The sequence below is a fragment of the Tachypleus tridentatus genome, chromosome 9 (assembly GCF_004210375.1).
Source record: "Tachypleus tridentatus isolate NWPU-2018 chromosome 9, ASM421037v1, whole genome shotgun sequence".
NCBI classification, from domain to species: domain Eukaryota; kingdom Metazoa; phylum Arthropoda; class Merostomata; order Xiphosura; family Limulidae; genus Tachypleus; species Tachypleus tridentatus.
The window spans coordinates 4,971,876-5,093,433 of NC_134833.1; the positions used below are offsets into that span (position 1 = coordinate 4,971,876).

Genomic DNA, 121,558 nt, shown 5'->3' on the forward strand with positions numbered 1-121,558 from the left:
TAGGGTTAGTAAATATATAATAACCAAACAAAACGTGCCTTACAGAACTAGGGTTAGTAAATACACATACCAACAAACAAAACATTTGCGAACTAGGGTTAGTAAATATATAATAACCAACAGAACGTGCATTACAGACAAGGGTTAGTAACTATATAATAACCGACAAAACGTGCCTTACGAACTAGGGTTAGTAAATATATAATAACCGACAAAACGCGGCCTTACGAACTAGGGTTAGCAAATATATAATAACCGACAAAACGTGCCTTTACGAACTAGGGTTAGTAAATATATAACAACCGACAAAACGTGCCTTACGAACTAGGGATAGTAAATATATAATAATCAACAGAACGTGCATTACAGACTAGGGTTAGTAACTATATAATAACGTACAGAACATGCATTGCAGACAAGTGTTGGTAAATATAGAATAACCAGCTGGTTGTACATTACAGACTAGGGTTAGTAAATATAGGACAACCAGCTGGGTTCTCCGCTGGTACAATAGTAAGTCTTCGAATTTACAACGCTAAAATCAGGGGTTCTATTCTCGTCGGTGGACTCAGCAGATAGCCAAATGTGGCTTTGCTATAAGAATACAAACACAAACAACCAGCTGGACGTACATTTACATACTAGGGCTAGTAAATATAGAACAACCAACTGGACATAAAAAAGCAAAACAGTGCTACTGAGATTGTTGAAACGATCGAAGTAAAAGAGTGTTACTACTGTTGCTGGAAGCATCCATTAAAAACTGTGCTTCTGAGATTGTTGGTAGGATCCATGTAAAACAGTGTTATTAAGATTGTTGGTAAAATCCAAATAAAACAGCGTTACAACAATTGTTGATAAGATCCAATTAAAATACTGTTACAAAGATTGTTGGAAGGATCCAAGTAAAACAGTATTACTGAGATTGTTGGTAAAATTCAAGTAAAATACTGTTACTTATATTATTGGTAGGATCCAAGTAAAACTGTATCACTACGATTGTGGGTACGATCCAAGTAAAACAATGTTATTGAAATTCTTGGTAGAATCCAAGTAAAATACTGTTACTTATATTATTGATAGGATCCAAGAAAAACAGTGTTACAAAGATTGTTGGTAAGATGCAAGTAAAACGGTATTATTAGGATGGCTAGTAGGATCCAAATAAAACAGTGCTAATAAAATTCTTGGTAGGATCCAAGTAAATCGGTGTTATTAAGATTGTTGTTAAATGCAAGTAAAACAGTATCAGTTAGATCTGGTAGAATCAAGTAAAATAATGTTACTAAGATTGTTGGTAGGATCCAAGTAAAACAATGTTACTACGATTATTGGTAGAGTACAAATAAAACAGTGTTACTAAGATTGTTGGTAGGATCCAAGTAAAACAATGTTACTACGATTATTGGTAGAGTCCAAATAAAACAGTGTTACTAAGATTGTTGGTAGGATCCAAGTAAAACAGTGTTACCAAGATTGTTTGAAGGATTCATGTTAAACATTGTTAGTGAGATTGTTGGTTATATTCAAGTAAAACAGTGTTTTTGATATTGTTGGTAAAATTCACATCAAATCAACTGTTGGTAAGATCCAAATAAAATAGTGTTACTGAGGTTGTTGATAGGATCCAAGTAAAACAGTATTACTAAGATTGTAGGTAGGATTCAAATAATACAGTTTTATTAGGATTTATAGCGTGATCCAATTAAAATTGTGTTACTAAGATTGTTTGTGGGATCCAAGTTAAACATAATTCCTGAGATTGTGGGTATGATCCAAGTAAGATAGTGTTACTGAGACTGCTGGTAGGACACAAGCAAGAGAGTTACTGAGATTAGTAGGGTCCAAATGAAACAGTTTTACTGGGATTTTTGGAAAGATCCAACTAAAACATAATTCCAAAGATTGTGGGTATGATCCAAGTAAGATAGTGTTACTGAGATTGTTGGTAGGATCGAATTAAAACAGGGTTACTAATATAGCTGGTTAGATTCAAGTAGAACATTGTTATTGAGATTGTTGTTACGATCCAAGTGAAACAGTGTTAGTGAGATTGCTGGTAGGATGCTAATAAAACAGTGTTAATACTCTTGTTAGAAGGAATGTTTCTACGATTGGTTTTAGAATCCAAATAAAACAATGTTACTAATATTGTCAGTAGGATCCAAATTAAACAATATTATTAAAAGTGTTTGTAAACTAGTGATACTAAGATAGTGGGTGCGATCCAAGTAAAATAGTGATATTGAGATTGTTGGCAGAATCCACGTAAAGGATTGTTACTAACATTATTGGTAGATCGAAGTACAACATTGTTATTAAGATTGGTTTGTAGGATCCAAGTAAAACAGTGTTGCTAATATTGCTTTTCGGGTTCAAGTAAAACAGTGATACTGAGATTGTTGGTAGGATCCAAGTAAAACAATGTTGCTAATATTGCTTTTCGAGTTCAAGTAAAACAGTGATACTGAGATTGTTGGTAGGAGCAAATAAAACAGTATTGCTAAGATTTTGGGTAGGTACCATGTAAAACAGTGTTACTAAGACTGTTGATAGGATGCAAGTAAATAATGTTATTAAGATTGTTTGTAGAATCCAAGAAAAACAGTGTTACTAAGGTTGTTGGTAGGATGCAAGTACAATAGTGTCACTGCGATAGTTGGCAGGATCTAAGAAAAAGAGTTTTAATGAGATTGCTGGTAGGATGCAAGTAAGACAATGTTGCTACGATTGTGGTGAATATCCAAATAAAACATTGTTATTAATATTTTTTTAAATCCCAGTGAAACAGTGTCACTAAAATTGTAGGTTAGATCCAAGTAAAACAGTGTTACTGACATTGTTGTTAGGATCCAAATGAAACAGTGGTACAACGATTGTTTATTGAATCCAAAGAAATAGCTCTACTAAGATTGTTGGTAAGATCTAATTAAAACAGGGTTACTGAGATCGATGTTAGAATCAAGTAAAACAGTGTTACTGTGATTGTTGGTGGGATCCAAGTAAAACTGTTATTAAAATTGTTTGTAAGATCCAAATAAAAGTTTGTTACTTCGATTGTTGGTTGGATACAAATAATATAATGTTAATAAGATTGTTGTTAGGATCGAAGTAAAACAATGTTACTACGATTGTTGGTAGGATCCAAATGAAACAACGTTTCTATGATTTTTGGTAGCATCCAAGTAAAACTGTTACTAAGATTATTGGTAGAATCCAAGTAAAATAGTGTCTAAGATAGTTGGTAAGATGCAAATAAAACTGTATTTTGAAGATTTCTCGGAGGATCGAACTAAAATAGAGTCACTAAGATTATTGAATGGATCCATTTAAAACAGTGTTGGTGAGTTTGTTGATTAGATTCAAGTAAAATATTATTTTTCAGATTGTTGGTAAAATCCAAATGAAACTACAATTGTTGGTAGGATCCTAATAAGAGAGTGTTACTATGGTTGTTGGTAAATCCTAATAAAACAGTGTTACATAGATTGTTTATAGGATCTAAATAAAGTAGTGTTACTGAGATTGTTTTGGGATGCAAGTAAAATGGTGTTACTAATATTGTAAGACAGTGTTACTAAGATTCTGGGTAGCATCCAAGTAAAACAGTATTTCTAAAATTGTTGGTAGGATCTAATTAAATTACTGTTACAATGATTGTTGGTAGAATCCAACTAAAATAGTATTACTCAGATTGTTGGTAAGATTCAACTAAAACAGTGTTACTGTGATTGTTGGAAGGATCCAAGTCAAATACTATTACTAATATTATTGGTAGGATGCAAGTTAAACAGTGTAACTATGATTGTTGGGTGGATCCAAGTAAAACAGTATTACTACAATTGTTAATATGATCCAAAAAAACAGTGTTATTAAAATTGTAACTAAGATTAAATTAAAACAGTGTCACTACGATTGTTTCTAGGATCGAAATAAGACAGTGTTTCTAAGATTGTTGCCAAGATCCAAGTAAAAAAAAAAGAGTTACTTATCTTGTTGTTAGGATCCAAATAAAACAGTTATTACTGAGAGATTTTTTCGTGGGATGCAAGTAATCAACTGTTACTAATATTGTTGGTAGGATCTAAGTAAAATAGTATTACTAAGATTGTTCGTAAGATCCAAGAATAACAGTGCTAATAGGATTGTGGGTAGGATCCAAATAAAACAATGTTGCTAAGTTTGTTTCCAAGTAAAATAGTGTTACTAAGATAGTTTACAAGATCCAAGTATAACATTGTAATTAAGATAGATAGTATGGTCGAAGTAAAACAGAGTCACTAAGGTTGTTTATATGATCCAAGTAATATAGTTATAGTGACCTTGTTGGTTTTATGCAAGTAAAATGGTATTAGTAAGTTTGTGGGTCGGATCTAAGATTAAGATTTTTTGTAAAGGATTAAAGTTAAAAAATGTTTTCAGATTGTTGGAAGGATCGAAGTAAAACGGTGTTATTAATATTGTTGGAAGGATCGAAGTAAAACGGTGTTATTAATATTGTTGGAAGGATCCATGTAAAAATAGTGTTATGAAGACTGTTGCTAGGATGCAAGTGAAAGAGTGTTACTAATATTGTTGGTAGTATGCAAGTGAAATAGTGTTACTAAGATTCTTGGCATAGAAAACAGTATCACTAAGATTGTTAGTAAGATCCAAGTAAAACAATGTTACTAATATTGTTGGTAGTATGCAAGTGAAACAGTGTTACTAAGATTCTTGGCATAGAAAACAGTATTACTAAGATTGTTGGTAAGATCCAAGTAAAACAATGTTACTAATATTGTTGGTAGTATGCAAGTGAAACAGTGTTACTACGATTATTGTTAGGATCGAAATAAAACAGTTACTAACATTGTTGGTAGGATCCAAGTAAAATAGTATTACAATGATTGTAGGTAGGATTTAATTAAAACAGTGTTACTAGGATTGTGGGTAGGAACCGAAGAAAAACATTGTTATTAAGATTGTTGGTAGGATCGAAGTAAAACATTGTTATTAATTTTGTTGGTAGGATCACCTAAAATCGTGTTACTGAGATTATTGGTGGGATCCAAACAAAACAGTGTTACAAAGATTGTTTGAAGGATCTATGTAAAACTGTTACTGAGATTGTTGGTAAGATCCAAATAAAACAGGTTACTGAGACTGTTGGTAAGATGCAAGTGAAATAGTATTAGTAAGATTGCTGGTATGATCCATGTAAAACTTGGATTGTCTGTAAGATCTTATTAAAACAGTGAAATTGTTAGTAGGATACAAGTAAAACAATATGACTATGATTATTGGTAGGATCCAAATAAACCAGTGTTGCCTAGATTGTTGGTAGGATCGAAGTAAAACAGCATTACTAAGATTGTGGGTAGGAATCCAAGTAAAATAATGTTGCTACGATTTATATTCGGATCTAAATAAAACAGTGTTTTTAAGATTGTTTGTAAGATGCAAGTAGAAAACTATTACTACGATTGTTGGTATGATCAAAATGAAACAGTATTAGTGAGATTGTAGATAAGATGCAAGTATAACTGTATTACTAAGGTATCTGGTTGGATCCTAGTGAAAAAAATTACGAATATTGTTGGTGGGAGTCATGTAAAGCAGTGTTACTAATGTTGTTGGTAGTATCCAAGTAAAATATTGTTATTAAGGTTGTTGGTAGGATCCAAGTAAAACAGTGCTACTAAGTTTTTAGTAGGATGCAACTAAAACAATATTACTTAGATTGTATGTAGGATCAAAGTAAAATATTGTTTGTGTTATTGTGGGTAGGATCTGAGTAAACAGTGTAACAAAGATTGTTGAAAGGATCCAAGTAAAACAGTGTTAGTTAGATTGCTTGCAGGATTCAAGTAGAACAATGTTGCTATATGATTGTTGGTAGGATCCAAGTAAAATTGTGTGACTATGATTGTTGGTACGATCCAAGTACAACAGTTTTACCAAGGTTTTAGGTAGAATCCACGTAAAATAGTGTTAGTGACATTGTGTGTAGGTTCCAAGTGAAACAGTGTTCCTAACACTGTTAGTGGGATCGAAGTAACACATTGTTATTAAAATTGTTAGTGGGATCCCACTAAAATAGTTTTAGCAGGATTGTTGGTAGGATTCTAGTAAAATTGTGTTACTAAGATTGTGGGTAGGAATCGAATTAAAACAATGTTGCTATGATTCTTGGTAGAATTTAGATAAAACAGTGTTACTAAGATTGTTGGGAGGATCCAAGCAAAACAGTGCTACTAAAATTTTTGGTAAGATGCAAGTAGTAAAGTATTACTAAGATTGTTGGTAGGATCCAAATAGAACAGTATTACTAAGATTGCTTGTAGGATCCAAATAGAACACTATTACTAAGATTGTTGGTAGGATCCAAATAGAACAGTATTACTAAGATTGCTTGTAGGATCCTTGTAAATAGTGTTACTACGATTGTTGGTAGGATCCAAGTAAAACAGTGTTAGTAATATTGTTGGTATTGTTGGTATGATCCAAATAAAATATTTATATTAATGTTGTTGGTAGGATCCAACTAAAACAGCTTTACTAAGATTGTGGGTAGGATCCGAGTGAAACAATGTTACTAAACTTGTTGGTAGGATCTAAGTAGTCCAGCTGTAGTCCATGTAGTCGAACAGGAATGGTAGTCTAGTAGTATCCTGTACAGGTCCACTCTGTTAATGTCCATGTGATGTAAGACGTAACCTGATAATTTTGAAAACTGAGATTATGTACATAATATTGTGAGCAATCAGTGGAGTTAAGAGACAAAAATAGTTTATTAACAAATACTTATCACTTGTTCATCCTGTCTTTCATAAAAGCCTGAAATGAAATATGTGTTCAGACCAGAAAGTGTAGCCTGACAATTAATTTTAAAGATAGGTTAATGCTCTTGAGGATAGTATCAGATAGTTGGTTGGATCCAAGTAGTCTAGCTGAAGACCATGTAGTGAACTAGGAATATTAGCTACTACCATGTGCAAGTCCACTCTGTGATGAACGATGAACAATTGGTTATTTTTATATTTTATTATTTCGTTACGTTAGGCAGTTGTATATTTTATTATATTAGAATGTCTTCAGTGGTAGAAAGCTGGGGGTATTTGGATAACCAACGGTAGTAGAATTATCGAGTATCCCTGGACATTAACAAAAATAACTAATAGAGTATCCCTGGACATTAACAAAAATAACTAGAATTTTTCCTCTGGATTGTACTGCAAATAACATTAAAATCTAGTTTATCGTACGACTAGGCAAGATGATGATCTCTTCCATGTGACAGTTATGCTTGTTAGGGCAGTTAGTTATAGGACAAGAGTTGTAGATGAAACATGTTTCACATCGAAGTGACTCTTTAGGTAGTGACCCAAAATTCTCAACTCGATGTAGTTGGAAAACATTACCCACAACTTCAGTATTATTGGTGGGAATCTTCATCTTGTTTATTGTGAGTTCCGCCATTACAAAACACCACACCCACATTTCATCATTATACTAGGCCTTCTCTTATTTTATTGCCCACGGTGAAATTCACAAAGACTGGTGTAACTGTGCGACAAGTCTTAAATAGAACCTATTTATCTTTAATATTTTAATTGACTTATCTGGTTGAATAACTAACTAGTTTGGTGTATCGGTTAATAGGATTGTTTCTGATGATTGTGTGATTTATCTATAAAAGTCTAATTTAATATTTTAATTGACGTATCTGGTTGAATAACAAACTCACTTGGTGTGTCGGTTATTAGACTTGTTTCTGATGATTTATCTGTAAAAGTCTAGTTTATTTTATCGCCCTTACGTCTTTCACTTTATTTATTCAATGATACAGTTTGAAAACTAATAGACATTTCAAACATTGTAGTATATACTCCACCACTAAATGGTTTCTCCATTTGGGGTTAGTGAAGAGAGGTAGAAACTATCGAAAACCATCTTACTGAGTCGTAGACTAAATAACAGATTTGGTTTCACTTAGTTTTCATGCTATTACTTCATCTACTGACTTTAATAATAATTTAATCAATTATGTTGGTGCTAACGCAATCACTGGCCATGGTGTAGGACATTTTGAAAATTTCTACATAAGGCAGAAACACTTTCTACTTTCTGGGCCAACACAACCCCAGAAGTTTCCTAGTTACTACAGCTGTTTGGTATTGGTTATATCACCCGTCCAAGACGTTAATCTGATATAATAGTTAACAGTTTTACTTCTTGATATTAATTCTATTGATCTCTATGTTTTGTTTTGTTTTCAGATAGTCTCTCTCTAACCTTACAATGGCCCGATCTTTATCAGAAGACTCGGAATGTCTGTCCTTGTTACTCGAGAAGCCCCGCTCTAGCTCCTACACCGAGGAGCTAGACCGATCTGAAGTGGACCCTCATGCAGTTCTTAAGGAGACGGACTATGTGAACGTCGATGTGTCAGTTTTATCTCAGTTCCACGAAGATGCCATTTCGCAGGTAAATATGAAACAACCAATCAAATAATAATAACTATGTTGTTTATCATCACTTCATGTGAACATCTGTACTTCTTACGGTACATTAGCTAGTTGTACATTTCATTATGTCGTTACACTAGCTAGTTGTATATTTCATTATGTCGTTATACTAGCTAGTTGTACATTTCATTATGTCGTTACACTAGCTAGTTGTATATTTCATTATGTCGTTACACTAGCTAGTTGTACATTTCATTATGTCGTTACACTAGCTAGTTGTATATTTCATTATTTTGTTACACTAGCTAGTTCTATATTTCATTATGTCGTTACACTAGCTAGTTGTATATTTCATTATTTCGTTACACTAGTTAGTTGTATATTTCATTATTTCGTTACACTAGTTAGTTGTATATTTCATAATTTCGTTACACTAGCTAGTTGTATATGTCATTATTTCGTTATAATGATTGGTATTGTATTTCATTACTTTGTTAAACTGACTGGTTGTTTATTTCATTATTTCGTTACATTTACTGGTTGTATATTTTATTATTTTGTTACATTTACTGGTTGTATATTTTATTATTTTGTTACATTTACTGATTGTATATTTCATTATTTCGTTACATTTACTGGTTGTATATTTTATTATTTTGTTACATTTACTGGTTGTATATTTCATTATTTCGTTACACTGAGGGGCTGAATATTTCATTATTTCGTTACATTAGCTAGTTGTATATTTCATTATTTCGTTACGCTGTCTCGTTGTATATTTTAACACTAGCATAATTTGAGGTGAGCTGTAGAAACTATAATTTGAGGTGAGCTGGAGAAACAACTGTAATTTGAGGTGAGCTGTAGAAATAACTATAATTTGAGGTGAGCTGTAGAAATAACTGTAATTTGAGGTGAGCTGTAGAAATAACTATAATTTGAGGTGAGCTGTAGAAATAACTGTAATTTGAGGTGAGGTGTAAAAAAACTAATTTGAAGTTAGCTGTTGAAACAACTGTACTTTTAAGTGAGCTGTTATAACAGCTGTAATTATATGAGCCGTAGAAACAACTGTAATTTCAAGTGAGCTCTGGAAACAACTGTAATTTTAGGTAAAGTGTAGAAACCACTGTAATTGAGTTGAGCTGTAGAAACCACTGTAATTGAGGTGAGATGTAGAAACCACTGTAATTGAAGTGAGATGTAGAAACCACTGTAATTGAGGTGAGATGTAGAAACCACTGTAATTGAGGTGAGATGTAGAAACCACTGTAATTGAGGTGAGCTGTAGAAACCACTGTAATTGAGGTGAGATGTAGAAACCACTGTAATTGAAGTGAGATGTAGAAACCACTGTAATTGAGGTGAGATGTAGAAACCACTGTAATTGATTGAGGTGACATGTAGAAACCACTGTAATTGAGGTGAGCTGTAGAAACCACTGTAATTGAAGTGAGATGTAGAAACCACTGTAATTGAGGTGAGCTGTAGAAACCACTGTATTTGAGGTGAGATGTAGAAATGTAATTTTCTGATGTTTAAAACTTTGTTTCCAAGTGAGTAGTTGAACAGTTAATCCTCTGGTGTGCATCATGATATACAAGGAAAGCACATCCATATGTTCTCAAGCTTCCAGGTAACAGTCGAAATAAACCGTGTTATTTTTATCCTATATTCAATATTGTTACTTCTAAGTAACGTTTACAACTTACCTAAATATATTTCACAAAAGAAGTTTTTTCTTTTCAGCTTGCTTACTTCTCTTTGTTGGGTTTTTGGTCTTTTAGACCAGGGAGGGTCAGGTTCGCTTGGGCCTTATCCTTCCGTCTGTTGTATTAATTTGTGTTGATGGTATTACATGAGGGTTGAAGTAAACTACACTTGCTCCGATGGGCAAATGTCCATGTACGTATCGCTTCTTTAATCAGTAACATTCGTCATGAAAATAAAACCCTTTCTTTAGTGTTGAAATATTGACGTGACACTGATGTAGACTTTGTGGTTTAGTTATTGGTGGCCTAATTAAATGTTTATTCCTACGATAAATATTAACAGAGGAGAGGTACTTAGGTCTATTTTCATTGTGTATGTAGTATCTACTTCACATGCAATCGTATTTTGCCAATTTTTGTGAAAGTAATGTGGAGAGTTATGCCGGGGTCTATCGGCAGTAGTTTGTATATTTGTATATTACTTTTGATGAGGTACTGCCAGAGACTTTGTATGCTGTAGTAATTATTGAGTTTTGATTGTATTTTGTATTATGATTGACCATGCATATTCTATTTTTGGTCTTATGAATGTTTAGTTGATTTTAATTATATTGTGTGGTAAGTTTCCTTGGTTTTACCGTTTAAACTTGCATAATTTGTACGTTTCAAGTTCTGGTAAGTATATTATTTGTGTGTTTAAATCACATTAGCTTCGTTAAACCTATGAATTTTACTGAAGATGATATTGCACTATAGATCTAATTTAAGTAATTCAGACAAAACGTTTCCCGCCGTATTTTCATAATGTGTTCAGTAAAAACAAATAAGTTATAATGATAAAATGCGGGGTTTAGTCCCTGTGGTGGGCACAGCACGGATAGCCTACTGTACAATTTGTACTCAAACAAACATGTTTTTAACAACGTTTGTTTGTTTGTTTTAAATTTCGCGCAAAGCTACACAAGGGCTATCTGCGCTAGCCGTCCCTAATTTAACAGTTTAAGACTAGAGGGAAGGCAGCTGGTCATCACCATCCACCGCCAACTCATAGACTACTGTTTGACCAACGATTAGTGGGATTGACTGTTACATTATAACGCTCCCACAGCTGAAAGGGCGAGCATGATTGGCGTGACGGGGATTCGAATCTGCGACCCTCAGATTACGAATTGTGTGCCTTAACCATCTGGCCATATCGAGAATATTTGGATAATATCAAAACCACTCAATAAATGATTTTGTTAAATCATCAATTAGTTGTCTGTGTTATTTTTTAACTTTACTATTAACAGGAACTATTTTCAGAATTCAGTTAAATTCTATGTGTATCTCTTGACATACTCTAATGGGTTTAACTTAGCGTCTATTGTAAGAAAAATATTGGTTTTAAAGATAATTTGTTGAAACGGAGAATCGATAATATATTAATTTTACAAACACTGTGTAAACGGAAAAAGATCGCTTTGTTGCTGGATGACATAGCCAGTCATTTTCTCCTTTGGTTCACTGTTCATACCAGCAGTCACGTACAAGTGATGCCATAAAGGTCACAATATTTATCTGAGATAGTCATTATAGTAAGGCATCCTACGTAAATTTGTTTTATTGTTGTTGGCTTTCATTTTCATTTATGTACATAAGTCGGAGTTATAATTCTTTCCAATAATCAAATTACAGTTCATTCATAAAAAGATATCTTAATTTTTACAAATAACCCCCTCGGACAATATTCATACTAAAACACTACTGCATTAGAATATTTCCCGCTACCAAAAATGGACAAAAAAATTAGAATAAACAAGAAGACATTGTGGGTAAAGATAGTGCAAAATAAACACGTAATAATTTATATGATACAAGAACTTATAATAACAATTAACTGATATGTTAGGGCTTGTCAAATGTTTCAAATCTATTTCACTTTTTTGGTTAGCATCACGTATGGACTGTAAAATATTTGTGTTGGATAGCCATCTTTTTAATTTATCATATACTTTTGAGACACGAATTAACAACAGATTAAACACGTGTTTGAGAGTAGTTTTGAATTTCAACATCTATTTAAATATCTTCAATTCCAGAATTGTATAGATTATGGAATATTTTGGTATTTGTTACAAATAGGCTTAAGTGGTTCATAATTTACGTTCGATCTCACATAAATAAGCATTATGTTTTAATAGCTTTTCTGAAACCTTCAAATTCTCACGGTAATCATCTTTTGTTTTCTCCGGTCATCTATTTAGGCAGGTTTCGGGAGGTTCCAGTGGTTGATGTTTTTGTCACTGGATTAGGCCTAGCGGCAGATTCCATAGAAATTTTAGCTATCGCATACATACTTCCCAGCGCTGAGCAGGACCTCTGTATGGATTCTAGCCAAAAGGGTGGTTGGGTAAGTGAGCAATTTTATATCACAATAATTGAAATATATCTAGTATTAATTTTGTAATAGGTATTTAAAGTTTTCTAGACATTATTAAATAAAGTGTTCATATAGATGTGTACGTGTTTAGTTAGCGCGTGACTGTTTGTTGATCTTTCCTTCATCAAGATTGAAACATATGAAATGATAACACCAAATATTCTAGGGTGTAATTGTTCAGTAATAATAAAGGTGCTTACTAAAATTAGAATATCTGATAGATGTAGTCACTTGATAATATTAGAATATATGGTAGGTATTGTGACTGGACAATATCAGGATATATAGCAGATATAATCACTTGATAATATTAGAATATGAGGTAGATATAGTCATTGGCCAATATTAAGATATATTGTAGATATAGTCACTGAACAAACCAGTTCCCCATGTATATATTCCTGTATAGTGCTCTAGTATATATATTCATGTATGGTTCCTCTGATATATATTCCTGTACAGTCCCCTTGTTTATATTCCTGTACAGTCCCCTAATATACATTCCTGTACTGGTCCTCTGGTATATATACCTGTACAGTCCCATGGTATATATTCCTGTTCTGATTTCCTGGTATACAGTGGAACCCCTCTAAGCAGCCACCCCTCAGATTCGGCCACCCCTTGAAAGCGGTCATTCAATCACAGTTCCTTTTTTGTTTACATAATCCCTAATTATATACAGTGGAGCCCCTCTAATCAGGCCAGTTTGTCTCAGTCCCGAAGGTGTCTGCTTTAAGGGGTTCCACTGTATTTTTCTGTACAGTCCCCTAGTTTGTATTCCTCATAAACCACACTCAAAGGACTGGCAGTTAATAAACATCTTTGAACTTGAACCTAAAATAAAACTGAGTTATCTATATTATGTTGTACAGTTTTTAACGTCGTTGTGTGAGATATTTATTATTATTTTGTTCATGTTTGGATTGTGTTTTGAAGTTTCAGAAGTTTGTAATATGTGAAGAAATAATATGAAAGTACATTTCAAACAAACATTATTTCTTTATAAGTTACAAGTTCACGATGTTCTCTGACTTATTTTCAACTTTAATACCAAGTTCTAACACTGAAAAACAACCTAATTTCAAAGGTTAGATTTCTAAGATAATATCTAATCACTGAATGAAATTGCTATCCATGTAAAAACAATACGGATTCAAACAGAAATTAGACTTTTGTCTAATAAAACTGTATGTTATCAAACCTATATATACTTGATGACGAGAAACCCACTTGAAATAAAAATATATCTCAGAACGGCTGGTATGGGTATTAACGTTGTTCTCTCCTTATCAATAAAAGTGTCAATACCCATACCAGCCGTTCTGAGATATATAAAACCGAAATATGGAATTGCAGAGAAGAAAGACAATATTTTCCTTTAAAATAACGTTCAAGGAAATCCTTAAAGTATCCCTAATACGAAATTAGAAATATTACCGCTACTTCACAACAATGAAAACGATTGTAAATCCAACAGTAGCTTCTCGCGCTCAGTCTAAATTGTTTGTTTTGTTTTGAATTTCGCACAAAGCTACTCGAGGGCTATCTGTGCTAGCCGTCCCTAATTTAGCAGTGTAAGACTAGAGGGCAGGCAGCTAGTCATCACCACCCACCTCCAACTCTTGGGCTACTCTTTTACCAACGAATAGTGGGATTGACCGTCACTTATAACGACCCCACGGCTGAAAGGGCGAGCATGTTTGGTGCGACGGGGATGCGAACCCGCGACCCTCAGATTGCGAGTGGCACGCCTTAACACGCTTGGCCATGCCGGGCCCAGTCTAAATTATTCGAAATCAAAGTTTGCGTGAGATAATATTTCACATCTAATCATCTTTATCCATAACTTCTGATTGTTCTTCACAATTTAACTTTCAAACAACTTGTGTTGGCTGCTAAGCGATAGTGCTAATATCAATATAAAAAAAAAAAACTTCCTAAAATGCATTCCGCTTAAATATAATTGTTTAATGAGCCATTTCGCCTTTTCTTTTTAACCCAGAGAAAACCGATACGATAGCTTATCTAATTTAGTCAACCACGTAAACCAACAGCCGTAAAAAATAGGCCTGCTAATTTAAAGTGTTTATATATTATATTACATACACACACATAATAATCACTAGAACTACATTTATCTCTAAAAATAACCATTGTAATTGTATTGTTGTTATAGAACTACAGTAGTTTTCATAATCTGTAATATCAGTTTTAAACATCAGTTACAAGTTTCTCAATGCACCATAATAAAACAATTAGTTTCCAAAAATACAATACTCATTATTACCACCAGAGGGATATATTACAATAATATTACGAAACTTTACATAAAATAATTATTGTTGCTGTTGTTTGTTGAGTTAAGCACAAAGCTTCACAGTGGGCTATCTGTGGTATCGAAATTCGGATTTTAGCGAATTAAGTTCCCAGACGTACCGATGAGCCACTGGGGGTGGGCTAAAATAATTAACCCTAAATCTAATTCATAATTATTCTTATGTGATTCAGATAGATTAGTAGTATAATGTCAAACATCAGATTCAACTCGTAATGATCTCAGTAGGGCTCAGAAGATCAAAGGATGAAATTGTGAGTTCCAGGAGAATTTTACTCCTGGTTCAGATAGATTAGCAGGTTAATATCTAACTCGTAAATGATTTTGTAGGTGGTATTTCGTTTGTTGGAATGATGATTGGAGGCTTGGTTTGGGGCAGTTTGGCAGATAAGATCGGACGTCGACGAACTTTGTTATCATCGCTCACCACAAATGCAGTGTTTTCTATAATCACGGCGTTTATGCCCACCTATGGTCTTTTCATGGTGACACGGCTTTGCAGTGGCATTGGGTAAGTTTTTCTAAATAGCAAGTGTACGTGAATGTCCTACTGAAAAGAAAATGTTTGTATTCTGAGACAAGGTTTAAAAAAACATAACATACTTTTACCTGGCAGTATTTGAGCAATACATGAATCTTTGGAATTATCTGAAAACAATAAAATATAAAATCAAGTTTAAATATTTTGCCAGAAATTTAAAAAAGCTTTATAGACGTTTTTTACTTTAGCATCCAATGTGCAAAATATCCAACACAGCATTAATTTTACGTTGTCTTCTATAGGAAATTAGGCTGAGATTAGAAGAGATCTGTAAATTACACTTAGTTTAGAAGTACAGACGGAGAGATGGTGAATTAGACCTAATTAAAAAATATGGTGATAAACTAGGTTTAATTAAAGAGAGTGTTGGGTTAACTGGGTTTAATTAAAGAGAGTGTTGGGTTAACTGGGTTTAATTAAAGAGAGTGGTGGGTTACCTAGATTTAATTAAAGAGAGTGATGGGTAAGCTGGGTTTAATTAAAGAGAGTGGTGGGTAAGCTGGGTTTAATTAAAGAGAATGGTGGGTAAACTGGGTTTAATTAAAGAGAGTGGTGGGTTAACTGGGTTTAATTAAAGAGAGTGGTGGAATGAGTGGGTTACCTGGATTTAATTAAAGAGAGTGGTGGGTAAGCTAGGTTTAATTAAAGAGAAGTGGGTGGGTAAACTGAGTTTAATTAAAGAGAATGGTGGGTAAGCTGGGTTTAATTAAAGAGAATGGTGGGTAGGCTAGGTTTAATTAAAGAAAATGGTGGGTAAGCTAGGTTTAATTAAAGAGAATGGTGGGTAAGCTAGGTTTAATTAAAGAGAGTGGTGGGTAAACTGGGTTTAATTAAAGAGAGTGGTGGGTAAGCTAGGTTTAATTAAAGAGAGTGGTGGGTAAGGTGGGTTTAATTAACAGAGAATGGTGGGTAAGCTAGGTTTAATTAAAGAGAATGGTGGGTAAGCTAGGTTTAATTAAAGAGAATGGTGGGTAGGAGAGGGTTTAATTAAAAGAGAGTGGTGGGTAAACTGGGTTTAATTAAAGAGAGTGGTTGGTAAAATGGGCTTCCTTTAGGAGAGTGGCTATAAATGATCATATCAATGATCTATACGTCGTAAGAGCTGTAGTCTGTAACAAGATAACACTTATAATCAGTAAATAAGTTCAAAAATTAAAATATATATAACTTGTTTTGTTACTACAATCAAGAACAAATATATTCCAGACTAAATCAGAAAGTATCAATTTTTAAACTTTAAATTATCAACAGATCGAAATGACTCAACGTAGCCTGTTTTGTTTCCTTCGAAGTTGGCTACAAGGTAGACTGCAGCTGACGACGTAACCATTAAAATAAAGAGAACTCGTTTGTGCAAATGACAGGTGCTGTTCGTAGACGATGTTCGATTTTCAAGCAGAACATCGTGTGTCTATAATAAATAACACTGCACAACAAAGTTTTGCTTCTTGAACACTGTTGGGTGTTCCTTATCGATTTTGGCTGCTGATCACGAAAATAACATCCAAATTTGCCCATCTCTTACCGTTTCATCGAAATCTTCAATTTTATCATTTTTTTTCTTATGTTTGTGTCCAAAATTTTCGTTTCTGTAAGAGACCTATAAACAATGTTTTGTGCAGTCTGGGCATGTCCAGGCATGAAATCAGGCCAGGTTGGAAGCTGTTCTGTGGAAGTACGCAGCCCGGGCATGCCTGGGCAGGCTTGAGCCAGCTTGACACTGTCTTAGCAGGCTATAAAGTGACTTGCATTCACAGATGTTGCTCATTGGATTAATATAGACTTTATAGTGTGTACGTATTGTTTTAGAATATAGCATTGCTTCAGTAGCACTGTAATAAGTAAGTTAGATGTTATAGACGTTTTACATAACTATTGGTGTCGGTCAGTATGTCTTGCCAATGTCGTAACAGCCGCGATACAGTCTTCTATATTTGTGGCGAGTACACGCTTGTTCATCAGAGACGCTCAAAGACTTCTCTTGTGAAGAAAGCATATCATCTGTACTTTGGCTGTAAAATTGGTGATCAAGACCAGGAATGGGCACCTCACTTTTGTTGTACAACATGTGCTGTCTGTCTGAGAGCTTGGCTCAGAGGCACTTGAAAAACAATGCCGTTTACTGTCTCCATGATATGACGAGAACAGAAAGAACATGTGACGGGCTGTTACTTCTGTTTGACTAATGTGTCTGGTTTCTCTGCCAAAAACAAGAAGTCAACTGAATACCCTAATCTGCCTTCAGCAATGAGACCCGTGTCACATGACGACAGTTTCAAATTCCGAAACCACCAGAGGAATGGACCTTAGACGAACCAGATGAAGAAACTACAATGCAGGGAACTGATTGATCCAGATTTTGAACCGTGCTCCTCAGGTGATCCACATCTCATAACACAGTCAGTATTAAACGATCTGGTCAGAGATTTGGGTCTGTCAAAAGCAAAAGCCGAATTACTGGGTTCGAGACTGCAGGAATGGTGTTTGCTGTCACCAGGTACGAAAATTTCTGTTTTTCAAAGCCACCGAGATAATATAACCAAATTATTTACACAAGTTGACAGTCTCAGTTTCTGTGTTGACATCGAAGGATTGTTCTATGCTTTGGGTTGTGACCATGACCTGCTAGAGTGGCATCTCTTTATTGATTCATCAATGTTAAGTCTCAAAGTTGTTCTGTTACACAATGACAACGTTCACCCTTCAATACCACTTGGCTATGCAGCACACATGAAAGAAACCTACGAGAACATGGAAATGTTGCTGAAACACATCCAGTACAGCAAGTACAACTGGAATATCTGTGGAGATCTGAAAGTCGTTGCTCTGTTACTGGGACTGCAGCTTGACTATACAAAGTACTGTTGTTTCATCTGTGAATGAGACAGTCGTGCCAAAGAGTCACATTATTCTAGACAGAGCTGGCCACTCCGTAAAAGTTAGTTCCAGGACAGAAAAATGTGTCTCATGAATCGCTTGTCGACACGGCAAAGATTTTTTTGCCTCCTCTTTACATAAAATTGTGACTTATGAAGAATTTCGTGAAAGCAATAAACAAAGAAGACGAAGGTTTTCGTTATTTAAAACAGATGTTCCCAAGAATAACTGAGGCCAAGATCAAAGAAGGCATTTTGTTGGCCCTCAGATCAGACACGTTATGAGTGACAAGCGGTTCGAAGATCTGTTAGTTGGGCCGGAAAAGATTGTCTGGAAAGCCTTCAAAGACGTTGTTGACAATTTTCTTGGCAATTACAGAGCCCCGCATTACATTCAGCTGGTAGACAAACTTATCAAAGCATACAAAACAATGAAGTGCAACATGTCACTCAAGATTCATTTCTTCCACTCACACTTGAATTGCTACAATGGAAAAAACGATATCAGGGCAACTGGAATCCGTCAATGCTTGCTAATTACTGTTGGACACTGCAACGTGGTGCACCAGACATTGAAAACAAATCAGGAACAAAACACTTTTAATTATGTTAAACTTAATAGCGTATTAGAAACATAAACACAATTAAATACGTTATTGCCGGTAAACAGTTAACTGTCTATTTCTCAAAGTTCCTACGTGATGAAGCAAAACCAGAACTATATTTGTGCATACCCACCAGATACCTGTCACAATCAGCAAAAACTTCAAAAAAATTGTTGTGCAGTGTAACAGAGGGGTTTCCCAGTTTTAAAGTTGTGTGTGTCCCGGTCTTAGAAATCTGGTCACCCTATGAAAGAAGTACTGTAACTCTTAAAGGAAGTTTTAATTCAGCTCATAACTGTTTAAAGTCTTATCCATCAAGCTATAACTGTATTATCATTTCCAAACTGTCTCAGTAAAAATGTATTTAATAATACATACGGTGTGCTCACATGATTATCTCCTATGGACAGTTACTGACTTATTCAATACTACTTTCTAACACAGAGTTTGTAATATTTCTAATGAAATACAGTTTCTGTCAGTGTGGTAACATTGTATTATTTTAGCAATAGAATGTAATATATTATTTTAACAATAAAAAATACTCGTTTGTCTCTTGCATTAACGTTACCCCGATATCTATCTTAAATTCCTGTCTGGTAGCGACTGTTATGGAACTTCTAATTGTAGGTTTGAGAATCAGTTATGTCCACCCTGTCAAATGTTCTACTCAAACAACGCTTTTTAATTTATTTATTGTAGAAACTGGTGTGTAATAATAGAAAATTCACACTTTCATTTGTTTAACTTACTATAAAAATTTGGAGCTCTTTTCATTTCTTATTGCTGTTTTATTTAAAAAAGTGCAGTTTGCGAAACCTTCTAAAATATTTCGATGATAATTGAAACCATAACTAACACTAAACTGACCGTTTACTACTCTTTATAATTCAAAGGCATGTGCGCATGCGGCCGCCATTGCTTTGTGTTGAATTTTGACATTGCAGACAATAAAAATGGCTCAGAGCGACAGTCGTCCGTCTACGTCACAACCCGAGCGAACGAAGGGAACACAGTGCTGTGCCACTGACTGTTACACATGCTGTAACTAAGGGTCGAAAGCGGAAGGTATGACATTCCACAAGTTAAGTGAGGAAAAACTGCCTATAATATATTAAGTTACAATAAGCGACATCTCCGTGGACACGGTGGCGACAAGAACTGGCGTGAATGTTAAAACCCAGTTTCAGAGAGAACAAAAAGCGACATCTCCCGGTGGCGACAAGAACTGGCATGAATGTAAAAACCCAGTTTCAGAGAGAACAATAAGCGACATCTCCTGATGGCGACAAGAACTGGCGTGAATGTTTATACCCAGTTTCAGAGAGAACAATAAGCGACATCTCCCGGTGGCGACAAGAATTGGCGTGAATGTTTATACCCAGTTTCAGAGAACGTGCGAGTATTTTTCGGAAAGAATTTCACCTACACATGTCAGCATAACAACTTTTGGTTTAAAATCCGGACAATAATAAGTACTAGACTAATAATTATTCACGACATTTTAATAAAAATATACAAAGACAAAACATACATTGTCCACAGATACAGTTTCTGTGTACATTCATTTTTTATGCTATCACAGAGTGTCATTATCAGTTTCACAAATACACGGATGAGATAGGAAATTGGAAAAGGTGAATTTTACAGAAAAAAGAAAACATTGCATTTAAAAGAACTACTCATACTGATTATACTGATTAAAGATCTCCTCATACTGATTAATTAATAAAAGAACGACTCATACCAATTAATTGATTAAAGGACTACTCATACTGATTATACTGATTAAAGAACTACTCATACCGATTAATTGATTAAAGAACTACTCATACCGATTAATTGATTAAAGAACTACTCATACTGATTATACTGATTAAAGAACTACTCATACCGATTAATTGATTAAAGAACTACTCATACTGATTATACTGATTAAAGAACTACTCATACCGATTAATTGATTAAAGAATTACTCATACTGACTATACTGATTCAAGAACTACTCATAGTGATTAATTGATTAAAAAACTACTCATACTGATTATACTGATTAAAGAACTACTCATACTGATTAATTAATTAAAGAACGACTCATACCAATTAATTGATTAAAGAACTACTCATACTGATTAATTGATTAAAGAATGACTCATACTGATTATACTGATTAAAGAACTACTCATACTGATTAATTGATTAAAGAACTACTCATACTGATTATACTAATTAAAGAACTACTAATACTGATTAATTAATTAAAGAACGACTCATACTGATTAATTAATTAAACAACTACTCATACTGATTAATTAATTAAAGAACTACTCATACTGATTATACTGATTAAAGAACTACTCATACCGATTAATTGATTAATAAACTACTCATACCGATTAATTGATTAAAGAACTACTCATACTGATTATACTGATTAACGAACTACTCATACTGATTAATTGATTAAAGAACTACTCATACTGATTATACTGATTAAAGAACTACTCATACTGATTAATTGATTAAAGAATTACTCATACTGACTATACTGATTCAAGAACTACTCATAGTGATTAATTGATTAAAAAACTACTCATACTGATTATACTGATTAAAGAACTACTCATACTGATAAATTGATTAAAGAACTACTCATACTGATTATACTGATTAAAGAACTACTCATACTGATTATACTGATTAAAGAACTACTCATACTGATAAATTGATTAAAGAACTACTCATACTGATTATACTGATTCAAGAACTACTCATACTGATTATACTGATTAAAGAACTACTCATACTGATTAATTGATTAAAGAACTACTCATACTGATTAATTAATTAAAGAACTACTCATACTGATTATATTGATTAAAGAACTGCTCATACTGATTAATTGATTAAAGAACTACTCATACTGATTAAGTAATTAAATAACTACTCATACTGATTAATTAATTAAAGAACTACTCATACTGATTATACTGATTAAAGAACTACTCATACCGATTAATTGATTAATAAACTACTCACACCGATTAATTGATTAAAGAACTACTCATACTGATTATACTGATTAACGAACTACTCATACTGATTAATTAATTAAAGAACTACTCATACTGATTATACTGATTAAAGAACTACTCATACCGATTAATAGATTAAAGAACTACTCATACCGATTAATAGATTAAAGAACTACTCATACTGATTATAGTAATTAAAGAACTACTCATACTGATTAATTAATTAAAGAACGACTCATACCAATTAATTGATTAAAGAACTACTTATACTGATTAATTGATTAAAGAACTACTCATACTGATTATACTGATTAAAGAACTACTCATACTGATTATACTGATTAATGAACTACTCATACTGATTAATTGATTAAAGAACTACTCATACTGATTATACTGATTAAAGAACTACTCATACTGATAAATTGATTAAAGAACTACTCATACTGATTATACTGATTAAAGAACTACTCATACTGATTATACTGATTAAAGAACTACTCATACTGATAAATTGATTAAAGAACTACTCATACTGATTATACTGATTCAAGAACTACTCATACTGATTATACTGATTAAAGAACTACTCATACTGATTAATTGATTAAAGAACTACTCATACTGATTAATTAATTAAAGAACTACTCATACTGATTATATTGATTAAAGAACTGCTCATACTGATTAATTGATTAAAGAACTACTCATACTGATTAAGTAATTAAATAACTACTCATACTGATTAATTAATTAAAGAACTACTCATACTGATTATACTGATTAAAGAACTACTCATACCGATTAATTGATTAATAAACTACTCACACCGATTAATTGATTAAAGAACTACTCATACTGATTATACTGATTAACGAACTACTCATACTGATTAATTAATTAAAGAACTACTCATACTGATTATACTGTTTAAAGAACTACTCATACCGATTAATAGATTAAAGAACTACTCATACCGATTAATAGATTAAAGAACTACTCATACTGATTATAGTAATTAAAGAACTACTCATACTGATTAATTAATTAAAGAACGACTCATACCAATTAATTGATTAAAGAACTACTTATACTGATTAATTGATTAAAGAACTACTCATACTGATTATACTGATTAAAGAACTACTCATACTGATTATACTGATTAATGAACTACTCATACTGATTAATTGATTAAAGAACTACTCATACTGATTATACTGATTAAAGAACTACTCATACTGATTATACTGATTAAAGAACTACTCATACTGATAAATTGATTAAAGAACTACTCATACTGATTATACTGATTCAAGAACTACTCATACTGATTAATTGATTAAAGAACTACTCATACTGATTAATTAATTAAAGAACTACTCATACTGATTATGCTGATTAAAGAACTACTCATACTGATTATGCTGATTAAAGAACTACTCATACTGATTATACTGTTTAAAGAACTACTCATTCTGATTATACTGATTAAAGAACTACTCATACTAATTAATTGATTAAAGAACTACCCATACTGATTATATTGATTAAAGAACTACTCATACTGATTGTACTGATTAAAGAACTACTCATACTAATTAATTGATTAAAGAACTACTCATACTGATTATATTGATTAAAGAACTACTCATAATGATTATACTGATTAAAGAACTACTCTACCGATTAATTGATTAAAGAACTACTTATACTGTGATGTCGAGAAACCCACTTGTTGAGAAACTTATATGCAAAAACGGCTCATTTGGGTTGATAAAATATTTTACATAGAAGAGCGAACAACGTTTCGACTTTCTTCGGTCATCGTCAGGTTCATAAAGAAAGAGGTAACTGACCGGAAGCTGACCACATGTTTGAAAAGGGTTGTGTAACTGTGTGTCGAAATGTAGAGGGCGGTATTAGATGTTTGAATATATAATTTTATTTATTTATTATATTAATATAGGTATAAAGGCGTTCCTTTATATTGGTTTATTTTGGGTTTAAGTTGTTGTATAAGTAAGGGTTCTTTGATTTTGCGTTTGTTTATGTTTGTTTCTTTATTTACTATTTGAGTGTTTTCTATGGTTATGTTGTGTTTATTTGACTTGCAGTGTTCGAAAACGTGTGAAGGTGACTTTTTATGTTCTTTGAATCTGGTTTCCATTTTTCACTTGTTTCTCCAATATAGAAGTCGTGGCAGTTATCACATTGTATTTTATAAATAATGTTGGTGTGGTGTTTGTCATTGTAGTTTTTACATAGTATAGACCTCAGTTTTGTGCCGGGTTTTTGAATAAATTTGGTATTAACTGGAAGGTCATATTTTGTTACTAATTTTGCCAAATGTTGGTTATTTGTTTGCTGATGTCAGGAATATATGGTATACAGCAGTATATGGTTTCGTGGTTTTTTGATTCGTGACCTGTATTTACTTTAGTTGGTTGATTTTGCTTTCTGTCTAGGTGTGTGCGTATAATGTTTTCTACGGTTTGTGGAGGAAACTTATTGATGTTGATGAAGTGTTGTTTTATTTTGTCTAATTCATCGTTAATTTTATCTGGTGAGCATAGTTTTATGGCTGTGTTTATTTGCTTTATTACTATGTTGAGTTTTTTTTTTTTGTTTCATGTGCTGAGCCCCAAGGAATGTATAGTCCAGTATGGGTGATTTTTCAGTGGATTTCTGTTTTTTTGAATTGTGTGTCAGTTCTTGTAATTTTGAGATTAAGAAATGATATTTGATTGCTTTCTTCCTGTTCACATGTGAAGTTAATGTTGGGATGTATAGAGTTAATGTGATTGAAAAAATTAAGTATGTGTTCTGTAGATTTGAATCCCGCAACCGTGTCATCTGCATATCTGTACCAGTATAGTGGTGGATGTAATGCTGTGTTAATTGCTTGTGTTTCAACTTGTGTCATAAAAATATTGGCTAGAACTGGTGATACTGGGTTGCCCATGCTTGAGCCATTTGTTTGTATATAGTTTTTGGTTGTTGAACATGAAGTTTGTCTTTATCGTGGTGAATTCTATGGGGGTTGCTAACTGGTTACTGGTAATTTCTATAGTTGGGTTAGGGTCTCGGATATAGAGTTCTAAGGCTATCTTGCAGGCTTCAGTTGTTGGAACTTCTCTAAAGAGGGATATAACATCGAAACTGGTCATTAAGGCTTTATGAGTAAGTTGATTTAGATTAGACTTGAAATTAAAAGAATCTTTGATGAATGAGCTGGCTCATGTTACATATTTGGAGAATGCCCATGCTATGTATTTACCAAGATTGTAATTAAACGATTCATATGTGGACATTATTGGTCGTAATGGACAATCTGGTTTATGAGGTTTGGGGATACCGTATATTTGCGGTGTGCGTGAGCCGGTTTTACGTAGGTAGGAATAAAGTGTTTGTGAAATTGTGTTGGCTTTTTTCATTTGTAGTAGTAATTTGTTCAGTTGTGTCTCGTGTGTCTTTTTTGGATTTGTGTTTATTTGTTTAAATTTATTCGTGTCTGATAGGATGTTATTCATTTTTTGGATGCATTCATTCGTGTTCATTATGACTATAGCGTTACCTTTATCTGCTTTTTAGAATTTTATTATTTTTTGTCTTGTTTTAGGTTTTTACTGGAATTAATGTCTCTTTTTGTAAGGTTGTTTTTTAGTTTTCTGTTTTGTGAAATTAGGTTGATGGTTTTGTGAGAAAATTCTTTGAAAAAATCGTTTAAGATGTTGTTTTTAGGTGTTTCTGGAAAATATAAATTTGTAATTTTACCTGGGAAGTTTAGCTGTTGGATGTCACTAAAATTATCTAAGTTGTCTTCTTTCTGTTGGTTGTGTTTGGTTATTTCCTTGTTTTTCTTCTCTGTAGAAAGTATCACAAGTCTCCTGGCTAGGTATTCTAAACATGTTTTGATTTCTATGGTTGGAATGTACCTAGGTACTATTTCGAAGTTGAGTCCTTTGTTAAGTAAATAAACCAATATAAAGGAACGCCTTTATACCTATATTAATATAATAAATAAATAAAATTATATATTCAAACATCTAATACCGCCCTCTACATTTCGACACACAGTTACACAACCCCTTTCAAACATGTGGTCAGCTTCCGGTCAGTTACCTCTTTCTTTGTGAACCTGACGATGACCGAAGAAGGTCGATAGGTTGTTCGCTCTTCTATGTAAAATATTTTCTCAACCCAAACGAGCCGTTTTTGCATATAAACTACTTATACTGATTATACTGATTAAAGAACTACTCATACCGATTAATTGATTAAAGAACTACTCATGCTGATTATACTGAATAAAGAACGACTCATACTGATTATACTGATTAAAGAACTACTCATACTGATGAATTGATTACAGAACTACTCATACTGATTATACTGATTAAAGAACTGCTCATTCTGATTAAAGAACTACTCATACTAATTAAAGAAGAACTACTCATACTGATTAATTAATTAAAGAACTACTCATACTGATTAAAGAACTGCTCCCACTGGTTAATTGATTAAAGAACTGCTCATACTGATTAATTGATTAAAGAACTACTCATACTGATTAATTAATTAAAGAACTACTTATACTGATTAAAGAACTACTCATACTGATTATGCTGATTAAAGAAATACTCTTACTGATTATGCTCATTAAATAACTACTCATACTGATTAATTGATTAAAGAATTACTTACACTGATTATGATGATTAAAGAACTACTCATACTGATTAATTAATTAAAGAACGACTCATACCAATTAATTGATTAAAGAACTAATCATACTGATTATACTGATTAAAGAACTACTCATACTGATTAATTGATTAAAGAACTACTCATACCGATTAATTGATTAAAGAACTACTCATACTGATTATACTAATTAAAGAACTACTCATACTGATTATACTGATTAAAGAACGACTCATACTGATTATACTGATTAACGAACTACTCATACCAATTAATTGATGAAAGAACTACTCATACCGATTAATTGATTAAAGAACTACTCATACTGATTAATTAATTAAAGAACGATTCATACCTATTAATTGATTAAAGAACTAATCATACTGATTAAAGAACTACTCATACTGATTAATTGATTAAAGAACGACTCATATTGATTATACTGATTATAGAACTACTCATACTCATTAACTGATTAAAGAACTACTCATACTGATTATACTGATTAAAGATCTACTCATACTGATTAATTAATTAAAGACCTACTCATACTGATTATATTGATTAAAGAACTACTCATACCGATTAATTGATTAAAGAACGACTCATATTGATTATACTGATTAAAGAACTACTCATACTCATTAACTGATTAAAGAACTACTTATACTGATTATACTGATTAAAGATCTACTCATACTGATTAATTAATTAAAGAACTACTCATACTGATTATATTGATTAAGAACTGCTCATACTGATTAATTGATTAAAGAACTACTCATACTGATTATACTGATTAAAGAACTCATACCAATTAATTAATTAAAGAACTACTCATACCGATTAATTGATTAAAGAACTACTCATACTGATTATACTAATTAAAGACTACTCATACTGATTATACTGATTAAAGAACTTTATACTGATTAACTGATTAAAGAACTACTCATACTGATTATACTGATTCAAGAACTACTCATACTGATTATACTGATTAAAGAACTACTCATACTGATTAATTGATTAAAGAACTTCTCATACTGATTATTTAATTAAAGAACTACTCATACTGATTATATTGATTAAAGAACTACTCATACTAATTAATTGATTAAAGAACTTCTCATACTGATTATTTAATTAAAGAACTACTCATACTGATTATATTGATTAAAGAACTACTCATACTAATTAATTGATTAAAGAACTACTCATACTCATTAACTGATTAAAGAACTACTCATACTGATTATTTAATTAAAGAACTACTCATACTGATTATATTGATTAAAGAACTACTCATGCCGATTAATTGATTAAAGAACGACTCATATTGATTATACTGATTAAAGAACTACTCATACTCATTAACTGATTAAAGAACTACTTATACTGATTATACTGATTAAAGATCTACTCATACTGATTAATTAATTAAAGAACTACTCATACTGATTAATTGATGAAAGAACTACTCATACTGATTATTTAATTCAAGAACTACTCATACTGATTATATTGATTAAAGAACTACTCATACCGATTAATTGATTAAAGAACGACTCATATTGATTATACTGATTAAAGAACTACTCATACTCATTAACTGATTAAAGAACTACTTATACTATTATACTGATTAAAGATCTACTCATACTGATTAATTAATTAAAGAACTACTCATACTGATTATATTGATTAAAGAACTGCTCATACTGATTAATTGATTAAAGAACTGCTCATAATGATTAATCGATTAAAGAACTACTCATACTGATTATACTGATTAAAAAACTCATACCAATTAATTAATTAAAGAACTACTCATACCGATTAATTGATTAAAGAACTACTCATACTGATTATACTAATTAAAGACTACTCATACTGATTATACTGATTAAAGAACTACTCATACCGATTAATTGATTAAAGAACGACTCATACTGATTATACTGATTAAAGAACTACTCATTCCAATTAATTAATTAAAGAACTACTCATACCGATTAATTGATTAAAGAACGACTCATACTGATTATACTGATTAAAGAACTACTCATACTTATTAATTAATTAAATAACTATTCATACTGATTAATTAATTAAAGAACTACTCATACTGATTATACTGATTAAAGAACTTCTTATACTGATTAACTGATTAAAGAACTACTCATACTGATTATACTGATTCAAGAACTACTCATACTGATTATACTGATTAAAGAACTACTCATACTGATTAATTGATTAAAGAACTACTCATACTGATTAATTAATTAAAGAACGATTCATACCTATTAATTGATTAAAGAACTAATCATACTGATTAAAGAACTACTCATACTGATTAATTGATTAAAGAACGACTCATATTGATTATACTGATTATAGAACTACTCATACTCATTAACTGATTAAAGAACTACTCATACTGATTATACTGATTAAAGATCTACTCATACTGATTAATTAATTAAAGACCTACTCATACTGATTATATTGATTAAAGAACTACTCATACCGATTAATTGATTAAAGAACGACTCATATTGATTATACTGATTAAAGAACTACTCATACTCATTAACTGATTAAAGAACTACTTATACTGATTATACTGATTAAAGATCTACTCATACTGATTAATTAATTAAAGAACTACTCATACTGATTATATTGAATAAAGAACTGCTCATACTGATTAATTGATTAAAGAACTACTCATACTGATTATACTGATTAAAGAACTCATACCAATTAATTAATTAAAGAACTACTCATACCGATTAATTGATTAAAGAACTACTCATACTGATTATACTAATTAAAGACTACTCATACTGATTATACTGATTAAAGAACTTCTTATACTGATTAACTGATTAAAGAACTACTCATACTGATTATACTGATTCAAGAACTACTCATTCTGATTATACTGATTAAAGAACTACTCATACTGATTAATTGATTAAAGAACTTCTCATACTGATTATTTAATTAAAGAACTACTCATACTGATTATATTGATTAAAGAACTACTCATACTAATTAATTGATTAAAGAACTTCTCATACTGATTATTTAATTAAAGAACTACTCATACTGATTATATTGATTAAAGAACTACTCATACTAATTAATTGATTAAAGAACTACTCATACTCATTAACTGATTAAAGAACTACTCATACTGATTATTTAATTAAAGAACTACTCATACTGATTATATTGATTAAAGAACTACTCATGCCGATTAATTGATTAAAGAACGACTCATATTGATTATACTGATTAAAGAACTACTCATACTCATTAACTGATTAAAGAACTACTTATACTGATTATACTGATTAAAGATCTACTCATACTGATTAATTAATTAAAGAACTACTCATACTGATTAATTGATGAAAGAACTACTCATACTGATTATTTAATTCAAGAACTACTCATACTGATTATATTGATTAATGAACTACTCATACCGATTAATTGATTAAAGAACGACTCATATTGATTATACTGATTAAAGAACTACTCATACTCATTAACTGATTAAAGAACTACTTATACTATTATACTGATTAAAGATCTACTCATACTGATTAATTAATTAAAGAACTACTCATACTGATTATATTGATTAAAGAACTGCTCATACTGATTAATTGATTAAAGAACTGCTCATAATGATTAATCGATTAAAGAACTACTCATACTGATTATACTGATTAAAAAACTCATACCAATTAATTAATTAAAGAACTACTCATACCGATTAATTGATTAAAGAACTACTCATACTGATTATACTAATTAAAGACTACTCATACTGATTATACTGATTAAAGAACTACTCATACCGATTAATTGATTAAAGAACGACTCATACTGATTATACTGATTAAAGAACTACTCATTCCAATTAATTAATTAAAGAACTACTCATACCGATTAATTGATTAAAGAACGACTCATACTGATTATACTGATTAAAGAACTACTCATACTTATTAATTAATTAAATAACTATTCATACTGATTAATTAATTAAAGAACTACTCATACTGATTATACTGATTAAAGAACTTCTTATACTGATTAACTGATTAAAGAACTACTCATACTGATTATACTGATTCAAGAACTACTCATACTGATTATACTGATTAAAGAACTACTCATACTGATTAATTGATTAAAGAACTTCTTATACTGATTAACTGATTAAAGAACTACTCATACTGATTATACTGATTCAAGAACTACTCATACTGATTATACTGATTAAAGAACTACTCATACTGATTAATTGATTAAAGAACTACTCATACTGATTATTTAATTAAATAACTACTCATACTGATTATATTGATTAAAGAACTGCTCATACTGATAAATTGATTACAGAACTACTCATACTGATTAAAGAACTACTCATACTGATTAATTAATTAAAGAACTACTCATTCCAATTAATTAATTAAAGAACTACTCATACCGATTAATTGATTAAAGAACGACTCATACTGATTATACTGATTAAAGAACTACTCATACTGATAAATTGATTAAAGAACTGCTCATACTGATTAATTGATAAAAGAACTACTCATACTGATTAATTAATTAAAGAACTACTCATACTGATTATATTGATTAAAGAACTACTCATACTGATTATACTGATTAAAGAACGACTCATACTGATTAATTAATTAAAGAACTACTTATACTGATTAAAGAACTACTCATACTGATTATGCTGATTAAAGAAATACTCTTACTGATTATGCTGATTAAATAACTACTCATACTGATTAATTGATTAAAGAATTACTTACACTGATTATGATGATTAAAGAACTACTCATACTGATTAATTAATTAAAGAACGACTCATACCAATTAATTGATTAAAGAACTAATCATACTGATTATACTGATTAAAGAACTACTCATACTGATTAATTGATTAAAGAACTACTCATACCGATTAATTGATTAAAGAACTACTCATACTGATTATACTAATTAAAGAACTACTCATACTGATTATACTGATTAAAGAACGACTCATACTGATTATACTGATTAACGAACTACTCATACCAATTAATTGATGAAAGAACTACTCATACCGATTAATTGATTAAAGAACTACTCATACTGATTAATTGATTAAAGAACGACTCATACCTATTAATTGATTAAAGAACTAATCATACTGATTATACTGATTAAAGAACTACTCATACTGATTAATTGATTAAAGAACGACTCATATTGATTATACTGATTAAAGAACTACTCATACTCATTAACTGATTAAAGAACTACTTATACTGATTATACTGATTAAAGATCTACTCATACTGATTAATTAATTAAAGAACTACTCATACTGATTATATTGATTAAAGAACTACTCATACCGATTAATTGATTAAAGAACGACTCATATTGATTATACTGATTAAAGAACTACTCATACTCATTAACTGATTAAAGAACTACTTATACTGATTATACTGATTAAAGATCTACTCATACTGATTAATTAATTAAAGAACTACTCATACTGATTATATTGATTAAAGAACTGCTCATACTGATTAATTGATTAAAGAACTACTCATACTGATTATACTGATTAAAGAACTCATACCAATTAATTAATTAAAGAACTACTCATACCGATTAATTGATTAAAGAACTACTCATACTGATTATACTAATTAAAGACTACTCATACTGATTATACTGATTAAAGAACTTCTTATACTGATTAACTGATTAAAGAACTACTCATACTGATTATACTGATTCAAGAACTACTCATACTGATTATACTGATTAAAGAACTACTCATACTGATTAATTGATTAAAGAACTTCTCATACTGATTATTTAATTAAAGAACTACTCATACTGATTATATTGATTAAAGAACTACTCATACTAATTAATTGATTAAAGAACTACTCATACTCATTAACTGATTAAAGAACTACTCATACTGATTATTTAATTAAAGAACTACTCATACTGATTATATTGATTAAAGAACTACTCATACCGATTAATTGATTAAAGAACGACTCATATTGATTATACTGATTAAAGAACTACTCATACTCATTAACTGATTAAAGAACTACTTATACTGATTATACTGATTAAAGATCTACTCATACTGATTAATTAATTAAAGAACTACTCATACTGATTATATTGATTAAAGAACTGCTCATACTGATTAATTGATTAAAGAACTACTCATACTGATTATACTGATTAAAGAACTCATACCAATTAATTAATTAAAGAACTACTCATACCGATTAATTGATTAAAGAACTACTCATACTGATTATACTAATTAAAGACTACTCATACTGATTATACTGATTAAAGAACTTCTTATACTGATTAACTGATTAAAGAACTACTCATACTGATTATACTGATTCAAGAACTACTCATACTGATTATACTGATTAAAGAACTACTCATACTGATTAATTGATTAAAGAACTTCTCATACTGATTATTTAATTAAAGAACTACTCATACTGATTATATTGATTAAAGAACTACTCATACTAATTAACTGATTAAAGAACTACTCATACTGATTATACTGATTAAAGATCTACTCATACTGATTAATTAATTAAAGAACTACTCATACTGATTATATTGATTAAAGAACTACTCATACCGATTAATTGATTAAAGAACGACTCATATTGATTATACTGATTAAAGAACTACTCATACTCATTAACTGATTAAAGAACTACTTATACTGATTATACTGATTAAAGATCTACTCATACTGATTAATTGATAAAAGAACTACTCATACTGATTAATTAATTAAAGAACTACTCATACTGATTATATTGATTAAAGAACTACTCATACTGATTATACTGATTAAAGAACGACTCATACTGATTAATTAATTAAAGAACTACTTATACTGATTAAAGAACTACTCATACTGATTATGCTGATTAAAGAAATACTCTTACTGATTATGCTGATTAAATAACTACTCATACTGATTAATTGATTAAAGAATTACTTACACTGATTATGATGATTAAAGAACTACTCATACTGATTAATTAATTAAAGAACGACTCATACCAATTAATTGATTAAAGAACTAATCATACTGATTATACTGATTAAAGAACTACTCATACTGATTAATTGATTAAAGAACTACTCATACCGATTAATTGATTAAAGAACTACTCATACTGATTATACTAATTAAAGAACTACTCATACTGATTATACTGATTAAAGAACGACTCATACTGATTATACTGATTAACGAACTACTCATACCAATTAATTGATGAAAGAACTACTCATACCGATTAATTGATTAAAGAACTACTCATACTGATTAATTAATTAAAGAACGACTCATACCTATTAATTGATTAAAGAACTAATCATACTGATTATACTGATTAAAGAACTACTCATACTGATTAATTGATTAAAGAACGACTCATATTGATTATACTGATTATAGAACTACTCATACTCATTAACTGATTAAAGAACTACTCATACTGATTATACTGATTAAAGATCTACTCATACTGATTAATTAATTAAAGAACTACTCATACTGATTATATTGATTAAAGAACTACTCATACCGATTAATTGATTAAAGAACGACTCATATTGATTATACTGATTAAAGAACTACTCATACTCATTAACTGATTAAAGAACTACTTATACTGATTATACTGATTAAAGATCTACTCATACTGATTAATTAATTAAAGAACTACTCATACTGATTATATTGATTAAAGAACTGCTCATACTGATTAATTGATTAAAGAACTACTCATACTGATTATACTGATTAAAGAACTCATACCAATTAATTAATTAAAGAACTACTCATACCGATTAATTGATTAAAGAACTACTCATACTGATTATACTAATTAAAGACTACTCATACTGATTATACTGATTAAAGAACTTCTTATACTGATTAACTGATTAAAGAACTACTCATACTGATTATACTGATTCAAGAACTACTCATACTGATTATACTGATTAAAGAACTACTCATACTGATTAATTGATTAAAGAACTTCTCATACTGATTATTTAATTAAAGAACTACTCATACTGATTATATTGATTAAAGAACTACTCATACTAATTAATTGATTAAAGAACTACTCATACTCATTAACTGATTAAAGAACTACTCATACTGATTATTTAATTAAAGAACTACTCATACTGATTATATTGATTAAAGAACTACTCATGCCGATTAATTGATTAAAGAACGACTCATATTGATTATACTGATTAAAGAACTACTCATACTCATTAACTGATTAAAGAACTACTTATACTGATTATACTGATTAAAGATCTACTCATACTGATTAATTAATTAAAGAACTACTCATACTGATTAATTGATGAAAGAACTACTCATACTGATTATTTAATTCAAGAACTACTCATACTGATTATATTGATTAAAGAACTACTCATACCGATTAATTGATTAAAGAACGACTCATATTGATTATACTGATTAAAGAACTACTCATACTCATTAACTGATTAAAGAACTACTTATACTATTATACTGATTAAAGATCTACTCATACTGATTAATTAATTAAAGAACTCATACTGATTATATTGATTAAAGAACTGCTCATACTGATTAATTGATTAAAGAACTGCTCATAATGATTAATCGATTAAAGAACTACTCATACTGATTATACTGATTAAAAAACTCATACCAATTAATTAATTAAAGAACTACTCATACCGATTAATTGATTAAAGAACTACTCATACTGATTATACTAATTAAAGACTACTCATACTGATTATACTGATTAAAGAACTACTCATACCGATTAATTGATTAAAGAACGACTCATACTGATTATACTGATTAAACAACTACTCATTCCAATTAATTAATTAAAGAACTACTCATACCGATTAATTGATTAAAGAACGATTGATACTGATTATACTGATTAAAGAACTACTCATACTTATTAATTAATTAAATAACTATTCATACTGATTAATTAATTAAAGAACTACTCATACTGATTATACTGATTAAAGAACTTCTTATACTGATTAACTGATTAAAGAACTACTCATACTGATTATACTGATTCAAGAACTACTCATACTGATTATACTGATTAAAGAACTACTCATACTGATTAATTGATTAAAGAACTACTCATACTGATTATTTAATTAAATAACTACTCATACTGATTATATTGATTAAAGAACTGCTCATACTGATAAATTGATTACAGAACTACTCATACTGATTAAAGAACTACTCATACTGATTAATTAATTAAAGAACTACTCATTCCAATTAATTAATTAAAGAACTACTCATACCGATTAATTGATTAAAGAACGACTCATACTGATTATACTGATTAAAGAACTACTCATACTGATAAATTGATTAAAGAACTGCTCATACTGATTAATTGATAAAAGAACTACTCATACTGATTAATTAATTAAAGAACTACTCATACTGATTATATTGATTAAAGAACTGCTCATACTAATTAATTGATTAAAGAACTGCTCATACTGATTAATTGATTAAAGAACTACTCATACTGATTAAATAATTAAATAACTACTCATACTGATTAATTAATTAAAGAACGACTCATACTGATTATACTGATTAAAGAACTACTCAAACTGATAAATTGATTACGGAACTACTCATACTGATTAAAGAACTACTCATACTGATAAATTGATTACAGAACTATCATACTGATTAAAGAACTACTCATACTGATCATACTGATTAAAGAACTGCTCACACTGGTTAATTGATTAAAGAACTGCTCATACTGATTAATTGATTAAAGATCTACTCATACTGATTAATTAATTAAAGAACTACTTATACTGATTAAAGAACTACTCATACTGATTATGCTGATTAATGAACTACTCATACTGATAAATTGATTACGGAACTACTCATACTGATTAATTGATTAAAGAACTACTCATAATGATTGTACTGATTAAAGAACTACTCATACTAATTAATTGATTAAAGAACTACTCATACTGATTATATTGATTAAAGAACTACTCATAATGATTATACTAATTAAAGAACTACTCTACCGATTAATTGATTAAAGAACTACTTATACTGATTATACTGATTAAAGAACTTCTCATACTGATTAATTGATTAAAGAACTACTCATGCTGATTATACTGAATAAAGAACGACTCATACTGATTATACTGATTAAAGAACTACTCATACTGATTATATTGAATAAAGAACTACTCATAATGATTATACTGATTAAAGAACTTCTCATACCGATTAATTGATTAAAGAACGACTCATACTGATTATACTGATTAACGAACTACTCATACTGATAAATTGATTAGAGAACTACTCATACTGATTAAAGAACTTCTCATACTGATTATACTGATTAAAGAACTACTCTTACCGATTAATTGATTAAAGAACTACTCATGCTTATTATAGTGAATAAAGCACGACTCATACTGATTATATTGATTAAAGAAATACTCATACTGATAAATTGATCAAAGAATTAGTCATACTGATTATACTAATTAAAGAACTACTCATACTGATTAATTAATTAAAGAACGACTCATACCAATTAATTGATTAAAGAACTACTCATACTGATTATACTGATTAAAGAACTACTCCTGCTGATTATACTGATTGAAGAACTACTCATACCGATTAATTCATTAAAGAACTTCTCATACCGATTAATTGATTAAAGAACGAATCATACTGATTATACTGATTAAAGAACTACTCATACTGATAAATTGATTAGAGAACTACTCATACTGATTAAAGAACTTCTCATACTGATTATACTGATTAAAGAACTGCTTATTCTGATTAAAGAACTACTCATACTGATTATACTGATTAAAGAACTGCTCACACTGGTTAATTGATTAAAGAATTGCTCATACTGATTATACTGATTGAAGAACTACTCATACTGATAAATTGATTACAGAACTACTCATACTGATTAAATAACTACTCATACTGATAAATTGATTACAGAACTACTCATACTGATAAATTGATTACAGAACTACTCATACTGATTAAAGAACTACTCATGCTGATTAAAGAACTACTCATACTGATTATACTGATTAAAGAACTACTCATACTGTTTATACTGATTAAAGAAGTACTCATACTGATTAATTGATTAAAGAACTACTCATACTGATTAATTAATTAAAGAACTACTCATACTGATTAATTAATTAAATAACTACTGATACTGATTATTTAATTAAAGAACTACTCATGCTGATTATACTGATTGAAGAACTACTCATACCGATTAATTGATTAAAGAACTTCTCATACCTATTAAGTGATTAAAGAACGACTCATGCTGATTATACTGATTAAAGAACTACTCATACCGATTAATTGATTAAAGAACTACTCATACTGGTTAATTAATTAAAGAATTACTCATACTGATTACAGAACTACTCATACTGATTATGCTGATTAAATAACTACTCTTACTGATTATGCTGATTAAAGAACTACTCATACCGATTAATTGATTAAAGAACTACTCACACCGATTAATTGATTAAAGAACGACTCATACTGATTATACTGATTAAAGAACTACTCATACCGATTAATTGATTAAAGAACGACTCATACTTATTATACTGATAAAAGAACTACTCATAGTGATTAATTGATTAAAAACTACTCATCCTGATTATACTGATTAAAGAACTACTCATACTGATTATACTGATGAAAGAACTAAACCGATTAATTGATTAAAGAACTACTCATACTAACAAATTGATTACAGAACTACTTATACTGATTATACTGATTAAAGAACTACTCATACTGATTATACTGATTAAAGAACTGCTCATAATGGTTAATTGATTAAAGAACTGCTCATACTGATTAATTGATTAAAGAACTACTCATACTGATTAATTAATTAAAGAGCTACTTATACTGATTAACGAACTACTCATACTGATTATGCTGATTAAAGAACTACTCTTACTGATTATGCTGATTAAAGAACTACTCATATTGATTAATTGATTAAAGAACTACTCATACTGATTATGATGATTAAAGAATTACTCATACTGATTACAGAACTACTCATACTGATTATGCTGATTAAAGAACTATTCATTCTGATTATGCTGATTAAAGAACTACTCATTCTGATTATACTGATTAAAGAACTGCTCATACTGATTAATTGATTAAAGAACTACTCATACTGATTGTACTGATTAAAGAACTACTCATACTAATTAATTGATTAAAGAATTACTCATACTGATTATATTGATTAAAGAACTACTCATAATGATTATAATGATTAAAGAACTACTCTACCGATTAATTGATTAAAGAACTACTCATGCTGATTATACTGAATAAAGAACTACTCATACCGATTAATTGATTAAAGAACTACTCATACCGATTAATTGATAAAAGAACGACTCATACTGATTATACTGATTAAAGAACTACTAATACCGATTAATTTATTAAAGAACGACTCATACTAATTATACTGATTAAAGAACTACTCATAGTGATTAATTGATTAAAAACTACTCATACTGATTATACTGATTAAAGAACTAGTCATACTGATTAAAGAACTATTCATACTGATAAATTGATTAAAGAACTACTCATACTAATAAATTGATTACAGAACTACTCATACTGTTTGAAGAACTACTCATACTGATTATACTGATTAAAGAACTACTCATACTGATTAATTAATTTAAGAATTACTCATACTGATTAAAGAACTACTCATTCTGATTATGCTGATTAAAGAACTACTCTTACTGATTATGCTCACTAAAGAACTACTCATACTGATTAATTGATTAAAGAACTACTCATACTTATTGATTAAAGAACTACTCATACTGATAAAAGAACTACTCATACTGATTACACTGATTAAAGAACTACTCATGCTGATTATACTGATTAAGGAATTACTCATACTGAATAATTGATTAAATAACTACTCATACTGATTAATTGATTATAGAACAACTCATACTGATTAATTGATTATTGATCTACTCATACTGATTAATTGATTAAAGTTCTACTTATACTGATTAAAGAACTACTCATACTGATTAAAGAACAACTCATTCTGATTAATTGATTAAAGAACTACTCATAGTGATTAATTGATTAAAGAACTACTCTTACTGATTATACTGATGAAAGAACTACTCATACTAATTAATTGATTAAAGGAGTACTCATACTGATTATATTGATTAAAGAACTACTCATAATGATTATACTGATTAAAGAACTTCTCATACTGATTATACTGATTAAAGAACTACTCATACCGATTAATTGATTAAAGAACTACTCATGCTGATTATAGTGAATAAAGCACGACTCATACTGATTATACTGATTAAAGAACTACTCATTCTGATTAAAGAACTACTCATACTGATTAAAGAACTGCTCACACTGGTTAATTGATTAAAGAACTGCTCATTCTGATTAAAGAACTACTCATACTGATTAATTAATTAAAGAACTATTTATACTGATTAAAGAACTACTCTTACTGATTATGCTGATTAAAGAACTACTCATACTGATTAATTGATTAAAGAATTACTCATACGGATTATACTTATTAAAGAACTACTCATACTGATTATACTGATTAAAGAACTACTCATACTGATTAAAGAACTACTCATACTGATTAAAGAACTACTCATACTGATTATATTGATTAAAGAACTGCTCAACCTGATTAATTGATCAAAGAACTGCTGATAGTGATTAATTGATTAAAGAACTACTCATACTGATTAATTAATTAAATAATTACTGATACTGATTAATTAATTAAAGAACTACTCATACTGATTATACTGATTAAATAACTACTCATACTGATTATGCTGATTAAAGAACTACTCATAGTGATTAATTTATTAAAGAACTACTCATACTGATTAATTGATTAAAGAATTACTTACACTGATTATGATGATTAAAGAACTACTCATACTAATTAATTGATTAAAGAACTACTCATACTGATTATATTGATTAAAGAACTACTCATAATGATTATACTAATTAAAGAACTACTCTACCGATTAATTGATTAAAGAACTACTTATACTGATTATACTGATTAAAGAACTTCTCATACTGATTAATTGATTAAAGAACTACTCATGCTGATTATACTGAATAAAGAACGACTCATACTGATTATACTGATTAAAGAACTACTCATACTGATTATATTGAATAAAGAACTACTCATAATGATTATACTGATTAAAGAACTTCTCATACCGATTAATTGATTAAAGAACGACTCATACTGATTATACTGATTAACGAACTACTCATACTGATAAATTGATTAGAGAACTACTCATACTGATTAAAGAACTTCTCATACTGATTATACTGATTAAAGAACTACTCTTACCGATTAATTGATTAAAGAACTACTCATGCTTATTATAGTGAATAAAGCACGACTCATACTGATTATATTGATTAAAGAAATACTCATACTGATAAATTGATCAAAGAATTAGTCATACTGATTATACTAATTAAAGAACTACTCATACTGATTAATTAATTAAAGAACGACTCATACCAATTAATTGATTAAAGAACTACTCATACTGATTATACTGATTAAAGAACTACTCCTGCTGATTATACTGATTGAAGAACTACTCATACCGATTAATTCATTAAAGAACTTCTCATACCGATTAATTGATTAAAGAACGAATCATACTGATTATACTGATTAAAGAACTACTCATACTGATAAATTGATTAAGAGAACTACTCATACTGATTAAAGAACTTCTCATACTGATTATACTGATTAAAGAACTGCTTATTCTGATTAAAGAACTACTCATACTGATTATACTGATTAAAGAACTGCTCACACTGGTTAATTGATTAAAGAACTGCTCATACTGATTATACTGATTGAAGAACTACTCATACTGATAAATTGATTACAGAACTACTCATACTGATTAAATAACTACTCATACTGATAAATTGATTACAGAACTACTCATACTGATAAATTGATTACAGAACTACTCATACTGATTAAAGAACTACTCATGCTGATTAAAGAACTACTCATACTGATTATACTGATTAAAGAACTACTCATACTGTTTATACTGATTAAAGAAGTACTCATACTGATTAATTGATTAAAGAACTACTCATACTGATTAATTAATTAAAGAACTACTCATACTGATTAATTAATTAAATAACTACTGATACTGATTATTTAATTAAAGAACTACTCATGCTGATTATACTGATTGAAGAACTACTCATACCGATTAATTGATTAAAGAACTCTCATACCTATTAAGTGATTAAAGAACGACTCATACTGATTATACTGATTAAAGAACTACTCATACCGATTAATTGATTAAAGAACTACTCATACTGGTTAATTAATTAAAGAATTACTCATACTGATTACAGAACTACTCATACTGATTATGCTGATTAAATAACTACTCTTACTGATTATGCTGATTAAAGAACTACTCATACCGATTAATTGATTAAAGAACTACTCACACCGATTAATTGATTAAAGAACGACTCATACTGATTATACTGATTAAAGAACTACTCATACCGATTAATTGATTAAAGAACGACTCATACTTATTATACTGATAAAGAACTACTCATAGTGATTAATTGATTAAAAACTACTCATCCTGATTATACTGATTAAAGAACTACTCATACTGATTATACTGATGAAAGAACTAAACCGATTAATTGATTAAAGAACTACTCATACTAACAAATTGATTACAGAACTACTTATACTGATTATACTGATTAAAGAACTACTCATACTGATTATACTGATTAAAGAACTGCTCATAATGGTTAATTGATTAAAGAACTGCTCATACTGATTAATTGATTAAAGAACTACTCATACTGATTAATTAATTAAAGAGCTACTTATACTGATTAACGAACTACTCATACTGATTATGCTGATTAAAGAACTACTCTTACTGATTATGCTGATTAAAGAACTACTCATATTGATTAATTGATTAAAGAACTACTCATACTGATTATGATGATTAAAGAATTACTCATACTGATTACAGAACTACTCATACTGATTATGCTGATTAAAGAACTATTCATTCTGATTATGCTGATTAAAGAACTACTCATTCTGATTATACTGATTAAAGAACTGCTCATACTGATTAATTGATTAAAGAACTACTCATACTGATTGTACTGATTAAAGAACTACTCATACTAATTAATTGATTAAAGAATTACTCATACTGATTATATTGATTAAAGAACTACTCATAATGATTATAATGATTAAAGAACTACTCTACCGATTAATTGATTAAAGAACTACTCATGCTGATTATACTGAATAAAGAACTACTCATACCGATTAATTGATTAAAGAACTACTCATACCGATTAATTGATAAAAGAACGACTCATACTGATTATACTGATTAAAGAACTTCTAATACCGATTAATTTATTAAAGAACGACTCATACTAATTATACTGATTAAAGAACTACTCATAGTGATTAATTGATTAAAAACTACTCATACTGATTATACTGATTAAAGAACTAGTCATACTGATTAAAGAACTATTCATACTGATAAATTGATTAGAGAACTACTCATACTAATAAATTGATTACAGAACTACTCATACTGTTTGAAGAACTACTCATACTGATTATACTGATTAAAGAACTACTCATACTGATTAATTAATTTAAGAATTACTCATACTGATTAAAGAACTACTCATTCTGATTATGCTGATTAAAGAACTACTCTTACTGATTATGCTCACTAAAGAACTACTCATACTGATTAATTGATTAAAGAACTACTCATACTTATTGATTAAAGAACTACTCATACTGATAAAAGAACTACTCATACTGATTACACTGATTAAAGAACTACTCATGCTGATTATACTGATTAAGGAATTACTCATACTGAATAATTGATTAAATAACTACTCATACTGATTAATTGATTATAGAACAACTCATACTGATTAATTGATTATTGATCTACTCATACTGATTAATTGATTAAAGTTCTACTTATACTGATTAAAGAACTACTCATACTGATTAAAGAACAACTCATTCTGATTAATTGATTAAAGAACTACTCATAGTGATTAATTGATTAAAGAACTACTCTTACTGATTATACTGATGAAAGAACTACTCATACTAATTAATTGATTAAAGGAGTACTCATACTGATTATATTGATTAAAGAACTACTCATAATGATTATACTGATTAAAGAACTTCTCATACTGATTATACTGATTAAAGAACTACTCATACCGATTAATTGATTAAAGAACTACTCATGCTGATTATAGTGAATAAAGCACGACTCATACTGATTATACTGATTAAAGAACTACTCATGCTGATAACTTGATTACAGAACTACTCATACTGATTATACTGATTAAAGAACTGCTCATTCTGATTAAAGAACTACTCATACTGATTAAAGAACTGCTCACACTGGTTAATTGATTAAAGAACTGCTCATTCTGATTAAAGAACTACTCATACTGATTAATTAATTAAAGAACTATTTATACTGATTAAAGAACTACTCTTACTGATTATGCTGATTAAAGAACTACTCATACTGATTAATTGATTAAAGAATTACTCATACGGATTATACTTATTAAAGAACTACTCATACTGATTATACTGATTAAAGAACTACTCATACTGATTAAAGAACTACTCATACTGATAAATTGATTACAGAACTACTCATACTGATTAAAGAACTACTCATACTGATTATATTGATTAAAGAACTGCTCAACCTGATTAATTGATCAAAGAACTGCTGATAGTGATTAATTGATTAAAGAACTACTCATACTGATTAATTAATTAAATAATTACTGATACTGATTAATTAATTAAAGAACTACTCATACTGATTATACTGATTAAAGTACTACTCATACCGATTAATTGATTAAAGAACTATTCATACCGATTAATTGATTAAAGAACTACTCATACTGATTATACTGATTAAATAACTACTCATACTGATTATGCTGATTAAAGAACTACTCATAGTGATTAATTTATTAAAGAACTACTCATACTGATTAATTGATTAAAGAATTACTTACACTGATTATGATGATTAAAGAACTACTCATACTGATTAATTGATTAAAGAATTACTCATACTGATTATACTGATTAAAGAACTACTCATACTGATTAATTGATTAAAGAACTACTCATACGGATTATACTTATTAAAGAACTACTCATATTGATTATACTGATTAAAGAACTACTCATACTGATTATGCTGATTAAAGAAATACTCTTACTGATTATGCTGATTAAATAACTACTCATACTGATTAATTGATTAAAGAATTACTTACACTGATTATGATGATTAAAGAACTACTCATACTGATTAATTGATTAAAGAATTACTCATACTGATTATACTGATTAAAGAACTACTCATACTGATTAATTGATTAAAGAACTACTCATACGGATTATACTTATTAAAGAACTACTCATACTGATAAATTGATTACAGAACTACTCATACTGATTAAAGAACTACTCATACTGATAAATTGATTACAGAACTACTCATACTGATTAAAGAACTACTCATGCTGATTAAAGAACTACTCATACTGTTTATACTGATTAAAGAAGTACTCATACTGTTTATACTGATTAAAGAAGTACTCATACTGATTAATTGATTAAAGAACTACTCATACTGATTAATTAATTAAAGAACTACTCATACTGATTATTTAATTAAATAACTACTGATACTGATTATTTAATTAAAGAACTACTCATGCTGATTATACTGATTGAAGAACTACTCATACCGATTAATTGATTAAAGAACTTCTCATACCTATTAAGTGATTAAAGAACGACTCATGCTGATTATACTGATTAAAGAACTACTCATACCGATTAATTGATTAAAGAACTACTCATACTGGTTAATTAATTAAAGAATTACTCATACTGATTACAGAACTACTCATACTGATTATGCTGATTAAATAACTACTCTTACTGATTATGCTGATTAAAGAACTACTCATACCGATTAATTGATTAAAGAACTACTCACACCGATTAATTGATTAAAGAACGACTCATACTGATTATACTGATTAAAGAACTACTCATACCGATTAATTGATTAAAGAACGACTCATACTTATTATACTGATAAAAGAACTACTCATAGTGATTAATTGATTAAAAACTACTCATCCTGATTATACTGATTAAAGAACTACTCATACTGATTATACTGATGAAAGAACTAAACCGATTAATTGATTAAAGAACTACTCATACTAACAAATTGATTACAGAACTACTTATACTGATTATACTGATTAAAGAACTACTCATACTGATTATACTGATTAAAGAACTGCTCATAATGGTTAATTGATTAAAGAACTGCTCATACTGATTAATTGATTAAGGAACTACTCATACTGATTAATTAATTAAAGAGCTACTTATACTGATTAACGAACTACTCATACTGATTATGCTGATTAAAGAACTACTCATATTGATTAATTGATTAAAGAACTACTCATACTGATTATGATGATTAAAGAATTACTCATACTGATTACAGAACTACTCATACTGATTATGCTGATTAAAGAACTATTCATTCTGATTATGCTGATTAAAGAACTACTCATTCTGATTATACTGATTAAAGAACTGCTCATACTGATTAATTGATTAAAGAACTACTCATACTGATTGTACTGATTAAAGAACTACTCATACTAATTAATTGATTAAAGAACTACTCATACTGATTATATTGATTAAAGAACTACTCATAATGATTATAATGATTAAAGAACTACTCTACCGATTAATTGATTAAAGAACGACTCATACTGATTATACTGATTAAAGAACTACTAATACCGATTAATTTATTAAAGAACGACTCATACTAATTATACTGATTAAAGAACTACTCATAGTGATTAATTGATTAAAAACTACTCATACTGATTATACTGATTAAAGAACTAGTCATACTGATTAAAGAACTACTCATACTGATAAATTGATTACAGAACTACTCATACTGGTAAATTGATTACAGAACTACTCATACTGTTTGAAGAACTACTCATACTGATTATACTGATTAAAGAACTACTCATACTGATTAATTAATTTAAGAATTACTCATACTGATTAAAGAACTACTCATTCTGATTATGCTGATTATAGAACTACTCTTACTGATTATGCTGACTAAAGAACTACTTATACTGATTAATTGATTAAAGAACTACTCATACTGATAAAAGAACTACTCATACTGATTACACTGATTAAAGAACTACTCATACTGATTATACTGATTAAAGAATTACTCATACTGATTAATTGATTAAATAACTACTCATACTGATTAATTGATTATAGAACAACTCATACTGATTAATTGATTATTGATCTACTCATACTGATTAATTGATTAAAGTTCTACTTATACTGATTATACTGATTAAAGAACTACTCATACTGATTAAAGAACAACTCATTCTGATTAATTGATTAAAGAACTACTCATAGTGATTAATTGATTAAAGAACTACTCTTACTGATTATACTGATGAAAGAACTACTCATACTGATTATTTGATTAAAGAACTACTCATACTGATGATACTGATTAAAGAACTATTCATACTTATCATTCTGATTAAAGAACTAGTCATACTGATTGATTGATAAAAGAACTACTCATAATGATTATACTGATTAAAGAACTACTCATACTGATTAATTGATTAAAGAACTACTCATACTGATTAATTAATTAAAGAACTACTTATACTGATTAATTAATGAACTACCCATACTGATTTTGCTGATCAAAGAACTACTTATACTGATTATACTGATTAAAGAACTACTCATACTGATTATACTGATTAAAGAACTCTTCATATTTAATAATTGATTAAAGAACTATTCATACTGATTAATGGATTAAAGAACTAATACTGATTAATTGATTAAAGAACTACTCATACTGATTAATTTTGCAGGTTCACATTTTTTATAAAAAAGATGTGCTAATAAATGAAACATATAACTTGGTGCAGTAAGAGTCCTTTCCGAGCGGGGATCCGAACATTTTAGTTTTTATGTTTGCCGCTAGGAAAAGTACTGTGACGTAATAGTTGTCAAACAAATCACTAACGCCAACGCGTTGAAAGTAAATAAACATGGCCAGTGCATACGGAGAAACAGAGGCGGTGTCTATTTTGACTTTATGTTCTGAACAGTGTTGAGTAGCGCCATATCAATTCGAATCTACTCTGAACGAACCTAGAACAGTTACTTTTGACACAGATCTGACAAGTTCTAGTGATGAGGACAGTTCCACGAGCGAGAGTAGCGGAACTGTGAGTGATACTGAAAGCGCCCAGGCCTGTTGCGAGTCGGTCATACCTTTAGTGGAAGAATGGTAAGCCTAAGTCATGACAACAAATATGGTCTGTATTATTTCACGTGCAATTTTAAGCATCTGGAAACCTGTCTGGTGTTTATAAATTATTGGTATCACAGACTGGGTTTTATTTGTTTATACTTTGGCGACTATGGTAATTAATACTCAGCCCTTCCACAATCATTGTACCGGGTATTTATGACTCGTAACAAAATGAATTTCAATTATACCTCATAATTCTGTCTATAAAATCAAACTAGATGTAGCAGTCTGAATAGTGAATTTAATATTTACCATAAATGTATAATACATATGGCATATTCCGTATGTTTGTGCAAGGTGTAGGTGTGGTTTATGCGAACAGATGCCAACCAGGAGAGAGTGCGTTTGTTGTCGCTCCTACGACAAGGTGTCAAACCGATTAAAAGATGAAGAGTGCATTACCCAGACTTGAGGCTTTGATGGAAATAGACTGAATATCGATGTCTTGGAAGCATCATACTGTGAATTTATTGACTTTAGTGATGATGAGCCAAGTCACGAGTGTTGATTTTTCAAGATGCAGTTAAACCTAAACAATGTTGAATGTTCAAGGTACAGTTACATAAGTAACATTTTTCTTTAACCCACAATAAAAGGTCATGATGCGCCACCTGTTATCCTTTAGGAATAGTATAAAATACGTGTATTTTTCTATTGCACATAATAAACATCGAGGAAAAGTAACAGAATTTAATCTTAAGAGTTCTCTCAGGGCTAATAACCGGCTCATTCTTCATATCAGATATCTGTGTTTTGTGAATGACTTTTGGATTAATTTCTAAGTTGAAAACAGAATTGGATCATCTTAGTTTGATAAATTTATTAAAACCAAATAACAAAGTTATTCAAAGGCTTAGTTTAGATGGAAAACGGCCAAGAGTTGTGAGGTGAGATCGTGTTTCCTTATTCCAGGTTTGACTGGAGGCCTTTAAAAGTTCAACACTTGGCAATGGCGGCCGCTTGCGCGTGCCAAAAATCACATGACTTCTAATCTAATGTTATTTGTATCTGTGCTTGTAATTTCACAATTTTCAATTTCTTTAGCATAGGTGGCTCGTTGCCGATAGTCTTCACTTACTACAGTGAGTTTCTTTCAAAGAAGAATAGAGGGCGACACTTAAGCTGGTTACTCGTATTTTGGGCTGTAGGTGGAGTTTTTGTTGCCATTATGGCTTGGACATTAATACCAAGAACAGGTAACAAGGAAAATAAATATTGTGTTTGTCATGATACAACCAAATTAATTGACAATTTGATTAACCGATAACCTAATTAAGTGACAGTTTTATTAACCGCCACCATAATTAACTGACAGACTGATTAACCAACAGCTTGAACAACTGACAAACTAATGAACCAATAAATGGATTTGCCAACAACATATTTAACTGGTTTTCGATATTAATGAAATTATTGTGTAATTAACAAATATAAAGAGTAAATTATCTAATGCCTTGCACTGACTGTGTGTTGCTAATAAGTAATACAGTATTAGTGATCTACAGGTGTGTGTAGTGCTAATAACTATTGCATCGATAGTTACATACATGCGTGTACAATGTTAATAAATATTACAGTAATAGTTATCTACAGGTGTTTGTGGTGCTAATAAGTAGTACAGTAGTAGTGATCTACAGATGTGTGTAGTGCTAATAATACTGATCTACAGATGTGTGTAGTGCTAATAACTAGTCCAGTAATACTGATCTACCGGTGTGTGTAGTGCTAATAACTAGTCCAGTAATACTGATCTACAGATGTGTGTAGTGCTAATAACTAGTACAGTAATGGTGATCCACAGGTGTGTGTGTAGTGCTAATAACTAGTACAGTAATACTGATCTACAGATGTGTGTAGTACTAATAACTAGCCCAGTAATACTGATCTACAGATGTGTGTGGTGCTAATAACTAGTCCAGTAATACTGATCTACCGGTGTGTGTGGTGTTAATAACTAGTCCAGTAATACTGATCTACCGGTGTGTGTAGTGCTAACTAGTCCAGTAATACTGATCTACAGATGTGTGTAGTGCTAACTAGTCCAGTAATAGTGATCTACAGATGTGTGTGACGTTAATGTCTAGTACAGTAATACTGATCTACAGATGTGTGTAGTGCCAACTAGTCCAGTAATACTGATCTACCGGTGTGTGTAGTGCTTATAACTAGTCCAGTAATACTGATCTACAGATGTGTGTAGTGCTAACTAGTCCAGTAATACTAATCTACCTGTGTGTGTAGTGCTAATAACTAGTCCACTAATACTGATCTACAGATGTGTGTAGTTCTAAAAACTAGTCCAGTAACAGTGATCTACAGATGTGTGTAGTGCTAACTAGTCCAGTAATAGTGATCTACAGATGTGTGTGACGTTAATGTCTAGTACAGTAATACTGATCTACAGATGTGTGTAGTGCCAACTAGTCCAGTAATACTGATCTACCGGTGTGTGTAGTGCTTATAACTAGTCCAGTAATACTGATCTACAGATGTGTGTAGTGCTAACTAGTCCAGTAATACTAATCTACCTGTGTGTGTAGTGCTAATAACTAGTCCACTAATACTGATCTACAGATGTGTGTAGTTCTAATAACTAGTCCAGTAACAGTGATCTACAGATGTGTGTAGTGCTAACTAGTCCAGTAATACTAATCTACCGGTGTGTGTGACGTTAATGTCTAGTTCAGTAATACTGATCTACAGATGTGTGTAGTGCTAACTAGTCCAGTAATACTGATCTACAGATGTGTGTAGTGCTAATAACTAGTCCAGTAATACTGATCTACAGATGTGTGTAGTGCTAATAATTAGTCCAGTAATACTGACCTACCGGTGTGTGTGGTGCTAACTAGTCCAGTAATACTGATCTACAGGTGTGTGTGTTGCTAATAACTAGTACAGTAATGGTGATCCACAGATGTGTGTGTGGTGCTAATAACGACTACAGTAACATTGATCTACAGGTGTGTACACTGCTAATATCTAGTCCAGTAATACTGATCTACAGATGTGTGTAGTGCTAACTAGTCCAGTAATACTGATCTACAGATGTGTGTAATGCTAATAACTAGTCCAGTAATACTGATCTAGAGATGTGTGTAGTGCTAACTAGTCCAGTAATACTGATCTACAGATGTGTGTGGTGCTAATAACTAGTCCAGTAATACTGATCTACCGGTGTGTGTAGTGCTAACTAGTCCAGTAATACTGATCTACAGATGTGTGTAGTGCTAACTAGTCCAGTAATACTGATCTACAGATGTGTGTAGTGCTAACTAGTCCAGTAATACTGATCTACAGATGTGTGTAGTGCTAACTAGTCCAGTAATACTGATCTACAGATGTGTGTAGTGCTAATAACTAGTCCAGTAATACTGATCTACCGGTGTGTGTAGTGCTAACTAGTCCAGTAATACTGATCTACAGATGTGTGTAGTGCTAACTAGTCCAGTGATACTGATCTACCGGTGTGTGTAGTGCTAATAACTAGTCCAGTAATACTGATCTACAGATGTGTGTAGTGCTAATAACTAGTCCAGTAATACTGATCTACCGGTGTGTGTAGTGCTAACTAGTCCAGTAATACTGATCTACCGGTGTGTGTAGTGCTAACTAGTCCAGTAATACTGATCTACAGATGTGTGTAGTGCTAACTAGTCCAGTAATACTGATCTACAGATGTGTGTAGTGCTAATAACTAGTCCAGTAATACTGATCTACCGGTGTGTGTAGTGCTAATTAGTCCAGTAATACTGATCTACAGATGTGTGTAGTGCTAATAACTAGTCCAGTAATACTGATCTGCAGATGTGTGTAGTGCTAACTAGTCCAGTAATACTGATCTACCGGTGTGTGTCGCGTTAATGTCTAGTACAGTAATAGTTATGTACATATGTATCTGGTACTAATAATTAATAACACAGTAGTGATCTACAGGTGTGTGTCGCGCTAATAACTACAGGGTGTTCGGAAAGTCACTGTGCACTTATACATTTATTAACAGACATGTTTCAATATAGAATACAGGAGTTAAATACGAATGACAATTATAAACAATGTTGAAAGTGAATACGTGTTCGACGATCCATACACGTTTCTCAGTTGTTAAAACCATACTGTTATCATAATCTGAAATATAATAAAATATGATTACAAAACTGCACAGTGACGAACACCCTGTATAATAGTAATAGTGATCTACAGGTCTGTGTGTAGTGCTAATAACTAGTACATTAATAGTTATCTACAGGTGTGTGTAGTGCTAATAACTAGTATAGTAATAGTGATCTACAGGTGTGTGTGTTGCTAATAGCTAGTACATTAATAGTTATCTACAGGTGTGTGTAGTGCTAATAACTAGTATAGTAATAGTGATCTACAGGTGTGTGTGTTGCTAATAGCTAGTACATTAATAGTTATCTACAGGTGTGTTTAGTGCTAATAACTAGTATAGTAATAGTGATCTAAAGGCGTGTGTGGTTCTAGTAACTAGTCCAGTAAGAGTGATCTACAGGTGTTTGTAGTGCTAATAAGTACTACAGTAATAGTGATATACAGGTTTTTATAGTGCTAATAACTGCTCGAGTAGTAGTGATAATATCTAGTGCAGTAATAGTGATCCATAATTATATGTAGTGCTAATAAATAGTACAGTAATAATGATCTACAGGTGCTTGTAGTGCTAATAAATGGTCCAGTAATAGTGATCTACAGGTGTGTGTTGTGCTAATAACTAGTGCAGTAATAGTGATCTACAGGTGGTGTCGTGCTACTAAGTGGTCCAGGAATAGTGATCTATAGGTCTGTGTAGTTCTAATAACCAGTACAGTAATATTTATCTACAGGTGTGTATAGTGGTAATAACTAGTACAGTAATAGTTATATACAGGTGTGTGCAGTGCTATTAACTAGTAGAGTAATACTGATCAATAGGTGTGTGTAGTGCTAATAAGTAATCCAGTAGTAGTAATTTACGGGTGTATTACTAATAGCTAGTACAGTAATAATGATCTACAGGTGTGTGTTTTGTGCTAATAAGGAATCCAGAGTAGTGATCTTCAGAGATATACTCAATATATCAGTGTAAGAAATGAACTGATATTACGAACCATCTGTTTAAAAGTTCTTCACAATATTTTCTATATTCAGTTCCTTGTTGTTTCCTTGTCAGTAACATCTATAAATATAAACATCTATAAATATGAACATCTATAAATATAAACATCTATAAATATAAATAGCTATAAATATAAACATCTATAAAGACAATTTACATTTCTTTTATAACTTTTCTCGTTATTGTTCATTTGAAGTCGATTTCTTATAAACATTTTTACTGATATCAGGTTCAGAATCGGATCAAACTGTATCAGTGATCATATAGGTACAGATACATCAGGTGTTATATCGGATGAAACTGTATCAGTGATCATATAGGTACAGATACGTCAGGTGTTATAACGGATGAAACTGTATCGGTGATCATATAGGTACAGATACATCAGGTGTTATAACGGAAGAAACTGTATCAGTGATCATATAGGTACAGATACATCAGGTGTTATTACGGATGAAACTGTATCAGTGATCATATAGGTACAGATACATCAGGTGTTATAACGGATGAAACTGTATCAGTGATCATATAGGTACAGATACATCAGGTGTTATAACATAGACCGTGATGTATCTGGATCCCCAAGTTTTATTTTTTAATACGGATAATACTCATTTTTTCCATTTCTGTAAAGTTTTGCCTTCGTTTCTTTGCAAGTTACCACAGATATAATAGAATATATTATGATCATTTAAAGAACCTATTGTTCTCATGGCGATGGATGAATAAAATTGAAAAAAGCATCAAAATGCACGTGCAAAGAAATAATATCAACATGGGACACGTCATGCTGCCTGTAAACGGTGTGTTTCTAGTGGGTTGAAGATGGATCGAGACAAGTCATGCTACCTGTTAACGGTGTGTTTCCAGTGGGTTGAAGATGGATCGAGACAAGTCATGCTGCCTGTTAACGGTGTGTTTCTAGTGGGTTGAAGATGGATCGAGACAAGTCATGCTGCCTGTAAACGGTGTGTTTCTAGTGGGTTGAAGATGGATCGAGACAAGTCATGCTGCCTGTAAACGGTGTGTTTCTAGTGGGTTGAAGATGGATCGAGACAAGTCATGCTGCCTGTTAACGGTGTGTTTCTAGTGGGTTGAAGATGGATCGAGACAAGTCATGCTACCTGTTAACGGTGTGTTTCCAGTGGGTTGAAGATGGATCGAGACACGTCATGCTGCCTGTTAACGATGTGTTTCTAGTCGCGATTGTTCTGCAGATAACTTACGTCGCGATTGTTCTAGAGATATCTTACGTCGCGATTGTTCTAGAGATATCTTACGTCGCGATTGTTATAGAGATATCTTACGTCGTGATTGTTCTAGATATCTTACGTCGTGATTGTTTTAGAGATGTCTTACGTCTTGATTGTTCTAGAGATATTTATAGCCAGCGATTTTCAAAATTTTGAACATAACAAAATGTGACCCGATTTCAGGGATAATTATTCACTTATGTAAAATTACACATGAAATTGTGTCGAGAAATCCGAAAGGGATGGAGATATATAATACAAGAATTACTGTATAAAATATGTATACACAACTAGTAATAGAGTGACGTCACCGTTATAAAATACGGACAGTGAGGAAAGTTGACTTAATAGTTTGTGACATCAAAGATGGACGTAGCACCTAAAAATCAATCAGAAACAAGTTCTTATTTTTTGTGAAAACATGTTTACTGTCACACTTTCTAGGCTTCAATATCCTTCTGTCAGAAAATCTTCACTTCAGCAGTTGGCGTGTATTTCTAGTTGTCTGTGTTGCACCTGCTGTACTTTCCTGTATAGGTCTTATACTCCTACCAGAAAGCCCTCGCTTTTTACTCGAGGTAGGTAATAACTTGTACTTTACTGTATAGGTCTTATACTCTTACCAGAAAGCCCTCGCTTCTTACTCGAGGTAGGTAATAACTTGTACTTTACTGTATAGGTCTTATACTCTTACCAGAAAGCCCTCGCTTCTTACTCGAGGTAGGTAATAACTTGTACTTTACTGTATAGGTCTTATATTCTTACCACAAAGCCCTCGCTTCTTACTCGAGGTAGGTAATAACTTGTACTTTACTGTATAGGTCTTATATTCTTACCACAAAGCCCTCGCTTCTTACTCGAGGTAGGTAATAACTTGTACTTTACTGTATAGGTCTTATACTTTTACCAGAAAGCCCTCGCTTCTTACTCGAGGTCGGTAATAACTTGTACTTTACTGTATTGGTCTTATACTCTTACCAGAAAGCCCTCGCTTCTTACTCGAGGTAGGTAATAACTTGTACTTTACTGTATAGGTCTTATACTCTTACCAGAAAGCCCTCGCTTCTTACTCGAGGTAGGTAATAACTTGTACTTTACTGTATAGGTCTTATATTCTTACCACAAAGCCCTCGCTTCTTACTCGAGGTAGGTAATAACTTGTACTTTACTGTATAGGTCTTATACTTTTACCAGAAAGCCCTCGCTTCTTACTCGAGGTCGGTAATAACTTGTACTTTACTGTATTGGTCTTATACTCTTACCAGAAAGCCCTCGCTTCTTACTCGAGGTAGGTAATAACTTGTACTTTACTGTATAGGTCTTATACTCTTACCAGAAAGCCCTCGCTTCTTACTCGAGGTAGGTAATAACTGTTGTACTTTCCTGTATAGGTCTTATATTCTTACCACAAAGCCCTCGCTTCTTACTCGAGATAGGTAATAACTGTTGTACTTTACTGTATAGGTCTTATACTCTTACCAGAAAGCCCTCGCTTCTTACTCGAGGTAGGTAATAACTGTTGTACTTTACTGTATAGGTCTTATACTCTTACCAGAAAGCCCTCGCTTCTTACTCGAGGTAGGTAATAACTGTTGTACTTTCCTGTATAGGTCTTATACTCTTACCAGAAAGCTCTCGCTTCTTACTCGAGGTAGGTAATAACTGTTGTACTTTCCTGTATAGGTCTTATATTCTTACCACAAAGCCCTCGCTTCTTACTCGAGGTAGGTAATAACTGTTGTACTTTCCTGTATAGGTCTTATACTCTTACCAGAAAGCCCTCGCTTCTTACTCGAGGTAGGTAATAACTGTTGTACTTTATTGTATAGATCTAGAAGTTAGAGGTAGAGAATAACTGTTCTACTCTTATTTTATAGATCTTGTACTTAGATGTAGGTATTAACTGTTTTACTTTACTGTATAGATCTTGTACTTAGATAGCTAATTTTTCATCTCCACAAGGTTGGACGAGATGTTGAAGCCATGTTTGTGTATCAAGAAATATTCAAAGTCAACCATGCCAACAAGCCAGGATCGGAGTACCAGGTGAGACGACTGTGAACTTTTCAGTTCCTAATTTCTATCGTGTATAAAGAGTTGATACAAAGAATAGCTAAATTTATCAAATCAAAGTGATTTTTTTTATTATTTTATTCCATACAACACCTCTATCAATATTCAGAGACAAAAGTATCAGAATACATCACTGTTCTTTCTGAAAGATATGTAAGGGAACTCACTAAGTGAAAGGAAACTCTAGGACATGGTTTTGAACAGATTTTTTGACTAACATGGCCAGTACTCTCTACATTCATCTCTAATGATTTTTATCTACAGTCTTGGCCAAAATGTTCCATTCTATTCTATTCGGATGTTATTTTCTAGATGCATGGAGTAGCTATATTCAAATATTGTCAGTGAATGTAGTGTATAATGGAACAAACATGTACAAGTAGTTCTGAGTATTTGTTCGTCAAAACACTCAGAAGTGAGCCAAAAAATTGCTATCCACAATCCTGAACCAACTACTACAGCTCATTTTTAGTGACTAGTTGGAATGAAATCATAGTGGATTACATCAATAACCTCATGGACAGCATGCCACGTTACGAGAGTAAGAGGAAGACGAACCAAGTATGTACTCACATAACGTTAAAGACAGTATTTACCATAACTTGATGTTATATTTTGTAATTAATTATGTTTTAGTAAGGTATTTGTGCGATGAGTGAAATGTTAAATGTTAAATCTTTCTAGAGATGTCTGGTGAAATTGTTTACTGTTCTGATATAATCGTTCAGTTGAACCTGGGTCAGTATATGAATTATACATAAACATGTTAAATGTAAATGATCTTCTCAGCGATACGTTTATTTTTATTTTATATTTAAATAATGGTCTTATTTGTTACAGAATATATAAATATTTTGGCCAAGACTGTATGTGTATTAAACTTACTACTATGTGTTCTTTTGGTCCGACAGTTAGTGAGTTGATTTGTCACCACCAGATCACATCATAAGAGTGTAACTGAACCTAAATATTTATCTAGTTGATAACCATAGTTGCTTCATAGCTTGAATCAGGAAAAGTAGACTTTCTAAGAAACAATAACAAAGTTTATAGACTTTCATGCTCGTAGTTAAAAATGTATTGTAAGTAGGAGAGACAAATATGACTTGTACTCTTGGACAGCATAGACAGAGCTCTAACCCTGTCTGTCACTCAAAGGTCCTAAGTTCAAGTCCAGAGTTTCTTTTCACTTACTGGCATTTTTGCTCACGATGTTTTTCAGATAGTTTACTTTCATTTATTCATTAATTATTCTTCTTGGAAATATTCTGTTTTTATCTTTTGACAAAAATGAACTTGTAAACAACTTTTTTTCTCAATTGTTATGTATTTTAGAATTTCAAGTAAGGGTTGTCTTAGTCGCTAAGATGGGAAAACATTCTATAATGTGCTTGTGTAAAGTATTCTGTGAACGAAAGATACTTAGTTGTAGTACCTCTCAGATTAATCGACATAGTTTGGCCCGATAAGAAAAGGAGAAACTCTGTTTTAACAAGTATCTTTCCTTCGGTTCACGAACAGAACAACGGACGTTTTGTAATTCACTAACACTACAATAAAAAATAAAAAATAATGGACTCTGAGCAGAGTGTTTACTTAAATTAGGATTAACAAGATACATTAAAGTAGTCAATAAACTAGTTGGTTCTTATTAGTGAGTGACCTTTCCTTAAACACAGCTGCAAATTAAAATGAGTTATAACATGTCACACACACTCTCTCGTACTCATGTAATCCTAGTACCCAAATACACTCTCCTACTCAAGTAATCCAAGTAGTACCCAAATACACTCTCGTACTCATGTAATCCAAGTAGTACCCAAATACACTCTCGTACTCATGTAATCCAAGTAGTACCCAAACACACTCTCCTACTCAAGTAATCCAAGTAGTACTTAGACACACTCTCCTACACAAGTAATCCAAGTAGTACCCAAACACACTCCTACTCATGGAATCCAAATAGTACCCAAATACACTCTCCTACTCATGTAATCCAAGTAGTACTCAAATACACTCTCCTACACAAGTAATCCAAGTAGTACCCAAATACACTCTCCTACTCAAGTAATCCAAGTAGTACCCACATACACTCTCCTACTCATGGAATCGAAGTAGTACCCAATTTACACTCTCCTACTCAAGTAATCCAAGTAGTACCCAAATACACTCTCCTACTCATGGAATCGAAGTAGTACCCAAATACACTTATTCTACAGTAATCCAAGTGGTAACCAAATACACTGTTGCTTGTGTAATCTGAGTAGTGATGAAACACATACTTTTACTCATGTAATCCAAGTAATGCCCAAATTTAGCAAACGCATTAAGTAAACACTTCAAAGCTCTTGGCAAAAGCAAAAATTAAAACGAAACTCAATAAACACGGAGATAAAACAAGGTTCATAATGAGGGAGATACATACAAATCTGATGTGAAAACTTCACGCTCACGTAGGAAGGTAAAGAAAGCGTTCTAGACACATGTGAACTTATATAACCCAATCAGTATATGTAAGCCTATATTTTCCAGTAGTTACCTCACATGTTTAGCAGGAAGTACAAGCTGTGATAATGATGACAGCTGTTATCTGATTTGCTAACAAGAGTAATTTAACCAATCAAATGCTACTGTCAGAACATATGATAATAGATCACCATTTTGTCTAAAAGAAACTCGAGTGTTTCGCTGCGACCTAAAGGGAATGATGAAAAATACATTTATGTAAAAAAATTCACTTTTTAATGAAAGAGGAACAAATTATAGGTGTACAACAAAGCTATAATTGTTTTACCAGTGTCTTCCCTCCATGTTGGGTAGTGAAGAATGTTGTTGTTAACCACGATGGGCTGTTTGTGATGTGCCCACCAAAGATATCAAAACCTGTTGTTTTTTTTTAGCATTACAAGCCTACAAACTTGCTGCTGACCCATTATGGAGCGGGCTGTAAAGAATGAAAATAGTTGGCTAGAGTTCTTCTGACAGTAAAATAATCTGGACTCGTGTGTAATACTTAAAGGTATATGTCATATCTGGACGAACTGTTCTCCAACAGAGGACGTTGTAACAACTGTACTAGTTACAACTTGAGGTAGTGAGTATCTCATACACCTTAGGGCCAAGCGTGTTAAGGCGTGCGACTCGTAATCTGAGGGTCGAGGGTTCGCATCCCCGTCGCGCCAAACATGCCCGCCCTTTCAGCCGTGGGGACGTTATAATGTGACGGTCAATCTCACTATTCGTTGGTAAAAGAGTAGCCCAAGAGTTGGCGGTGGGTGGTGATGACGAGCTACCTTCCCTCTAGTCTTACACTACAAAATTAGGGACGGCTAGTGCAGATAGCCCTCGAGTAGCTTTGTGCGAAATTAAAAAACAAACAAACAAACAAACACCTTATTTTGTTTTCCTTAATTTGTGTCACCATATTTCATTTTTTTTTAGAGCGAACTTCAGAACAAAATGTATGGAACATCTCTATTGTGTGGAATATCCCTTTATTACATGGAACATCGCTTTATTGTATGGAACATCTCTATTGTGTGGAATATCTCTTTATTGTATGGAACATCGCTATTGTGTGGAATATCCCTTTATTACATGGAACATCGCTTTATTGTATGGAACATCTCTATTGTGTGGAATATCCCTTTATTGTATGGAACATCCCTTTGTTGTATGAAACATCCCTTTATTGTATGGAACATCCCTTTGTTGTATGAAACATCTCCATTGAATGGAATATCCCTTTAATGTATAGAGCATCTATTTATTGTAAGGAACATCCTTTTATTCTATGGAACATCTCTCTATTGTATGGAACATCTCTCTATTGTATGGAACATCTCTCCATTCTGGTTTATTGGACTGTGTTTAAACGTACTTATCCTTATTGTAAGTTGTCATTAGAAGAAACAAGTAATCATCCGTCAGTACAAGTATACATATATGCAAAAGAGGTAAACGTAAGTCAGTAGTTACCCAATATAACAGATAAACAGTTAATCTAAAAAGGTAAGCCCTACTTGTATGATTCAACGTAATGTCATTATTCACTAGAAGAAGAAAGTCAAAACGTTGTTCGCTCCTCTACGTAAAATATTTTCTCAACCCAAACGAGCCGTTTTTACATGTATATGACAACAGTAAATTAAAATAATTTGTTAGTTATTTAAACAGTATAGAACCATCAGTTCAATTTACATATGAAACTGGACAAACTGATAGTGTATGTATGGTAGATGAGATATAGTTAGTAGAACCAGTTTAGAGGAAACATGTTGTTATATAAAGTCTCTATTTACTGTTAACATACTGTTAAAACATGTTTCAAACAAGTTTAGTTAAGTAATGTTGTTGTTAATTAAACAAATGAAATAAACAACATATATAAAAAAGTTAGTTAGGAATGCTATTCTAAAACCTGTTTATAATAAACTAGACAAATGTTTGCATATTTTGTAAAAAATAAGATTGTTAACATAGAATACAAACATACTCCTCGCTGTGAAAGTGGTAAATACACTTTATGTTTAACTTCTACATTTCTTTGTCTGCTTTTGGAGACTGTTGTCTTGTGTCCCTCTGTGGCCGAGAGGATATCCTGACTGTGTCCCTGTGTGGCTGAGAGGATATCCTGACTGTGTCCCTCTGTGGCCGAGAGGATATCCTGACTGTTAAAGTCTTGCTGCCTGACTGAGCTGCACGTTTAGGTCCTTTTGAATCTAGTTTTTCCTTTTCACAGTGAAAATACTTCTTCAATGGCTTCCACATGTCCAATATTCTGTTGAGGCAAACCTCAAGTGATAGCCATCTTGTGTTAACAAGTTGTAGAATTTTTCTTGTTTCTTCGTCATACAATCCTTGAAACTATTTGAAATGTTTTATCTGCTAGCACTTTTGTCTGGAAAATAGTAGATATATATCAATATATTAGAAACTGGGCAGGGCAGTTCTCTGGAAGCTTTCTGGGCAGCAATATTCATGAGGTGACAGCCCATGAAGTAAATGCTAGGCTGTCATCTTGAGATGTGTCCCATCACACTTTTACCTATACCAGACATAACTGAGCCATTGTCTGAAGAAAAACTAAGACAGATTTCCCATGGAAATTTCCTCTTTGTCAGTTCGTGGTCCAAAAGCTTAAATATTCTCTCCCATTGAAGCTTCTTTCCATTCCACCATTGTCAAAAGAGAACAAACAATTTTTCCAAGCAAAGGGTCAAGATATCATACAACCACTGGATACAGTTTTGAGTCATCCATGTCTGTGGATCCATCTGTGGCTAAACTCTAAACACTGTTAGTAAGTATGCTTGAAATCATTTTGTCATCTTCACAGCCCAACATTTGTAGAATGGCTGTAATTTTGGTTCTAGTACAGCCATATTTTTTCGCTATGTCAGAGTCTGGGAACATTTTTCTGAAGAGATGCCCTGCATGATCGGCTACAGCTAAGGGTAAATTATGAGGAATGACAAATTGCATGAACATCACTTCTGCATTTATGGTTTCATATTCTGAATTCTTACTCATAAATGTCGTTATCTGCATCGTTTTTGTCTTCGCCTCAGCCTTTTGTTGGTGAGATGTATGTCTGGAACAATCGTTTATCCTGCCATGCGCCACAAAAAAAATCGATGTGACAAACTGTACAAAACGCATGACTGTCACTGACTTTTGATGCAATGACCGGATATTTCTCCCTATACTCTTTTCTAAATTTTTGAATCACAGTTTTAGTCCATTTAGATTTGCTAGAAACAAGACAATCTGGTGAACGAGGCCCCTTTTGTTCCATCTTGTGAACGATCGCATTGGTGTTTCTGTGCCGCTTAGAAAACGAGAAATACCCAACTACGCGAGCGTTGATTGGCTGACAAGCATTAATGACGTAACTATGGATTCCCCTACGTACCCAGTATGAAGAAGCACCGCACTCAAACTATTGGTAGACGTCGAAGATACAAATATTTTTTTATTATTTCAAGCACAAACATGATTATTGCATGTTAGCATTTGAACTGTCTTTTATTTATTATCAAAATTTATTTGTATCTCACTAGAAATTTTCTTTTCACCCCTTTCAAGCCCTGGGGGAACAATTTATCACTTTATTGTATAGGCCTATACAATATATAATAACTTGGGAGTTGCAACAAGTTGTAATATTTGTCTGTATGAGCGTATAGTCGTAATGATTACGCTGCAGTCGTAATAGGTGGCATCTCTGTTGATATAATCTACCGTAATTTCATCCCAATTCTCACTAGAAGGCGTTACAACTGAGTTACAGTAACTGTTTTATGGTTATATTAACAATTTTCCAGCTCATTCTGCCCAAAACTTCTCAATGGAATTACAATCTGGAGACCTTGCTGGCCATAATGATCTTGTCCTCCAGGTAGAGATAATCGTGTACAACACGTACACTGAGGGCAGTGACATTTTCATCCTTAAACATTGGGTTATTATCAAAACTTTCCCTAACACATGACAAAAATATATGATGCTCATAGGAAGGACTATTGATGTTTCCTGAAGAACATGAAAAAAAGTTTTCCCATCTTGATAAGTAACTGCCTAAACATATACTGCACCACCACTTGTGGGAAAGGCAGTTTTCCTTTATCTATAATGGTTTATAATTAACCATTCTTAAAAAATAACTTTGTTTGGTCAGTCTTCTCTTAACTGTTCTTCTAAATACTCTAGAATGAATGTTGTTATGCTATTACTGTTGCAAGATTTCTTTCGGCCTTGGCGTGTTAACCTGATCAAAACACCGTCATGTCAAACAGCTACTTACCGGTATCTACCAGTAGATTTTTATGCAACAACCTTTCAGAATTCTTGGTACAGTATACTAGTGTTCTGGCAACGTCCATTTGTTTCAAACCATTCCTCAACAGTCAAACAGTTTGATATCCCATTCTGGCATCACTAAGCACAGAGAAACTATCTGGACAGAGCTTTCATTTGTTTAAAAAAATATGCCAAAAACATACACCACTTATACAAAACAGATGTGTGTGCGTATGTATTTTCACAAACAAATACCCAAAACAATTTATACAGCCTAGAATAACAACTAGTACATGTTTGTCTGATCACACGCTACCTTCCATGTTACATCTCAGGTATTTACTCATAATATTTACTCCATATATGAAGACAATAACATCGATATAGAACAATGTGGTCGTCAACAGTGTAAGTTAATAGTGTCAGTATATGTATATACCAAAGAGATAAGTAACTAAATTATTTACACCAACATTTATTAACTATAAAAAGATATTAACATGTGCGTATATAGCTGATAGAAGGTGTTAATTGGCTCGAGTCTCATGTTTAGTAGTCACTTGTTACAGCTATCAGACTTGGAACTTCCAACCAGAAGACAAACAAATAATTCTTCAACAACTAGCACAAATCTGTTGGCTGAGTTTATCGGAGGCGTGGAGTCGGTAAGTGTTTCTAGCCATTCTAAAGTAGCATTCTCTACCTACACTGGTGTATAAAACTATTTAAAACCTAATGTCTCGTGATTTATAACATATCAACAACTTCAAATAAGTAAAAAAATAAAACCATGTATTCTATTCTAAGTAGAATATATTTAAAAATAGAAACCCGTATATTTTAAATACCTTCACGGCAAAAATTTCTTATTCCCTCTCCGTTTGTCACTTCACTCCAGTTAGTTTTATATTTACAAGTGTTCACCCGGTTAACTACTGTTCTAATGTTCTTCTTCTTAATTATTGATCTTTATTTATTTATTTTTATAGTTTTGGGGTTCTTTTGTACAAATTCTCTCGCCCCCATATACGAAAGTAACTTTGGTGTTGCTGATAGTTTGGGTCACAACTTCATTTGGGTAAGTTATAAAAATTGCAAACTTACCAACAATATACTCGTAAAAGATCTTACTTCATGTACATTTTCTTAGTGTAAACTTAATTGCTGTCAACAATTGCTATTAACAATGTAAACTTACCAACAGTATACTTCTAAAACATTTTAATTCATTATGAACTTGATAGGAATGATTTATTAATAATATAAACTTACAAACAATATACTTGTAAAACATTTTAATTCATCTACTGTCTCTTAGTGCCTACTTGATAGGAATGACTTATTAAATATGTAAACTTACAAACAACATACTTCTAAAACATCTTAAGTCATATAGTGTTTGTTGGTGTGGACTTGAGACGAATGACTTATTAACAATGTAAACATATCAACAACATACTTGTAAAAAACCTTAAGTCATATAGTGTTTGTTAGTGTAAACTTGAGACGAATGACTTATTAACAATGTAAACTTAACAACAGTATACTTGTTAAACCCTTTAATTCCAGTAGTGTTTGTTAATGTGAACTTGACAGGAATGACTTATTAACAATGTAAACTTACCAGCAATATACGTATAAAACATCTTATGTTACGTAGTGTTTCTTAGTGTGAATTTAACAGGAATGACTTATTAACAATGTACACTTAACAGCAATATACTTATAAAACATCTTATGTTACGTAGTGTTTCTTAGTGTGAATTTGATGGAAACGAGGTATTAACAATATAAATTTACCAACAATATACGTGTAGAAACATTTTAATTTATATAGTGTTTCTTAGTGTGAACATAATAGAAATGACTTATTAACAATGTAAACTTATCAACAATATTATGGAAAAAACATCTTAATTCATATTGTCTGTGTTAGTGTGAACTAGATAGGAATGACTTGTTAACAATATAAACTTACCAACAATATATTTGTAAAATAATTTAATTCATGTAGTTCTTCATAGTGTGCTCTAAATAGGAATGACTTATTAACAATGTAAACTTACCAACAATATGCTTATAAGACATCTTAATTTATTTATTGTTTCTTATTGTGAACTTGACAGGAATGACTTATTAACATTGTAAACATACCAACAATATACTTGTAAAACACTTTAATTTATATAGTCTTTGTTAGTGTGAACTTGATTTTAATGGCTTATTAACAATGTAAACTTTCCAACAATAATCTAGTAAAACATCTTCGTTATGTTGTGCTTATTACTGCGAACTGGATAGGAATGATTTATCAACAATGTAAACTTACCAACAATATACTTGTAAAAAACTTAATTCATATAGTGTTTCTTAGTGTTAACTTCATAGGAATGACCTATTCACAATGTTAACGTACCAAAAATACACTTCTGAAACATCTTAACTCATGTAGTCTTTGTTAGTGTGAACTTGATACAAATGACGTATTAACAATGTAAACTTCCCAACTATATGCTTGTAAAACACCTTTAGTCATCTAGTTTTTGGTGTGAACTTGATAGGATTGACTTATTAACAATGTAAACTTACCAACAATATACCTGCAAAACATCTTAAGTCAGGTTGTGCTTGTTACTGTGAACTAGATAGAAATAAGTTATTAACAACATAAACTTACCAACAATATAGTTGTAAGACATCTTATGGTATGTAGTGTTTTTATGTGTTACCTTTATAGGAATGACTTATTAAAAATTTACACTTACCAAAAATACACTTTTAAAACATTTTAATTCATATAGTGTTTCTTAGTGTGAACTTGATAGGAATGACCAATTAACATTGTTAACGTATTAACAATACACTTCTAAATCATCTTACTTTATGTAATATTTTTAGTGTGAACTACATGGGAACAATTTATTAACAATGTAAATTTAACAATAATATATTTTAAAAATCATTTTATTTCCTGTAATGTTTCTCAGTGTGAACTTGACAGGAATGACTTATTAACAATGTACACTTACCAGCAATATACTGGTAAAGCATCTTAATTCCTGTAGTGTTTCTTAGTTGAACGTGATAAGAATGACGTATTAACAATGGAAACTTACCAAATATATACTTCTAAAACATCTTAACTCATAGTGTTTGTTCGTTTCAACTTCATAGGAATGACTTATTACAAATGTAAACTTTCCAACAATATACTTGTGAAACATCTTCATTCATGCAGTGTTTGTTAGTGTGAACGTGATAGGAACACGTTTTTAACAATGTAAGCATACCAACAATACACTTCTAAATCATCTTTATTCATGTAGTGTTTCTTATTGTGCACTTAATGCGAATGACGTATTAACAATGTAAACTTACCAACAATATACTTGTAAAACATCTTAACTCATGTGGTGTTTGTTAATTTCAACTTCATAGGAATAACCTATTAACAATGTAAACTTACCAACAGCATACTTGTAAAACACCTTAATTTATGAAGTGCTTATTGGTGTGAACTAGATAGGAATGACTTATTAACAATGTAATCTTACCAACAATATTTTTGTAAAACATTTCAATTCACGTAGTGTTTGCTTGCTAGAACTTGTTAGGAATGACTTATTAACAATGTAAACTTACCAACAATATACTTGTAAAACGTCTTAATTGGTGTAGTCTCAGAAATGCTAACCATTACGATTTGGGAGTTGCAAGAAGTAGTAATATTTGTCTGTATGAGCGTATAGTCGTAATGTATACACCAAAATCGTAATGATTACGCTCAAACCGTAATGGTTAGCATTTAATGGGCTTGAAAGGGGTGAAAAGAAAATTTCTAGTGAGATACAAATAAATTTTGATAATAAATAAAAGACATAGTCCAAATGGCTACTTGTGATAATCATGTTTGTGCTTGAAATAATAAAAAGTATTTGTATCTCCGACGTCTACCAATAATTTGAGTGCGGTGCTTCTTCATACTGGGTACGTGGGAGAATCCATAGTTACGTCATCAATGTTTGTAAGCCAATCAGCGCTTGCGTAGTTGGGTATTTCTTGTTTTCTAAGAAGCATAGAAACACCAATGCGATCGTACACAAGATGGAACAAAAGGGGTCTCGTTCACCAGATTGTCTTGTTTCTAGCAAATCTAAAAGGACTAAAACTGTGATTCAAAAATTTAGGAAAGAGTATAGGGCGAAATATTCGGTCATTGCATCAAAAGTCAGTGACAGTCATGCGTTTTGTACAGTTTGTCACATCGATTTTTTTTGTGGCGCATGGCAGGATAAATGATTGTTCCAGACATACATCTCACCAACAAAAGGTTGAGGCGAAGACAAAAACGATGCAGATAACGACATTTGTGAGTAAGAATTCAGAATATGAAACCATAAATGCAGAAGTGATGTTCACACAATTTGTCATTTCTCATAATTTACCCTTAGCTGTAGCCGATCATGCAGGGCATCTCTTCAGAAAAATGTTCCCAGACTCTGACATAGCGAAAAAATATGGCTGTACTAGAACCGAAACTACAGCCATTGTACAAATGTTGGGCTGTGAAGATGACAAAATGATTTCAAGCATACTTACTAACAGTGTTTACACTGATGACTCAAAACTGTATCCAGTGGTTGTATGATATCTTGACCGTTTGCTTGGAAAGATTGTTTGTTTTCTTTTGACAATGGTGGAATGGAAAGAAGCTTCAACGGGAGAGAATATTTTCAAGATTTTTGACCACGAGCTGACGAAGAGGAAAATTCCATGGGAAAAATGTCTTAGTTTTCTTCAGACAATGACTCAGTTATGTGTGGTATAGGTAAAGGTGTGATGGGACACATCTCAAGATGACAGCCTAGTATTTACTTCATGGGCTGTGCCTGTCACCTCATGAATATTGCTGCCCATAAAACTTCCAGAGAACTGCCCTGCCCAGTTTCTGATATATTGATAGATATCTATTATTTTCTGGACAAAAGTGTTAGCAGAAAACAACGTTTCAAAGAGTTTCAAGGATTGTATGACAAAGAAACAAGAAAAATTCTACAACTTGTTAACACAAGATGGCTATCATTTGAGGTGTGCTTCAACAAAATATTGGACATGTGGAAGCCATTGAAGAAGTATTTTCATTGCGAAAAGGAAAAACTAGATTCAAAAGGATCTAAACGTGCAGCTCAGTCAGGCAGCAAGACTAACTGTCAGATATCCTCTCAGCCACACATTGACACAAAACAACAGTCTCCAAAAGCAGGCAAAGAAACATTTGATATAACTCAATATATGTTTAGGCAGTCTGACCTTGAACTAAAGAAGAGACAATCAATGAAAAAAGAGAAGAAAACGAAAGCTAGCAAGAAAGTAACCAAGAAAAGTTATGCACAGAGCAAGTTAGATAAGTTAACAGTTTTCTTGGACAACAAAATAAACTTGTTATTTTGTCTTTTTCTTCAGTCTGCAATTCATCTATTTGAGCAAGCCAATTTGATATTGCAAAGAGAAGAACCTTGCATACACATTATGCATTGAACTCTGGTTACACCAGTTAAAAATATACTTGTCAGATACATCAAGCCAGTGAAGGTAACATCACTGAACTTGACTACAACAATTAATCCTCACACAAATCTGATGAGGTAGTTTCTATTGGAAATGCTGCCAAGGAATACATTGTTAAATATGAAAAGGACCTGGACCTGATCAGCTTCTACACCAGTGTCAAGAAATACTATATTGCAGCTACAAATTATATGATGAAACATTTCTCTCTATATGATGAACTTCTGATTCATGCAGAGGTTGCTGGTCCAAAACTGAAAGTCACCAAAGATTTCTCTTCTCTACGTTTCTACACAGACAGGTATCCTGTCCTTGTCAATACACATGAGCACGACACTATTGACAAGTTGGAAGGTCAATATTCGAACTATCAAATTGATACTTTCTCAGAAACTATCCTTCAGTTGAATGTTGACAAGTTTTGGGTTCAGCTGTCTACAGTTAAGGATGGAAATGGTAACCAGAAGTATGACATTCTGTGTAGGGTTACGCTTGGAATTATTACAATCTTCCATTCTAATGCTGACAGTAAAAGGATATTTAGTTTAGTGACTAAAAACAAAAGCAAGTTCAGACCAAACTTTAGCACCACAGTTTTGAGCAGTATTATAACACAATGTGTATGCAGTCAAACGGACAATGTTGTTATAACTCCCAACCATCCAGAGACATTCTCATGAAAGTAAAGGCTGCAACAGCTGCAAAACTATTACAATAAGTGTCATAAACATGATATAAACTAGTCTTTACACAAAGGCTTTTTCTGCTTACTGTTTGTGCATGTTCAATGTTGTTTTACCAGTATGTTTGTTACTCTGAACTAAATAAAAGACATAATTTCAAAAGAATTTTTTAAAATTAATTTATTAAATATTCAAAACACAGTCATAAATGAGCAATCTATAGCAGTAATAAATAATAATAGTTATAACAATAATCTAATAATAAACAGCTTAGAGACATTGGTCAGGCCTAGTCGCCGCAAATGATAAAGGGCTCTGTCTACAATCATTACGCTCAGTCATTTGAAATAGTTGGCATCTCTGAATAGTATGTTAGTGTCATCCTCCTCAAAATGACTTATTAACAATGTAAACTTACCAACAATATACTGGTGTAATATCATGATTTATGTAGTTTTTGTTATTGTGAACTTGATTGCAATGTCTTATTAACAATGTAAACTTACCAACAATATACTGGTATAACATCATGATTGATGTAGTTTTTGTTATTGTGAACTTGATTGCAATGACTTATTAACAATGTAAACTTACCAACAATATACTGGTATAACATCATGATTGATGTAGTTTTTGTTATTGTGAACTTGATTGCAATGACTTATTAACAATGTAAACTTACCAACAATATACTGGTATAACATCATGATTTATGTAGTTTTTGTTATTGTGAACTTGATTGTAATGACTTATTAACAATGTAAACTTACCAACAATATACTGGTATAACATCATGATTTATGTAGTTTTTGTTATTGTGAACTTGATTGCAATGACTTATTAACAATGTAAACTTACCAACAATATACTGGTATAACATCATGATTGATGTAGTTTTTGTTATTGTGAACTTGATTGCAATGACTTATTAACAATGTTAACTTACCAACAATATACTGGTATAATATCATAATTTATGTAGTTTTTGTTATTGTGAACTTGATTGCAATGACTTATTAACAATGTTAACTTACCAACAATATACTGGTATAACATCATGATTGATGTAGTTTTTGTTATTGTGAACTTGATTGCAATGACATATTAACAATGTAAACTTACCAACAATATACTGGTATAACATCATGATTTATGTAGTTTTGTTATTGTGAACTTGATTGCAATGACTTATTAACAATGTTAACTTACCAACAATATACTGGTATAACATCATGATTGATGTAGTTTTTGTTATTGTGAACTTGATTGCAATGACTTATTAACAATGTAAACTTACCAACAATATACTGGTATAACATCATGATTTATGTAGTTTTTGTTATTGTGAACTTGATTGCAATGACTTATTAACAATGTTAACTTACCAACAATATACTGGTATAACATCATGATTGATGTAGTTTTTGTTATTGTGAACTTGATTGCAATGACTTATTAACAATTTAAGCTAATTAACAATATATTTGTAAAACATCTTAATTCACGTAATGTATATTATTGTCAACCAGATAGGAATGACTTATTAACAATGTAAACTTCCCAACAATATACTTATAAAACATCTTAATTTATGTAGTGTTTGTTAGTGTGAACTGATTTTAATTACATATTAGCGATGTAAACCTTCCAACAATATAATGCTAAAACATCTTAATTCATGTAGTGTTTCTTAGTGTGCTCTTCATACGAATGGCCTGTTAACAATGTAAACTGACCAACAGTATACTTGTAAAACGTCTTAATTTATGTAGTGTTTGTTAGTGTGAACTTGATAGGGATGACTTATTAACAATGTAAACTTGCTAACAATATACTTGTAAAACATCTTTAGTCATGTAGTTTTTAGTGTGAACTTGATAGGAGTGACTTATGAACTATATACACTTATCAGCAATATACTTCTAAAGCATCTTAGTTCATGTCGTGTTTCTCAGTGTGAACAATGTAGGAATGACGTATTAACAATGTAAACTTACTAACAATATACTTGTAAAACATCTTAACTTATGTGAACTTGATTGAATTAGTTATTAACAATGTAAACTTACCCAGAATGTGCTTGTAAAACATTTTACTTCATGTATTGTTTGTTAATGTGAACTTCATAGACATAACGTATTAACAATGTAAACTTACTAACAATATACTCGTAAAACATCTTAATTGATGTGGTGTTTGTTATTGTGAACTTGATAGGAATAACTTATTCACATTGTAACCTTACCAACAATATACTTGTATAATATCTTATTTTGTGTAGTGTTCTTTTGTGTGAACTTGACAGAAATGACTTATAAACAGTATAAACTTACCAACAATAATTTTGTAAAACATCTTCATTCATATGGATGAACTGAGTGTTTCATTGAACGTTCCAGGTTTTACGGGATGTCTATTTGGTTCCCTGAGTACATTAAGAAGCTCCATATTGAACAGTTCCAGTCCAAAGCAGATGAAGAGTACAACCGTACTATCCAAGATGTACACTTTAATGTTACCATGGAAAATATACATTTCCAGAACAGCTATTTTCAAAACGTACAGTTTCAAAGTATGGTTCTCAGCCACTGTTTATTTGAGGGTTGTATATTTGTTAACTGCACCTTCAGTGATGTCAGGTCTAGTAAGACCTTCTTTCGTCACTCACAATTCCTCGACGTTCTTTTTGTGGATACAGATTTTCATGATTATCGGTTCCAAAACTGTAGTCTTCACGATTCCAGTTTCTTTAGTACAAAAGCAGGCTGTACGTTGGACTATGACGTCAGTTTTGATCTTCAACCGATCTTCTTAGAGAACTTACTGGCACAATTAGCGATCATTCCAGGAAATATTATGTCCTCGTACGTTCTTGATCAGCTGGGCCGTGTGAAGACCATGGGTTAGTATGACGAATATTCATATATTTTATACACCCAACAGTTTGAAGGTCCGAAACTTACCACGCTTTTATATTACAGAAACTGGCCAATCATTTCTGTAATCGTTCTTCTTTAGGTTTGAAACCTGTTTCAAAATAGTAATTTAAAAATTATCGACAGAACCTAACAGAACCATTTGAATTCCGGAAGTACTTACTACCTTATACAATCTAGTTATTGATCGAAAGACCACAAGTTTCGATGTTTGACTGAAAGAAAGTCAGTTATGATGTCACAGGCTCCACAATTTAAAACAAAAATTCAATATCATATGACCCGAGCTTGGATCTATCTTAAGTTCTTTAGTTATAGCATCTCGTATTAGTGAATGAAGTCATTGGTGGAATGATCTTCTGTTTCGATACCAAAGAGAACCTGTTGACTGTCACCGTGACCACCAATTTCAGTACCTAACAGAACCAGCTGACTGGTAAAATGGTCATGTTGATTGAAAAGAGAGGCAACAGGACAACTTTCTGTATTAATATAAGATTTATGGTTGTTGAAATAGACTTATTTTGTAGAAGTTAGGAATCAGTTCTACTATTCAGTCTTGTTTAGTAATCAATAGAAATGGTCCAGAGAATCGACTCCAATATATCAATGTTTTGCTCTCAGTTAAAAGTAATCCTAAAAGTTAGGCTAAACTACAACGTTTCACGAGTTACCAAAGTGGATTGGTTTACATTATCAGTTCTTAGTTTCAAAACGTATCCTGATGTAGTTGTAATTGTCTGTTAGAATGAACTTGAGTCAATATATGACCGTTTGTGTATATTTCAAAAAACTTGATTGTCATTATGTGTATTGGAAAGATAAACCAGAATTGTCATGACTTTGTGTGTGTTATGTTTTACAGATATTAACAGTGAGATGTCATCCTTCTCAATGTGCATGTTATGTTTTACAGATATTAACAGTGAGATGTCATCCTTCTCAATGTGTATGTTATGTTTTACAGATATTAACAGTGAGATGTCATCCTTCTCAATGTGTATGTTATGTTTTACAGATATTAACAGTGAGATGTCATCCCTTTCAATGTGTGTGTTATGTTTTACAGATATTAACAGTGAGATGTCATCCTTCTCAATGTGTGTGTTATGTTTTAAAGATATTAACAGTGAGATGTCATCCTTCTCAATGTGTGTGTTATGTTTTACAGATATTAACAGTAAGATGTCATCCTTCTCAATGTGTGTGTTATGTTTTACAGATATTAACAATGAGATGTCATCCTTCTCAATGTGTGTGTTATGTTTTACAGACATTAACAGTGAGATGTCATTCTTCTCAATGTGTGTGTTATGTTTTACAGATATTAACAGTGAGATGTCATCCTTCTCAATGTGTGTGTTATGTTTTACAGATATTAACAGTGAGATGTCATCCTTCTCAATGTGTGTGTTATGTTTTACAGATATTAACAGTGAGATGTCATCCTTCTCAATGTGTGTGTTATGTTTTACAGATATTAACAGTGAGATGTCATCCTTCTCAATGTGTGTGTTATGTTTTACAGATATTAACAGTGAGATGTCATCCTTCTCAATGTGTGTGTTATGTTTTACAGATATTAACAGTCAGATGTCATCCTTCTCAATGTGTGTGTCATGTTTTACAGATATTAACAGTGAGATGTCATTCTTCTCAATGTGTGTGTTATGTTTTACAGATATTAACAGTGAGATGTCATCCTTCTCAATCCTTCACAGGTACGTCCCTTTTTCTAACAAGTCTGAGTGCATTTTTCATTTGGTTCTTGGAATCGAAGGCAGCAGTTATTGGATTTGAAACGGTATTCAACTTTATTTCTATTTCGGGATGGAATGGTGTTGACGTTATCACTACAGAAACATATCCTGCCCATCTCAGGTATTATACATAGCAACATGTGAAAGGAGTCTTAATTTTTGTATGTAGAAAATGCACTGTGCCAATAGGTATTTCTAAAAGACAGTATTTTTTAGAAGTACATGTTTTTTACATATTTGTATGTTTGAAGGGAGGATATCTACCTGTATTACAGAAAGTGTATTGCACATGTTCTGTACCTGTATTACGGAAAGCGTATTACACATAGAGGTGTTGTCTATCTGTATTACAGAAAGTGTATTATACATACAGATGTTCTCTACCTCTATTACAGAAAGCGTATTACACATACAGATGTTCCTATCTGTATTAGAAAGTGTATTATACATACAGATGTTCTCTACCTCTATTACAGAAAGCGTATTACACATACAGATGTTCCTCTCTGTATTACAGAAAGTGTATTGCACATACAGATGTTCTCTATCTGTATTACAGAAAGTGTATTACACATACAGATGTTGTCTATATGTATTACAGAAATTGTATTACACATACAGATGTTCTCTACCTCTATTACAGAAAGCGTATTACACATACAGATGTTCCTCTCTGTATTACAGAAAGTGTATTGCACATACAGATGTTCTCTATCTGTATTACAGAAAGTGTATTACACATACAGATGTTGTCTATATGTATTACAGAAATTGTATTACACATACAGATGTTGTTTATCTGTATTACAGAAAGTGTATTACACATACAGATGCTGTCTATCTGCATTACAGAAAGTGTATTACACATACAGATGCTGTCTATCTGCATTACAGAAAGTATATTACACATACAGATGCTGTCTATCTGTATTACAGAAAGTGTATTGCACATACAGATGTTCTCTATCTGTATTACAGAAAGTGTATTACACATACAGATGTTGTCTATATGTATTACAGAAAGTGTATTACACATACAGATGCTATCTATCTGCATTACAGAAAGTGTATTACACATACAGATGCTGTCTATCTGTATTACAGAAAGTGTATTACACATACAGATGCTGTCTATATGCATTACAGAAAGTGTATTACACATACAGATGTTGTCTATCTGTATTACAGAAAGTGTATTACACATACAGATGCTATCTATCTGCATTACAGAAAGTGTATTACACATACAGATGCTGTCTATCTGTATTACAGAAAGTGTATTACACATACAGATGTTGTCTATCTGCATTACAGAAAGTGTATTACACATACAGATGTTGTCTATATATATTACAGAAAGTGTATTACACATGTTCTCTATCTTTATTACAGAAACTGTAAGCTGTATTATAGATATGGATGTTCATTACCTGTGTTACAGATATATGTTCTTTACCTGTGTTACAGATATATATGTTCTTTACCTGTGTTACTGATATATATGTTCTTTACCTGTGTTACAGATAAATGTTCTTTATCTGTGTTACTGATATATATGTTCTTCACCTGTGTTACAGAACCACCGGTTACGGGTTTTTAAGCTCTATAAGCAGACTTGCCGCCGTACTAGGTAGTTTTATCTTCGGCAGTTTTATGAACGTAAGTAAAGCTGTGCCAATGTTAATCACCGCTGCTGTTCTTCTGATTGGTGGAATCGCTTCAGTGAAATTACCGGAAACACGAGACTTCTTTATGTAAGACGAGGAGCAGCTGTCTGGACATCTAAGTTGTTTGTTTTTACTGTATGTTAAGTCATTTAATTAATGTAGTTTGTCTTCTTATTATATATGTAAAAAATGTTATTTATTTCAACAATATGGTGCGATTCGTCATACTTCACATGACTATGACAAATAATGTAATGAAGAAAGTTTCGTTTTTACAGCATGAGATGGGTAAAGCAAAATTTATGTTGCTTCGTTAAATTTATAAAATTAATGTATAAGTGTTGTTTTCTAGAACAGGAACGAGCACTGGGTGAGAAACGTTTCATCCCCCACATAACTTTACAAGGCTGCTTAGTGTAAATTCAGTTTTTCAAACAGAACTCGCTCGAAAATTGTAAATGTTTCAAGCGTTCAGACGTTATTTTTAAAAAATCTAGAAACAACAGTATCAACTATTACAAATAGTTGAATATAGTTGTAACAAATGTAGGCATCCGCTTGTATATTTAAATTTAAATTCGTTATATATTTGAATTTGAATATATATCTCAAAAATATATATTATATATAAATTTGAAAGTAAACTATCAGTACCAACTATATGGTTAGCACTGGATAAACTAGGCCTAATCGTAGTTTGAATTTCTTACTAAAGATTATTTTGGCACAACAATGCTCTTGCTGTAACCAACATATCATTAGAAAACTCAGAAAATTAAAATATTTTTTTACATAGTTAACAGATAAAAGGCCTTACCTCATTACGTCAAACAAATTAATCAAAGTACTTTACATTTTATTATAAATATTATTTTGTAACACCTGTCTCCACCTATTTATCTGAGTTATATTTCCTATATAAAGTAAATAAGTGTAGGATATTTTTATCTTGAAACTGCCTGCCATATAAGCTGTAGTTACTTCATAGACAGTTCTTTATAATGATTATACAAAGATTGAACTGTCAACTGTTCAGAAACCGTGTATCTAGTAGTTTTATCAAGTCATGCATTTCAGACCTAAATTATCACCTAATGAGACTTAACATAAATCCTTTTCATTTAACTTTTCCACATTAATGGGATGACCATAAGAACTGAAGAGAAACTCCCTAAACGAAATTCCTTTTACTTCAAGTGCAACAGAAACAGAAACTTACATTTCAAGATAACGTTTTATTTTGGTATTCAGTTTTATTACTATTATATTTACACATGCAGACTTGGTATTATTAGGTTTAAATATTCAGTTTTATTATTATTATATTTACACTTGCAGACTTGGTATTATTAGGCTTAAATATTCAGTTTTATTATTATTATATTTAAACATGCAGGCTTGATGTTACTAGGTTTAAATATTCAGGTTTATTATTATTATATTTACACATGCAGACTTGGTATTATTAGGTTTAAATATCCAGTTTTATTATTATTATATTTAAACATGCAGACTTGGTATTATTAGGTTTAAATATTCAGGTTTATTATTATTATATTTACACATTCAGACTTGGTATTATTAGGTTTAAATATTCAGGTTTATTATTATTATATTTACACATGCAGACTTGGTATTATTAGGTTTAAATATTCAGTTTTATTATTATTATATTTACACATGCAGACTTGGTATTATTAGGTTTAAATATTCAGTTTTATTATTATTATATTTACACATGCAGACTTGGTATTATTAGGTTTAAATATTCAGGTTTATTATTATTATATTTACACATGCAGACTTGGTATTATTAGGTTTAAATATTCAGTTTTATTATTATTATATTTACACATGCAGACTTGGTATTATTAGGCTTAAATATTCAGTTTTATTATTATTATATTTAAACATGCAGGCTTGATGTTATTAGGTTTAAATATTCAGGTTTATTATTATTATATTTACACATGCAGACTTGGTATTATTAGGTTTAAATATTCAGTTTTATTATTATTATATTTAAACATGCAGACTTGGTATTATTAGGTTTAAATATTTAGGTTTATTATTATTATATTTACACATGCAGACTTGGTATTATTAGGTTTAAATATTCATGTTTATTATTATTATATTTACACATGCAGACTTGGTATTATTAGGTTTAAATATTCAGTTTTATTATTATTATATTTACACATGCAGACTTGGTATTGTTAGATTTAAATATTCAGGTTTATTATTATTATTATCTTTACATATACAGACTTGGTGCAATTGGGTTTAAATGTTCAAATTATTTTTATTATATTTACATATACAGACTTGATACCAGTAATTTTAAATATTCCGTTTTATTATTATTTTATTTACATATACACATTTGATACCACTGGGTTTAAATATCAGTTTTATTATTATTATATTTACATAAACAGATTTGGTACCATTGGGTTTAAATATTCAGTTTTATTATTATATTTACATATGCAAACGTGGTACCATTCAATTTAAATATTCCGTGTTATTATTATATTTGATATACAGACTTGTTAATATATTTACTTCTGGAGATTTGATACCATTGAGTTTAAAATTTAGTTTTATTATTCATATATTTACTGATAAAGACTTCATACCATTGAGATTAAATTTTCAATTTCATTATAAACATATGTACTTCTAGACACTTGGTACTGCTGGATTTAAATATTTAGTTTTAGTATTATTATAATCAGAATACAGATTTGGTACCATTAAGTTTAAATATTTATTTTCACTATACTTATATTTACTTATACAGTATTGGTACCTTTGGGTTTAAATATTCAACTTTGTTGTTACTACATTTAACATATACTGATTTGGTACCATTAAGTTTAAATATTTATTTTCACTATACTTATATTTACTTATACAGTATTGGTACCTTTGGGTTTAAATATTCAACTTTGTTGTTACTACATTTAACATATACTGATTTGGTGCCACAGTGTTTAAATATTCACTTTTATTAGTGTTATATTTCTTTACATAGGCTTCGTAACATTCAGTTTAAACATTCAACTTTATTATTATATTTGATGTACAGACTGTTATAATCGGGTTAAAATATTCAGTTGTATTATTATTATCTTTAATTATGCAGCTGTTTTGCATTCAGTTTCAATACTTAGTTTTATTATTAATATATTTAATGTACTGACTTGGTACCATTCCATTTAAATATTTAGTTTTATTATTATTATATATGATATACACACTTGGTGCCATTCAGTTTAAGTATTGAGTTTTATTATTATTATATTTAATAAACAGATTTGGTACCATTTAGTTTAAATATTCAGATTTATTATTATTATATTTACATATAGAGAGTTGGTAGCTTTGGGTTTAATTATTCAGTTTCATTGTTATTAAATATACAGATATGGTACATTTCAGTTCTAATATTCATATTCATTGTTATTATATTTACATTTACAGACTTAGTACTATTGAGTTTAAATATTCAGTTTTATTTTTATTATATTTCTTATACAGGCATGTTGGATTTTAGTTTAAATATACTGTTTTATTATTATTATTTTTCTAAAACAGACATGGTGCTTTTGAGTTTAAATGTACTGTGTTATTACTATGATTATATTTCATATATAGTCTAGATGCCATTGAGTTTGAATATTCACTTTATTGTTGTTATATTTAGCATACAGACTTGTTACCATTGAGTTTAAATATTCAGTTTTATTTTAATTATATTCACTTATACAGACTTGGTACCATTCAATTTAAATATTCAGTTGTATTATTATTATATTGAATATACAGATTTGGTACCATTGGGTTTAAATATTCAATTCTATTATTTTTATATTTCCATATAGTGACTTGGTACCATTCAGTTTAAAAAATTATTATTATTATTATTATTGTATTTAATATGCAAATTTTTTACTGTTGAGTTTTATTATTATTATATTACATATATAGACTTAGTACCATCTGGTTTAGATATTGTGGAGTTTAATTATTCAGTTTTATTATTATTATATTTACATCTACAGACTTTGTACAATTGAGTTTAAATATTCAGTTTTATTATTGTTATATTTAATATAGAGACTTGGTACCATTGAGTATAAATATTCTATGTTATTATTATTATGTTTAATATACAGACATGGTGTCATATAATTTAAATATCCTGTGTTGTAATTATATTTCACATACATACTTGATACTAGATTTAAAAATTCAATTTTATTATCATTACATTTTATGTACAGGCTTGGCACCATTGGGTTTAAATTTTCTGTTATTATTATCATCATTTTATTTTAATATAAAGCCATGGTACTATTGGGTATAAATATTTTGTGTTATTATTAATATTATATTTACTTATACAGACTTGTCATCATTTAGTTTAAATATATTGTGTTATTATTATTTTTAATATGCAGACTTGGTGCCATTGAGTTTAAATATTCAGTTTTATCATTATTACATTTACTTATACTGATTTGGTTGCATTAATTTTCAATATTCAATTTTATTATTATTATTATTATATTTGCTAATAGAGACTTGCTTCCGTTGAGATTAAATATTCTGTTATTATTATTATATTCTACATATTTAGCACCATTGAGCTTAAATATTCAGTTTTAATATTATTATACTTAATATATTGTCTTCATACCATTGAATTTAAATATTTAGGTTTAATATTATTATATTTAATACATTGACTTCATACCATTGAGTTTAATTATATATGTGAAAATGGCTGGTATGGATAGAGAAAGTACTACGTGGAGGAGCGAACAACGTTTCTATCTTCTCCGGTTATCGTCAGGCTCACAAGGAAAGAAAGTGGTAACTCACCGATAGCTGACCACACGTTTGGAGGTGGTTGTGTAATTGATTGTAGGAATGTAGAGGGCATGCTTAAATGTTGGATATATTTATTAATATTGATAAAAAGGTGTTCCTTTGTATTGGTTTATTTTGTGCTTGAGTTGTTGTGTAAGTAAGGTTTCTTTAATTTTGAGTTTGTTTATGTTTGTTTCTTTATTTAATATTTGAGTGTTTTCTATGGTTATGTTGTGTTTATTTGACTTGCAGTGTTCGTAAATGTGTGAAGGTGACTTTTTATGTTCTTTGAATCTGGTTTCAATTTTTCTACTTGTTTCTCCAATATAGAAGTCGTGGCAGTTATCACATTGTATTTTATAAATAATGTTGGTGTGGTGTTTGCCAGTGTAGTTTTTACACAGTATACACCTCAGTTTTGTGCCTGGTGTTTGAATAAATTTGGTATTAACTGGAATGTCATCTTCTGTGACCAGTTTTTCCCAAATGTTGGTTATTTTTTTGCTGATATCGGGAATATATGGTATGCAGCAGTGTATGGATTTGTGAATTTTAAATCATGGGGTATATTTACTTTTGTTTTTTGATTTTGCTTTCTGTCTAGGTGTGTGCATATAATGTTTTCTATGGTTTGTGGAGGAAACTTATTGATGTTGATGAAGTATTGTTTTATTATGTCTAATTCATCATTAATTTCATCTGATGAACATAGTTTTATGGCTGTGTTTATTTGGTTTCTTAATGTTTTGAGTTTTTGTCATGTTTCATGTGCTGAGTCCCAAGGAATGTATAGTCCAGTATGGGTGATTTTTCGGTGGATTTCTGTTTTGAATTGTCTGTCGATTCTTGTAATTTTGAGGTTAAGAAATGATATTTGATTGCTTTCTTCCTGTTCACATGTGAAGTTAATGTTGGGATGTATAGAGTTAATGTGATTGAAAAAATTAAGTGTGTGTTCTGTAGATGTGAAATTTGCAACCGTGTCGTCTACATATCTGTACCAGTATAGTGGTGGATGTAATGCTGTGTTAATTGCTTGTGTTTCAACTTGTGTCATAAAAATATTGGCTAGAACTGGTGATACTGGGTTGCCCATGCTTAGATTATTTGTTTGTATATAGTTTTGGTTGTTGAACATGAAGTTTGTTTTCATCGTGGTGAATTCTATAAGGGTTGCTGATTGGTTGTTGGGAATATAGATGGGTTAGGGTCTCGGATATAAAGTTTTAAAGCTATCTTGCAGGCTTCAGCGGTTGGAACTTCTGTAAAGAGTGATATGACATCGAAACTGGCTATTAAGGCTTTATGATTAAGTTGATTAAGATTAGCCTGAAATTAAAAGAGTCTTTGATGAATGAGCTGGCTGTTGTTACATATATGGAGAATGCCCATGCTATGTATTTACCAAGATTGTAATTAAACGATTCATATGTGGACGTTATTGGTCGTAATGGACAATCTGGTTTATGAGATTTAGGGATGCCATATATTTGCGGTGTGCATGAGTCGGTTTTACGTAGGTAGGAATAAAGTGTTTTTTTCAAATTGTGTTGGCCTTTTTTATTATTTGTAGTATTTTGTTTAGTTGCGTTTTGTGTATCTTTATTGGATTTGTGTGAATTGGTGTCAATTTGTTTGTGTCTGATAGGATGTTCTTCATTTCTTGGATGTATTCATTTGTGTTCATTGTGACTATAGCGTTACCTTTATCTGCTTTTAGAATTGTAATGTTTTTGTCTTGTTTTAGGTTTCTAATGGAATTAATGTCTTTTTTTTGTAAGGTTGTTTTTTAGTTTTCTGTTTTTTGAAATTATATTGCTTATTTTGTAAGAAAATTCTTTGAAAACATCGTTTAAGATGTTTTTTGTGTTTCTGGAAAATATAAATTTTAAACTTTGTTGGAGAAGTTTGGCTGTTGGATGTCAATACAATTGTCAAAGTTTTTTTCCTTCTGTTGGTTGTTTTCGGTTCTTTTTAGTTGTTTTTGTTTTCCGTGGAAAGTATCACAAGTCTCCTGGCTAGGTCTTCTAAACATGCTTTAATTTCTATGGTTGGAATGTATCTAGGCACTATTGCGAAGTTGAGTCCTTTGTTAAGTAGATGTATCTTGTTTTTGTTGAATTGTCTGTTGGATCTGTTAAATATGAGGTTAATCAATGGTTTGTCATGTTGTTGTCTTTTCTGTTGTTTGCATTTTAGTTTCTCCAGTTTTGTTGTTGTTCGCTCCTCTACATAGTGCTTTCTCTACCCATACCAGCCGTTTTTGTATATATAGTTTTCTCTACAAGTGGGTTTTCTCATCATCACGGATCATTTAGTTTAAATATTAAGTTGTATTATTATTATATTTAAAATACAGACATGGTTCCATTGAATTTAAACATTTATTTTTATTATTATTGTATTTGATATTCAAACTTGGTACCGTTGTGTTTAAGTGTTCAATTTTATTATTACAATATTTATTCAATACTGATTTGGTTCCATTCAGTTTCAATGTTGAGTTTTATTATTATTATTATTATATTTACTTATAGAAATTTGATACCACTAAGTTGAAAAATTTAGTTTTATTATTCATATATTTACTTATAGAGACTTCATATCTTTGAGCTCAAATATTCAGTTTTATTATTAACATATTTACTTCTAGACACTTGGTATCATTGGGTATAAATATTTAGTCTTATTATTATTATATTTAATATACAAACTTGGTGCCATTGAGTTTAAATATTCAGTTGTATTATTATTATCTTTACTTATACAGCTTTTTTTATCATTCAGTTTAAATATTTCGTTTTATTATTATTATAATTAATATACAGACGTGGTGCCATTGAGTTTAAATATTCAATTTTATTTTTATTATATTTCCTTATAGTGACTTGGTACCATTCAGTTAAAATATTTATTTTTATTATATTTAATGTACAGACATTTTACCATCTGGTTCAAATATTCAGTTTTTTGTTATTATATTTATTTTTACAGATTTTCTACTATTGATTTGAAATATTCAGATTTATTATTATTATATTTACATATACAGAGTTGGTACCTTTGGTTTAATTATTCAGTTTCATTGTTATTAAATATACAGACATGGTACAATTCAGTTCAAATATTAAGGTTCATTGTTATTATATTTAATATGCAAACTTGGTGCCATTGAGTTTAACTATTCAGTATTATAATTATTATATTTAATATACATATTTGGTACCATTGGGTTCAAATATTCAATTTTATTATTACTATATTTCCATGTAGTCACTTAGTATGATTTATTTTAAAAATTAAGTATTATTATTATTGCATTTAATATATATACTTTTTACCATTGAGTTTTATTATTATTATATTACATGTACAGATGTGGAACCTTCTGATTTAAATATTCAGTTTTATTATTATTACATTTAGTTTTATAGATTTTGTACCACTTACTTGTACAGTTCTGGTACACTAGAGTTGAATTATTCATTTTGATTATTATTATACTTACATATACAGACTTAGTACCATTGGGTATAATTATTCAGTTTCATTACTATTATATTTAATATACATACATGGTAAATTCAATTCAAATATTCAGTTTCATTGTTATTATAGTTACATTTACAGACTTGGTACAATTGAGCTTAAATATTCAGTTTTATTATTGTTATATTTCTTATGCAAACATGGCGCTTTTGAGTTTAAATAAACTGTTACTATTATTATATTTACTATACAAACGTGGTACCTTTGAGTTTAAATATACTGTGTTATTATTATTACATTTAATATGCATACTTGGTGCCATTGAGTTTAAATATTCAGTTTTATTATTGTTATATTTAATATAGAGACTTGGTACCATTGAATTTAAATATTCTGTGTTGTAATTATATTTCATATATATATATATACTTGATACCATTGAGTTAGAAATTCGGTTTTATTATCATTACATTTAAAATACAGACTTGATACCATTGAGTATAAATATTCAGTTTTATTATGCTGCACAACAATTTTTTTTTTTAAGTTTTGCTTCCTGAACTGTTTTTGCTGATTGTGACAGGTACCTGGTGGGTATGCACAAATATAGTTTTGGTTTTGCTTCATCACATAGGAACTCTGAGAAATAGACAGTTAACTATTTACCAGCAATAACGTATTTAATTGCGTTTATGTTTCTAATACGCTATTAAGTTCAACATAATTAAAAGTGTTTTGTTCCTGATTTTCGTTTGTATTCAATGTCCGGTACATCACGTTGCAGTGTCCAACAGTAATTAGCAAGCATTGACGGATTCCAGTTGTCGTTTTTCCATTCTAGTAATGTCCTGGTAAAACTGGAGATTTCGATGGAACGGTACATGATGAACAAATTTGGGTGTGATCAGCAGCCAGAAATCTATAAGGAACACCCAACAGTGATCAAGAAGCAAAAACTTTGTTGTGCAGTGTTATTATTATATTTACATATACATATTTGGTTCCATTTAGTTCAGTTTTATTATTATTATATTTAATGCACAAGACTTGGTGGCATTGAGTTTAAATATTCTGTTTTATTGTTGTTATATTTAACATACAGGCTTTGTACCAGTAAGTTTAAATATTCTGTGTTATTATTATTATTACATTTCATATATATACTTATACCATTGAGTTAAAAATTCAGTTTTACTTTCATTACCTTTAATATACAGACTTGGTACCATTGAATTTATATATTAAGTTTTATTATTATTATTTATACAGAGTAGGAATCATTTAGTTTAAGTATTCTGTGTTATTGTTATTATTATTATTATATATTTTTATATAAAGACTTGGTACTATTGAGTATTAATATTTTGTGTTATTATTAGTATTTACTTATACAGAATTGTTGCCATTTAGTTTAAATATGCTGTGTTCTTATAATATTTAATATGCAGAGTAAGTTTTGATTTTTATTATATTTCATATTCAGACTTGGTACAATTCATTTTTATTATTATCATATTCAATATACAGTTTTGGTACCATTCAGTTTAAATATTCTCTATTATTACTATCATTATATTTCATATTCAGACTTGGTACAATTCATTTTTATTATTATCATATTCAATATACAGTCTTGGTACCATTCAGTTTAAATATTCTCTATTATTACTATCATTATATTTCATATTCAGACTTGGTACAATTCATTTTTATTATTATCATATTCAATATACAGTCTTGGTACCATTCAGTTTAAATATTCTCTATTATTACTATCATTATATTTCATATTCAGACTTGGTACAATTCATTTTTATTATTATCATATTCAATATACAGTCTTGGTACCATTCAGTTTAAATATTCTCTATTATTACTATCATTATATTTCAAATACAAACTTGATGACATTGAGTTTAAATGTTCTGTTTTGCTATTATATTTATTCATACAGAATAAGTACCAGTGAGTTTAAATATTCTGTTATTGTTATTATTGTATAAAGACTTTGTGTCATTGAGTATAAATAGTCTGTGTTATTATTATTATTATATTTTAATACAAGGACTTCGTGCCATTGAGTATTCAGTTTTATTATTAATATATTTAATATTCTTTCTTGGTACCATTGAGTGTAAATGTTCTATTATTATTCTAATTACAGTAAAACCTGTAATTATTATTCTAATTACAGTAAAACTTGTCTAAGTCGGAATCGCAGGGACCGAGTAAAGTTTACAGCCTAAACAGTGAACATGCCTTTCCTTAATTTTATATAATTTTTAGCAGAAACTTATACTTCCTTGACTCAAAGGAAGTAAGACATTTGTGAATCAAATTATTATACTGTTTATGCTTTATTTATTTGAATAATAAGAAAAATACACATAAGTACACAAAATGTTAATCAAATTTAATCAAAGAAAGTGTACAATTTCAACTATTTCGTTTTTTAATGGGCTTTCTGATGAGGTTAAAAGAGAACGCTAATTCTACGGCCTTTTCATGAAGTTCATTTACCCCCTTCATTTTTGCATACAATTTGATAATGTTAATATAACTTAACACTTGCGATGAAGTAGGAATTTCTATTTCTTCACTATCTTTTCCATTTTGTTCATCTTCTAAATCTCTCACATTGTTACCATGTTGCAATTCTGTTATAGATTTTAAATCAGTTTCATCAGTTTCTGTTAAAACATTCTTGTCAACATTCACAAAACTTTCACAGAATCACCTGCATTAATTTTCTCAATCAGAGTTTGAATTTCACTAGAATTGTCTTAACAAACAACTTTAAAAAAAATGAGGATGTTACTTTTACCTGTAACCCATGGTAAATTTTCCCTAAATTTTAAAATTAGAGAAGATAGAAATTTATTTTTTTCATGAGAATTATTTAAAGAGTAGAATTTTGTGCTGTAATGACAAACATATTTCTACAAATCATGAATCTCATTTAACTGCAAAAATAATAACACAAAAAAGAACAGAATATATGTAACCAATACTTACTGTAACAAAATGTCCCAGAATTTATTAATAGTTAAAGAAATTACTAATTGAATAAGAAATAACTATTTAATCAAAACATTTTTCCTTCTTATTCAGGTTCTGAACCTATTTGTTAATAGATGATTTAGATGAAAGATAGTTTTCCATCCGCATTATGGAGTTTTCATCATAAAAAGGGCTTTTTATGAGAGAACTCATGAGATAGTACTGCAAAATTTTGACATTTCCGCTCCATGCAGTTTCTGGTTTAAAATGGTTTTACAGTATTTACTCACACAGACTAGATGCAGTTGAGTTTAAATATTCTGTATTATTATTATATTTACTTATAGAGACTTGGTAGCATTGAGTTTAAATATTCAATTTTATTATTATTATTATTAGTTATACAGACTTGGTACCATTGAGTGTAAGAATTCTGTATTATTATTATATTTACTTTTAAGACTCAGTGCCATTGAGTTTAAATATTCTGTGTTATTATTATTATTATATTTACTTTTAAGACTCGGTGCCATTGAGTTTAAATATTCTGTGTTATTATTATTATTATATTTACTTTTAAGACTCGGTATCATTGAGTTTAAATATTCTGTGTTATTATTATTATTATTCTATTTACTTTTAAGACTTGGTATCATTGAGTTTAAATATTGTTATTTTTATTATTATACTTATATAGAGACTTGGTACAATTAAGTTTAAATATTCAGTTTTATTATTATTTTTTTTACTTATACAGACTTGGTACCATTGGGTTTAAATATTATGTTTTATTTTTTATTATATCTTAAGTACATGCTTTGTACCTTTGGGTTTATATATTCAGTTTCATTATTATTACATTTAATATACAGACCTGGTAACACTGAGTTTAAATATTCAGTTTTATTATTATTATTTTCACTTACAGAGGCTTGGTACCATTATGTTTAAATATTCAGTTTTTTATTATTATTATATTTAATAATAATAATCTTGGTGCTTTTCAGTTTAACTATTCAGTTTTATTATTATTATGTTTACTTACAGAGAATTGGTACCATTGAGTATAAATATTCAGTATTGTTATTATTAATTTCACTTGTGGAGAATTTTTACGATTAAGATTAAATATTTAGTTTTATTATTAGTATGCTTAATATAGAGTCTAGGTACCAGTAATTTTAAATATTTACTTTTATTATTATTAAATTTACTTACAGAGACTTGTTATAATTCACTTTAAATATTCAGTTTTATTTTATTTTTTTAATTATACCGACTTGGTACCATTGAGTTTAAATATTCTGTGTTATTATTATTTTATTTACTTATACAGGGTTGGTACCATTGGGATTAAATATTCAGTTTTATTGTTATTATATTTACTTATACAGACTTGGTGCCATTGAGTTGAAATATTCAGTCTTGTCATTATATTTATCTATACAGACTTATTAACATTGGGTTTAAATATTTAGTTTCATTATTAATATATTTACTTGTAGAGAACTGGTACCATTTAGTTTGAATGTTTAGTTTTATTATTATTATATATACTTATAGAGGCTTGGTAGTATTGAGTTCAAATGCTTAGTTTTGTTTTTATTATATTTGATATACAGAGTTGGTACCATTCAGTATAAATATTTGTTGTTATTATTCTTATATTTAGTTATCCACACTTTGTACCATTGAGTTTACATATTCCTTTTAATTATACAAACTTAGTACCATCGAGTTTAAATATTTAGTTCAATTATTAATATGTTTACTTCTAGAGTACTGGTACTATAGAGTTTGAATACATAGTTTTATTATTAATATATTTACTTATAGAGACTTGATAGTATTAGGTTGAAATGTTTAGTTTTATTATTATTGTATTTAATATACAGACTTTGTACCATTGAGTTTAAATATTCAGGTTTATTATTCTTATATTTACCTATCCACACTTGGTGCCCTAAAGTTTACATATTTCTTTTTCTTATTATTATATTTACTTATACAGACTTGGTACCATCAAGTTTAAATATTTAGTTTTATAATTATATTTAATATACAGTCTTCATACCATTGATGTAAAATATTCAGTTTTAATGTTATCATATTTACTTGTAGAGAACTGGTACATTGAGATTTAATATACAGTTTTATTATTATGATACTTACTTTTATAGACTTTGACCATTATGTTTAAATATTCAGTTTTATTATTGTTATATTTACAGATATAATTAGTACCACTGGGTTTGAATATCTAGTATTATTTGAATAATTATATTTATTTATACGACTTGGTGTCATTGCATTTAAATATTCAGTGTTATTATTATCTGTTTACATATACAGTTTTGGTACCACTGATTATAAATATTCAGTATTATTATTATATTTAATTTACTGATATAGTATCATTGAGTTCAAATATTCAGTTTTATTATTATTATATTTAATATACAGACATGGTAGCATTGAGTTTAATTATTCAGTTTTATTATTATTATTTTATTTAATTATTCAGAGTTTGTACTATTTTCTATTAAATATTAAGTTTTGTTATTATTACATTTACTTATACAGACTTTGTGCCATTGAGTTTAAATATTCAGTTTTATTATTGTTATGACATTTATTTGTTCTCCCTTGGTGCCTTTGAGTTTAAATGTTTAGTTTTATTATTATATTTAATGTATAGGCTTGATACCATTGAGTTTAAATATTTAGTTTTATTATTTTTGTATTAAATGCACAGATTTCATAGCATTGAGTTTAAATATTCAGTTTTATTATTATTACATTTGCTTATACAGATTTGATACTGCTGAATTTAACTATTCAGTTTTATAATGATTATTATATTTACTTGTACACATTTGGTATCATTGAGTTTAATATTCAGTTGTATTATTATTATATTTAATATACAAATTTGATAATAGTGATTTTAAATATTCAATTCTATTATTATATTTAACATAAAACTTGGTACTGTTGAGTTTCAATATTTGGTTTAAATATTCAGTTTCATTATTAATGTAGCTACTTATATAGACTTGGTACTGTTGAAGTTAAATATTCTGGTTTGTTATTATTATATTTACTTTTACGGACTTGGTACCATTTAGTTCAAATATTCTGTGTTGTTATTATTATATTTACTTTTACGGACTTGGTACCATTTAGTTCAAATATTCTGTGTTGTTATTATTATATTTACTTTTACGGACTTGGTACCATTTAGTTCAAATATTCTGTGTTGTTTTTATTATTACGTTTACTGATGCAGACTTGATACCATTGGGCTTAAATATTCAGTTTTATTATTATATCTACTTATATAGACTTGGTGTCATTGAGTTTAAAGATTCTGTGTTATTATTTTTATTGTAATATTTACTTATATTTTGTACAATTGATTTGAAATATTCAGTTTTATTAATATTATGATTACTTATTGTCTAGGTTCCATCATGTTTTAATATTCACTTTTATTATTATTATATTTTCTTCTACAGTCTTAGTACCATTAAGTTTAAATATTCAATTTTATTCTTATTATATTTGCTTATACACTCTTGGTGCTATTAAGTTTAATTATGTAGTTATATTATTAATATATTTAATATACGGACTTGATACCATTGAGTTTAGATATCTAGTTTTATTATTATTATATTTAATTACAGGGACTTAGTACATTGTGTTTAAATGTTCAATTTTATTAATAGTATTAATTTTATACAGATTTGGTACCATTTGGCTTAAATATTCAATTTTATTATTAATATATTTATTGATAGAGACCTGGAAAGATTTACTTTAAATACCATATTTATTATTATTATATTTAATATACAGTGTTTGTACCATTCAGTTCAAATATTCACTTTTATTATTATTATCTTTACTATTATAAGCTTGATACTATTGACTTTAAATATTCAGTTTTATTAGTATTATATTTAATATAGAGACTTGGTACCACTGAGCTTAAATATTTAGTTTTATTATTACTATATTTACTTTTACAGATTTGGTTTTATTGGGTTTAAATGTTTATTTTTATTATTATGTGTTTAATATATAGACTTAGTCCAACTGAGCTTAAATTTTTAGTTTTATTATTATTATATGTAATATACAATCTTGGTACCATTGTGCTTAAATATTGCATTTTATTGTTATTAATTTATTTACTTTTACAAACTTGGTATCATTTAGTTTAAATATTCATTTTTTCTTATTATGTTTAGTTATACAGTTATGGTGTCAGCAAGTTCAAATATTCAGTTTTATTATTATTGTATATACCTATAAAACCTGATACCATTCAGTTTAAATATTGTTTCATTATTATTTTATTTACTTACACAGTTTTGATTCCATTAAATTTAAATATTCAGTTTTATTCTTATTGTATTTGCTTATAGAGACTTGGTTCTATAAAGTTTAAATATTCAGTTTTAATATTATTATATTTACTTATACAGACTTCGTACCTTTGGTTTATTTATTCAGTTTTATTATTATTATATTTAATATATAGTATTTGTACCATTTAGCTTAAATATTTAGTTTTATTATTATATTTACTTATATAAACTTGGTACCATTGAGCTTCAGTATTCAGTTTTATTAGCATTATATTAAATATGTAGAAATGGTACCTTTGGTCTCCAATATTTAATTTTGTGATTATTATGATATTTGCTTTTACAGACTTGGTACCATTAGGTTTAAATATACAGTTTTATTAGTATTATATTTAATATATAGTCTTGGTACCCTTAAGTTTAAATATTTAGTTTTAATATTATTATATTTGCTTATACAGACTTGATACCATTTAGCTTATATATTCTGTTTTTTTTTATTATATTTTGTCATACAGTCTTGGTGTCAGTAAGTTTAAATATTCAGTTTTATTCTTTTCATACTTACTTGTACAGACTTGGTACCATTTACTTTAAATATTCACTTTTATTATTATAGTATTTACTTGTACAAACCTGAAACCATTAAGTTTAAATATCCAGTTTCATTATTATTGTATTTATTAACACAGTTTTGATTCCATTACGTTTAAGTACTCAGTTTTATTCTTATTGTATTTGCTTATAGAGACTTGGTTCCATGAAGTTTAAATACTCATAATAATATTAAAACTATTTACTTATACAGACTTTGTACCATTTGTTTAATTATTCTGTTTTATTATTATAATATTTAAATTATGCTTTTATAGACTTGGTACCATTGAGTTTAAATATTCAGTTTTATTATTATTATTTCTTATTTTTACGGACTTGGTACCATTGAGTTTAAATAATCACTTTTATTAGTATTATTATTATTATATTTTCTTATACAGATCTGTTACCATTGGGTTTAGATATTCAGTTTTATTAGTATCATATTTAATATATGGAATTGGTATCATTGTGTTTAAATATTGAGTTTTATTATTATTAACATATTTACTTTTACAAGCTTGGTATCATTAAGTTTTAATATTTAGTTTTATTATTATTGCTCTTACTTGTACAGTTTTAGTACCATTAAATTTAAATACAGTTTTATTCTTATTATATTTGCTTATAGAGACTTGGTACCATTATGTTTAAATATTCGAGTTTATATATAAATATATTTACATATAAAGGCTTAGTACCATTGAATTGAAATATATAGTTTTATGATTATTATTTTATATACTGCCTTGAACCATTGATCTAAAATATTCAGTTTTATTATTATTATATTTAATATACATACTTTGTACCATTTAATTTAAATATTTAGTTTTATTATTATTATATTTAATATACATACTTTGTACCATTTAGTTTAAATATTCAGTTTTATTATTATTGTATTTAATATACAGAATTGGTACCATTGAGCTTAAATATCCATTTTATTATTATTACATTACCTTATACAGACTTGGTACTATTAGTTTAAAATTTTCCGTTTTTATTATATTCGACTTAATCCACTCACATTGTTATATACTCTGGTTTAGTTCGGTCTTGTGTGTACAAAGTGTTTCTTTACTCATGACACAAATTTTCAACTCACCTCTGTTTTAACTGATATACTCCAATACGTCTCTTTTTAACCAATAGAAGCATGATATGGTAACGTGACACGTCTCCCTTTACTCTTCGATGCGCTTAGTTCATTTGTAGTTTGATAGCGTTGAGGTTAAGATGTTTTTACTTTAACTTTACAATTTATTTAGTTAAATTTTTAGCGATTTGCACTTTCATTTTGAAAGCATGTATTTACCCTATTTTGCTGCCATATATTTTTCTTGTTTCTATGATTTCAAACATGTATTCTGAAGTTCACCTTACTACTTCGTTTTAAACTTCACTTCAGACGGGAGGTTTCTTAGCATTTATTTGTGACGAGGTGAGCGTTATATGGTCAACCTTTGTTTTCACTCTCTTCTTTCTGTGCCTGTCAGTTATGGCGAAGATTTCGAAAGATTTTCCTTACTTATGAGTGACGGTATTAATAATATATTTTGATCAGCCCTCTCTCATCAGTAGACATACTATCTCTATCTGAACTACCTATTATTTAGTTTGTTTTACCTGTTCGGGGGTGTCAGGTCCCGAATTTTACATACACCTAACAGTTGTCCTGGATTTCTGTCTTTTTTTTTTTTTCGCAAGGTTCCGGGTTTTTTCTATGAATGTCCTCTTCTTCCTAACTTCCATGTTTTCCCACCTGTCGTCTTTGGCTCTGGCCCTCCTAACATGGTTTATTTGTTGTTAGAACGTTTTGGGCCCTGAATTTTACATATGCCTAACAGCTGCAAAGGATTTCTGTCTTTTTTTCACAAGGTTCATGGGGGGTTTCTATGAATGTCCTCTCCCACCTAACTTCCATGTTTACCTACATGTCGTCTTTGATTCTGGCCCTGCTAACATGGTTTATTTTTTGTTAGAACCTTTTGTGTTGTAATGCCTTATTTTCATGGACATGCTCCTTATGTACGGAACTTTTATATGTTTCAGTTTATGCAATGTTACAAGTTTGACTTGATCATGAAATCTGGGCTCGAGGGTCACTTCGTCCAACTTGAATCCACTTTTTCTCTCCTGGAGGTCAATTTGTCCCTCATCAATCACCAGTTACTTTTCTTGTGGTCCCTTGTTCCCCATGCTCGAGTTTTGGCTATAGTTTCCTTCACCAAGAATAGGTTGGACAAGTTTCTTATGTTTATCCTCCTATTCTATTATGTCATTAGGTAGTATTTCTCATACATACAACTGCATGCATAGTCCTTGTTCCTTATTGACCTTCTCATCTGCTTACTCTAGTTACAGTTGTTTCCCATTCCATCTTCCTTAGACTCCATTTTTCATTAGCCACAGTTACTCGCTTTGCCTGACATAATTCACATCCTCAATCTTTATCACTGACTTTTGTCTGGTCCCTCGTGAGAAAATCCAGTTTCTCAGGTTTGGTTCCATTTCATTTAGCTCATTTCCTTTCTTTTCAGTCAGGGCTGTGTATCAGCACGTATGGAATGTCTTTTATACCCGAGTCTTGGCGTGGGGATTCTTGCTTCTCATCTATGAGTTTCATGTCCTTTGAGAAGGGGTATTCGGTTTTCTCGATATCTGGGTTTCAGGCAACCCTATCTCACACCTCCATTTTTTCTCATTACCTCAGCATTTACCCTTTCATGCTCTTAAACTTTTTTATCCATTGTTTCTTCTTACATTGGTTGCCACTGCGTCTGCTACTTCCCAAATGGAACATTTAATGTTATAGTCCATTTCATTACTTTACCTTCGTTTGAGCCTCAAGACTCGCATTATTTGTTTTACCTATCCTTTAAAATGTATTTCCTTCTCCCCTAGGCCTGCAGGCAGTATCAGTCATATACATTCGCTATAACCATCCGTCACACATTGTACCACACATGACATTTATATGCAGCATTTCTTCTTTCACACGACCTCAACATCTCACGAGAATAACTCGTCCACTTCTCCCATTTTCCCTTCTATTCCTCACTTACTCGCATCCTGATTAGCATAGATTTTATGCCTAGTGTATGCGTGGCTTCCTTCAGAAGTTCCCGTTCCTGGCTATTTATGCCCTGGCAACCCACCTTCTTCCTCTAAGGTTCTTTCTCCCTTTCCCCTACCACTTGGATTCATTATTTTCGTCCAATTGGCTTGTTTTTCTTGTCGTCCCTCCCATTTTCCATATTTCCTCACATCAAATCCACCATTTAATCTGCTCTGTTGCTTCCATCTCAGTCGGCTTTCAGAAGAGATGCTGTAATCAGTTATGATGGCCAACACGCTGACATTCATCTTCCATTATATTGCTATTTCTGCATCCTCTGAATATTCTCTACCATTTGTGGCTGTACTGCAGACTTTGGTGCAACTAAAACAATGTATAAATTTTTTATAAGTACTTTATTTTCTTACAGGAGTCTTTCCTTCAAATTGGTATCATGAATCTCACTCTGCACAAAATCTGCACTGTACGTCATATTGAATGTAATTGGTAACCGTAAAGACCACGGAACACAAGATCACAGGAAGGTTATATAGCTTGCTATTATTGCTTCTTAAACAAATTTGTTCTGGATCGTACCACCCCTGGACTGCATGGGTAAAACAAAATGGGATAGCAACCCATCCATTCGGTGAAGAACTCTGTGTGGTCTATAAATCAAAATAAGGTCTTATGGTCACCTATTGCACTATCTCCAGTGATGACATTTCTCTGAAAATTCTTCAACACGATTTTACAGCCTTTTTCAAGTAGAATATAAGAGTTATTGCCACTTACGAGTTCTAAGCTGCTGGGATGGTTACCCATGCAGGATTCCTCATGAATTGCTTCCAAAAACACTTGGCTATAACCATTCTATCCAGAGAGTAGTTTACGGGCGATACATGCCTTCCTTCACACTGCTCAACTTTCCTTTCTATTTTTCTGTTCCTCGTTGCTTCTCCAAAACTTCGTAGTGAAGGTGAAGTAGAGGAGAGATGACGTTAGAATGTCATGTTTGGGGCGTGCATAAAGTAAAAGTTCGTATAAGGGGGCAGCACTGAACGAGAATAGCTAATTTTGTGAGAAGTCGTAAGTAACAATAGGAAATATATTTTCAGTATTCGAAAATTATACATTTACATACACAGTATTGATATCAGTGTTCAAATATTCAGTCATGTTATTACTATGTTCACATCACAGTCTTGATACCATTTAGTTTAAATATACACTCTTATTGTTACTATGTTTCGGTTTTAATGTTTAATTTTACTGTTATGGTTGCATGTACAGTCTTGGTGCCATTAGGGTTAAATGTTCAGTACAACAGTGTTGACTAATCTACTGTGTATGGTACACGTGTACCACAAATATAATTTTTATTTCAGTTGAATTATTGCTGTTATTGTTCATCTGGGTTAATTTTTAACATTAAAAACTAAATGCTAGGAAAATTCAAAAATAAAGAACGATTTAAAATGTCTACAAAGTAAACTTAGTAGTAGTAAAAGTACAGTTTTGGTCATAGGTAATTAATAAGAGGTAGATGTGGAAGTCTACGGGTATATAGAGGTAATTAACAACGGGTAGATGTAGAGGTCTATTGGTGGAGAAGGAAATTTAGTAGCGAGTATGGATCTTATAAAGAGTACAGCTGCATACACAAATAATATTTAGAATGTATGTATCTCTAATGAAAGACTCCTGATGTATACAACTATTCAATAGAAGATGGGCGTCCATGGAATTCTACAGATGTGTAACAACAGACAGGTTTACTGTGTATGAAGAAATAGAAACTAGAGTTTCGTCTACACGTAAATTTAAATGGTCTTGAAGTTTTAAAACAATTCATTGGGATGAAGTTAATATCTACCAAAACAGAAGCTCAAATCTGCAATATCAAGTAGTTCTACAATTCTTAGGAATTGTGGAAGTTTCTATTCCTTTAGATGTAAGGAACAACAATAGCTAGAGAGTTGATGGTATAAGTTATGTTAAACACACGAGGAACAAACAAAACACCTGCACTGATTACAATTCATTTAGATGTAGCTCAGAAAAACAAATAAAACATGCGTACAGCCTTCCTTTCTGTAGGGTGTAGGTCAGTCAGTATCCAAAGAACTGTGCGACTTTCTCTTACCAGAGAGTTTGTTGAGAGGAAGACTGAACAGTCATCACATAAGATGTAGATCTGTTTTCTTTGAATGAAATAATTTCTTTCAAACTAAAACTGAAATGAAGCTCGTTGTTTATTCAGTGTAGCTAGAGGCAGTCGTTGTCAGACCTGATAACTTTGTAACGTGGTTAGCGTTTGTATTGTCATAGAAACTTTGTTTGCTTACTTAGTTTCTAAAAATAACGACTCGTACATTTAATTTTGAAGAATGGTAGATTTACTCTGAATTTGTTATATGACAGTTGTTTTCGGTAATGTTTTACATTTTTAAATGTATAATAATTGATGTTTCAAATAGTTAATCATAGATAATATTGTTATATTGTATTAATTCATTATGGGTTGTGTAATTTAAAAGCTATCGTAGCAAAGTCGTTGCTGTTTTCGTGAATATGCAGAGCTGTCACAAATTTCCCAAGCCTATGTCGTCACCTATTCGTTGACGCCAAAATCAAGTCATTTGTCTTATTACAAATCTAATCAAAAGAACGATAACCAGACAAAGGCATTAAGTAAGCTTAGCTTTACGTCCAATAGATGTCGTTGTATACGTACGTGCTGTTTAATAGTGGATAAAGAAAACATTTAAGATAATAAATAGAAACATAGAAATATGTAGCTTTATTATTTATAGAATTTATTAAAGATAATGCATATTTAAAAAAAAAGACTAGATGTTGTTTTATCATACTTCAAGAAACACGGTTAAAATTATTAAAACTTTATATATATATATATAAAGGGAAATTCCTACTGTTGACACGATTGAACATATTGTGGACATTGTCACCAAATTACACGGTATTGTTGTGCAGGTGATTATATGGTCCTACAAAAGATTAATACAAGTTCTAAGAAATGTTTTATTTGGTCAATTTTTTGTGTTTATATATAATGAAAAACTAACGTTTAAATCCTTATAAACCTATTAATTATCAATTTTGAATTGCCAATAATAATACATAAAGGTATTATCCCAGTTTCCAAGACAAAATTTATTTAGTGTTTTAAACACCCTCTGTGTATTCATTTAATGTTGTTGCAAAATTTACTTTCCACATTGTGTATATTCACTACAATCTGATATTCATGTAGCTTGAAAAAGCTTACAAAATACTGGTTAACATATAATGAATTAAACTATGGTCTAGGGCATCTATATATATATATATATAGAGAGAGAGAGAGATACATACATACGACATTGTAGATGTATCTATACAGTTCTCAGGATGATTTTATCTTTCACTTACACTCGTTCTAACACTGTTCACCGACATAACTCGTACAACCACACTGGACAAATCACAGTTAAGTTACTCCAGAGACACTTTTGCCATGTATTACATTACAGTTCTCTTTCTCCGTGTTAAGAACGTTTGACTATACTCGTTTGTTTTTTTTTGTATGCAGGGTCAGATAAAAGTGCAAACTTTTGACTCTAGCCCAAATTTGGACTCAAAATCCAGTTTGTTTTTTTTTTAACCTTGGTCTTATACAGGATCATAATATACCCAACACAAAAATACAACCCCGGGTCCATCTGATCTTTAACCCACTTCTGGTTCTATGTACTAAACACAAGTAGGTAAAATCTGAACTACAATCCATAATTTAAAATCGCTAAGGGGAAACCAAACAGATAGTCTATGGAGCTTCCGTCTGAAACATAAGAATGAAATTCGTTATTACTAATACCTCCCCCACCACCACACATACCTTAAAAAACAAAATGGAGTTACTAAATAAGTTAGTAATGACACCAAAATTGAGTTTCTTTTGAACGAAGAAAAGTAAACAATGAACCTCGTTTAGCATCAACAGCATCAACTCGATGTGGGTCACAAAACTGGTAATCATTAAATATTTAACAAACTTGGGCAGAGCGAGGTCCAGCAGGTTGAACTGTGATTTGCGGTCCGAGTCCTGTTACTGTAAAAGCATTTAAAAGAATAAACTGCGCTTAGCAATTTGTGGTGATGGGTGCATTATAAGTGTAATGATGAAACCCTGCTTTGGACAAGAGGATATCGGAAGGTTGCGACAAGTGGTATTGACTAACTACGTTTGTCATTACAATATTAGGAACGACTAACGCAGATATCCCTCGAGTATCACAGCTTGCAAAAACAACTTAAAACTGTCAATTCGTTCTTGTAAACTGCTACTCGATTGGATGATTGACATTTATCAAGGCCAACAGTGACGAAAGTCACCGCTTAAAAGATATTAAAAAGAGAGTGTTCCTACCTAACTTTGTAATTATCTCAATTCCGCGAGACAGCAAAGGTCAACTTCTAAATCATATTAAATCTACAACAGTACATGCATTCCCTGTTCAATGGTAATCTTCTCAATAGTCTGATACTACATTGTTTTATTGATACAGTTGACAAATTTCTGCATCACTAGATCCAGAAGTGTGGTCAGATGATAGTAATACACTAAGAAATCTGTCTGCACTGTTATTAAATTACCAGTGCAGTATAACCTTCATTTTCTTCCAAGCAAAAAACATCGATAGGTCCGAAGTTCGCGAAAACAAAAGTCCTCACATAACCTCAGTTTGAAAACCGATTTATTAACTGAACTCACAATCTTGTCAATAAAAATCTCAGAGGCTGGGTTATTCCACGTACAGAATTGTAAAATACGAGCCTGAAAAGTTCCCTAACAATAATTCAGATATCAAACCGATAAAAACTCAGATTTTTTGACACTCTCTGGTACTACCTCGGTATCTCTTCAGTTCAGTTACGAGTAACAAAATTGAAAGTTCAGCTACAAAATATTTTGTTTCCCTAAAAAAAAAAACTTTTAACAGCCAATAACATCAATAATTTCTATTATGCGAGATCCTATTGCCATTAATACTATTTAATATAATAGTCGATATGGAAATACATTATGTAGCGGTACATAGCTCACTATAGGACGGCTCTTACGACGCTATTGGAACAATATTTTCGTGATATCAAACTTTTTTTCAATACAGGCCCCATCCCACACACTCTTCAGTAATACATCCCGAAACAACCTTCACTCTTATTTTATACATCGTTATTCATTTACATATAACGGCATCAGTTTGGGAATCCCCTCGCATACGCCAAGTATTACCAACACTTACACATCAAGAAAGTGGTCCGTTGTTGGAAACATGCGTCTGCTCACCAGAATACTTTCAATTAGAATCCGGACTGTCAGAGAGTACATGTTGGGACCCGAAATATACATCAGCTGGACAAAGCCAAGCTGCAAGTCCACGACGATTCTTAAATCACACTTAAACTGTCCTGTGAAAGTGGGTTTTCTTTAATTTAACTACTTCCTGTCATCCTTAATACCCTCCGTGACAGTATCATAAGCAGGTCGTATGAGGACACAAGTTATCTCGAACAAACACACACAAACCTGGCGTGTTTCCCCAATCAACTAAATAAACAAAATATTGGTTGGTAATCTGTGTTCTGACTGACTCGTTCATAGAGATCCGTTTCCGGAAGTGTTTACAAGTCACCATAACTACACACAAAGTAGAATAGAATCCACCCTTGTTAACCTGAGATAAACTTGTTCATATTACAATTTATGTGGTCGCTTAGGTTGTAAATAACGTTTCTCATGTTACACTCACGTTGGCTGCGAGGATTCTCTCCTTCGTATTTTACCAAACATTTGGACTTCTAGGTCAAGTATTTTAAAATCTAAAAAAGTAAAGTGTATTTTGACGTAACATCAAGAAATTGTAGAGTTAATGTAACCGTGACCAACTGTAACAAAAAGTTTGTTATAGAAATCACAGCAGTTTTAAGAACTAATGCGCGAAACCAAAGTGGCACAAGCTAAACTCTGCATCCGTCATATTCAGAACATACAGTGGTGCTCTCGGGAGTGGCTAAGTCACACGAGGGGGAGGGATCAGAAACGTGCAGTTGTTTTTTTGTTAAAGGTTTATTTGATAAAACTTAATTCTATATATATATATATATATATAAAATTACATTCTGAAGATAATTAAAGAGGTTGAACAACGGTATTCAAATATCTACACCAGGTATAAACACTATGATACCAGCAGAAGTATCAATGACAAACATCCAGATATGTGAAAGAAACATCCGAAACTAATTAATCGAAGTACTTTGTGCAACTATTCTCAGTAGCCACGGCCTCATAAATTTGCAAACATTGTTTTAATTCAGTTCCTCCTTTTACAACATTTCAGTATTAAAACATCCGTTTGTTATTATACAAGACAAACTTTCAAATATCACCTTTACACTTAATACTCTTAGACAATTCTCATTAAATTATCTTCATGGTTTTACTTACCAGTTCTTACACAATCTGCTTTTGCGTTTTGACCGGGCACTGTCTTACAGCTGTACATTACGTATTTATCCTTGGAAGATAGACCGTTATAAACTGGAGTTTCACATAAAAATAATGTGGTCGTGGATTAAGTCTTTCGTTTTAATTTATTACTGGTCAGCTGATTTACAAATTATTTATCTAAATTTTTAATTAGCTTGACTTTAAAAACTCAAGTGTGTAAACTGGTAACTATTTTATAATCAACGTGAATGTTCCAACTTCCAATATCAACTTCTTACAGATGAATATTTGATCAGTTTATATTTACATGAGATCCAACAGACCAGTGCCTATGTTTTAACATTCAAAATAAAACTATTTAAATCATCAAACTAGTTTATTAAATTTCAGAAACATCATATACGCAAGAGTGAAAGAAAAACTAAAAACTATGGCTGAAACTAGAATAAACTAAAATGAAGCGTTATATAAAACACAGCTAAAGTAAGTTTTATTTATCAATTACGTACAAACCCTTACATAAAATCACAAACTAGAAATAATGGTAAAACGTCAAAGTCACAACTTGTCACTTCATATATTGTGACATCAGAAAGACCATGCCTTATGTTCTCTATTAATAAACGTGTCCAACAAAGTCACAGAGTCTTAGATCGACAGGACTTCACTATTAGTTTATTTATGTTTACTTGTAAGTTTGGTCCCTAACTTATAATCTATTGATTTTTTTGAATACGTTAACAGTTTCATCACCAAAAGAAGCCAATGTTATCTGTTTCCACAGAAGTTTCCTGACGATATGCCCAAATTACCGACCATAAATCTAACGTTATCAGATGGGGGGAAAAGCAAAAACAAACAAAATTATTGTGGTAAGTTAATCAAGAGAAAAAGCTTTATTCTATCATGTAGGCCATGTATAGTTTATCTTCACTGCTGTTTGCTGGTACAAGTTCGTGTCCAGGTGCCAACGTCATAAACCCCAGGAACATGAAAGTCCTTACTAGTGTAGCTGTAAATATTTCAAAATGAAATGTTTACACAGTTCTTTAGATACACACTTCATAACTGATAAAGGTATCAATCACAAGAATTCTTCATTTAAAAACCAGTTTGTTTTTTGCCAGACAAATATATCATTTGTACAGTAGACTTTTACAAGGAAGTCACTGATAACTTGATACTACATATATAGATAACCTCTGACTGACTAACAACTTACTCAACCTGCACAAGTTCATAAAAAATTATTTTGTTTAAAATAGTATCTAGTTTCCAATTTTAAAAATACAAAATTTTACTTAAAACATACTGTTAAGTTGAAAAACTACAACACTGACCTTTGTTAACTAAAATATTTTAGTGCTGACCAGGGGTCAAAATCTTTTAAAATATCATATTACCATGGGTAGGTTGGGTATAACAACCACTGATTCAAGAAAGTACTTTTCAACAGCACTTTCTTTTACTATAATCAGTTTAACAATAATACTTGGGTCAGTAGCATTCACCTACAGTACCCAATAAAAAAATCAATAATATTTCTACAATACAAGGGTAAATTTTTGATGATACGACTGGTGTGGGTACTAACACTTATCAATATCGCAAAGAATGTTTTGACCTCAGGTCATCTTCAGCCATCCTCAGATGCATTTTTACATCAAGTCATCACAAAATACAACCATCAAAAAGCAAAAACTGAGTTGCAAATTTAATAAGTTATTTTTACGAATTAACTGATAAATGTTAAAAATGTGTTGGTAGACCCATCAATTCATCTCTTGGTGAATCACACAAGTCCTTCCTGAACACAACCCAGTTACTTACCTCTATCAGCTCAACTCTTGGTGAAGTACAATAACATGACCACAACAAAGTCCTTCCTCACACAATACAGTTACTTACCTCTATCAGCTCGATTCTTGGTGAAGCATACGATCACATGACTACAATGGAGTTCCTCTTCTGCATACTCCAGTAGTGTGATGAACCTAAAGTGTTCATCCATTATCAATACCTTCTATAAATACTCAAATTCTCCACAAATGTTTAGAAATATCACAAAAATGGTTGTTCTAATTACAACTTTTGCTAAACTGAAACAAACTATAAAGTAATGCCATATTGATTGGCTGACATCATTACAGCAATAGGATAACTTACAAGTAGTGGTTCCACCATGTACAGGGCACGTTCACACAATACTTCATGTGTTACTTGTTCAAGTATGTCAACTGACACAAGTCTTGTGTCACTGTGTAATTTTATTGGTAAACTCCATGCTATAATAAGCTAACCTCCCCTGTAAACCAGTACTTAAAAGTGTTCTTATCAGAGCCAACAGCCAGTGTACCTATACCTAGAATACATGCATACAAAGTACCTGTATATTGATACAAGTGAAACTTGTCAGATAAAGCCTAAATAATACCTTATAGCAATTGCATTATGGCTTGTTTCCATCATGGTGTTCTAAATTTAGAATTAAAAAAATATTAAAATATTAAAAACTAGCCATAAATGTGGTAAATCAACATATGAACTACTGATGTGGTATACCCTCCCTCCTTTTTATGAAAGATTACAGTGAAGACACTAGTATGTAACAAACACATACTGATAAAATGAATGAATTAACATTTAACACTGCAAAGTTTTAGGATGTGTTCTCTAGAATTTCCAATTTTATTGAAATACACCAACTAGCTGAAATGACCTCCAGCAGAGATAGGCAATTAGGTTTTCACTTGTCCAACACCATTTATAACCCATTAAAATATTAGAAAAACTTGATAATTTTATTGTTTTCACCATTTAATATCTTCTACTATTTATTTAGTGACTTCCAACAAGAGCAAGGTGGTTTTTAAAGTAAAAGAGTGCTTGTAACCTGGTATTTCAGGGACACGCTTTCTTAAAACATTAAGTATCATTAAAAATGTAAGTTTCATTTTCTAGCCTGCAATTAGGGACTCTTGTAAACAAACAAGGTTGTCGACACTCCTCTCCAACTACAAATCTCTGTCTTAACTTCATGTCTACAGTACTTACCAATTTTAATAACAATGTAGACACTGTTTCCATGTTGAATGTTACACATTTAACAACACTTCACCCCTCAAACCTTTTTTTTTTTTTTTACACAATTATTTACTCAGCCAGGTGGGTTTGCTCCTGAGGAACATGTTTAGCAAGAGTCGAATACAGAGGAAGTCTCGTGACATCATACACATTATGTATTTATAGCCACATACATCAAGTTTTTAAATAGAACTGTCTGGGTTCTGGTGATAAATATCCAGCTGATTTAGTTGAATCCAGGGGAAAACAAAAACAAATCTTCAGTTTTAAATTTTGCGATATTTACCACTTCATGTGTGTTGATGTTATTCACCAACTTTGACAAGTGGGTCCATCACGAAATATGTGCAAATCCACAGTTTTTATGGACATTTTTCTTTAGTTACATATAAGGGAATCAACATTGTGTCCAAAACTAACATTTCATTATTCACAAGTTTACAGACCTCCATCCAGGGTATAGGTACTCCAGCTAGTGATAACAATAATAAACAAATGAATGAATTCTGTGTAACAACTAAAAAATTAACTTCTTTCCTATTAATGGCCTTAGCCATCGAGACAGATCTTAACTGTTGATTGAAGAATAAATCTTCCTTTTAATATAGTTTTTGTCTGTATTTTCTATTAGAACATTTGTGAAAATTCTGGATTAACACTATTGTGGGGTAACAGCCACAGTTCAACAACACAGGTTACTTTAGAGAAACCCTGGGATTACAAGTGGACCCCTATAAAAATAATGGATATTAAAAGGTATGTCCAGAGTACATAATGGATTCACAAATCCAAACAGTCAACTATTTAATTTATACTGGATGCTTTAGAACACACTGGAGAAAATTTAAAACAGAGGTGGTTTTCCACTAAATAGGTCATGTCTAATTTTATATGCTTGATGATACAGAACTGGTGTTTGTTTCAAATTAACACTATTATATTAATAACACTAGGTAACACAAATTTTGTTCCTGGATAGTGTTATTTCTTAATTGCTTGTGTTGTAAAAGTACAGAAAATGGCCATTATTACCTTCCAGCTTTGCTTTTGTGATATGGATAATGAAATTTAGAAATTAACCTATCTTCTATGTAAAAACAGGCAAATTTGTAATTTTCATTTACATGAGGTCTGAATAAAAAACATGAATCAAGATTTACATGTATTTATACTAAAGTTATACAAAAATGTTTAGAAGTGAGTAGTTTTTCGAGATTTGCGGCTATAATGTAAGTCACTTTGACATATCAGCCCCCAAATATAGTCTCCCATCATGTTTTCGTTATATGCTCCTTGGTAGTGGCGTTCAATGTCCAGCGTATCTTGGTGGAAGTGCTGGCCTTGCTCCTCTGAGTATGCTCCCATGTTCTTGAATTTATCAAGATGAGCATCAAGAATATGGGCTTTCAGGAATATTCTGTAGCCCATTTTGCCATAGTTCTTCAACAGAGCTTCAACTGGTTCCATATCATTTTTGGTCTTGTGATTGCCCAAGAAGCCCCAAACCCCTGCAACAAAGCTGCCCCAAGCTTTTTTTTTCCCTTCCTACTGAGCTTCTTGGGGAATTCTGTGCATTCCAAGATCTTTAGTTGTGGTCCTAAAAAGATGCCAGCTTTGACCTTTGCTTCAAACAGCTTAGGGAAGAAGTCCTGAAGGCTGCAGATTCCTTATCAAGAGCTTGACAAATTGTTTCATAAGACCCAATCTTATATGCAATGGTGGTAAGAACACCTTCTGGAGGTCCACAAGTGGGTCACACTTGACACTGTGCCTCCCCACAGAGAACTAAGTCTGTTGTGCCCAGTGCTTCCTGTTGTAGTGTGCTGCAGTGTCCCTACTGTCCCAAAGGCAAAGATAACAGGGAAACTTGGTAAAGCCTCCTTGGAAACCCATCAGGAATACCACCATTTTGAAGTTTCCAATAACCTCCCAGCAATACTAATTATACTTTAAGGCTTCTAGCAAGGTCTTAATGCTGTTGTATTCCTCTGAGGTGCACGAATGAACCAGGTGAAGAAACGGATACTTGTTCCTGTTATGGAGCAGCACAGCTTTGATGCTTCTAGATGAGTTATCAATAACGATGCTCCACTCATTTGGGTTACAGGCAATTCTAATTGCCTCACACAGACAGGATACAATGTGGCAGAAGCAGAGCCCATCTTGAAGACTGGTCACTTTTCCTCACACTTTCATCTGACAAATCCCACTCCTTGATGTCAAAAGCTTGGCATTCAATTTTGTTAAACCAAGGTCTCTGATCAAGTCATTGAGGTCTCAGCACTGAATCTACATGTAATGTTCTGGAAAATGGGTAACTTTGAATATTTCATTACCCAGGTCTCAAAAGCAAAGTTTGAAGAGAAAAATAGGTCTTTTCCATTTACTTTAGGCATAAGCAATTGGGAAATAACACTTTCTGCCCAGGAACAAGTAAAAATTGTTACATAGTGTAATTAAAATAATCAGAAATGAAATGGAAACAATTATATACACTAAAATGAAAGTTTGCCACCATTAAAACAATTTTGAAAAATGTTAAAACCTTTTTGTATAAATAATTTGGTTAATAATTTATTAAACACTTCTCTACTCCAGCTGTAAAATGTCATGAACTAATTACTTTGTGCATCATAACATGTACTTCTAATTCTAGAAATGAAAATTCTCTCTTTTTCTCCATAATTTCAAATTGTAAAGTCACCTTTTATGGAAACAAGCCTCAGAAGGTCTCCATATGGTTGGCTACTTGTCCATTGCACTTGGCAAATTTATTTATTACTCATAAAAAGCTATTATATTGTAACTAAATCAAAATTATAATTACTCAACTAATTAACCATTTAGTGGTTTTGATTAATTCAACTATCAAAGTAACTAATCAACCCATTATATTATTAAGCATGAAATTATATAAACTGTGGTTAAGTGAGGTCCTCATGATTTAGTCTCCAGCTAACTTCCCATCCCTAATAAACTTGTGCAGTTTTTGTTATTATAAAGTTATTAAAGCTACCTTCTGCTGTCACCAATGTTGATTAAAGGACAGGCAATTGATTGGTAACACTCACTACAATCATTGACTAATTAAGTATTAAAGTGTAATTTATCTGTAAATTAGGTAATTATTTTATAATGTGTAGGCAGGTGTTGGTGTAGAACACACACACAAAATGTCCAAAAATTAAAAACTATTATTTAATTAAAGTAAGAACAAATCTGTGACTTCTGGCTCTCCTCCATGTTTTTAATGAATTAAAGTGTCAGCATATTTATATGATTACTGTATTCATTAACACAGAGCCTCCAAGGTTTCATCTGAAAACTCCAGTAAATAACATTAAGATAACAAATATCACAAGTTCTGGTTTTTCTCACATACACTAGATATGTTTTGATGTTGACATACTGTACAAAACCTATTACAAAGTTAATTTTTCATTGTTTAGAAGTTAGAATTATGTTTGTTTCATATAGTTGATACCTTTAAAAAGTCTAAATACAAACAATACAACTGTTTCAGTAATGACTAAAATATTCTAAGGCATTCATTTATTTTCCAATGCTATAATTTTTTTTAAGTTTTATAAATAATTCCTCAGTACTAACCCTAACGAGTCCAGTGGGTCCCCATCAGGAAACCATTGATTTAGGATTATTTCGATAGTTCTCAACGAATGAAGCTTAGCATGATTTCTAAACTTCAATGAAGATATGACATGATAAAAACTATTATAATAATGGTGGTTCCAAGTTGAGCATTACACCATCTTTATTACTAGAAAACTCTTATAATGTAGTACTTCACAAACAAAGTTTCATACAAACTAATTGAAACAAATACTCAGTATATTCAGGAGCAAATATTTACTTTAAAATATTTCACTAAAAATATGATTCGTGTGTGAAAGAATGTTAACTGAAAAACTGCCAAGTTTTATGAAACTGCATACACTTTATCAAGTGAGAGAATTAACTTCTCCATTTTGTCTTTTAATCTGAGTCAGTTACCTGTACCTTAAGAACAGTGCCAAATATTATATCCTTTTACCTAATCAAACCAAACCTTTCCATAATGATGTTTTTAAATGCACATCAAGATGTCACGCTGGCTTCTGTGATAGGTGTTAAAAAAAAAATTAAAAAAAAATTCCTGCCACGTTAAAGTTACCAGCCATAAAACAGCTGAATTATAACCTGAATGAAGTCATATCAGTATTATTTTCACTTATTTAGGTTTATTTAAAACTACAATTATTGTATTTCATGCAACTTTTATAAAATTAACTGGTATAATATAATCACTATAATAATGTTAAACATTACAAGAGTTAGTGCAAAGCTAAAATTGTCAAGTTTTTAACAAAATACTCATCATATCAGACATTGCAATTTATTCTTATTTTCTAAGTTTAAAATTTGCATTATGATTTTATATTACAAAATAGACCAATGTTTTTGCTTGACTAACTTTAGACTACTTTAAAAGTATGACGTTTGGACTTTGGCGCAAAGTACCACATCTTTAAGAAGATGAGTTATTCTTTTTGCACAGTTTGTTAGAAAAGTTTTCCAGTCACTATGTAGTAGTTTTTTTTTTTTTATACATCTGGTATTTAAGGTCCTAACACCACTGCATACTCAAACACGTGCTATTAACATGCAGAACAACAAAGAATTGTCTGGAAATATGTATACAGTAGTTTCAACTTGTGAGAAGTAAAAATAGTTTCCAAATGCCCATGTGATATTTTTGGGTAGAAAGTTTAGGTTTAAAAAAGTGTATGGAGATTGTTTCCCCAAATTTATTTTGTCACTTAATAAAATTTAAAATATTTTTATGTTAATTCTACTCAACAATTTTGAATTGTATATCAGAATCAATGTTTGTCATTTTATGATATTTAGTGCAATTCATGATGACATTTCTAGATTTTTTTTTTTTTTTTAACAAGGTAAAAACACATTCATCTTTTTGTGGAATTCACCTGTTGCCTCATAAAAATATATAATTAATTATTTACTTTCAAACATTTCCCTTAGCTTTTATACAGATCTTTACTGTATAAAGCTGTCCAGCTCCTTGTTAAGAATCAAGTTCACTGTGTTTCTGGCCATACTTCACAATTTAATTTCAACATTATAACAAATGGTTTTATACATTCAAGTTAAAATCTGTAGCTCACAAATTAAGCACTGGATTCTTGTTCTCCAACATTATATTCATAAAGTCTAACTTCTGACTCTGGTACCAATATATTCACACCTTTTTACCTAATCCTATCACTCTGACATGCATAATCAATTAATTAATGTGCATGCATGTGTGTACACACACAACTTATTTCTGTTGCACAGAATTTAGTCACAGCCTAGCCAATTAACTGTTATGTGCAAAAATATACAGACAGATCAACTAGGGGACCTTACTAGAGCACAAGTACTAATTTTATCAAATATACATCTAAATTATCTAGATCACATTAGTAACCTGGCATTTTAACAGAACCTAATTAGTATGAAATATCTGTACATATTAACAGTAGTATATTTGGCCTATTAATACCCCCTCTTATTTGCTACAACTTCTTAAATAAGATCTTCTAAACAGCTGAGGCAGTCTCTGTGAGCATCTCTACACAACTTCTCTCCACTGGTAAGCCTATGCTGAATTATTTTCCTAATGGCTATTTCTGTACACATTTACTTATTTCTTTCCATTATTTTAAAGCATAGTCACTTTCCCTAGCATGCCTTTCCAAGTATTGGTGTTTTCTGAAGGCATATTTTTCATTTTCTTTGGATCAGTTATTCACACCATGTAAGCATTGCTGAAATTTTTGACATGCTTAAAATGATCCAAAATGTGCCATATGCAGTTAATATTTCATGCTGTCAACAATCCTCCACTTATCAATATAATCCAGCCACCATTAGTTCAGATCTAAAATATTACAACAGTTTGGAACTGTATTCACTGCCAGACACATCTCACAATAAACCAAACCTGGGCTAAATAATATAGGCTTATTAAGAATGTTTGCTATAGACTTGCAACTTTCATTCCAGCCCAGTGTTTCTGCATAGTCACTGGCATACAGCTCTACTAGTACATCTAATTATGAGATGTTCAGTTTCCAAAAGAAATCCCATGGTATGCCAATTCACGTCAATGTCATCATACAAACATTACAATGACCAAACCTAGTGCCCTGAAATTTTGCACCCATACTAAGTGGACTAGTAGGGTGTGCACCTGGGTATCATTACTTATCCAGGTGAGTGTAAACCTTTTTGAGAGGTAAGCAAATAAAAACTACATAAGAAAGAATGTGATTACCACAGCTACAAGTGAAAATAATGTAGAAACCTGAAATTTTGTATCCATACTAAGTAGACCCTGAGAGTATGCACCTGGGTATTATGCATGCTCTTTTTTTTTTTTTAATGAAGCAAGCTAACAAAAAAAAATACACAAATTATTCCTTGTGCAAAAACAAATATATAAAAAAGCCAGTGAATCTGGGTAACAGTGCATTCCAACAATAATTTATATCACATTGTTTAGCAGTAAAATATAACAATAGTTAAGAGGCTATGTACTGAAAATATAAAAGGAAATGTGTAAACTACAAAAATCAATAAAATATTTGTTGCTTTTCAAACCATGGACCCTGATACTAAGAAGTTTGTTTGTTTTATTCACTTAGTTTTTATTATTTAAGCTTATAATTGGAAGAAAAATCAGAGGGAAAACCTTTACAGAAACAGGCCACATTCTATAACATAGCAACATAAATTTTCAAGTTATACTTTTATACTGACATAGGTTCAGAATAGATACCCTGACATATTCATCTAATAAATGAACTTTCCAACCTGAGCAAAGCCGGTTATATATCATGAAATAGAACTGCCAAACAAATACATGTTACTTCAAATACTAATAGAAGTGATGTAAATATGACCTAGGCCTAACCAATCTCTACACTGCACTGTTTATTATTAAACTAATTAGTAAATATTAGTAACGTTAACATGCCAAAATCTAAGATATCTATATTTCATAACCTTCAAATTTTGTTAACAGTCAGTCACACTGGGCTTGGCACAATGCAGATGTGTTTGATTTGCACTATCATGTTATTATAAATTATATTTCAGGTCCATTTAAAACAGGTCTGCACGTTTTAAACAGGTCCATGGAAAACCATTAAAGTAAAAAGTTCGTATAGAGCCATATCATGCTACTTACACCTGCTACTTTAAAATTCTGTTTATGTTCACCATTCATTGCCACCTTCAGATACTAAAGCCTAAAAATAATACGTTTCAAGCTTTGAAGCTTTCTGACATATGACTAAGAGACAAGATTATTTCCACAAGAAAAACAAACAATATTAGGTCCTGAATAAAATAAACAGCAGTCGACTGTTATATGTATAGCAACAAGCCAACTGAGTAAATGTGACCAAATCAATCATTGTACATACATAATGTGTTAACTAAAATGTGACTTTCACAAAATACTGGTCTACTAGAAAAAAAAAAAGACAGTTGCACTTTGTAAAGGACAGTTTTATACTATTGGATATGGTAACATGAACTGACTGTACAGTGGCATTAGAACTTCTGTAATGCTAGCTACACACAGCTGAAAGAGTAATGAATTGTAAATATAGTTATAATGTTCCAAGATTTAAGCTACTTAGAATAAACATTTGTAGTTTATTGTTACAATCTGTAACCATTCTGATAAAAATAGGGGGAGTAATTTAGATGATTTCCATTTTAAATTTATGTTGGTTACAAAGTCAGTCAAACCCATACAGAAATTGTTATTGGGAGAAAATATAATTATCCACATTAAATTTTACAATTTTCTGATACTTTGCATGTTGGATAGCCAACATTTAATAAAAAACATTTTATATAGGAAAGCCTTGTAATGTTTACTGATAACCTGCAAAATGTTATGAAGACACGTTATAAAGTTACAGCAGGACTACTTTCATGGTTACAAGCTGGGTAGATTCCATCCAGCCCTTAAAGAATGGGTTAAAATTACTATCCACAGCACTAAGAATACATCTCATTTCTAACTGAAAATTAATATCAGTATATGTAAGAATGCATGTTATCTGCACCTCCATTTTCTCATATCTTCACAAACTCATGAATTAAAATACAGTGGAAAGTGAGTTAGGTATATGCCATAAACCACATCTACAATTATATTTTAGTCACAAAGCAAATAAAAGTTGTATCTGAAATATTAAATGGCTCGAGCTATAAGAGAATCAGCACACATGGAACGTCTCCCAAGCTAAAAAAACAAAAAAGATTTGAAATGATTAAAAACTGGTGCTTCAACAGTTGGTTATTGAAACACTAGAGATTCACATCAGATTCTTTTCACAGTAGCCTCCAATGTTCCTTGTGATCGGTATCTATCGAAAGAAGACTAGCTATTTTAGAAATTAATTAGTTATTTCCATTGAAAATTATCTATAACATCATATTAAAACATTAATACAGTTTAATAAACAATGATGGTTTGGGTTCACATATTTATTGTGAATAAACTTAATCCACATTACAAAGCCAATCCAACTTACGCCTCCTTTGAGCCATCTGGGAGAATACCACAGGGTACCTGAACATATAGCTTCGACTTCCATAGGATGGTTTCCCACTTGACATCAGTGTTTTCAGTTAATTTGAATTGAAAGGTCACCATAATAGCATCCTGGCTGGATTGTTTAGTCAGTTCAAACTTCTATAACAAGATCACACAAAAGAACTTAACAGATCTAGTCTTCATTAATGACAAGTGTTGTAGACACCAGTACATATAGGTAATATCTATCATAGTTAAGGGAGTTTTCTTTAGATATCTTGTAATAAAGTTACCTTTGAAAGCAAGAATTTAATTTTTCTAAAAGTAGTGAAATGTTGATTTTTTCTTAAATAAAACTATCAAAAAAACGTGGGGGTGTCGGGAGAATTAATTGCTACTTGGCTAAGAAACACTCCAGCAAGCACAATACACAACACAGTATTGTGTTCATCCAATACAGCTATGTTGAGGTTACCAAATAATTACATTCATTTCAAACTGATCCCTTGTTTAAGTGACTCCAATAAATTAAACCTGGTCCTTTTTCATCATCTATACATCTACAAGGAATTAATTTGAATGTACCAGATGTCAGGAAAAAATTTTACAGACTGGTAATCACTGTAAAAACAAAATGTAAACACTTTACACACTGGGTTTAATCAGGTACTCAATTTATTACACACATAGTGGAGCAACATTACTCTTAAAACTGTTGATGTAAATTAGTTCCAGCTGATGCAGTTCTGGGCCAACATACAATTGTATTTCACTAACATGGTTAATAAATATCAGAATTGAAAAGTGTTTACTTTATCTGTAAGCTATATTAGTACACATAGGATATTTAGGATTATATACAACATTTATATCGTTTCATTTTCAGGAACCCCCTCTCCTAAAACGTCACTGAATAGCCAAAATAAATTATCCTGGGCAGTTAAACCCTCTCTCCACCTCTGGCCAGGTCATATAAACATAACAAGAGTAACAATAAAACTAGAATTTTGATAAAAATTATGAAGTACAAAATTTAATTGCCATGTTAAGTTCACTTTTACATTGAATACAGTTAACAAAGTTCAATGAAATATTAATTCTGCCTCAAACACTAAAATTACAACTGGGTACGAAAAGTTATGCCACTGAATTCATCTTTTCATTTCAAAACACTGGCGCACACGTGTATCGCATGTCAAATCTAAAATTAAACAATCTTGTGCAAGTTATTCAAACAAAAAAGGTCAAATATACTTTTCTTACAATCACAAACCTTTCATTCATCTCTAAACATACATGTAATTACAGCTGCCACAATAAACTCACCTCATGATCCACAGCGGGCTCTTTAAGTTTCCCCACACCGCTGCCCTCTGTGACTTGAATCGACACGTTGGCGGCATGGGATGCATCAGGAGCACCACCGAGGCCCGGCCCCCAGAGACACACAAAAATGACGAGGCAAGTTGCTGGAAAGTGTAAAACTATAGTTTTTTTTTTAAACAAAAAGTACCTAGTACCACATCATATATATAAAAACATCAACAGTACAGAACACTACAGAGAAACACTACAGCCAAAATTATCAAAACAGACCAATAAATCACAGTAGCCAATTAGCGTTACATGAAATAATCAAATAGTTAATGGTAATTAGTTTTTCATTATCCCCATCTATCCAGTAAATACAACATTTCCATATACTTGTAGTTAAGCACAAATTCATGTCCTGCCTACTCAACTGTTCAAAACAAGACTTCCAGCAACACTAAGTTATTTTGTCATAATATATAAATGTAACATATTAATGAACCTAATGGTTAAGTTTCACTGACCACCAAACTATCATCATCCATACACAACAGATAGGTGTCAGATGTTGATCTTATATTTTGAAAATATAAAGAAACCTATTTATTACATCCACTTGTACGAGAGTATTAATTCAGCTAATAAAGTTACTTACTTGTCACAACAATGAACATCTAAAGGAAAATTCAATACTTTCTTTCCTTCCAATTCATCAATAAAACCATCACTGTTCTTACTAACATATGCACATGTGTATGCACGTTTGTACATATTTCGGCATCACTGTTCTTACTAACATACACACGTGTGTATGCACGTTTGTACATATTTCGGCATCACTGTTCTTACTAACATACACACGTGTGTATGCACGTTTGTACATATTTCGGCATCATGTTCTTACTAACAAACGTATGTGTGTACATGTTTGTACATATTTCAGCATCACAGCCCTAGAGATACTGTGAAAAAAATAAAAATTAAAAGTTTCTGTTTTGAGATTTGAAATTCTGAAAATTGTAACCTGATGTAGAAAAATAAGACATTTAAAACTGATGTTTGGGTTATCTATAGAACCTCATCCTATGTCTGAGAACACATACATTTACCATGTACAGTAGCACATTACAAGTGACTGACCTGCCACAGAATCAACAAGACCAGCTTTCCAGGTTATTTGAACAATTATTATATTAGTTGACGAAAATCAAATGTTAATGGTTTTTCATTGTAACTAAAATCTGTTCAAACAGAAATTTAAGGAAATATTACATTGCATAAAAGTAATCCAGTTAACACTAACATCCATGAATAAAAACAGCCTTTATAAATAGACTTAGCCACTACTATCCAATTTCCCAGCTGTTCCTGATATTGGACAAAATGTCTCATCAGCAGGACATAGCAAATGGAGCATAGTTGGATTTTACTTGCTTATTATTAATAACCCTATTTGGAGTGATAGGCAATAACTGATTTTCTGAGCACAGCATATATATCTACATACAGCACGTGGAGTGACAAGTTGAATGGTACATAGGTCAAAGAGCTGATATAACAAATAGGAAGTTTAGTTAGAGCCTTAGCAACAGAATATGTGGAAACCGTTTCCTAGAAGCCAACTAACAGTACTCAACGGTAAGAATCTCGATCTTTCTACAAGTGTGTGTGTGTGTGTGTGTGTGTGTGTGTGTGCGTGCGTTCGTGCACACTAACAACTTTACCCAATTCCTTTCAAAGTTTTACTAACCATATGAAATCAAACTTTCTAGTTTGCTAGCATAATTCAAATTATTATACATATGAGAATAACAAAAACCCAACCACCATCATTCACACAAAAACACAGGTATATATCACAATGATTGTGTCAACACAGATATTTAAACTTGTTTTATAATCATACCTACGTAAGGTTTTACCTTGTAATAAGGTTAGAGGGGACAATTCAAGACTTCTGAAAATGAATTTCAGATTACAGAATATATATATTTTAATTTAAAACCAGACAAACTGCATCACATCTATAATGAAAAAAAAAAAAAAAACTTATCAAATATAATAAATTATCACAAAATCAAATAGAATGGCTCACAAAGACTTGTGTCAATAACCAGTTAACTAAATGCAGCATCTGTGTGTGTACCTACAATTAAATAATGGAAAACAATATTTACCACACATCACAAGTTCTGATTTTATTTACAATTTCAAGAACACACAGAGAAAAACACAACAAACACATTCATAACAAAAGTTAGATCAACAATTACCAATTAAAAAACAAGATTTGTATTGAAAGAAAATACAGTTTCAGAGGTTCAATATCTCCAAATTATTCAACTATTAAAGAGATATCATTGCATGTTCACAAACCCCCAAAACACGTTAGTTATGCATCTTAATATGTGACTTGCAGGTTGTATAGAAACAACACTACTAACAACAGCTGTTATTGTTTACAGAACTCCCAATAACACTTCAAGGGCAGCACAGTACTACATGGCACTTCTCCAAATACCTGCTCTGTTCTCCTGCAGAGCATTTAAGATTTAAATGTTATTTATGGACATCCACAAAAAAATGTTACGTCATTTAGGTTTGGCTAAAAATATTCACTTGTGTCCCAGAACTTTCACAAACATTAGAGAAATAAATAGTTTATACCAATCTGTTTACATTTTCAACATATTACGTAGCATGGCTTATATTCATTGTAATCTATCTTCTCGTAGCATTGTGGCAAATTAAAATGGTGAACCTGTACAAACTATGAACATGCGATCTTACAGACCTGTCAATACCGTGAAAATATTACTATTAACATCAAGTTTCTGCTTGATTAACTGTAACCTCTATAACTAAACCTGTGCAATGACTGACCACTCGGTTCTCTCACAAATTCACACCACATATTTACACATACAGGAAAGACATTAATTTTTAATACTGAAAAATTATTTCTCTGTTTATATCTTGAGTCCACATTAAAATACAGGAAAATGCAACATGAGAGAAGTTCACTCACTTCAAGAAAAACAATCCTTGAAATTATGTTTCCTTCCACTTGCATAATAGAACAAAACCTAAGTTCATAAAAGATGATTTAATGAAGAAAGTAAACCTTCCACATATTAAAATGGATTATTCAAAATTTTAATTGTAACAGAAGCAGACAGATTACTGAAACTTAATGTCTGAATCATATCCCTGCTAATATTATAATGGAGAAAACAGTCCTACAGTTAAGCATATATTCAAGATTAAATTCATAAAAGCCTAATATTCTACTAAATATAACCTATACTCTCTCTAATGTTTAATTCTTGTTTCAAAACACACATTCTGTAATAATTGACCCAAAACTATACTGTCACTCTAAATCTTTAGGAGTATTTAGGTTATTTCTGTAGCAACATACTCTTACAACTTAATTACCAATACTTCAGTTTTACTTAAAATTTATTAAAAATCGAATAACTGTCTAAACATCCAAATTTCAATGTTTAAAACATATCAAGATTTCAAATAACATTTGCAATAGAATATACAGCTCAAATAACAGATGATAAATTGCAAATTTTAAATATAATATACATTATGACTAATTTTAGTAATATGGAGATTAAAAAAAAAAGGTACAGTACACAATTTTTGCTATTATTCAAAAAAAATTACAAGACCAATAAACACAGTAATATAATGTGGCTAATGAATATTGTTAATTAACTGATGAAACTAAAACTATAAAAAGGCTTCCTACATAATAATATGAAATATTAAACATTTCCTTTTCAAATAATTTTGATTTTCCCATCACTGCATTTATTCAAATAAATTACAATTTTTATATCAATGATAAACTTTAACCTAAGTTAAAATAAAAGCTTGGCTGATTAAACAAATTTATTGCTTCTTTGATACCGATGCAGTTATTTATACTACTTCTATTACTTTGATCGTGCCACTAATATAAGAAGAAAAAAACGGAAGTTTCATAAAGTTACATTTGAAATTTAACTTAGGAATTGAAGCTGTAAGCCTACATCATATGAATCCAAAATGGCGTCATGAACGTAACCCAAAAGTTATGACGTCACAGACAACATCATAGGCTTGTTTATTGATACACATTTCAAATACTATTTTACATAATCACTATTTCACTTACTTCATGTTTTCAAAATTACTACTAATACTTGGCATTGTAGCTTCCGGGCTTCGTAAAGTTAACAGTGCTTCTTTAGCAGTAAGACTCATGCCTTACCAACTCCTTCTACAGATTCTCCAACTCTACTAATTGAAATATCTCACTGCGACCTATTTTAAGCACTTTCTGACGTCATTATCCACACACATTTTGACTTTGAGTCGGCCATCTGTCGAATGTTTTATATATATATATACACACACACACACATAACAAAATATCCACAACATAAAATATGAAATTCAATACGCTCACACAAAAAATTAGATTTAATAGTCAGTATAAAAACTATTTACTGTGATAGATAATTCAACTTAATAAATTGTATTCTACGTTATTTTGAAATTATAATTATGAATAATAAAGTTACTTTTAAAGTCAACTAGGAAACGTTGCGCAGCACAACTATTGGTCTGGAAATATGCGCTCCGTATCTGAAATTTCTCATCCCTCCAGTGGGTCAACGCTAAGTTTGAGGACTCTCTTCTTTGTTGGTGTTTGGTCATTGTGGGCCCGGCATAGCCAGGTGGCTAAGGCACTCGACCCGTAATCCGAGGGTCGCGGATTCGAATCCCCATCACACCAAACATGCCGTGGGGGCGTTGTAAAGTGACGATCAATCCAACTATTCGTTGGTAAAAGAGTATCCCAAGAGTTGGCGGTGGGTAGTGATGACCAGCTGTCTTTCCTCTAGTCTTGCGCTGTTAAATTAGGGACGGCTACGTAGATAGCGCTCGTGTACTTTTGCGTGACATTCAAAACAAACCAATTGGTCATTGAGCGCAACCTGGCAGAGTCAGGCGCAATCCAGATCTCTTTCTTTCTCCTTTACTATTGTTTATAAACTGCAAAATTATTTGAAGTTATCCAATAAATCAGTGAACACTCATGTAGAAAATTGCTTAATAATGGTTTTACTTTCCTCTTCAGGGCCGTATCCATGATTAAACTATCCACAGCATTTAAAGCTATTTTACTACTTCTCTTAATTTGGTTGTATATACTTGAAAATAATCCATATTGAATACTTCCTTTCATTTGGTCGTATACGCCAGCAAATAGTTTCATAATAAAAAGTCATTTTTTCACCTGAAATAATTTCAGTGGACTACTTTACATTTATAAACCATTTAAATACAGAGCGATATGTTAATGTCTAGCATGCCCGGTCTTATAGTACACATTATGTGGGAAGAAGTATTTATGACTATCACCATGACGACCGACTGCGTTTGATAAGTCATTTTTAAATAAATATGTTATCAACGAAACTACGAGCCTTTCTTTGATTTTTGATGTATGCATATTATACATAAAATTTGTATTGGTTGTTCTTGGTTCTCTGAAGGGTGTGATGATTCATCCGCCCTCTGTAATATGTAGTTTATTTATATATGTAGGTCCTGCATTAGTCCATTACTGGAATAATGTATTATTTGTAAATTTTTATCATAAATATAATTAACTCTAAAATAGATAGAAGTCACGTGATTTTCGGCGTGTGCAAACGATCACCATTGTGTTTAACTTTCGAAGCCCGTCAGTGGAATAAACAAGGGCAAGGCAATTTCATCTCACAACTCATGGCCTATTTTCATCTGAACCAGATGTCTGGATAATTTTGTAATTTTAATTTAATTTTTTTTTCCAACCTAAACTATCTAAACCTAAAATTTAAAATTTTTTGGTGAACAAAATCGTCACAAAACAGATATCTCGCCTGTCATATGAAGAATGAACCGATTATTGGCCGAAAGGGAAATCATAAGATTAAAATTTGTGGCCCCGGCATCGCCAGGTGGGTTAAGGCGTTAAAATGTGATGGTCAATTCCACTATTTGTTGGTAAGTACCCCAAGAGTTGGCGGTGAGTGGTGATGACTAGCTGCTTACCCTCTAGTCTTACACTGCAAAATTAGGGACGGCTAGCGCAGACAGCCCTTGAGTAGCTTTGCGGGAAATTCAAACAAACAATT

The 121,558-nt window shown here is 31.0% G+C and overlaps 2 protein-coding genes across 3 annotated transcripts; one reads left to right on the forward strand and one right to left on the reverse strand.

Moving 5' to 3' along the window:
- Window positions 1–8,283: 8,283 nt before the first annotated feature.
- On the forward strand, window positions 8,284–77,625 carry LOC143226970 (synaptic vesicle glycoprotein 2B-like). The gene is made up of 12 exons (XM_076458521.1): window positions 8,284–8,469; window positions 10,238–10,301; window positions 12,409–12,558; window positions 15,250–15,430; window positions 49,619–49,770; window positions 55,388–55,521; window positions 56,906–56,989; window positions 64,387–64,482; window positions 64,807–64,895; window positions 72,468–72,970; window positions 74,726–74,885; window positions 76,342–77,625. Exons 1-12 carry the CDS (start codon window positions 8,284–8,286, stop codon window positions 76,520–76,522), a joined length of 1,980 nt encoding a protein of 659 aa, XP_076314636.1. The 3' UTR covers window positions 76,523–77,625.
- Window positions 77,626–102,197: 24,572 nt separating this feature from the next.
- On the reverse strand, window positions 102,198–119,710 carry Oda (Ornithine decarboxylase antizyme). Of its 2 annotated transcripts, none has more exons than XM_076452888.1 (5): window positions 119,545–119,710; window positions 115,389–115,531; window positions 114,061–114,221; window positions 104,267–104,352; window positions 102,198–103,370 (listed from the first exon to the last, which is right to left on the reverse strand). In XM_076452888.1, the coding sequence occupies exons 3-5, from the start codon at window positions 114,180–114,182 to the stop codon at window positions 103,255–103,257; spliced, it is 324 nt and encodes a 107-aa protein (XP_076309003.1). In that variant the 5' UTR covers window positions 114,183–114,221; window positions 115,389–115,531; window positions 119,545–119,710; the 3' UTR covers window positions 102,198–103,254. The 2 variants fall into 2 exon arrangements, with proteins under 2 accessions (XP_076309003.1, XP_076309004.1); XM_076452889.1 differs by having other exon boundaries at window positions 115,389–115,546; window positions 119,545–119,687.
- Window positions 119,711–121,558: the final 1,848 nt, after the last annotated feature.

Coding starts and splice junctions, on each gene's coding strand:
- LOC143226970 (XM_076458521.1), top strand. CDS start 8,284: ATGGCCCGATCTTTATCAGAAGACTCGGAATGTCTGTCCTTGTTACTC. Junction 10,302..12,408: donor TGTATTAATTTGTGTTGATG/GTATTACATGAG, acceptor TCATCTATTTAG/GCAGGTTTCGGGAGGTTCCA. Junction 55,522..56,905: donor GCCCTCGCTTTTTACTCGAG/GTAGGTAATAAC, acceptor CATCTCCACAAG/GTTGGACGAGATGTTGAAGC.
- Oda (XM_076452888.1), bottom strand. CDS start 114,182: ATGGTGACCTTTCAATTCAAATTAACTGAAAACACTGATGTCAAGTGG. Junction 104,353..114,060: donor CCAGATGGCTCAAAGGAGGC/GTAAGTTGGATT, acceptor TGAACACTTTAG/GTTCATCACACTACTGGAGT. Junction 103,371..104,266: donor CAAGAATCGAGCTGATAGAG/GTAAGTAACTGT, acceptor AAATATTTACAG/CTACACTAGTAAGGACTTTC.